The sequence below is a fragment of the Mirounga angustirostris genome, unplaced genomic scaffold (genome assembly GCF_029215605.1).
Source record: "Mirounga angustirostris isolate CCGP_5_RB_7025 unplaced genomic scaffold, mMirAng1.0.hap1 SCAF_2, whole genome shotgun sequence".
NCBI lineage: Eukaryota > Metazoa > Chordata > Mammalia > Carnivora > Phocidae > Mirounga > Mirounga angustirostris.
Window position 1 is genome coordinate 149915121 of NW_026991710.1, and position 122548 is coordinate 150037668.

Genomic DNA, 122548 nt, shown 5'->3' on the forward strand with positions numbered 1-122548 from the left:
TCCATTCCGGAAAATGTAGTCAAATCTGTAGAGAGAGCAAGATCGGTGTTGCTTAGGGATGGAGACAGAGAGAAAAGCAGAAGGGAGGGACTACCGAGGGGCAAAAGAAAATTTTGGGGAGTGATGTATGATTTCCTTATCTTGTTTATAGTGATGTTTTATGGTGTATATTCATGGATCAGAACTTATCCAAGTGTGCATGCTAAATACATGCAGTTGATTATATGTCAATTACACCTAAATAAAGCTGCCTAATTTTTTTTTAATTTTTAAAAGGGAACAAACTAGTGATACACACAACAGCATGGATGATTGTCAGAACCATTACGTTGAATGAAAGAAACCAGACATAAACTAGAAGGCACTGTGTGGTTCCATTTATTTAAAATTCTTGGAAATGAAAACAAATAGGAACAGACCGTATATCAGTGGTTGCCTGGGGACAAGGGTAGAAGCAGGGATGAATTACAAAGGGCAGAGTAAAACTTTTGAGGGCGATGGAAGCATCCATTATCTTCATTTGGTGATGGTTTCATTGATGTAAGCATATGTCAAAAACTCATCAACTTGTACACTGTGTATATGTATGTGTAGTTTACCACAAGTTAATTATACCTCAAAAGAGTTGTTAAAGATGCTCTAGAGCATCAAAACATTATGAACACAGTTGCTTGAAACACATGAATCAATAAAAATCCACAAATCCAGGGTGATAATCAAAGAAGAGAAATCCAAGGCAATAGGAAAAAAACATTCATTTGTTATTCTTTGGGTTGACTGTAAAACCAACCCCTTGCTTTGAAAATTAGTCATGTAAAAGAAAGGCATTCCCATTGATTCTACATTTCCAGCAGGAACTGTATTTCAGTTGATGAGAGAAAGCTTTGCCTTACAGAAAACCGCCAGCTTATACACATAAAAGGGTTGACAGAACTGGAAAATCATCATTTTCCAAGCCTAATGAAATTATTGATTCCATCGAGGATTATTCCTTAATGTTGAAACTGTGAAGTCAATTGTAAGTGGGGAGCTGGATTTTGTGCAATGCCAGAGTAACATCCCCGTCATTACCATCTAGCCACAAGGGGTCCCCCCACGAAGGGACCAGGCTGCCAACCCCTAACCCTGGCGTTATCTTACACACTAAGGGAAAGCTGTTTCTCTGCTTACAACACTTCTGACACCAGATGTGTGGGGCTGTTTTTCCCACACCAACCAATTCTCCAGTTCTCTGCAAACACCAACTGGGTGTCCTACGATTTGATTCAGTTGCAACCCTAACTCCCCAGAGTTAGCCCAGACCCCCCAGGTTACATCGCCCCCACTTCAGATGCCAATCGCAAGTCCAGGTCTCCCATACTTCTGACCAACCGGCTATATATATACATCAGGAGTTCCCACAAACCCCCTTCTCAGGTTCAGTAATTTGCTGGAATGGCTCACAAAACTCAGGGGAAGATTTGCCTGTGCTGACTGGTCTAGTATACAGGACATTACAAAGAATACAGACGAAAAGCCGAGTGAAAAGGTACATAGGGTGAGGACCAGAAGGATCTCTAGTGCAGGAGTTTCTGTCCCTGTGGAGTTGGGGTGCATCATGTTCCCAGCGCCAGGATACGTTCCAAGCCTCTAATCACATGGTTGATTCCACTGGCAACCAGCCCCCATTTTGAGGCTATGTAGGGATCCACCAAAGAGTCACTTCATTAGTATAAACCCAGGTACGGTGGAAAGGGTTTTTTTTATGAATAACAAGACACTCCTCTCTCCCATACCACTCAGGAAATTCTAAGGGTTTAAGAAGCGCTTGGGGTGCCTGGGTGGCTCAGTCGTTAGGCGTCTGTCTTCGGCTCAGGTCATGATCCCAGGGTCCTGGGATCGAGCCCCACATCGGGCTCCTTGTTCAGCGGGAAGCCTGCTTCTCCCTCCCCCTGCTTGTGTTCCTGCTCTTGCTATCTCTCTCTCTGTCAAATAAATAAAATCTTAAAAAAAAAAAAAAAAAGAAGCACTTGTGCCAGGAGCCAGGGACGAAGACCAAATATATTTCTTATTTTATCACAGACCAAATGCATATTTGTTATTATATTACAATATCACGAACACTAGAGTTCATGTGTCTCTTGATATGCAGAAACATGAAGTCCATCTCTTATAATGTCTTCTAGTTTAGAGGGTTAATGTAAGCCTATCAAAACTTTAGACCTAACTTTCAATTATGGGAAATTCAAGGGATGGAGAAACCGGCTAAGCTTCCCAGCAAGGAAGCAATTAGACAAGCCCAGAAAGTGGGACATTCTGCAGAACTTCCCAAGTCAGGGTCATAATAAAAGGGCCTGCTTTTGAATAAAAGAACTCTAAGGGACATAACGACCAAATGCAATGTATGGTTCTGTATAACCAACCAAAAAGGACATTTGGCAGACTACTTGGATTGGGGATTAAGCAATACTAAAGAATTACTGTTTTTTTAAATCATGATAATGTTAACTTGACTATATTGGGAGATGGTCTTTCTTTAAACCCAACTGAATGTTTAGGATTTTTAAATCATCAAATACCCCCCCAAAATACTATCTATGTTTTATGTTAATCCTTTCCAATGTTTACATTATCAGCAAGCAAAAGCCCTTAAGTCCAATTTTTATTATAAAACCATAGAAACCTAAAAAAAAAAAAATCATGGAAACCTGAAAGCTTTATGCTGTCAGCTTCTGGAACCCAATTAACACTAGAAAATGCTATCTCTGTGTTGGATTTTAACCAGCACCAACATTCTACGTTGCTAGGCAATGTAGCTAGTATTGTACCCAGACTCCAAAGTGGCCCCCAATAATTCCCACCTCCCAGTATCCACGCCCTTGTGTAGTACCCCTCCCACATCAAACAGGGCTGGGCTTTGCAACCAATGGGATATTCCAGAAATGACAGTTGTGGTTTCTGAGGCAAAGTCATAAAAGACACTGAGGCTCCGTCTTGGCTCTCTCATAGGTCTCCCGCTCTGGGAAGCCAGCCTCTACACGTGAGGACATCCAAGCAGCACAGATGCAGAGAAACTAGGCCACCTGCCAATAGCTGGCACCAACTGGCCAGCCATGTGAGTCAGCCAAGAAGGCTGGAGATCCTCCAGGAAGCAGATCCTCCAGGCCTAGTCAAGTCCTCAGGTGAACAGCAGCCCCTCGGTGACATCTTGCCTGAGATTCCGTGACGGACCCTGAGTCACAGCAGCCCGCTAAAGCAGCTCCCAAATTCCTAATCTATAGAAACCGTGAGATCACAAATGATTGCCATTGTTTTAAACTACTAAGTTTTGGGGGAATCAGTTGCTCAGCAAAGGATCACATAAGTAATGATGGGCAAAAGCACTGAACAGGAGACAGAGCTGAGTTTCAGATCCTGTTCTTCCCCTATCGCTGTGCCACTTTATTTTTGAGCCTACTTATTGTCCTAGTCTGTTCTGGCTACTATAACGAGAATACCATAGACTGGGCGGTTTACCCAGCAAACATCGATTTCTCGCAGTTCTAGAGGCTGGAAGTCCAAGACCCAGGTCCCAGCAGATCCCGTGTCTGGTGAAAGCCTGCTTTCTGACGTGTGGAGAGCAGCCTTCTAGTTCTGTCCTCATTTGGTGGAGAGGCTAATCCCATCATGAGGGCCATGCTCCCATGACCTCATATAAACCTAATTACCTCCCACAGTCCCACCTCCTAATCACATCCTCCTTGGGGGTTAGAGCTTCAACATAGGAATGGGAGAGGGTGAGCCAACATGCCGTCTGTAACAGTGATCTTTTAAAAATAATAGCATGAAAATACTATTGGCCTCACAAGTTTGTTTAAAGGATCGAATGGGCATAAAGTACCTAGAGCAGTGGTAAGCCCAAGGGAGATAATTAATACATGCTGGTTGTCTTCTTAATCACACCGTGCCCCATTCTCTCACTTAACAATGGATCTTCTATTCTGTCAGATGGACCTGAACTGCTCACCAGTGGGATTGTTGCCGAGTCAAACAGGAATGTGTGTTTGGAGAGGCTCGGTAAACTCTCAAGTCCTTCGCACGTGCTGTTGGTAGCCTTTAAGGGCCTGACTCAGGAGAACCCGCAGAGTGTGGCCTCCTCCATCAGTGGGTCAGATCAGGGGTCCACCAGGAGTCATTGGTGTCATGTGGATATTGACAGAAAGCCACAGAAAGACTTTTCCCAGCTGCTGACATCAGGCCCACATGCTATCTATTGCCAAAGAGTTGGAGCTTTAGAAAGCTCAAACTCCAAAGTAGAGAAAGGCATGTGATTCCACAGTCAGGAAACACTGAGGTCACTGCATAGACCAAAGATCCAGAGAGGAAGCAGAAATGCCAAAAATGAAAGATCCTTCATAACGACTTCCAAGAAACCAGCAGAGTTTTGCTGCACTGTGAAGTCTAGGGCCTTGTGCTGATCTGTTAGGTGTCCCTCATTCAAGGACAGTGCCCTCCCCCACCTTCATCCCGCCTTCACCACCTCCCAGAACAGGAACTGGCCTGAGATAAATCACGCCTGACAGGAAATAAGAAATATGCCAAGTGGTAAAGAAAAAGAGACAAGAAAACAACCACCATGACTTGGTCCAATGTGTCAGCAAATGCTTCCGTGTGAAAGTTTTACTGCCTCAAAATGGATCTTTGTTCTAAAATACCCAGACAAAGCTACGAATGCATACATTTTAAGACCAGGCGATACATCAGTGAAGTGTAACTATATAAATCAACACGTGTGGTTGTTAGGTGTATAACATTGGATCAAAAAAGCATGTCACAACACGAGGATGTCCAACCATGCTAATAAACCTCAAAATAAGGAGAACCAAACAGTGATCATTTACAGATGCATAATCCACAATAATACTATCATTTAAAAGACAAAATAGGGGTGGCCGCCTGACTCAGTCGGTGGAGCAGGCAACTCTTGATCTTGGGGTTGTAAGTTCCAGCCCCACCTGGGTTAGAGTTACTTAAAAATAATTTTAAAAATCTTTGTTAAAAAAGGCAAAATAGTGATACGTACTCAATTTTGAACAGCTGTAACCTCTGAAAAGGAGGGGAGAAATAGGGAAGGATATAGGTGAGGCACTTTCGAGGCTAATGGTGTTATTCATTTTTCTCTAAAGATTTATTTATTTATTTTGAGAGAGAGAGAGAGAACACGTGAGAGAGCGCGGTGGGGGGTGGGGCAGAGGGACAGGGAGAGAGTCTTAAGTAGACTCCGCGCTGAGCATGGAGCCTGACACAGGGCTGGATCCCACGACCCCAAGATCATGACCTGAATGGAAATCAAGAATCGGATGCTTAACCAAATGAGCCACCCAGGTGCCCCTAATGTTGTTAATCTTACGTCAGGTAGCTGGGTCACTTCATTTCAGTCTGATGGTCCATAACCTGCATGTTTCTCAGATTCTCTCTCAAACTCTGGATTTCTTTTATTCCGTTTTCCTATGATATTATCCACAAAAGTGAATATAGACAGATTAAAGAATTTTGAAAAATTAGAAGGGAGAAAAGCCCCCCCCCCCCATCCTACCATCTTATTTCTGTTTCAGCTCACGGCCTCTTCTTTTTCTTTATGCAGGTGGCTTTTTTTTAAACGAGTTATAAGCATACTATACATACTTTTGCTTTCTGCTCTTAACACTGAATCATAAGCAGCCTTCAAATTACCTAAAATCTTCAAAATCGTCCTTCTTCATGGCCACATAATGGAATATCTATAATTCTTCATGAAAATTCCAAGAATCCTAGTGATTCTGTATAGTATATGCGAGTTTAAAAGAAAATATGTGATAATGTTTGATTAGCCTCCTAATACTGCCATAAAAAATTACCACACACCAGGTGGCTTAAAACAAGAGAAATTTATTCTCTCTCATGAAAGTTAAAATTCTGAAATCAAGGTGTCAGCAGGACCACACTCCTTTCAAAGTATCTAGGAAAAATTCCTTCTTTGCCTGTCTCCTAGCTTCTGGTGACTCCTGGCAATCCTGGGATCATCGGCTTGTAACTGGTCACTCTACCCTCGCCTCTGTCTTCACATCTCCTTCTTCTCTGTCTCTCTGTGTCCTCTCCTCTTCTTATAAGGACATCAGTTATTGGGTTTAGTATCCATCCTAATCCAGTGTGATCTCAACTAAATTATATCTGCAAAGATCCTACTTCCAAATAAGGTTACACTCTGAGGTTCTAGATGGACATGAATTTTGGAGACACTATTTGACCCACTCCAGCTGCCTTCGGCAAAAGTATGAAACACCAAAAACTGGTTTTCAAATAAGGCAAAAATGTGCTGCCCCAAGCCAACCAATCCAGGTGTACTGGCTGTGGGCTCTCAATCCGTGCCGTAGAAAGTTTGCAAGCAAAGAGACCTCAGAGATCTGTGCAAACTTCTCATTTCATCATAAGGAATTTGAGGTGGTCGGTGGTAAGGTGATTTATCCCAGGAGACTCAAATTTCTGGTTACATTCAAGGAGCCCACCTCAGGCCAATGCTAATTGGGCCCAAGAGAAACCTCAGTCTACATCTCAAGGACCTTTCTAAGATTGTATTTTTATTATTCTTATGTTAATCCCCATACATTACATCATTAGTTTTAGATGTGGTGTTCCATGATTCATTGTTTGTGCATAACACCCAGTGCTCCATGCAGAACGTGCCCTCCTCAATACCCACCACCAGGCTAACCCATCCTCCCACCCCCCTCCCCTCTAGAACCCTCAGTTTGTTTTTCGGAGTCCATCGTCTCTCATGGTTCATCTCCCCCTCCAATTTCCCCCCCTTCATTCTTCCCCTCCCGCTACCTTCTTCTTCTTCTTTTTTTTTTTCTTAACATATATTGCATTATTTGTTTCAGAGGTACAGATCTGAGATTCAACCGTCTTGCACAATTCACAGCGCTTACCAGAGCACATACCCTCCCCAGTGTCTATCACCCAGTCACCCCATCCCTCCCACCCCACCCTAAGATCGTATTATTTATCTAGCACTGAGTAACAAATTAACACACACTTAGCACTTCAACCAGCACACCATCTATTATCATAGAGTTTCTGTGGGCCAGGTATCTGGACTTAGCTTTGCCGTTTTCTGCTTCAAGTTCTCACAAAATGGCACTCAAGGTGTTGGTCAAGATTATGTTCTTATCTGGAGGCTCAGCTGGGGAAGAATCTACCTCGGAGCTCACTGATGTGGTAGTCAGCAGGATTCGGTTTCTTTTGGGCTAATGGACTCAGGGCCTCAGTTCCTAGCTGGCTGTTGGCCAGAAGTGACCCTCAGCTTCTTGCCTGATGGGCCTTTCTGCAGATTGGATGACTTAAACAAGGAAATTTATTTTCTCATGGTTCTAGAGGCTGGAAGTCCAAGATCAAGGTGTTGGAAATGTTGGTTTCTTTTGAGACTTCTCTTTAGTTTGCAGATTGTCACCTTCTCACCGTGTCCTCTTATGGTCCCCTCTGTGTGTGCTTGTCTGGTATTTACATTTCCTCTTCTTTTAAGGATGCCAGTCAGACTGAATTAAGGCCCACCCTAAAGGCCTCATTTTAACTCAGTCACCTCTTTAAAGAACTTATCTTCAAATACAGTCACACTCTGAGATATTGGGGGTTAGGGCTTCAACATATGAAATTGGGACTGGCAAGTATTCAATTAAGGCAGTAACATAGACCTAATCTTATTTTAGCAGCGCTACAATCCTTGCCTGTCTCCATCAAACTGGTAGCTTCTGAGTGCGTCTGACTGAGGACAATTCCACCAGCAGCCTCAGAGTTCACCAGAGACCCTTCTTATGGGGGAGGGTCCAGGGACCTGGGGGATTGCTGCATTCCCATGTCTTGCCACTGCCCCAGTCTCCTTTACTCTGGGGCTCAACCCTAGTATCTGGAGCTCACAATGGACACTTCTGGACAGTTGTTTTCCCTAATCCACAAATTCCACTCACTCCTCAGGGCTCTCTTCCCCCATACCCTGGCCCTCCCTGAACTGCTCTTCAATCCCCTTTCCTAAATGCTGGCTCACTCCTTGACTTACCAGTGACCCTCACACTCAGCAGGTGTGTGGACAGATCCCATCAGGTACAAACCACCACCGATTGTGTGGAGCTCCATGGAGCACATTCTTCACTGGAATTTCATAAAGACACACCTTCTAGTTGTCCTTCCCTAGCTGCTTCTCTTCATTTTTCCTCCTGATTCCTCCTCGTATCCCTGACCTCCTAACCTTAGAGAGTCTTCAGGTGCACTCCCAGGACTTGTTTTTTTTTTTGGCCATTCTCTCTACTTTGGTAAACTCAATCAGTCTACAGCATTAGACACCATCTATACCTTGCTTGCAAATCTTGATCCTCAATTTGGTGTCTGTGAACTCCAGACTCAGCTCTCTATTCAACATCTCAGCTTGAATGTTTAATAAGGTATGTCATTCTGGATGTGTCCAAAATGGAGCTCCTGATCTTCCCCCAAAAAAGCTTCCTCTTCTGAAGTCTTCCACACCTAACTTTACCGCAACTCTATTCTTCCAGTTGCTTAGGTCAAAAAATCCTTGATTTCTCTTTTTCTCTCGTAGCCCATATCACATCCATCCGAAAGCCTTGTTTGCTCTGCCTTGAGAATATCACTTCTCACCACCTCCCCTGCAACCACCCTGGTGCAAGGCTCCATCTCCTCCCACCAATCTAGCCTCCCTGCCTCTGCCCCTCCTCCCCTTTACATCTTTCTAAACACAGCAGCCAGATGTGTCTGTTGAAACCCAAGTCAAATCATAGCACTTCTCTGTTCAAAACCCACCAGTGGTTCCTATAACACTCAAAGTAAAAGCCAAAGCACAGGAGATAGAATGGGAGCTGCCAGGAGCTGGGAGGCGGGGGGCGGGTAGTGTCTCATGGATACGGAGTTTCAGTTTGGGACTACGGAAAGTTCTGGAAATGGATGGTGGTGATGATTGCATAGCTATCTAACAAAAGATAGATAGGCTTAAACAGAAAAAAAGCCAAGGCCCTACACATTTTGACTCCCTTTTATTTTCCTGACTTTATCTCCTACCATTTTCCATCTCATACATTCCACTTCACTCACATAGGCCTCCTGACTGTTCTTCAAACACATAGGGCATTCAGGGAATTTGCCCTCACTAATCTCTGTCAAAAATGTTCTTCCCTGGGGCCCCTGGCTGGCTCAGTTGGTAGAGCATGAGACTCTTGATCTCGGGTTGTGAGTTGGAGCCCCACATTGGGTGCAGAGATTACTTAAATATAAAATCTTTTTTTTTCAAGATTTTATTTATTTCACAGAGAAAGACACAGCGAGAGAGGGAACACAAGCAGGGGGAGTAGAAGAGGGAGAAGCAGGCTTCCCGCGGAGCAGGGAGCCCAATGTGGGGCTCGAACCCAGGACCCTGGGATCATGACCTGAGCTGAAGGCAGACACTTAACAACTGAGCCACCCAGGCGCCCCTTAAATATAAAATCTTAAAAAAAAAAATGCCCTTGCACAAATATCTGGATCGCTCAACTGCTTATCTCCTTTACCCTCTGGTGAGGTAGAGTATATTCCCATAGCATCCTATGTAAAATTGCAAACCACACCCTGAGCTCCATTGGTACTTCCCATCCACCTTCTCTGCTTTATTTTTCTCCATAGTTTATCATCAGTGACACAATATATTATTATTTATTTGGTTGGCTTTTATTGTCGGTCTTTACTGCTATAACGTGAGTTCTGCGGAGTTGAGATTTTTGTCTGCTTTTATTTATTCCTGCATTCCTAGCTCCTAGCACAGTGTCTGGCACATAGCAGATCCCCAATAAAGTGTTTGAATTAGTATTTATTGTGGCATTGGCAACATTTTTTTAAACTAGAACTATTATAAATTCATGAAAAAATTACGGTCTTTCTCTACAAGTCTTCTGTACACAGTAAAAATGTGAGATCATGAAAGCTATACAGAAACAGAGGGAAATATTTCTGATCAAAGTGGACATGGCTATGTACATTATGATTGTAAAGATCTAACATATGTATTCATGTGGGCAAGAATGGAAATAAATATGCAAAACAAGAATAGTTGTTAGGATAATGGGAGTACATTTCTCCTCAAAAAACCAATTGGCTTTATTACGAATTAGAATATTTACAACCAACTGTGTGCCAGATAATATTTTAAGCAAATTACACAGATAGTCTCATTTAATCTTCACAAAAATAAACTCTAGGCTATGGTAGAAGAGTTAAGTTACTTGGTCAGGATCACACAGGTTGTGGCAGAAGCCAAGCCAAACTTATGTCTGACTCACATCAAAATATTAACCAATTTCTGTATGAGTCAGCCCCAGCCACAATGATACTGCATAACAAACCACCCCAAACTTTGGTGACGTGCAACAATAAGCATTTGGTCCCCTGCTCACTGGTTTTCAAGTTGACTCATTTGGCAACTAGACTGGGCTTAGCTCAGTGACTTGCTCCAAGCTACGGTCTGCACAGATGGTTCAGGTTAGCTCCGTGTTGATTCTGAGGCCCATCCTGAAGAGGCAGAGACTCCCAGGGGCATGTTCTTTACCAGGGTCCAATGCAAGAAGGGCCACCTTCTTGTACACACCATGTTCTTCCCTACCTGTGTTCTTTGACTCATAACATTGTTTCTTTACCTTTTGTGAAGACCTGGGGACCACACTGGTCTTCAAAATTTCATACTCAAAGCTGTTAAATATCTGAAAATCATGTGCTGTCATGAAGAGAGAGCCCAATTAAGACCTGAGTTGATGGATGCCTGGGTGGCTCAGTGGGTTAAGTATCTGCCTTCAGCTCAGGTCGTGATCCCAGGGTCCTGGGATCGAGCCCCGCATCGGGCTCCTTGCTCAGCGGAGAGCCTGCTTCTTCCTCTCCCTCTGCTGCTCCCTCTGCTTGTGCTCGCATGCTCTCTCTCTCTCTGGCAAATAAATAAATAAAATCTTAAAAAAAAAAAAAAAAGACCTGAGTTGATGATCTACCATTCACCAGGCAGGAGGTTGGTTATGGGCAAAACTGAGAAAACTTCTATGGTTCCTTTCTCAATCTAAAAATAGAAACCATGTGGATAATATTCAAAGTATTTAGTGACCAACTTGGTGTCTGGAGGCTTCCTGCTGTGCTAGATATTAACTCTTTAGTAATCTTTAGTTTAAAGGGTTCTAGAGAGGCCTTGAAAACTGGGGAGGGCACTCGGGGGCTCTGTCACTGTTTTATGACTGGTAAGGGCACACCACTGTATCCAAACTGACTGTCATCCCTGGAGATCAAATGTCCCCGTCCTGCCGTAAGGACAAAGACAGGTTCATCAGGAAATTTAGAACCAAGGCGGGGGAAAGTGCTATCATAATAGGAAAACCCTGCACATCCCATAGGTGCCACCTGGTCAGCTAGCCTTCAAAACTGCAAGATGCTGCCCGAAAAAAGTCTCCATCACCTATGGCAGAACCTCTGCTGACAGTTTTCTTTCTCCATGACAATTTCCCCCTTTGGGATTAAAAAGCAGAAATCACTATTCTCTGCAGCCTGTAGGACAAAAACAGTTCACAATCATTTCTCTTTGGTCCCATCTGGTATTTGTTTTTCATTTGAGCCAATATTGTTTAAGATTTTATTTATTTACTTATTTGAGAGAGAGAGTGAGTGAGAGAACACAAGCAAGGGGAGTGGGAAAGGGAGAGGGAGAAGCAGGCTCCCCACTGAGCAGAGAGCCCGATGCGGGGGCTCGATCCCAGGACTCTGGGATCATGACCTGAGCAGAAGGCAGATGCTTAACCAACTGAGCCACTCAAGCACCCTTGAGCCACCATTTGAAAGCTGGAGGCTTGGGCGCCTGGGTGGCTCAGTTGGTTAAGCGTCTGCCTTCTGCTCAGGTCATGATCCCGGGGTCCTGGGATCGAGCCCCATATCGGGCTCTCTGCTCGGCGGGGAGCCTGTTTCTCCCTCTGCTTCTGCCTGCCACCCCACCTGCTTGTGCTCTCTCTCTCGCTGTGTCTCTCTCTGTCAAATAAATAAAATCTTTAAAAAAAAAAAAAAAGCTGGAGGCTTCATCTAAAAATCCAGATTTTCCTCACTCCCCAGAACCAGTTAGCCGCACAGCGTATGCCTCATTTCTCAGCACTGCCTTCTGGGTAAACTGTGTCTCCTCCCTGCCCCCTCAAATTTGAAGAACAGGTGCATTTGGGAGCTCTTCCCTTTTTGCCTCATTGAATCTGAGAAAGGAAGGTGGGTCACCAGCAGCTCTGCTAGAGCTATCCAAGAAAATTCTACCAGGGTTCGCGTTCTTGCTGCATCTGCTCAAACCTGCAGGGTCTGATCCAGAAATATGGCCTCAATATGTGCCACCAGTGTTTCCATCAGGACGCAAAGCACACTGGCTTCCTTAAGTTGGATTAAGTGAACTGCCTTGAATGGGTCATCCAAGATTCGCACCTTAATTCTAGCTCTTTGTATATAAAATAAAAATACTTCAACATAAAAAATAAATAAATAAGATCAAAAAAATAGAAAAATCCAGATTTCATTTTTTAAATTCTATTTATCTATTTTAAGTAATCTCTATACCCACTGTGGGGCTCAAACTCATGACCCCGAGATCAAGAGTCCTAGGCTCTACTCTACCCTACAACCCAGGAATTGTACTACTAGGTATTATTTATCCAAAGGATATAAGCATAATGATTCAAAAGGCACATGCACCCCAAAGTTTATAGCAGCAATGTCCACAATAGCCAACACATGGAAAGAGCCCAGATGTCCATCGACAGATGAATGGATAAAGAAGATGTGGTATATATATACAATGGAATATTATGCAGCCATCAAAAAGAATAAAATCTTGCCATTTGCAACAATGTGGATGGAACCAAAGGGTATTATGCTGAGCGAAATAAGTCAGTCAGAGAAAGACAAATATCATACGATTTCACTCATATGTGGAATTTGAGAAACAAAACAGGTGAACATAGAGGAAGGAAAGGAAAAATAAGACAAAATCAGAGAGGGAGAAAAGCCATAAGAGACTCTTAACTCTAGGAAACAAACTGAGGGTTGCTGGACGAGATGGGGGGATGGGGTAACTGGGTAACGGGCATTAATGAGCACTGGATGTTATATGCAATTGATGAATCACTGAACTCTACCTCTGAAACTAATAATACACTATATGTTAATTAATTGATTTTAAATTTTTAGAAAAACTTAAGGAAGTTAAGGGGAAAAAAAGAGTCTTAGACTCTACTGACTAAGCCAGCCAGATGTCCCTAAAAATCCAGATTTCTACTTCTATCAAATAAACCAGAAGATAGAGCAACATTCTTTTGGCATCCCTTGCATGACAAGAATCTGCTAGAACTGAATAGAAGTTACCCTTCATGTAAGGCCTATATACTCCATGGCTCCCCTCTCCTCACCATTCCTCAAGCTTCTCCCTAATACTGAGACAGGCACTTGGAATGAACTTTTTTTTCTTATAATAGAGAAATATATCTCTGTGCAAGACTCTCACAAATGGGGAAAGGAACTCAGAGCTGCCAACTCAGGGAAGCCTCTGAGGGACTCTGACATAACAAAGAAAGTGTATGAAGTATGGAGGCGGCCCACCGAGCCATTATGTACCATTGTGCAATGCACTTCATTGCTTCTGTGAATGGTGCCCCCTAGGGTTGTGCAGTGAGTAATCTGCACAGCTGTTCAGTGCATTCTGGAGGCATGAGAAAGATACAGAGGTGGCACAGACCTGTGAGAACAGAGCAGGCAGGGGATGGTCCCAAATGGGGTAGGGGGCCGACAAAAGGAGCCCTTTCAGTTTTACTAGAAGAAAGAACAGAAATGAGGAAGGCTTGGGGTTGATTATGAAAGCAGACCGCAGAAGAAAATGGACGCATTTGACTCTTCCTGCTTTCATCTTCAGGAAAGCACCTGATCCTCAAAGGGGAGAAGGCAGAGAAATTATCAGGAGGCCTCTGAAGTCCAAGGTGAGCAATGTACACCTTGCCCTCGTCGGAGGGGCTTGAGGCTGGGGCTTGCAGAGGACTCCAGACTCGGGAGCAAATGAGACATAACTAATCTCACTAGATTAGGCCGCAACTTGATGTTTTTTATGGTAGTAAAGAAGAAGTTTCTAGATACTAAGAGACAGACTAGACCAAATGTTTTGTGTCCCCTTTATTTCCTTGCCACTGTGCAGCTCTCCTTTGACCACAGGGTGACCTTGATGGGTCCTGCAGCCAAGTCTGGGGAAGCCACAGGTAGTAGCTTTCAAGCCCCTTTTCCCCTAACCCTAGGGCAGAATGGGGGCTCACCCAGACATGCTATCATAATTCACTTACTTCATTTATAATAACTCGGGGCAAGTGCTTCGAGTTTTTAAATGCAAACTGAAACATTAAAAAGCATGCCTGCTTTATAGACCCAGAGAGGCTCTGCAAGAGGTTTTGCAGGCACAACACTTTCTCCTTTCTCTGCCTGGCATATGTTCTGAGAGAGGGAAGTCCAAACCTTGGTGAGGGGTCAAGACGAGACAATGGCCCTAGCTTAGTTCTGCCTGCACCCCAGAGTATAATGAATTTATTGCCCCGTGAGTGCCAAGGCCTCTTGGGATTGGCTGAAGGGCTGAGGAGCAAGACCATGGATTAATTTAGCCTCAGCGGTCTGAGGAGGCAAGGACTAAGGAAGGAGGCCGCCATGGGCCCTGAGATGCCCATGGGCAAGGTCAAAAACAGGGTCCTGAGAAGGGACAGAGACGAGCAGGGCACCAGCTGTCCCTCCTGGGGCTCTCCAGGGTGCTCACCACCAAATAACCACAGGGGGCTGCCAAGGTGACTACAGAGAACCGAGAACTGACTCCAGCAGCCTCAGGCGAGAGAGCAAGCCCTTCCCGCCACAGGGATCGATAAACACTTCAGGGGAAAGATGCATTTATTCTTAGCCTGGAACTCCACGGTGGAGATGGAGAGAGGGAGAACATTTGAAGCAAAAGCACTGCAAAAACAAACTTCACGAGGCTGCTGAGTCTATCATTCCTCCTTCCTAGTGCTTAACCCCCTCCCCCAGGCCCGACATTCTCGATACAGCCAGCTCTCTTCAGGGGATGTGCTGCGCCATGTCCCTCCTCCCCAAACTCTGCTCAGGCTGATCCCTCACCTAGAAGGATCTGAGGCATTTGCTGTCCCACATCGGGCTCCCTGCTCAGCGGGGAGCCTGCTTCTCCCTCTGCCCGCCGCTCCCCCCTCTTGTGCACACTCTCTCTCTCTGACAAATAAATAAGTAAAAATCTTAAAAAAAAAAAAATCCATAAAATATTTAGGACAGGGCTTTTGCGACACCAAACTTTCCCTAGCTGGTCAACATTTTTATAAATAAATGAATATTATTATTCATAATAATAAAGAAGATGAGAGACATGTGGCTTCGTTACGCCACCCTAATGTGGAGAAGAGAGAAGTCATGTGACTTAATAAAGCATCTGAACATTAGAAATTTGCTGAAAAAGACTCTTGCCCTTAGAAAAACTATCCATGACTTCACTGCCTCTGGTTTTAGTGGGGAGTGCTGTCTCCTCGCTGCCCGTGCCGCCATTCTACCCACCCAGGTGCTATACTGCTTCAGGGTTGGGTCCATTCTGGAGGCTCTGCTTTTAGGAAGATGGTGGCAAATGGTAAGAGGCCCACCCAGGCTGATGTCAGGTCTGGGAACTGTATCCCAGGGGCATGAGCTGATGGAGCTGAGGCCATTTGGCTCTTCACCAAAGGATGCGGCAGCCTCGTCTGGGCACAAAGTAATATTCGAACCTGAGGAGTGGGGCAGGTAGGGCAGAGACCAACTCCATATCAGGAGATTCAAAAAACAGAGAGGCCTCATGAGGTAGCAAGGATCCCGACACCCCAAATGTGCAAGCACTGGGCCATCAATCACGGGCCCGGGTTTACCTTATGTCTGGAAAGTGCCTTGTGAACTTTTGACCGTGTATGTGCAGGATGTTGTAGAAAGTTGACCTCTTGGGGCACCTGGGTGGCTCAGTTGGTTAAACGCCTGCCTTCGGCTCAGGTCATGATCTCAGGGTCCTGGGATGGAGTTTCACATCAGGCTCTCTGCTCGGTGGGCAGTCTGCTTCTCCCTCTCACTTACCCTCTGTGTTCTCCCTCTCTCTTTCTCTCTCAAATAAATAAATAAAATCTTTAAAAAAAAGAAAGAAAGAAAGAAAGAAAGAAAGAAAGAAAGAAAGAAAGAAAGAAAGAAGAAAGGAAGGAAGGAAGGAAGAAAGAAAGAAAGAAAGAAAGAAAGAAAGAAAGAAAGAAAGAAAGAAAGGAAGGAAGGAAGAAAGGAAGAAAGGAAGAAAGAAAGGAAGGAAGAAAAGAAAGCTGACCTCTTGGAGAGCAGAGAGCCTGTCAAGAGCCAGTCTTCTCCCCAATATCCACTACGGTACCTGGCACATACAATCATATTTAAAGTGCCTTTCAATTTTAGATTACTTAGACTCTTTCAAGAATTATACACATAAATAATAATGCTTCTGAGAGAGACATTCTCACCAAAGAGCCTCCACTTATGTGGGTATATAAATATCCACGAAACCACCCTTTACTCTCTCATGCAGCAAACAGCCCAACACAAAAGGGACAAGAGGTGTGTGGTAACCACAGCATGTTTTTGACCTGGTCTCGACATATTTTCTGCAGATTCCTGAGCTAGCAAATAATTTCTCAGTAATACTAGCCCAGGAAAAGTACCTGAGGGGTAGACTCTTTGCTTAGAGAGCAATGCTGAGCAGGCTTTTCGTGTTTTTCTTCCTGCCATTAATCGGCTTTTACTACTGAACTCTGTGAAAAACATCACTATCACCCCCTGCATAATTACCAACTCCCAAACCACAGAAACATTCCAGAATAGGAGCAGGGAGAAAGAGGCTGGGGAAAGAAATGCCCGGGTCTCATAGTGAGCATCTAGGGGAGCCTCTACTTGGCTAGAAGCTTCACCCGGTGTCATGGGCTGAATTGTGTCCCTGCAAATTTCATATGTGCAAGCCTTATCCCTCAGTACCTCAGAATGTGACTGTATTTGGAGATAGGGCCTCTGTGTATTTATCTTAAGATTTTCTTTATTTGAGAGAGAGAGTGCACACACGCACGCACACACATGAGCAGCGTGGGGGCAGGAGGGGCAGAGGGAGGGGGAAGCAGACTCCGTGCTGAGCAGGGACCCCCCCATGTGGGACTCCATCCCAGGACCCCAAGATCATGACCTGAGCTGAGGGCAGATGCTTAACCTACTGAGCCACCCAGGCACCCCTGGAGATAGGGCCTTTAAAGAGGTGATTTAGGGCGCCTGGGTGGCTCAGTTGGTTAAGCGACTGCCTTCGGTTCAGGTCATGATCCTGGAGTCCCGGGATCGAGTCCCACATCGGGCCCCCTGCTCGGCGGGGAGCCTGCTTCTCCCTCTGACCCTCCCCCCTCTCATGTGCTCTCTCTCAAATAAATAAATAAAATCTTTTAAAAAAATAAAAATAAAAATAAAATAAAGAGGTGATTTAGTTAAAAAGAGGTCATTAGGGTAAGCCCTAACCCAAGATGTCCAGTGTCCTGATAAGCACAGGAAGCTGGAACACTGGGAGACATGGGTGGTGCTCAAGCACAGAGGAAAGACCACATGAAGACAGAGAAGGTGGCCATTGCAAGCCAAGGAGAGAGACCTCAGGAGAAACCAAACTCTACGGACACCTTCCTATCAGACTTCTAGCTTCTAGAACTATGAGAAAATTCATTTCTGTCCTTGAAGGCCCCCAGTCTGTGCTATGTTGTGATGGGAGCCCTCGCAGACTATTGTACCCGGGATATTTCATTTCACCCTCATAACTACTCAGATCATTTCCCTTATTTTGCAGAAAAAATCGAGGCTCGGAGAAGTCAGTTACACTTTCCCCAATTTTCACAGTGAGTGAGTGGCAAAGCCAGGATTTTATATCAGGTCTGTGTATTGCATTGTTTGCAATATAAATACAAAAGTTGTCTTCTATCAGGCTTGCGTATTACAATACGTTGTATTGTATTCTTTCTACCACATCAAGTTGCCTAGTAAAACTAACGTTTTGCTGAAAATACTCTAGAAGCAATCCTGTACCAGACCAATCAATGTAAGATGCTCCAACGGAAGGGATTTCTTGCCAGTACCATAGGGAGATGGGACTCTGCTCCATTTAATCTCCCGGACATGCTTTACCACCACCCACTGCAAAGTCATCTGGGCCTGCAAAGCTGATGACAGCCTGACAGGGAAAGCTCCATCAGGTCCTCTCATGGCATTAGAGCTGCGTGGACCTAAGGGGAAGCAGTCGGGAGAGGAGCAGGCCTTCTTTGTACTCTCTCAAAGAGACGCGATTCCACAAACCCTGATCTCAGCCCCCCTCTCTGATGAATAGCAGAGAGTCAGGCTCCTTATTTAAGAATTATAATGATGACCACCACCCAAACTTCCATCTACCAAGCGCGATGCTAGGCACTTGACATCCATATTCCGGGGTGAATACTATTCCCTATCACAGAGGACACAGAGGATGAAATTGAGACTTAGAAAGCTGAGTGACTTGCTCAAAGAGACACCAGCTAGAAAGGCACAGAGCCCAAGGTCCAGCTCCCCAAAGCCTGTCCTCTTTCTCCACCGCCCTGCCTCACGCTGAGAGAAACCAAATGACACATGGAGACCCACCTGCGCAGCCCACTAGTGCCACTCCAAGGCCCCTAGGAAGACACCCCCAAGAGCCCACTGAAGCCTCCCCTCGTAGCCTCACCATCACAAGAGACAGGAGACCCCCAGGGATGGCAACATCATCATCCGCCTAATAAAATGGGAACCCAGCCAGGAGGAATCCAAAGATTGTTTACAGAGAGCCCCTTCCTGCCAAGCCATTTCCCTAGCTCCTACCACCCCGTTTCTGTCCACCCCACGCCCTTAACCCACACTGCCAAGGCAGCCAGTATCTACACGAGACCCTTGGTGTTTGTTAACTCTGGCTCTGGAAACACCAGCACGATGACGATCCCTATCAGGTGAATGCCTGCGCCACGTGTGCCTGAGAGGATGACCAGCACGGCCAGTGGGTTCAGATCCACAGTGCCTCCCAAGAACTCGGGTTCTCGTCTGGTCTAGCTCGGAGAGTTTCCTGTCTGTGTTATTTCTCTAGGCCTCATCCTCTTCAAGCCCCTATTAAGGGGTTAAGCTAAATCATCTCTGAAGATCATTAAAGCACTGGAGTTTGGGGGCGCCTGGGTGGCTCAGATGATGAAGCGTCTGCCTTCGGCTCAGGTCATGATCTCCAGGTCCTGGGATCGAGCCCCGCATCGGGCTCCCCGCTCAGCGGGGAATCTGCTTCTCCCTCTCCCTCTGCCTCTCCCCCTGCTTGTGCTCTCTCTGTCTCTCTTAAATGAATAAATAAAATATTTAAAAATAAATAAATAAATAAAAATAAAGCACCGGAGTTTTCAAATTTCATTCCCTGGATTTCATCTCTATCCCAGACTGGCTGTACCGAGCTCCTTATATTAGGCAGGGTTCTCCAGAGAAACAGCAATAGGATAGATCTACCAAGAGAGAAGAAGAGATAGATAAGAGGAGATTTATTCTTGGAGTTGGCTTATGCAGTTATGGGGGCCAGAAAGTCTCACAATGTGCTGTAGTTGGACAACCAGGAAACCCTGCGGTGTGATTCAGTCCAAGTGCTACAGCCTGAGAGCCAGGGGACCCCATAGTGTAACTCTCGGTCCGAGCTCAAACCTCCATGAATCAGGAAGCCGCTCGTGTAAGTCTGAGAGTCCAAAAGATAAGAACCAACAGCTCTGATGTCCAAGGACAGGAGAAAATGGTTGTCCCAGCTCAAGAGAAAAAATACTCACCCTTCCTTTGCCTTTTTGTTCTATTCGGGCCCCCGTGGATTGGATGACGCCCGCTTGCATTGGTGAGGGCTGATCTCTTTACTCAGTCAACTAAATCAAATAGTACTCTTGCCCAGAAACACCCTCACAGATACACCCAGAAACAATATTTTACCAGCTACCTGGACATCCCTCAGGACAGTCAAGTTTACACATAAAATGAATCATCACACTCCTAAATGAGAATCAGAGTCAAACTTTATAATCCATACATTTATCCCTTTACTCACTCATTCAGCCAACATGGACTAAGTGCCCCCCATGAGCCACGTGTCAGAATAGCTACAGAAAAACTTGGGAACAGAGTAAAATAGCACTTGCTAACCTGGTTTACCACACCCCTCAAGGTATGCAGCCTCCAGATTAAAACGGGAGCCCTGGTGTTTTCTGTTGGCAGGCTGACTGATTAACACCTGGCTCTCCACTTAGATCCTAAGTTCCACATGAGTCAGGCTGGCCGCTCAATTCCCAATGCCTAGTACAGTGCCGGGCACGTAGTGGGCAGAATCAATATACAATAAACACTGCAAACCTGAAGAATACATTATTTTCACATTAATACAAACACAAATATGAAATTGTGAATGAAAGTCAAACTTGCCATGCATTTGTAAGATGAAAACTTTGGGGCAAAAGTGAGGGAGGCATGAAGAGGTGGAGCGCAGAGGATCTTTAGGGCAGTGAAGCTCCTCTGTGTAATGGTGGACACAAGTACGTACAAGAACGTACAACACCAAGAGTGAACCGTAATGTAAACTGTTGGAATCTGGGCGATAATGATGTGTCAGTGTAGATTCATCCACTGTAACCAATGTTCCACTCTGTGGGGGATGTTGATAGTAGGGGAAGCAGTGGGTGTGTGGGGGCAGGGGAGGGTATAGGAAACATCTATCCCTTCCTCTCAATGTTGCTGTGAACCTAAAATGGTTCTAAAAAATAAAGTCTATTAAAAAAACAAAAAAAACCTTCAGGGCAAGTTTGTTGTCTGGGTAGGTGTGTCGAGAACATGTCCCCTCTCCCACGAGAGCTTTGGCAGCACCAGCAAAACCATTGTGCCAACTGGGAAGGAGCTGCGCCCCCCACCCTGGACCCCCAACCCAGTGGCTGGACTCCCTGCTAGCCAGCACGCCCTCTCTCCAGGCACACCCCAGAACTGGGAGGCCAGCACGGTGCTGGGTCTCCAGGCATGCCCAATCCCACCCGCAATCCTGCCTTGACCCGCTTAGTTCGACTGAGCAAGTTTGGAATCTCCTAAAGGAACTTTCCCAGAGAAGTGAAATTGAAAGGTGAGCCTACAGTAGCTGGCCCCAGAGCTCTAACTGAGGCAGGAACTCCTTAATCAGGCCAGGTCTGGGGAGATGAGTCCTGTGGGACTTAGAATGGGGAGGCTACTGTGCAGGAGACAGGGAAAGAATGGGGTCACTAAAGAACATTTTCTGAAAGGAGATGCCTCAGGTTCTGGATGCATTTCTGCAAGATACAACCCTTCTCCACCTCTCGGCCACCTCCTGCCCATCCTCACAGCCTACTCCCAAATTTCCAGGAGGGTCCACTAAACTCACCAGGATTTGTGCAGATGTGTATGGAAATCAAGCATGGGGAGGCATTTTGGGTCCTCAGAAAGCAAGCACACCCTCGTCCTCATAGATATGCAAACATTAAAGGGACAGCTTTAAACAGCCAAAGGCCATGAAAACAGAAGATTTCCATCCATTTTACCTGGATCTAAATTAGAACTGGAAGCCCCAGTTGAAAACTTAAAGCAAAAGCAAAAAATAGAAAAGCATAAAAGGAACAACTTCCCAGAGCACAGATATCTTTGCTTTGACTAACTCAGGTTAATCTTAGATACCCAGACCACGGGTCCCCTCCTGTCCAGTGGTCTTGAGCTCATGTGCTGGTTCACCAGGAAGGCTGGCTTCAGGCTTGAGCAAAGACCATCCTCTTGACCTAGACCACCTGCCCTACATCTGGCTCAGTGCTACCAGCTTACCCTATGACAGGTCTGGTCACGCTACAACCCTGCCTCCTACCTGTCAGCTCTCCTCTGTTGGCAGGAGGCTCCGTCCTTTTATGGGTTCTGGAGTCCATAACCCCAGCCCACCTTCCAGGAAGCTCCTTTTCCAGGACTGAAGGCCATGTCCGGCTGAGTGAAAGGCAGTAAACTGAGTTGTGATTAAGGCTATACCCTGTCCCCCCTGAATGTCCAACCCCTTCTCAGCTCTCAGTTCAAAATTCACCAACTTCCCCTACCTGATCCCCTGATGACTGAGCCACTACTTCCCTTCACACACACAAATGTGATGATTAACAAGTGAAACGTGCTCTATACGTTTACTCACGAACACACACATCAATTAGAGGAGGTCTTCTCGTCTACACATAACCCTAGATAAACAAACAAGGATGGCGTGCTCACACAGGTGTCTAGAGGAAACAAAGGATTTCATGTCTTACCATGGATTTCTAAAATCTGAAGACAGTCTTGGGCGCCTGGGTGGCTCAGTCGGTTGAGAGCGTGCCTTCAGCTCAGGTCATGGTCCCGGGGTCCTGGGATCGAGTCCCGCGTCGGTCTCCCTGCTCAGTGGGGAGCCTGCTTCTCCCTCTCCTCCCCTACTAGTGCTCTCTCTCACTATCTCTGTCTCTTTCTCAAATAAATAAATAAAATCTTAAAAAAATAAAAAAGTCTGAAGACATTCTCAAGCAAAAGCAGAATTTATGAAAAATGAAAACGCTTCTTTGAAGATTACTTGATTTTTAAAAAGTACTTACTGGCTCTCTACAGCAAATGAGCCAATGTTTCTAAAATGATGGAGAAATTAGGTCATTCTCTATGGCCCATCTCACCGATGTCTAAAATGAACCAGAGCAATGATTATGTATTTAAATGGAAACAGTTCACTCTTAACATTGCATTTGGACCATGGGCTTGGGCCACAAATGAAGGAGAAATCCTTAGTTGGGGTACCTCCCTACTGTCACCCCTCCTGATAACTTCAGGATTTGGACACTCAGTATTCACTGCTGGAGGGCATGAGCCTGCCTTTTCACAGAGAGTTAAATCAGTAGGTCTGTCCCTAGGGGGTTATTTACCACCTAGGACAAAAACACTCTGAAACATTCCATGAGAGCCCAAGGTAGGAGACCCAAAGTAGCTCTTAGCTCAGACCCTCTTGTCAAGCTTCTTGGCAGCCTTGGAATGGGTCCAGGGGACCACATGGCGCTGAAGGTAGTGACTATGACCTCAGAAAACCAGACAGGAAGAACATTGGACTGAGTCAGGAGGCTTAGCTGCTTAAGTGCATGTGACTTTGGAAAATCGCCCAGCCTTTCTTTGGTTTTGTCATCTGGAAAAAGTCTGCCTCGCAGGGCTGCTAAGAGGCTCCAAGTAGATCAGGTTGAGGGTGAGAATATGTTGTAAACTGTAAGAAGCTATAAAAGAGTATAAATACGCTTCTGGGTATTGTCAGTGCTTTTGATTTGGAGCAGGCTCTTTACTGAGCTTGCTCTGTGCTGGGCACTCAGGGCTGTATGTGTTCTAACTCCCTGCCATAGAGGGAGTTGTGTCCCCACAAATTTCAAATCTCAAAACCCTAACCCCCAATGGCACAGTATTTGGAGATGGTGCCTTTGGGATGTAATTCGGTTTAGACGAGGTCATGAGGATAAGAAGAGACCCTAGAGAAGCTGCCTCCTCTCTTTCCCCACCTGTCCACATAGAGGAAAGTCTATGCAAGGACACAGCAAGAAGGCAGCCATTTGCAAGCCCAGGAGACAGCCTTCCCCAGACAGCAACCCTGCAGGAACCTTGAGCTTGGACTTCCAGCCTTCAGGACTGTGAGAAATAAAGTCCTGTTCTTTAAGCCACCCTGTCTATGGTATTTTGTTCCAGCAGCCCAAGCTGAGTCAGACATTCCTTTGATCTCCTAACAACCCTGGGATAACCCCTATCATCACGGCCATTCTACAGATGAGAAAAAAGGAGCCCAGAGAGTTTAATGAACGTGTCCAAGGCCAAGGCCACCAACTGAGATGTGGTGGAAACAGGATTATGAATTAGTGGCAGAGACCAGCCAGAACTCACCTAAACTATTTCTTCTTCCTGGGTACACAATTAAACCATGTTTCCCAGCCCTATTACCTGGAGGGTTTTCTTCCGTGGCGTGTACGTGAAAGACTATATACTGCCCATCAGCCAGGGCGGTGAAGAAGACAGGGATGTTTCCCCATTCTCTCCCTTTCCTTTGGCAGGGACCTCAGCATCCACATGTAGGAGATAGCTCTGAAACAAGAAGGGAGCAGCCTGGGTCCCTCAGTGACATCAGGAAACAGAGTACCTCCCCCACAACCAACCCTCACTGGTCTCCAACTTCAATAAGAAATGAAGGTCTATTTGTTATAGTCCCTAGTATTACTTACCCTGACTGATACGTCTCCAAGGGTCCCTCTTAACAGGGACTACTGAGCTCTCTCTTGACTAGAGCCACAGGCAGCAAGTGGGTCCTACCATTTAGGATGGTTTAATAATAGAAGGTTAGCTCTAAACATCAAGGCAACCAAACCAGTCTCGTATGTGAAAATGATGAGGCTATTTGTTTGCAATGTAAAAACCTGAATACTACCTCTGATTATAAACCAGGAAACAACACAAAGACACTTCTACAAGAAATAGAGGAAAACTCATTTGCTGTTGCATTTGTCTTCAGGGACATGTATTTTAATTACCAACATGCGCACAATCTAACCCAATTTGTTTTGTAGCAAAGTTTCCTTTTAACTTCCAGTACCTGGTGGAGCACCTGTCCCATAATAGACTGTCAATTAACATTTGTTGAGAATGACTGGGTGTTTGCTCCCTCATTGTTTTCTGCTCACCTCCCAGTTCAAAAACATATAGTCAGGAATGTCCCCAGTCAGATTTTCCTCTGGGGTCGCCAAAAAGCTGGCCTCTAAAAAAGTCCAAAGTACCCCTGTCCTCTAAGACAGAGTTAGAGACTGAATTGCCTCCCCCCAAAATTCATATGTTGAGGCCCTAACCCCAGGACCTCAGAATGTGACGCCATTTGGAGACAGGGCCTTTAAAGAGATGATTCTGTGAAATGATTCTATTGGAGGGCGGCCTAATCCAATTTGACATGTGTCCTTATAAGAATAGGAGATTAGGACACAAAAAGAGACACCAGGGATTGTGTGTGCACAGAAGAAAAAAAAAGATATTTGAGCCTACCTTTTATTTTTATTTATTTGTTTATTTATTTTAAGATTTTATTTATTTTGTCAGAGGGAGAGGGAGAGCACAGGCAGGGGAGCTGCAGGCTCCCCACTGAGCAGGGAGCCCGATGCAGGACTTGATCCCAGGGTCCTGGGATCATGACCTGAGCCGGAGGCAGACGCCTACCCACTGAGCCACCCAGGTGTCCCTTGAGCCTACCTTTTTAATATAGTTTTGGGGGAGCTGTTTCCAACTTATATTATGCTTTGTTACATATGGTTAGAAGACCAGAGCTTTTATTCCAACGTGATATTAAGAAAAATTTCAAAGACAACAAAACTGGAAAAATTTTACAGTGAATTTTATGATGAACGCTGGTATGTGTACCCAGTATTCTACCATTAATATTTGACTGCGTTTGCTTTATTGCACACCTATCCATTTTTCTGTCCCTCCCTCGTTTTCTCCATCCCATCCATCGTCTTAATGCATTTCAAAGTAAGTTGCCAATATCTGTAACTTCCCTTTCAGCATCCGTATCATTAACCAGAATCCAGTATTTGCTTATAGTGGTTTCTTTTCATGTAAAATGTATCTACAATGATGAAATTCACACACCTCAAGTATATATTCCTGGAGTGTTGACAGGGATATACACCTATTGTTTTGGGAAAGGGAGGTATATGCAAAAAGACCTCTAAAGTCCAAAGGAGCCCTGTGACGGAAGAAAAAGTCTGCTAAGTTCATCTAGATGAGAAATGATTTATTTAGGGAACTTAGGAAAGAAGCAAGTCTTGCGTGGTTGCAAGATCAGATCTCTCTGAAACTTTATCTCCCTTAAGCCTTTTGTAGCCCTTAGAGGCTGGGAGTACTTGCTGGGGCATCACCCAAAAGGAGAATATTTAAAATTGGGTTTCTGTCACAGTCATATCTCCAGGGCAGATCAAGGACATTATGCCCTGAGGGTGTATTTAAGGATGTGGTTAAACAAAAGGAAAGAATGGGGGAGAGAGAATTCTGCTCAAGGAGGTTTCAGGTCACAGACCAGTCAACATGGCAGATTTGTCCAAGATGGTGCAGTCTCGTTCACACACCTGTGTTCCCAAACACCTATCAACAAGATGTACAACAGAACCAACACTCCAGAAAGTGGTCAAGCCTCTTCTCAGTCGATTCCACCCTCACCATGCCCGGAGGCAGCTACTATTATAACATTTGTTGCACTACAGATTAGTTTTGTTTGCTTTAGAACTTCATTTAAAAGGAATCATATAGCATGCTTTCTTTTTACTTGCAGTTTCTTTCACTCAGCATAATGTGCTTGAGACTGATCCTGTGGTTGTGTGCTGTGGTCATCTGACCTCTTTTTCTGTTTGGGAAGTATTGTTAAATACCAATGCGGCTGGTTGATCCATCTTCCTACAGATGAGCACTTGCGCTGTTTCCAGTTTTTCACTATGCTGAATAAAGCCACTATAAACACTCTCGTACAAGTCTTTTCGTGGCCATATGCCTTCATTTCTCTTGGATCAACACATAAAAATGGAATTGTTGAGTCATAGGGTAAGGGTATGTTTAGTTTTGTTATTAACAAAAAAAAACACCCGGGACGCCTGGGTGGCTCAGTCGGTTAAGCGTCTGCCTTCGGCTCAGGTCATGATCCCAGGGTCCTGGGATCGAGTCCCACATCAGGCTCCTTGCTGAGCAAGAAGCCTGCTTCTTCCTCTGCCTGCCTCTGTCTCTCGCTCTCTGATAAATAAATAAAATCTTTAAAAAAAAAAAAAAAAAAAAACACCCAAAACTACCAGAGTGATTCTTAAACCAAGGTGCCCGTGCCCTTTTATTCTAAAAGGCTTGATAATGTACAGTTACCCCCATTGCTCCACATGCTTGCCAACACTTGGTGTCATCAGTGGGTTTTTTTTTTTTTAAGATTTTATTTATTCATTTGAGAGAGAGAATGAGACAGAGACAGAGAGCATGAGAGGGAAGAGGATCGGAGGGAGAAGCAGACTCCCCGCCGAGCAGGGAGCCCGATGCCGGACTCGATCCCAGGACTCCAGGATCATGACCTGAGCCAAAGGCAGTCGCTTAACCGACTGAGCCACCCAGGCGCCCTCGTCAGTGTTTTTAATAAAACCAGACTTTTCTATATATCTGGTTCTGGACATTAAGAAATGGGAGGGGCTTTCCAGCACTAAGCATGTACAGTGGGCAGTGTGGTTGGTGTCCTGTACAGAATCTAATTTAAATTTATTCCTCATAACAACTTGTTCAGAGGCTGGGGGAAGTAAGGTAATTGTAAAACTGAGATTCAAACCCAGGTTTTTCTGGTTCCGTTTTTTTTTTCACCTTGGTTAGAAACAAGATGTTGAGAAGGGAGATCCCTGTGCAAAGGAGTGTTGTCAACCACTTCCCATTAGGGCCCTCCAGGAAGCTCAGAAGATTCTGGTTCATGTTAGAAGTTGATGCCTCTGACCCCTGATGACTTGGGGATAGAGGATAAGATGGGGAAAGAGATCCTTCTCCAAACACTTGCTTCCTTCCACCTGCTAGAGGTCTTAGGAAATGAAGCTCTCAGGCCCATGAAAGGCCTGAAGGAAGAATGAGGGGCCCAGAGAGACCTTCCAAAGGTCCTTTCTGCCTCTGGGGCTAAGGGGTTCTGGGTGCAGCTCTAATGTCAGTTACAGTTCTGCCTTACTTAAATAATACCCCCCAACATGAGCTGTTTGACCCAGTGGGAGCCAATTATGTCCCTGGGGAGCTCCCAGATTTGAGGGAATATGTCATTGCTGGGGTTTGGGATATAAATGGAGAGGACATGGAATGCATGGAGCCCCATCCATCCCAATCCACATGAGGTAAATACAAACATCTTCATTAGCCAGATGAAGAATCTGAAGATCAGAGGGTTTGAGTCGCTTATCTCAAGTCGTACAGTTCTACATGGGAGATTGCAAACTCTGTCCACCTCCTAGTGGGAAGGATTGAGGCAAGGGCTTTGGAATCACAGGCTTGGAGCTGGGGGAGCTGAGAGAACACTCTTTGTAACCTGCCAGACCACACGTGAGAATACACACCAAGGTGACATTCTCAACAAGGCAGCCTCAGCTTCAACTGCACCCGCTCTGTGTTGAGACCCCACCTCTGAGTCAGAATGCTGAAGCATGTGGATCCTGAGGGAAGGCAGTGCCTTCCATGCCGCCTTAGCAGGGACTAGAGCCCGAGGCAGGCGGGGAAGGGAGGCTCCCCTGCTGATAGACTCTTGGCACAGGGCGGAGCCCCAGCAAAGGGAAAAAGATTCTTAGTCAAAAGTGTGCCAGGGGACCCTGGGCCCTCATTTCTCCAGGTTACCTATGTGCATTTCAGCAGCAAGACGTTGGCCGGAAAAAAAAAAAAAAGCCTCTGTCCTTCCCTCAAATCCTGTCATAGATGCTATGACCCGCAGGGGTGTGAGTGGTGGCCTCTCTTATTGCCTGATGAAGCAGGAGAAAGCCTGAGGCCGTGGTAAGTGCAGGTCTGCTCCTAATACATTGTCTTAAGATGTCTTTTGAGTCCCTTTTCCTTCATCTGTAGAGTGGAGGGAACTTTCCCGTGTCCCAGGGTTTCAAGAATATTCTTTACAAGGTACATATTATATAATAGAGTGTATTATTTCATAATAGATGATCAATTATTGTTTTGGTTTTTTTTTATTTGAGAGAGAGAGAACGAGAGACAGAGAGCATGAGAGGGAGGAGGGTCAGAGGGAGAAGCAGACTCCCCGCCGAGCAGGGAGCCCAATGCGGGACTCGATCCCGGGACTCCAGGATCATGACCTGAGCCGAAGGCAGTCGCTTAACCGACTGAGCCACCCAGGCGCTCCAATCAATTATTGTTTTTAATTCCCCTTTCCTCTGGTCTTTGGCCCAACAGATTGTTAAAAAGAAAGTAAACATTTGGGGATCATGAAAACAGCTCCGTGTTGTCCCAGTTTTGCCTTGGGCCTAGGATCTTCTTGTCCTGCCACTGTCCTTTTACATCAGTCTGGGTGGCCAAAGATACAAATGTAGGGATCCGGAGGGGCAGCTACACCCCAATGTCTATAGCAGCAATGTCCACAACAGCCAAACTATGGAAAGAGCTTAGACGTCCATCGACAGATGAATGGATAAAGATGTGGTGTATGTATATATACAATGGAATATTATGCAGCCATCAAAAAAACACAAAATCTTGCCATTTGCAACGACAGGGAGGCAACTAGAGGGTATTACGCTAAGCAGAATAAGTCAATCAAAGAAAGACAATTATCATATGATCTCACTCATATGAGGAATTTGAGGAACAAGACAGGATCATAGGGGAAGGGAGGGAAAAATGAAACAAGATGAAACCAGAGAGGGAGACAAACCATAAGAGACTCTTAATCTCAGGAAACTGAGGATTGCTGGAGTGGTGGGGGGTGGGAGGGATGGGGTGGCTGGGTGATGGACATTGGGGAGGGTATGTGCTATGGTGAGCGCGGTGAATTGTGTAAGACTGATGAATCACAGACCTGTACCCCTGAAACAAATAATATATTATATGTTAATAAAAAAAATTTTAAAAAGGAAAAAAAAGTGTATTTTCTTGTTTCATAGCAAAGTGGCTTATTTTAGAGTCTTTTCACTGTGAGCAGCATTCCTGTATATTATTTATACTCAATAAAACTTGATTATTGAGATTCTTGTATTTTAAAGGGAGTATTTAAATTATTTTGATTTGAAATACGTTCTCAAGGAGGAGCCAGTAGAAGAAATAGTATATTTATAAGTATAAAACAAGGTACAAATTTACAAATATGAAAGGAAAGTAGTTACTACTTTGGATCTTTGTGCTTCACCAATTTTTTTTTTTAAGATTTTATTTATTTATTTGTCAGATAGAGAGAGACAGAGTGTGCGAGTGCAGAAGCAGGGGGAGTAGCAGGCAGAGGGAGAAGCAGGCTTCCCGCTGAGCTGGGAGCCCGATGCGGGGCTTGATCCCAGGACCCTGAGATCATGACCTGAGCCGAAGGCAGACGCTTAACGACTGAGCCACCCAGGCGTCCCTGTGCTTCACCAATTTTTATGATGAGCTTTTTATGAATTAAACATAATTTTCCTTTTTTTTTTTTTTTTAAAGATTTATTTATTTGAGAGAGAGTACATGACAGGGGGAGGGTTAGAGGGAGAAGCAGGCTCCTTGCTGAGCAGGGAGCCCGATGCGGGACTCGATCCAGGGACTCCAGGATCATGACCTGAGCCGAAGGCAGTCGCTTAACCAACTGAGCCACCCAGGCGCCCAAACATAATTTTCCTTTATCTTTTCAAGTTTCTGCTTAATTTTTGCCTTTAAGTTGACTTGTTGTATTTTAAATTTTTAAGTGGTCAAGGAATGGATCATTGCTTTTATGCATAGCAAAATTTTGACTATATGGTTATTAGTTATATGTAGTAAATTATTTTTTAATGTCACGCAAATATATTTGTAATGAACAATTCTTTTATTTTTATTTATTTATTTGTTTATTTATTTATTTATTTTTAAGGATTTTATTTATTTATTTGACAGAGAGAGAGATCACAAGTAAGCAGACGGGCAGGCGGGCAGGCAGGCAGGCAGGCAGAGGGAGAAGCCGGCTCCCTACTGAGCAGGGAGCCCGATGTGGGGCTTGATCCCAGGACGCTGGGATCATGACCTGAGCCAAAGGCAGACACTTAAATGACTGAGCCACCCAGGCGCCCCTGAACAATTCTTTTAAAATAATATATCAATTCAGCTATACTTATAGTCACTTTCTTAGCATTTATAATTTAGGGCTCTTTATACTATATAAACAAATCATTTGTATGTTAAAGATGATTTAAGGTACAAAAATGCATATCAAAAATTTCTAGAAGGACCCACTGAATAGCAGGTGAAAAATCTCCACCACAGAGTCTAACTCCCTGGGATCTAGAAGCTGGCAGAGAGAAGCCAGAGGAAAACAAAATTTATAAGCGTTTACAAATAAAATGAAAAAAAAAAAATCAGGCATTTCTTCAGAATAGGAACTTCTTAAAGGACAGCCAAAAAAAGAAAAAAGGGATTATTTCTACTTTAGCCTTTTCCAGTACTTCCTTCATCAATCCTGTTATTTGGTAATAGGTTTATTGAAATATAAGTGACATGCTATAATATTTACCCATTTGAAGTGTACAAGTCAATGGCTTATATATAATTTTATATTATGTATAAGATTATATAAATATAACATGTACATAATATAAACATATTTATATATAACATAAGTTATATATTTATAAATATAAAATATATTTTATATATTATAATTTTATATTTATAAATAAATTATAAATTGTAATTATTATAAATATAACAATATATTTATAAATTATAAAATATAGTAGTATATTTAGGAATAAAGTATAGAATTTATTATGGAATAATATAAATAATATCTATAAATAAATATATATATTATTATATATCTTTTCTATTCATATATAATATATAATATTATATATTATATAAAATAATATAGATATATATAAACATAATAAATAGACATAATAAATAAAATAAACATAATATATAAACTAATAAATGAAAATGCATAAACCATCACCACAATTTTAGAACACTTTTATTATTCTGAAAAGAAATCTTATACCTTTTATCTTTCACCTCCCAAACCTCCCATCTCAGCCCAAGCCAATCACGAATCTTTCCACTGTACAGAGTTGCCCATTCTGGACATTTCATATACATAAAAAAATACGTGGCCTTTGTGACTGGTTTCTTTCACTTAGCATAAATGTTTTCAAAGTTTGTCCATGTTGTAGCATGCCCAAATATTTCATTGCTTTTTATGAATGAAAAATGTTCCATTGTATGGGTGTATGACGTTTTGTTCATCGGTGGGTGGACATTGGGTTTTTCCATCTTTTTGATGAAGGATAACTGGAAGAAAGGCAGGCAGGGACAAGCACCCCCTCCCCCTTAAAAGGATTTTTAAACCCACCCTGGAGGGAGCCCTCCACCGTTTTCTATGTGATAGATAGATGACAAAAACCTGATTGGATGACAGGCCAGGGAGGGTAAATCAGATTAAAACAGCCCTCCAACAAGCCCATAAAAACCCCTAGACTTAGGCTGATGGCAACCGTCTCAGGTCCCCTCCCTCTTTGGGAGCTTTGTGTTATCACTTTGCTATCACTCAGTAAACCTTGCTTTGCTGCCCACCACTCTGGTCTACTTCTCCATTCTTTGAAGTGGCGTGACCAAGAACTGTGAGCACCAAAGGAGAAGTAAATCCTGTAACAGTTGACAATATTGTAAATGTTGCAATGCACATTTGAACACAAGTTTTTGTGAAGACAGGTTTTCATCTCTTTTGAGTATATACCTACGCCTCTTTTCCAGAGCTCAGCAGACAAATGGCCTTTGCATATACAAGCCCAGGCCTTCTGTAAGCTCTGAGGGGTATTCCCTGAGCCCCTGACCTCAAACCTGGCAGGTTAAGCCGAAATTCTACTCAACCTTCAAGGCCCACTTCATGCACGGATACATTCACTCAATAAATGTTTATTCATTCTATACTAGGTGCCAGGCTCTCTGCTACGTGCTGGGGATGCAGAAAGAACAACATAGCATTTGGAAGCAAAATTCAACCAAGTTAATGTGAAGATCTAATAAGCTTTATTAAACAATTTATGACTTGACTAGCGTCTCCCATCTGGCAAGTAAGGGGAGCTCCAAGGAGTTGGACAAAATGGAAGGTTTTTATGGGAAAGAGGTTGGGCAAAAAGTTATTAGCCAAAGAAAGGACTGTTCCAGTCAAGGTTACCTTCCCTTAGCCAGAAGGGCAGGAAGTCTTATAAGGTGGGTCATGCCACTTTCCTTAGGGAGTGGGAGACTGGAAAGGGCCCATGTGACAGATTACCTCACTGGTGCTGACCAGAAATTCTGGATTCATTGGCTTAAAATTCCATTCTTGGGAAGGTAGAAACTGCAGTTAAGTATTGGTTTGCTGTCCTGGGGGCAAGTGACTCTGAGGGAAAAGGTTAGGGTATAGGCAGGGAGAGATAGGAGGCCCATGACTCCCCTGACTAGGCTCATGCAGGGGGCTAAGTGACCAGGCTCACAGAAATCCCAAATAGGCTCACGGAAATCCCAAATGTGGAGAAATATTGAGGTGGACAAAACCAGGGATAAGGGAGCAAATCAGACCACCTGGTCCTGAATGTTGGAGAGTATTTTGTTTTGTTTTGTTTTTGGCAGCTACATTGTAATCACAGAAAATGACCAGACCTCAAAGAAGTAAGCCATTAAGAGATGTTATCATTAGTCCTTGCTCAAACCAAGCGGCAAAGAATTTCAAGGCCAAAAGCTTCCTGGTCAGTTCTCAATAAAAGACTGCCAGTAAAAGCCCACAGGGGCAACCCCATTCGGGACCCCTCTCACTCTAGAGACCTTTTTTCTTTCCTTTCTGCTCTCACCTTCACTTAATAAACTTTCACTTCACCTTTTTGTGTCTGCAAGATTCACTCTTCAACTCCGTGAGACAAGAACCCCACAACCCTATAACAACTCTTCCCTGGGCTTGTGGCTTTCATTTTAACTATAGGCAAGAATCCTTATCCTCATGGAGTTTAAGAGCCAGTAAGGGCATTGAGGAGAATAAACAAGCAAATTATACGGTGTGTCCCTTTCTCCATGAAGCATTCCTAGATGCGGCGGGAAGGGTTAAATTCTACTCAAGTAGTACTTGTTTATTTCTCTTTTATTTCAAAAAAGTGATTTCTATCTCTACAACGGCACCCATTCAAAATTTCATTAAAAAGAGATAATGTAAAGTACTCAGCACTCCTGTTACGATGAAGAGAGATTTACCATGGTCATCTGTGTATCCTCCCCATTTGGGTTTCTTTTTATGAGTTCCATTATGGGGTTTGAAAATGACTGACAACATGTGGGAGATGACATGTCAATAACACTGATTTGCAGAATAGAGTCCATGGTTCTCAAGATATGACAGGGTAAGCTTGCAGCTGGGACCATCATGACTTGTAGCCTCCTTCCCCACTGTTCCTCAGCTACCCCACTCAACTGAGGGTTTAGTAACCGCGGGCGGACTCTGAAACTTCCTTCCACTCCTTTCTCTAATTGGGACCAAACAGGTATTAAGTGCATGTGTCCAGCTAGCTCTCTGCTGTGCCCTGGCAGGCACAGGGACTGTGTGACAGCTGGTGCCAGGTATCTGCAAGATGCAGCAGATAGCAGCCAGTGATATGGGAAACAAAGGCAGAAGGAAATGTAGAAAAAAATTAAATGTCCTTTTAACCTGCAGCCCATATTGACAAATACTTGAGATCTGCAGAGTATAACATTCCTCCAGGAAGCTCCTAACTGTCTTAATGCTTTGCTAGAGGGAAAAACAACCTTATCTCGACAATAGCAAGGCCTCCAGAATCCTGTGAGTCTTCTTTAGCCTATGAAAGTCATTTTGGAACTTCCCTTTTCTTTACTTTCCCAACCCCAAAGTATATCATTAGTTGCTCCTCACAATCCTGGGGTTACAGCTCTTTCTGCCCACAGGTCTTGTCCCAGTGCTTTAATAAAATCATCTTTTTTGCACCAAAGACTTCTCAAGAATTCCTTCTTGGCTGTGGGCTCTGGATCCCAACAACATTACTCAAACCATACGACATCACCAGGACCTCTTGGGAGTCCGCCAGATCTACAGCTTTCTTATTACCAGGAGCACCTGGATAAAATAGTAGACTTTCCTGAGCCTCTCGAATAAAACTGGGATCATACCTAGGTTGCAAAGTTGTCAAAAGGATTAGAAGGGGGGGAATGACACGTCTTGAGCCACCCCATCTCCATCAGCCTCCCTAGCCACTCCCCAGATAAACTCCAAGTAAAACAGTGTACTCGCTGTGTGTGTGTCCCCTTTAGGACAGGTCTGGCACCCCTCTTTCCCACAGATTTCTGCCCCTAAGTCCCTTCTCTATAGAAATCTTGAGGCAGGTCCTGAAATTCATACCCATTTATTGTTAATAACTGGAGGATCTTATAGGCATGTTCTCAGAATATCAGCGCTAACAGAGCCTTTTAAGGCTCTTCTGGGAGGCCTGCTATCATGATACCCCAACTCAGTCAGTGGTTTCCGAAATGAACGAAATAAAGGACAGTCAAGCAGGAATCCATCAAGCTCTGCTCCGCTGCTTTCAGGCGGCAGCGGCCCCTGGGGGATTTCTCCCCGCTTCAGCTCCCCTCCGCTCCCCACTGGCCCCCCTCGGTCAGGTTGGAGGCGGAGGAGTCCCGGAGCGGGGAGCCCAACCGCAGCGGCTCAGAGGCGGGCGCCGAGTCCGCGAGGCGGCGGGGCCGGGGGGGGGGGGGGGGGGGGGCGGGGGGGGGAGGGAGCGGTGGAGAGCGGAGGGCGGAGGGCGGAGGGCGGGGGGCGGGCCCCGGGCTCGCAGCCGTCACGTGGCGAGTCAGCCGGGCGCGCGGGGCGGGGCCGGGCGCGGTAAATAGGCGCGGGGGCAGCCTCCGGGAAGCTACGGCGGCTGCTCGGCCCGGCGCTGGCGGGGGCCCCCGCGCGCTCGCAGGGTGCAGGCCCAGGCTCTCGGCTGCGGGGCTCGGTGAGTGCGGCGCCGCCGCGGTGGACGTGACCTTGGAGGGGCAAGGGGAGCCCGGGGCGGGGTGGGGGGAGCTTTGGCGCCCCCGCCAGGCCCAGGCGCGGTCCCGCGGCATCCCCGGGGCGGGCGAGAAGGCGGGGGACCCTCGGGCCGTCACAGCCGGGCGGGCAGGGGTGGCAGCTCGCACTCTCCTAAAAGTCGTTGCGGTGAGGAAAGCAAAACACACACACACACACACGCACATACACACTCTCTCTCCCTCCCTCCCTCTCCCTCGGCCCCCCCCCCCAGGCGGGCAGCCTGGCACCCACCCCGACTCCGGCCAGAAAGCAGGCGCCCGCCGGCCCCCTCCGCTAGGGCTGAGTTCGCCACCCCACGTGGGCTCACCCCGACCCCCACGGTCCGCCCGCCTCCGGGGTCGGGCTGGGAAGCAGCCCTGGAGGAGCTTGCGGGAAGAGCTTGGCTTGGATCCAGGTGACTTTTGGCTAGAATCTAGCTCCCCAGCCCGTCGTGAGCTTCCGGGCCTCAGTTTCCTCTGGAAATTGCTGAGATCATAGTGTCTCCCTACATCTGTTTTAGGTGTTTTCTTATTCCAAAGAGTTTGCTTGGGCAACTTTCTGCACAAAACCACACGCACGATTCTAGGGACCCCGGAAGATAGAATCCAGAAAACTGGAACCTGGAACTGGGTGGAGCAGGGAGGGTGGAGGCCACAGGATGAGTTAAATCCACTGATGGGAGGACAAATTAAGCAGAGGGGTTAGGAGACTAGGTAAAGGGCTTGGGAACCCTAGTCGCCCTCTCCCTGGGAGGTGGGGGAAGATGCCACTCCCTACTTCTCGACTTGGTGGAAGGGAGACCCTGCCTTCCATAGGCCCAGGACTGTTTGAGAGACGAGAAAGTAGGGCAGAGTCCCTGGGGCACCACCTCTTCCCTCAGTTAATGACCCTGGAGGCCTGGGAGAGGCAGCATCTGGGGAGCAGTGAGGAGTGGCTGAGTCTGGGGGGCGCTCAGCAGGCCCTCCAGGTGGATGTGAATTGCATTTGCCTTAGTGGGCCTAGGTCATTCTCTTCCCCTGGCACTGAGGAAGCCAACAGGCTGTGCAAGCATAAGGACAATAACCCAGGCCCGACATCCCTCTAGGAGTCCCTCACACCAGTGGGAGGGGCGGGGGTGGGGTTCAAATGGAGACCTAGCATCTTTAGTTAACCTTAGAAAAATGGATCAAGTGCCTTCATCAGACACAAATGCATCTGGGATGCATTCATCCTGTTGAGTCTATACATTCAGAATAAGAATGTGAAGAGGCTTAGAAGGGTGTCTGGTTGGGTAAGGGCTGCTTTTCTTCCATAACATCCTTAAATAATGGAGAATTTTTTTTGTGTGGGTTTTTGTTGTTGTTTTTGTTTTGTTTTAAGTAGGCTTGGTTACTTAAAGTAGGCATGGTTACCCACCATGGGGTTTGAACTCAAAACCCTGAGATCAAGAGTCACATGCTCTACTGCCTTGAGCCAGCCAGGCACCTTGAGAATTGTTTCCTGTTGGCACTGGTGAGGGTGACCTAGAGCCCTTGAACTTTATAGAGAAAGAAGCTGAGCTGCACCACCCCTCCTCCCACGCGCACACACACACACACACACACACACCCCACCTGTGTGGCTTTTCCCAAAGAGAGTTAAAGGTGCCCTGGAGAAAGCTTCTGCTCCAATCTTTTTGGGCATCTGCCCCAGAGCTGGGGTATTGCCCCTCAGCAGTGGAAGGGTGTAGATCCCTTATCTGGGGGCTTCGCAAGCCAGCCCAGCCCCAGCTCCAGTAACTCCCCTGCTGTTGTGTCAGGACAGCTCTGTTTCCAGACTGGTCGGGTGGTGAGGGGGGTAAGCTCTTGGGCCCCAGGATGAACCTGTCCATGTGCTGCTGATTCAGCATCTTGAGCTGAGGCCTTTCTCTTAGACTGGTTCTTTCTTTCCTCAGTTATAGGACCTGGGCGTGGGGATAGGAAGTTGCACACATTTTAGGGCTAGGAGATATTTTGTATTCCTGTTGGGCAGTTGGACTGAGAAGCAAGGGAGAGCACATTCAGGGGAGTTGTGGGGCGTCTGTTGGGTGATTTTCTTAAATGTGGTAAGGAGTTGTGGTTTTGTAGAATATCCCTAGGGTCCTTGGGAGGGAAGGACTGGGCTATTTCCGAGTAAGGGCTCGATATGTCTGCTGCCTGTTTTAGATAGTTTGACATAAGGAAAATGCGAAGATGATAAGAACTGGGGATTTTTCTAGATCAAGAAGGATGGAAATCAGGCACTTTTCATATGGTTCAGCCTCACGTGCAGAGAGGTGGTGGGGGTTGACAAGTTGATGAATGTAGATGGGGCACATGCAGGTGGGTATTGTACTCAGTGGATGTTGGGAGGCAGTCAGCAGCAGTGTCTACACCCGGTCCCGAGTACATCATCACCTCTTGGTTTCAGCTCCTCGCACACTCCAGAAGCTGCCTAAGAAAGGGTGTGTGGGCAATAAAAACTGGGTCTTTCCATGGCTGTTCATGTTCATATCCCACCTAGGGATCAAATGCCAGTATATATTTAGACTTAACCAGTCTCGTTTCTAACCTCCAGCCTCATCCCCACACCCTTTCCCCAGCTCAGGCTTGTGTGGGGTTCACAAGGAGTGCATTTCCTCTTGGACACGGCCCCAGGCGGGAGGCAGGTTTCAGCTTGTTTGCTCTGCAAGTCCATTACTGCCCCCCTGCCTTTTTCTGCTCTTCCTGCTCTTCCCCGGGGACGTGGTAGCTCCTATCTTGGTCTTCTCTTTATAATTCTCCTGCACGTTTTCGGGGGTACTTTTAATACTTTGTATCAGTCCATGAACAGTGTTACTAAAGTGATAAAATTGTGATGGTGCTGCTTGTATCCTTTCCCACTGGTGTTAATGAGGTTTATTATTTACATGGATAATGCAACTCTAGTTCATGCATCTTAAACGCACAGTATTTACTGAGGGACAGGTTGTTTTTACTTTCTCACTGTTCAGGGCAGCCTGCAGTAAATCCTTGTACCTCTCAGGCACCCCCAAGGGTTTCTCTAGGGCAAAAGCAGGAGAAGGCCAGTTAATTCCTGGGTCATAAGATGTGTGCCTCTTCCGTTTTGCTAGATACTGATAGAATGCTGTTCAAGTTTTCCCAGTATGTCCTACCAGCAGTGGTGAGGGTTCCTGTTCCTCATTTACCACCACTGGATATTACCAGACTTTGATTTTTACCAACCAGATGGGTTTGAAATGGTGTCGCTCTTTTAATTTCTGTGACCAGGAATTCAAATAAGTCTTTGCTCTCGGAAATCGTTGATGAGTGAGGATTTCTATTTTTGTAGTTGATCACTGACAGTGCTTCTAGTTGTTTTTTTGTTTTTAAGATTTTATTTATTTGACAGACAGCGAGAGAGGGAACACAAGCAGGGGGAGTGGGAGAGGGAGAAGCAGGCTTCCCGCTGAGCAGGGAGCCCGATGCGGGGCTCGATGCGGGGCTCGATGCGGGGCTCGATCCCAGGACCCTGGGATCATGACCTGAGCCGAAGGCAGACGCTTAACGACTGAGCCACCCAGGCGCCCCAACAGTGCTTGTAGTTTTAATGTGTTTGTTAACAGCTAGAACTCACCGAGGTTTCTTTAGATCCAAACAGGTATCTGGACTTCTGCAATTAGATAACCTTTTCTAATTTTTTTCTTTTTAACTTTCAGAATGCATGTGAATTTTGGGTAGTGCAGTTTGACTCTTCCACTTTACAGATGAGAACACTGAGGCTCCTGAAAGCTTGTGACATGACAGGGGTCGCTAAAATAATTGTGGTGTAATTTTAGAGTTTGATCTCTTGGTAATTGTCCGTACCTACTCAGATACACTCTTCAGGGCACGCTTCTGGCGTTTTCTCAGGCACCACTTTATCCCTCACCTATAAAACAGAAGTTCGATACAAGACCAAAGGTCCTTTCCCAGCATTACTGTTTTCAGACTGCGGGGTGCCGAGGAAGCTGCCTGCCTGTGTTATCTGTCTCTACCAGGCTCCTAATTCATTCAGTCTGGCCATCAAGATAACCTAGTCACTAGCAAGGGTAAGGGGAGGAGGATGGGGTAGATATCACCAAAAACAGCAAACTGATCCAGTCTAAAGCACTGCAAGAACATCCGAGTTACTCTGCCAAGAGACCCAGCAGGGGCTGGGCTTCTCTGTGACCCTCTGACCTGGGCTTGGGCAGGGTGTGCTTACACATACCCAAGTCACGCAGCCTCTGGGCTTGCACAAGCCCTGGGAGGGTGGTGCCAGCCAGGAGCCCTGGCCATTCTGGGGTTGAGGCATCGGCAGACATCAGCTGGGAGCCATCTTTTCCTCCACTGAGCCCTGTGGGTGCTTGGGAGTGCTTTGTTATGGTGGGCAAGATAGCAGAATGAACCAGTATTTAAGGACTTGTTGCTAAAAGTAGGGTGATGATCATTTTTCTGAGAATAAAAAAAAAAAAAATTAGCCTGGGATGGCACGGATCGCCCGGCCTGTGAGTAGAGAGCTGTGTGTTCCCCTCACCGGTGAGGACACAACCATTTCCTGGTGGCAGGCAGTCCATCATCAGGAGTGCTGCGTGGAAGGCACTTTGGAAAAGACCATCTCCTTCCATCTCCCAGCAGCCTCGTGAGGTGAGTACGTCTTCGCGGGGCCTCGAGAGAGGAGCCAGGACCCAGCTGGGGAGGCAGCGACTTTCTGTTGCTTGCTTTTGTCACTCCAGTGTCTCAGCCACCTGAGTACCCAGCCATCCTGCAGGGAGATGAGATCTAGCCTGTAGTTGAATTAGAGCCACGGTGCTCCTGTGAGCTGGGGAGGCGTGGAACGCTAATCTCGTTTAAATCTCCAAGGATTTGTGCAAGCTTGTATAAAGTAGTCCTAAGGTCCTTCAGAATCCAGGCGGTATGCCCATTTTAGAAACAGAGACTTGAGAATGTAATGCCCCCTTTAGCATCTCAGTATCAGTCAGTATCAGAGACTGTGAGCAAAGCTGGTGAGCAGAAGCTTCCAGAGCTTTGCCCAAATTCTTGTTTCTCAACAGTACAAAAATTTGCACCTGCCAAGGGCCTTCCCGGGGTCCATTATTTGAAGCCCAAGGTTGTAATTTTCCCGTTTGCGGGATGTGGGCTGCTGTGGCTGATCTTAAGCAGTGTTCCCGTTTGTGGGCGCTGTAACTAGATGGTTTCCAGGCACTGTGGGAGAGGAGTTTGAGTAGGCCTGCCCTGCTCAACCCGGTGGGAATTCCCCGGTTTGGGGACAGATGGTTGGCAGGTGGGCAGCAGGGGGAGTACCTGTGAATGGCCTGAACTGTTTACGTGGGTGAGGCAGGTGGGGCCACCTTCCTTTTTTTTTTTTTTTAATTTAAAGGTTATTTATTAGAGAGCACAAGTAGGGGGAGGGGCAAAGAGAGAGGAAGCAGCAGACTCCCTGCTAAGCAGGGAGCCCAACGTGGGGCTCCATCTCAGGACCCCGGATCATGACCCAAGCCGAAGGCAGACGCTGAACCGACTGAGCCACCCGGACGCTCCCGGGTGGGGCCTTCTCACTGCTTCCCCTGGTTCCCCTGGCACCTGCAGGGCTCTGAGCCACACTGCAGTGGCTGCCCTTTCTGGGTCACACAACAGTTGCCTGGGGGCGTTCAGCTTCAGGGAGCCTGGCTCTAGACGCCAGCTGGGGCCCGTTCATCCTCACAGCTCTAAGGAGACAGTTGGCGACGGGGAGCCCTTTTGGTTTTGTTATTTTTAATTTGAAGGTTGTAAGCCAGGAAGCAGTTGGACGCGTTTCCATTCTGAGCAGAGACAGGAAACATCAAGGCCGTGATTCAGACTCAGAGGCAAGGTCGCCTTCAGTTCGAGGGGAGCATGGCTGAGATGAAGGTGCTTGTGTTGGCCCCCGCGGAGGCGTCGCTCGGCAAGTCGCTGTCGGAAGAAATGAAGAGCTGCCTAGTTCTGGTGTGTAGGTAGTGCACCGAAGGGCTCGAAACTTCCGGAACAGCTGCCGTGAAAGTGAGAGAGAGTCGCAGCCGAGTTCTGTAGCAAGAGCAAGGTCCCACTAGACCTTCCCAGTGCTCCTGCCTGCCCACCGTCCCCCTCGTCTGCAGGCGCTCTGCTGATGATCTGCAGGGCACAGCCTTGCTCCGTGGCTCTGGGCAAAAACAAGGCCCTCGGGTTTTGGTCCTTTAGAGCCAGCTGTGAAGGGGGGCCCGCAGTACATGAACCCCGGCAGCGGGCGGGGCCGAGCGGAGGAGGGCATGAAAGCTGTGCCGGACACCCATTCATCTGTTTCTGTATGGCCCAGAAGATTGCAGCTGGGCGTACTTGGAAATTCCAGCTACCTAGGTCCTGTCTCCTTAGATTTGGGACAGATTGAGAATCCAGTCTTCCTGAGGGCTCTCCGACCCCCTAAGGAAGCTTTGGTAAAAATCAATCTCGGCAGCAGCCCAAACTGATTCCATGTCCTTAGAGAATATCAGGACCGAAGCCTTCTGCAACTTGGCATCAGCCCCTGCGTTCATTCCATTTCATTCTAGAGTCCCAAGGTCCACAGTAGTCCCAGGAATGGCTTCAGAGTAGTCTGGGGAGTGATTATGATATGGGGGGGGGGGGGGGGGCAGCTAATAGGATCAGCTGACCACCTGGCATTCAGTGGGATGTGCTTCCATAGAAACTGTCGAGTGCTGTAGGGGCCTGAAGAGGGAAGAAATGTGAGAGCCTGTCTTGTTCAGCCAGGGATTGGCTTGGCAGAGGGCCAGAGGGGTCCACCCAGGAAGACCAGCTGCCTGACGGCTGGAAGTACCATCTGCCCACAGCTGTTCCCTCCACGGTGTCCACGCCCTGCAAGCGGGTCTGGTGACTTGCACTCTTCTTACCCAGTTTGGGCCCTTCTTTTCTCACAGAATAAGGACTTTCTGTTCATTCTGTCCTGTAATTAAAAAAAACCACAAAACACAAAACTGAGAAAACGGGAAGTGTTTGCCCCAAAGAGGGGAAGCGAAAGCTGGTTGTGTTTCCAGCAAAGGCCGTAGGACCCACGGCCAGCTTGCTGGGCGCACAGCTTGCGTTAGCCAGTTGCTGTCGCTGGTCCGCTGCGCACGGTTCCTGCGAATGCAGGAAGACGCGGGATATCTGCGTCTGTCCCTTCTAGCCAGAGAAAGCTCAGCAGTCTCCTGGGCTCTAAAAATGGAAGCCCAGTTGGAGGTCAGTTGAGGTTCAAACCTCATTTTTAATTCAGACTCTTATGATGTAGAGGTAGGTACTGTGGACAGGTCTGGAGTGGACTGGAGTTACTTGGCACAGGCTAGCAGTGGGGGGAGGCGGGGGGAGGGAGGGGAGAAAGGAGGGTGGTGGGTGGCACCTGGGGATGGAGGGTGCCCAAGCGAGCAGCCCTTCGCCGCTTTCTTACTATAGAGCAGGTGCCGTCGTGGAGCCCTGGACTTCCACCTGGAGATATGAAAGGTCATCAGCCCTATTTTACAGCTGGTGACACTGAGGCTCAGTGCAGGTTGGTACTCAACGGTGTACAGTTAGTAAGCGGAAGATCCGAACCCAGGTCTCCTGACTCCAAGCCCAGTGCTCGTCCTCGCCATAGGCTACAGCAGCTGTTCACTACCTGAACCCCAATCCAGACTTACTCCCAAACGCCACAGCCCTGGGATGCTGGGCTGAAAGGACGAGTTGTCCAAGTGCTCAGTGCTAGGGGGGCTTTTAGTTAGTGGTTCAAGCTGAGCTCCCGCCCTCCAGGCTCATGGCTCTGCAATTCGCTGGGGCCCCTGGTCTCCCTGACGCAGGGTTATGATGGGGAGAACGACGTTGACAGGAAGTACGGAGGAGGACCTGTGGAACCAAGAGAAGAAGGGCAAGTGCATGAAAGTCTCACTTGCGGGGGCCTGGCAGGCCTCAGAAGTTGGCCTGGCTGTGGCCATGGCAGCCCTTGGCCCAGAAACGGAGAACCGTCTGGGAAATGGGTGGTGCCTGTGTTCTCTGCCACCAGAAAAACCAGAGAAAGCTTGTTTCAAGTCCATGTTATCATGGAATTGCTCCCATTCTCCACTTGCTCATGATTTAACATCTCAGCAGGTGGCAGTGCCCCCGGGCGTCACCTGGGGATGGCCCTCTATGACCTGTAGGGAGCATTCACATGGGGCTGCCTTAGCACCCCGCCACGTTCCCACAGGTCACGGTGAAAGCCGGGGAGGGCGACCCTCCCAGGTGTGATTCAAGCGGGCTTGTCAGCAGGCCTGGCCCTCCTGGCATGGGTCTGAACACCTATGTGCCCAGAGCGTACCCTCCAGTGTTCGCCCGCTAGGTTCTCCTATCGTGGGAAAATGTGGAGGCGCCCAGTGTAAGTCGGAGGGTGTCCAGATAAAGAAAGGGAACCCGACTGCTTTGCTTCTTTGCTCAGAAGATGTTATGAGAGAGACCTCAGCTCCCTTGCTCCTTCCACCGTCTGAGGACACAGCGAGACATTTACCTAACAGTTGGGAGACCATGTGGGTCCATGACGTGGTCATGGGAGCACCAGCCTCCCCGTGAGTCACTGAAAACAAGAAGATTAAGTGGGTTTTTTTTTTTTAATTTTCTTTTTAGATTTTATTTATTTATTTGAGAGAGAGAGAGACAGAGATAGTGAGAGAGAGCACAAGTGGGGAGGAGAGGGAGAAGCAGGCTCCCCGCAGAGCAAGGAGCCTGATGCGGGACTCGATTCCAGGACCCCGGGATCACGACCCGAGCCGAAGGCAGACGTTTATCCGACTGAGCCACCCAGGCACCCAGGTTAAGTGTTTTGAGCCGAAAGTCACTAGGAGAACGCTTCACTTTGACTAGGAATCAACTGGAAGTACATTTGGGAGCTCAGGGTTTTGGGTAGCCCTAGCTACTCTTCTTCCTAAAAGAGCAAAACTTTGAATATAATATGTTCATTTAATTTTTTAAAAAAAGATAGTGAAAAATAAGTCTCCCTGCCACACATACTACTTTTCACGTTTTTGGGTTTTTTTTGATGTTTTGCATGTGGTAACGGTAATAGGCATGTACATTGCTTCATGGGCTCACATGCTTACCATTGACTCATCTGCTACTTGCTTTTTTCCCACTTACATGTATCTTGGGCATATTTACTTCATCCGTACAGTATGATTCACTTCACCTAGTTCATTTTGAATGGCCGCTTTCTGTTCTGTTAATCATTTACTGTAACATAACAGTTATTCTGTTATTAGACACTTGGCTTTGTTTCTGGTCTCTCGTTATACAGAGAATATTTAGTAAACATCTGTATACCTGTATCTTTGAATTTGAGGCCAGTAGGATAAATTTCTAAATGTCAAATTGCTGAGCCAAAGGGCGTACAGATCGAAAAATTTATAGAAATGGCCCGGGTATCGTCTCCATGATTGTGCTTACCGCCGGGGTTCAGCAGCCCAGCGTTTCTGCCTCCCCACGTCTGACCGCCGCCAGGAACCAGCCAGCTGCCCAGCCTTTGCAAGTCCTTCATTTAATCTCAACTACTTGAGTATCTTTTGATATCTGATGGCCATTTGTAGTTTTGTTTTTTTTTTTTTAAGATTTTATTTATTCATGAGAGATGGAGAGAGACAGAGGCAGAGGGAGAAGCAGGCTTCCCACTGAGTGTGGAGCCCAATGTGGGGCTCGATCCCAGGACCCTGGGATCATGACCTGAGCCGAAGGCAGACGCTTGACTGAGCCCCCCAGGCTCCCTGTACTTCTTTTTCTATAAATTCATTGTGTGTCCTTTTGCCATTTCTCTATTCTGGTTTTATTCAGGTTTTTAAGCGCCTTTTGCATATTAAGGAAATGAAGCTTTAAGTATATGGGAGTACTGTTTTGTCAGTTTGCCACTTTTTATCTTGTTTTGTTTTTCTAGAAAAAGAGGCTTTATTTTCCTGTAATCAAGCACTGTCCCTTTAAAGTTCTGTTTGTCAATCGTAGATGGTTCTCACTCTGATACTACAGTTTTTTAAAGTGCATTTACTGTTTTCTTCGTACAGCTTGTTTTTACTTAAGATCCCTGTTCCGTGTAACACTTCCTGTGTAAAGATTCAGCCTTACTGTGTTTTTCGAAATGTCATCCACTGAAACGGGCCGTTGCCCCTCCCACCTGTGCCACGAAAGCTAAATCCCCCCATGGAGAGTGGTCTGTTTTGTTGATCAGACTGTTCCTGGGCCAGTGTCAGCCAGGGTTTTATAATATGTTGACTACCCCAGAGGGCAGGCCTCCATCCGTGCTCTTTTCCAGAACTGTTTGCTGTTGTCACGTCTTTATTCTTTGGGATGAATTGTTGGCTTAAGCAGCAGTCAAGTTTAAGTCTTGCCTCAACTGTAATTCACTGTGGGAGGCTGCATGCTCAGTGCATCTTTGGGAACCCTGTGTCCTGGGAGGAGGTGGGTCCCTCTGGAAGCCGCTGGGGTCAGGGACAGGAAACCCTCCCCCTTCCACCCCTGCTCCCCACACAGGTGTCCCACAAGGCCCCCGGGGCTGTGGCACCTGGAACATTGCTTGCTTTCATTAGAGCTCCTTGCCTAAGAGCATGGTTCAGAGGCGGGGCTGGTCTGACTTGCAAGCCAGTCTGAGATCTAAGGACTGGTGTGATGGCTTCCCTTCCTGGAAAGACCCGTCTGGAAAAACTGGAAAAACCAGAGAACGTCCCGGACTTGTGCCGCTGGCCAGACTGGCTCTGTCCCCTGGTGCTACTGAGCTTCGTTGGCCTCTGTTGGCTTGTCTTATGCCCCGAGTGTGGCTGGGGAAGTAGATTCTCTTTCGCGTTTTTCTTATCTCAGTGGTCCTCCACTTGGGACCTAATCACCCAAGACTGTTTCCTGTCTCAGAGCACGAACCTGGAAGAGTCTCAAACTTGGCTCGACAAACCCAGGGAGAGGCAGTTGGGCGACAGCAGGGAGGGCCCTGAACCCCCGTTTAGCCCGAAGATCTGGGTCTGTTGATGGGTTGCGGATGCAGGCGTCCGTGCTGCCTGGGGCCTGGGGCCTGGGGCCCTGGGCTTCTGACGGACAGCAGGGCTGTGCCGGCCCCAGCCCCGCAGCTCCTGAGATAGCCGCCAGCCACCCAGTGAGCAGCGCCATCAGACGGTGAGCCCGGCTTGAGAACGGCCGGGGGGGCGCCCAGGAGGCCCAGCTGCCCGCAGCTTGCTCTGTCCCGGCCCCGGGCATCTGGAGGACACGCGGACACAGCCCAACTTAGCCCCCTGGGCGGCTCCTGACAGAACAGTACAGACGGGGTGGCTGCTAAGCAGAAGTTTCTCAGTTTGGGACCCAGTGTGGGAGTCTGAGGCCAGGGTGCCGGCACGGTCAGGTGAGGGTCCCCTTCTGGCTGTGTGCTCCCATGGCAGAAGGTGAGAGCGAGCTCCCTGGGGTCTCTTTGATGAGAACACTGGTCCCATCCTCATGACGAATCACCCCCCCAAAGGCCCCACCTCCTAATCCCATCACATGAATTTGGGTGGGGGGCTGGGGTGGACAAACATTCAGTCCACAGCACGGCCCTGTGTGCTATGGGCACAGATTGGGACTTTGCTGAGACGGGGCCTGGGAGCCCAGGGGCACTGTTGGTCTTCGAGGGCTCTCTGCCCCCCCCACACCCACACATTTCCGAAGAGGAGACCGAGAAATGGAGCCCCTGAGTTGTTTCTGGCCCCAGAACCATGCTGCCTGAGATGGCACCCCTGTGTATGTTACGTACTTGAACTGAAGTATCCTGATGTCTTTTCTAGGTGAATCGAAGATCCAGCTTCCAAAATGTGGCAGCTCTTGGCCACCCTTGGCTGCCTGGTGGTGCTGACTGGTGCCCAGAGCAGGCCGCCTTTCCAGCCGCTGTCGGATGAGCTGGTCAGCTACATTAACAGACGTAACACTACGTGGAAGGTGAGCTGTGGGGACCGCCACTTCTGTGCGCGCCCCTGCCGCAGGGGTTCGGTTGGTGCGTTCCGCCTCCCGAGGGTGGTTGCTGCAGCCGTGGCCCAGAGGGCCATCTGTCCCGGAGAGTGGGCCTGATTGAGAGTCGTGGCCACTGCGGACCGTGCAAACCTCCTGCCCGCTCCTTGCCCCCTGCGCACGCGTGCGTGGTGGTGCATGGGGGCTAAACGAGCTCTGGAAGTGCTCACAGCCAGGAGGACCCTGAACCTTGCTCCCCCACCATGGTAATTGTTAAGGCTCATCGGACAGCTCCTTGCTTCTGCCCAGCCCCCGAGGCCTGGGACTGCAAGAATAAAGAGACGAAGAATGAGCCATGTTCAGGGCTGCAGAGGGTTTCTCTTGACCTCAGCAAATGTAGCAGATCAGAGAAGATCCCCAGTGGTCTGGGAGCTGCGTGCCCGCCTGCTCCCCCCCGCCCCGGGTGGCTCCCTCGGGACGGGGCCTCGCTTGCTGTGAGGGGTGCCTGTCTCAGTCCGTCCACACTGCTGTAACAAAGTACCACAGATTGGGTGGTGCATAAGTAGAAATGCATCGCTTACAGTTCTGGAGGCTGGAAGTACAGTTTCAGGGTGCCGGCATGGCTGGGTTCTAGGGAGGGCCTCCCTTACTGGGAGGGGCAAGCCAGCTCTCCTGGGGCTCCTAGAAGGGCACTAATCCCGTTCATGAGGGCTGCACCCTCGTGACCAAATCACCTCCCAAAGGCCCCACCTCCAGGTACCATCACCTTGAGGGTTAGGTTTCAACATGAATTTGGGGGGATGCATTTGTTCTATAGCAATGCCCCAAGTCCCCTTGCTCTGCTGAGCTGGTTGGGACCCCTGGCCTTGTCAGGCCTTCATCTACCCCCAGCCCTGGACACCCCCTCTGTTGACTGCTGTGGCTGGGGCTCTCTTCCAGGCTGGACACAACTTCCACAATGTGGACCCGAGCTACCTGAGGAAGCTATGTGGCACCTTCCTGGGTGGGCCGAAGCTGCCCCAGAGGTGAGTGCCTGCTGCCTGGGGGTGGATACAGGGCTGCCCCTGCCATGCTGCCATATGAACAGCAGGGGTGTGTTTGGGACCGCGGGAAAGAGGGAGTAAGAAGGCCTCCTTGGCATCCAGAAGCCTCCCTTCTCCCAGAGCTGCGAGACTCTGCCTGCCAGGGCTCAGCCCCCGGTGCCGTGTTTCCTACTGTGCTTCTCGACATGTCTCAGAGGCCAGTGGGCAGGCCCTGGCTCTGTCCTGTATGACCTGGCTGGATCCAGTCTTGAGTAATTGAAGGAGACTCTAAGAAAAGCCATCTGATCTGCCATTGATGTTTCATTTTTTCTAGAGAATTCTGTAATGGGGCGTTTTCAAGTAGATACTACTCTTATAGGAAGCATTAGAAATATCTGCCAATGTGGACGGAGTAGTTATGGGACATCACACAACGGGGAAGATATTAAAAATGTTGTGAGGACCCTGGGCAGACCCGGGATGGGGTGAGGGGAGTAAGAAACACAGTGATATGGATCTTGTGGCCAAACTCCTGAAAAATATCCCATAAAATAAGACTAGAAGGAAGCACAGGGAACGAGAAGATGTGTTGAACGGTAGAGTTCTTGGTTTGGTTTGGTTGTGTAAAGTTCCCAGGGGACATCTCTGCAGATGTCACCTTCAGCTTGTCCTTCCTGTGCCTCCCTTTCCACGTGATGGCCCAGCCGGCAGTCGCTGATGTCTACGGGGACGGGGGAGGGTTGTAAGATGAGAGTTTGGGGATGCCTGGGTGGCTCGGTTGAGCGTCTGCTTTCGGCTTAGGTCGTGATCCCGGGGTCTTGGGATCGAGCCCTGCGTCGGGCTCCCTGCTCAGCAAGTTTGTCATGGAGGCCTTCCTTTATCTAGAACTTGGTTTGCCGAGAACATGATTCTGCCTGAAAGCTTCGATTCCCGGGAACAGTGGCCTAACTGCCCGACCATCAAAGAGATCCGAGACCAGGGCTCCTGTGGATCCTGCTGGGTGAGGCCCTGCTGACTGGGAGGGGCCCGAGCATGGGGGGCAGGGGGCACTTGTCCGACCAGCCGTGAGTGACTAGGGAAGTTAGTAAACTTGCTGAGTCTCCATTTCTGTCAACATACAAATCATGAAGATCCCTGTGGTCATGAGTTATTGCAAGAACTAGGTGGAAGAGTCGATGTGCAAAGCACTCTGCATGGAGTCTGGGTATGGCATGTGTGTGGGTGGTGAAGCTGTTTTTACTTCCCTGTTGGACACGCTGTCCCAGGCTGTCAGCAGATACCAGTAGTTTTGAGCTCTGCTCTGCTTCATGAAGACGTATCCCATCCGTATCAATGAGCTGTCTTAATTTAGTTTCTAACTGTGGTAAAGTACACATGGTATAAATTTAACCGTCTTAGTCATGTTTAAGCGCAGTTCGGTGGCATTAAGTACATTCACGTTATCGGAAATGTGGTCACCGGGGTCCATCCACAGAGCTCTTACCATCTTGTAAGAATGGAAACTGTCCCCATTAAACACTAATCCCCCCTCCCCAGTCCCCCAGCAACCACCCTTCTACTTTCTGTCTTTTACCGACCAGCCTAGATACCTCATGTTAGTAAAATCATACAGTATTTGTCCTCTGTATGAGCTGTTTTATGTTAACAACAACCCACGTTTTAGAAACGAACTTGAGTGCACACGTAGATTTGGGGCGGACTGGTCTCCCGCTTTAAAGACACACACGAGCGCCAGGACCCTCACTGACATGGGGGGAGACTAGCCCCCAAGAAGGTCTGAGGCGTCCATTGCGGTCCTCCGCTGGGGTGGCTGGCAGAGCCCACGGCCCAGGAGTGGGGCTCACCTGTGTGGGGCTTGTTTCCGCAGGCATTTGGGGCCGTGGAAGCCATTTCTGACCGGATCTGCATCCGCACCAATGGGCACGTCAACGTGGAGGTGTCTGCCGAGGACCTGCTCACGTGCTGTGGCGACCAGTGTGGGGACGGGTGAGTCAGAAGTGGCCCCTGGGGATGGCACCTGGAGCCCCCAGGCTGAGGCCTCCCTGAGGACAGGAGTGGTACTCCAGGTCAGCAGACGGTCCTTTGCGGAGACAGCTGGCGGGGGGAGTCTGGAAGCAGGCCCCGGTGTGACTGCTACCTTCCGGGAGCCGCCTGAAGCCAGGCGGAGCCCGCAGCGCTGGGTGTGGGTGGTTCGGTGCGAGCACACCAGAGATGGTCTCAGAGCATGCGGCTGAACTTCTCATCTCTGGCCTGGTTTTTGTCATCCTTGTTCCCTTTCCTTGCTCAGGGAAATGTAATGGGGCCTCGTTTCTGTAACGAAGAATGATGGGCCCCCAGCTTGCTCACAGAACCTAAATTCCCACTGTGGGTGCCTGCTTTTCTGCCAGCTCTGGCCTTGGTTTTACAGCCATGGTTCTCGGATATGGCTACGGAGTAGAAATACCTGGGAGTTAAATAAAAGCGTCCAGGCCTCACCTCATTCCGATCTGCCCAGTTCCCAGCATTAGCGTCGTGTGTATTAAAACACCAGGGGATTGCAGCATGCTGATTGAGAATCTGTGTGACGGCCTGGTTTGGGGCAGACATGAACACGGGGGTCCTTCTGTCTTGTTGGGGAGGGTGGTGGGCAGGCCCAGGAGCTGGGGCGATTCCCCGGAAGAGGTGACTATCCCAGGGAGGGTGAAGTGGGCTTCTTGGGGACCCGGGAGAGCTATTGGGCTAGCTGCTGAAGGCCCTGGTGGATCCGTAAGCGACCCTGGGGCCTTGGCAGCAGGTGGTGTGGCCTGGGAGCAGCTAGAAGTTCTCTCACAGTGAATTTAAAGAGTGGCTCTTTTCTTAGCTGTAATGGGGGCTTTCCTGCTGAAGCTTGGAACTTCTGGACAAAACAAGGCCTGGTTTCCGGTGGGCTCTATGAATCTCATGTAGGTGAGTGTCTGCCCTCAGCCTCTCTCTGGCTAGCTGGATTTTATAAGCCACGAGGAAGAATGGTCTCCACTTGCATTATAAAGTGCGGGTTGAGCGTTGAGGGCAGGAGGCTGAACAATCCGGTAGAAACAGGCGGTCCCCTCCAGGGCAGAACAGGGCAGGCTTAGCGCCGGAGTTCGTGCTGCACCTTTGACCTCCTGTTCCCGTCGGTGCTGCCCTTGTGCCCCCAGAGGGCTTCTGAAGAGACTGGCAGCTGATCCCTTCCTTTCTACTTGGCCCCCCAGGCTGCAGACCCTACTCCATCCCTCCCTGTGAGCACCACGTGAACGGCTCCCGGCCCCCATGCACAGGGGAGGGGGATACCCCCAAGTGCAGCAAGATCTGCGAGCCCGGCTACACCCCGTCCTACAAAGAAGACAAGCACTATGGTAAGGTGGGGCCCGCGCTCCCAGCACCCCGGGGCCGGGGACCCGCTGACACCCTTCCCGAGCCGGAGGAAGGGAGAGGCCGGGGCAGTCGACCCTTGGAGTCAGGAACACAGGAGGGAGAAAGGAAGGTCGTGACTGACTGTCTTGTCAGCGGGAGCAATACACTGCGTTTTCTGCCTGTCTCCGTGCCGAATCCGGCCCCAGGATCCCCGATGTGTTGGTCACAGGCCCTTAGGGTTGGAGGGACCAGGCCCCTCGTTTTACAGGGGAGTGATCTGGCCTAGAACCTTCTGGGCACCACTCTGCCCTTCCTCTGGGGTCTCGTGCTCACCGCCCCTCCCACCTCAGAGCTGTGCCCCGCCACCCCAATCTCTGCTTCCCGGTCGGGCGCCATCATTCATTCCTCCCCAGGGAAGCCTTCCCAGGCCCCTGGGCTGGACGAGTCCCCAAACGCAGTCTTCACCTGGCAGCTCCCCATAAGTCAGTGAAGAGCTGACAGATGGAGCTGCGGGGGGCACGTCTCACCCCCCCCCCCCCCCCCCCGGCTGGTTCATTTGCCAGGATGCAGTTCCTACAGCATGTCCAGTAGCGAGAAGGAGATCATGGCAGAGATCTACAAGAACGGCCCGGTAGAGGCGGCCTTCACCGTGTACTCTGACTTCCTGATGTACAAGTCTGGTGCGTGTTGCCCCCTCATGGCAGCGGGAGCCGGGGAGGTGTGGGTTCCGGAGGGACCCACAGGGCTGGATCACGGAGGAAGACGTCAGATTGTGCTGGCGAAGTCCCAGACCACGCCTCACATTCAGGGGGCCGGGGGGGCAGGAAGCACCTGGCTGTGGGATCCACCCCGGGGAACCGGACAGCCCCTGGCCCGAGAGCTGCCTTAGAAACCCCCCCATTCTAGATGAGCAGTCTGTGGCCGACCTCTGCTCTCTCCTTTCCGTTCTGCCACCTCGAACTCTTCAGCGCTCTCTGCTCTTAGGAAACGTCATTGGATAAAGGGAGATGATTCCGGCAAGACGAGATTATAAAGCCGGCGCTTTTTTTTTTTTTAAAGATTTTATTTATTTGACAGAGAGACACACCGAGACAGGGAACACAAGCAGGGGGAGTGGGAGAGGGAGAAGCAGGCTTCCCGCTGAGCAGGGAGCCCGATGCGGGGCTCGATCCCAGGACCCTGGGATCATGACCTGAGCTGAAGGCAGACGCTTAACGACTGAGCCACCCAGGCGCCCGAAGCTGGTGCTTTTAACAGTTCCCCCACCCCCCCCCATAATTTAAAGGGGTGCATTTCCAGTTTGACAGACTGATTAACTCACCAGTGAGGCCATCGCCTGCTCCACAGGCCCCGTGAGCACGCTGAGCTCGGTCAGCACCGGCTGCCGCCACCCCGGCCTCTCTCTCTCTTCACCCCTGCAGGGTCCATCCCAGGGCAGCAACTTGAAACTCCTCAAGTTACAGAACCCTTTCGACAAATACATCCTTCCATGGAGTCCTAGCATGTAGAACGGATAGCTGGAATTGAATGTTAATGTTAAATTTACTTCTTAGATTAGAATTTATAACTTCAGTTTTCAAGGCAACCAACAAGCTCATTTTGTTGGGACTCCCCTTTAATATTTACTCAACATATTTGGGTGCTGGGCTTTCAGAAACCTATTGGAGTGATTACCCCATGTGGCGGGAGCCCCTGGAGCCCTCTGAGAGAACGTCCGCGCGCTCTCTGTGTAACCTTGTTTGGGAGGGCTTGGTGGGCCCGGGGAGCCAGCTGAGTTGGAGCGATGCTCTGGGACCGCTCTGCCTGAACGGGCCGTCCCTTTCTCAGGAGTGTACCAGCACGTCACTGGAGAAATGATGGGAGGCCACGCTGTCCGCATCCTGGGCTGGGGAGTGGAGAATGGCACGCCCTACTGGCTGGTTGGCAACTCGTGGAACACGGACTGGGGCGACAATGGTGAGTGGCGGCCCGCTGCCTGCTCACAGGGCGTGTGAGCCGGGACGGAGTGGTCATCTTGTCCTGCTCTGCTCCAGACGCTGGGCCTGGGGCTCAGCAGTGACCTCCTGGGGGTTCCCTTGCCATGAAGGCAGATGCTGATGCCGAGAGAGGGTGGTAGGGATCAGGACGTGGCTTCGGGTCGCTTGTCCCTCACGCTTCCCCACGCCCCGGGTGCAGTGCTTGCTTATGTGGGTCAAATGGAAGTGGGGTCTAGAGGCCTCGTGACGTGGAGCCAGGCTACTGGGCAAACAGGAGAGGAACCAACCTTGGGGTTGGTTTGCTGACTGCTTTGGGGCTAGGCTGGTGTCTTCTGCTCCTAAGTCTTTCTGTTGTGAGTGTGAGTACCTTGGCAAGGGTCAAAACTGAGCACACTCTAAAGGCCTATTTTTGCTTTCCAGGCTTCTTTAAAATCCTCAGAGGACGGGATCACTGTGGAATTGAATCAGAAATTGTGGCGGGAGTCCCATGCACTGACCAGTACTGGAAAAAGATCTAATCTGCTGTGGGGCTGGTCCTGCCAGCCCTGGGGCAGTGTTTCCCTAAATATAGCCAGTTGAGGAGATGGGGAGGAGGAGATGGGGAGGCATGTCTTTTATCCTTTCGAGTTGAGATAAGGTATAAGAGGTTTTAGACAGGACCTGAAGGATTGGGCCAAACCTCGCATCTACCATCAGAACCGTCTTCCAAGGAGACATGTCCAAGGCCTGGCTACCTCCCAGCCTGCTGGGTGGACCGCAGTCCCAGGGCACACTTAGACGACGTGAGCCACCCTCACAAGCAAAGCGAGGCCTTCCACCCCCCGCCCCCCAGACTAGTGCCCGCACCCCAGCGCATCCTCCCCCCTTCCGCGCACACCGGGAAGCCAGACCGAGACCTAGAGGGTTTGTTAGGCGTTCCAGAGGAATAGAAAGTGGAGTCCCTAACAAGACCAGTCCCCACCAGTGGCAGTACTTGTAAGCAAGTAGCTCGCTAGCTGTGGACTAGGTTGAAAAGAAAACCCGTGGGGCGGCCCTTGGGGGAAACCCGTTCTCCAAAGGCCCCTGCATCTCTTGAGCTTTGCGGTGTTGCTGCAAAGACCCTCTCTGGTCATGCCCTTGGCATGGTTCCTTTTTAGGTGTTTCATTTTGTGTGCACCTCAGCTGATCATGTGAATGAGAGAACAGTTGGAGGATCTGTCCTCGCTTCACAGACCATGTCTCCCTCCCCCACCACCAGGTGGTCACGACCCGATCGGCCTCCCAGCCTAATACAGTGAAACTCATTCGGGAGAAACCAGCTTTACCCCTGTAAAGATCACTGCTTCACTCTGTTAATTTAACCAGGAAAGGAATGACTGTGCCAATAAAACATTTTCTCCCTCAACGTGAAGTCTGTGTTCTGGTGGGATGCCACGGTCCGTCCGTCCTTACCCGACAGAATCCTGTTTTCCTGGATCCGGGTGTCCTTGAAACTCGAACCAGGGAACTCTTGCCTCAAACCATGGTTTCTCTCTTAGTTCCCTGTCACTTTCATCAACCCTGCTCTGTAACTGCATCCCCTACACTGTGTCTCAAGCCCGACGAGCTGCACCCCTGCTCAATTTCAAGAGCTAGGAACATAGTTGTAGTCCGTTTCATACCAGCTGCAAGCCAGCAGCAACCCGCGTGGGGGGTCACACAGGAGTGGCGTGGGGGGTGACACCGGAAGCCATTTGTCCCAGCGGAGGGCCAGGTCGCCCTGGTCGCTGCTGATGTTTGGGACGGGGTGGAAGCAGCCTGTGTGTCCTAGTCTAAGTCCCCTCTGTGTCTGGGTCACGTTGCCGGTTAAGAACTGTTGCTTTGCATAGTCCCGGTTAAGAATCCCAAGCAGTGAAGTACACTAGTGTTGGAGGGAACAGGAAACTAAAAGAATTGCCCCCCATCCCACTGGCCCGTCAGTACCTGACTTCTTTCCCAGCTGAGGGCTGAACTAGTTCTAGAAGCATGGGAAGTTTGACTTCCAATGGAAATTAGAAGTTAGGGATCAGGAAGTGCCTTATCAGATAAGCTCTTAAACACCTGCTGAATATGGAAGGGAAAATTTGTGAAAGCCGGAATTAAATGAAAAACTTAAAAATCTGTGACACCTGACATAATATTTAAGCGTTTAACAAAGGTTACCAAAGCCAAACTTTGCAATTACTTTATTCCTCAAATTTCATTTGGAAGACATTCATAACCTCAATGTAGTTCTGACAAATTCGACCTGCCCCAAACGCAATCGGATGATCCCACGTCCATCCTGTGCCCGTCCTGTGCCCACCCTGCGCCCACCCGCAGCTCCGCACTCAGCCGGGAAGCCGGTGGAGATGCAATACGGCAAGGACCCAGATGAAATGCAGGGCATCTGCACGCTTGGCTTAAGGAGTCTGTTAGAAAACAAAACCAGCCATGTTTATTTAGGGTTGGGATCAATGTCAATACTTAAATAAACCTCAAATTACCTCATTGATCACCCTGTCACCTCAGTTCAACAAGTGGTACGCTTCTCTCGGGTGCCTGTCCGAACAAGGTGAGCGATGGAAGGGACCATGCCTTTTTGTTCATTACCCAGAGGAGGGTGTGGGTTTAGTTTAGACTCAGAAGTCTGCGCACATAGTTGAACCTTTTCCACTTTTAAAATGCGTCGGATACCCTCTCTCGCTGTGTCTCTCTCTCTCTGTCAAATAAAATCAAAAGAAAAAAAAATGCGTCGGATAGCTATGCTTCAGACCAAAAGCGTGGCCGTCACCTGGCAGTTTGTTAGAAATGCGGAACTTGGGCCAGAACTCTGAATCTGTCCTTGCAATTTAACAAGACTCCTGCTGATTCATATGTTCATTAGAGTCTGAAAAATAAGACCTTAGAGCAGCGGTTCTCAAACTGGGCTCCTGACCAGCAGCATGTGTATCACCTGAGAACTTGTTAAAGATGCCAGTTTGGGGGCTACTCCCCAAGACCTGAGAGACAAATGGTCCTAGCAATCTGGGACCTTCAGGCAATTCAGATGCTGAAGTTTGAGAACCATGGCTTTAGAGCTTTGCTTCCCAAACTGCTAAGACTAATTAACAAATGGCTAACCCCCTTCCTCCCCCTACACACATGTGCACGCCAGCCCCAGGGAAAGGGTTCCGACAGAATGGGGCTTTCCAGGTAATTGCTCCAAGCGCTTTCCCAAAGGGAGATGGGTGTGCATGTGTATCTGGAGCTCTAGGAGCTCCCAAAGTGTGGAGATCAGACTCTTGCTCCTGTCTGTTGTAAGGGAGTTCTTTAAATTTAGAGCCCTAGATTCAGATGGGTCAGATACTCCTCTGAGGAAAAGCTCAAATATTCCCCTGTAAGTAGAACTCAAGTAGACCTTAGGCCAGAGATCCTATACATCTGATTAATTAAAGTGTGGAGCGGAGGGTGGGGTTGGCAGATTTAACAAAAACAAAGGATGTTGCGGCGCCTGGGTGGCCCAGATGGTTAAGCGCCTGCCTTCGGCTCAGGTCATGATTCCAGGGCCCTGGGATTGAGCCCCGCATTGGGCTCCTGGCTCAGCAGGGAGTCTGCTTCTCCCTCTCCCACTCCCCCTCCTCATGCTCTATCTCTCTCTGTGTCTCTGTGTCTCAAATAAATAAAATCTTTAAAAAAAACAAAAACAAAGGATGTTCAATCAGATTTGAATTTCAGAGCAAGTAATTTTTTAGTAAAAATATGTCCTGTGCAATAATATTTGGGACATAATTATACTAAACCAAAACAAAACTAGTGTGTCAAATTCTAGTTTAACTGGGCATCCTGTATTTTATCTGGCAATTTTAATAGAGAACTATATTTAGAAGGAAAATGATCTTCCAAAGCACTTAGGAGTGGGCCCAAGAGCTAAGACTTTGCAATAGTCCGTGACAGTAAAAGTTACATAACTCTATGGCTGGGAGGGGCCTGGGAGATCTGCTAAACCATAACAGAAGCTCAGAAAGTCCCACAGGTCATGACTGAGCCAGGAAAGAACCTCCCAGTCCACCCACCCCAGACCACGATTTCCACCAGGTTGTTCTCTGTCCTACACGGGTTGTTACGGAACTCATCCGGCATTTCAGCACACAAATTTCTGACAACCCACCCTGGAATCTTAAACCAAGTTCTGATGCTTAAATTACTAGGAAAATTCCTGGGGAGCCCGGCTCAGAGCTGTATCCCGTGTGGCAAATGCCTGGCTTCAGCGTGGTGACAAGTTTGCCCAGGACCGACCCTCAGATGAACCAATTCACCGCAGCTTCCATGGACCGAAACGAAGCCACTGTGTCCGGTGGCAGCCGGGGACACGAAGGGACAGCAGTGTGAGTACGTGTGTAACAACGCGAGGCCAGCAGTCCTGCCGGGGAAAACCCTCAGCTTCGATGATTACGTCACCGCACACAAAGGACTGCGGCAGAGGAGTAGGCTATATACTTCGAGGGTATGAACGGCTTCTAGAAAGTACTTTCATGCCCCACAACAGTGATTCCTCAGCTTGAGGGGCTTTTTCAAACACCCTCCGAGAGGGGCCGTGTCCTCCCCGGCCCAGGCCTTGCTTCGCAGTAAGGTCCTGGGTGAGCGTGCCTCACACCCCCGGCCTGTGCGGGGCTCAAGGCAGACAGCGATGCTAGAAGAAGGAGGCTAAATGCTCTTTGGCTTTCCAGCCCATCACCTGAAAACACATTTTGCCTTTCTCGAGGCTTCCATGTATAAACTGGTGATTTAAAAAAAAAAAAGAAAGAAACAAAAGACAAAAACCCCCACAAAAATCCTGGACATAGTAACATTTCTGCATGCAGCTAAGAGTCAGCCAAGGGGACAGCAGGCTGGTAGAGGGAGTGCAGGTCCCAAGCTGGCCAGGGACGCGAGGCTGCCGCATGCTCATTTCCAGCAGGCACAGCCGTGCAGGGCCCAGGCAGTTGGGTCCTTCTTCTTGGTCCTGCTCTGGCTGGCTCTGCGGGGGCCGCAGACGGCCGTCTGTCCCTCCATCACTGACTCCACATTCTTGCGTTCCTATTTGCCGTGCTCGTCCAGGCTTTCAAATGAGCTGCCCTGGACAGATGCAAAGTAATTCAGTTCTTCATTATAAACACATCTTTATATATGATGTCTTCTTAAAAAGTCAGCCTTAACTGGAGGCCAGTCTTCCACGATGGGGCCCAAAGCAATCCCGCAGTTTCTTTCTGAAAGCTAACCTCCTTTTAAACCAGGAAGCGATTCCAGAACCCCCAGAAGTCAGTCCTTAGCCTTCGTGGGCAGAAGACAGTCTGCCTTCTTAGAAAACCTGGGGCTGTTGCCTAGACCCAAAAACACGGACGTCTACTACATTCAAACCAACTGAATAAAACGAAATGATGAGAAAAAGGGGAACCCAAGGGAGAAAATTCACTTCGCTTTGTACAAGGACATGTATTCCAAGGTTGCTTCAAATTAAATACATTTAATTAGAATTCTAGCCAGGATTCACACTAAGACCTGTCAGCAGCCCCATATGCCACCATGTCCCCTGACCTGCCGTGGGCGGCCCTCTGCTGCTAGCCATGGCGCGCAGACGTGAGCACCGCCCGCAAGGGCCTGCTTGCCAAGGGTGAGGTAGCCTTCCCTTTTATTCTTAGCTTCTTGACTGCATGTCACAGTTTCTAAAAGTCCCAAGTCCACAGAGTTCTTTCAGGGATTAAAGAGGGAGGGAAAAACGGGGGGAGAGGGGTACCAATATCCTTTTTCTTGAAGAAAAGGCCAATCCATTTTAGGGTGAACTTGAGCTTCCAGACGAGTACCCAGTCAGTGCTCTCCGGTCTGAACATAGTCTTCTGTGACCTGGGACAGGGTGCTCAGGTACTGCCAGCTCAGGGCAGCCAAGAGCATGACAAATGACAGGTAAATAGGGGAGTAGTGACTTCGGGAGATCAGCTGACAATTGGGAAGATTCTGTGTCCTGATGGTGGAGATGATCTGCCTTGTTTTGCCAGAAGATGGGTCTGAGCTGGGGATTCTATGATAAATCTGTTTTAAAGAAAGGAGAAAATTTTAAGTGCCACTTAGTGAGTCCTAGAACCTTTATAAACACCTTCTGTGTTTACTTCTTACAGTAATCCTACACAGGGAGGTATCTGATGTCCCTCTTCCCAATGAGCAAACAGGCTCAGAGAACACGGAAGGAATAACCCAAAGTCACCCCACTGATAAGGCAGGATTGTCCACGGAGGCCTGTATCGTCCCACAGCCTGATCTAGGGAACACCAGGGCATCCCTGCCCCCGGGGAGCCACCCAGGTCCTCTCCGGTCTGCGCCTCCCAGCGCCTCCCAGCGCCGGGCACAGAGGGGGAGCCTGGGAATGTCGGCAGAGCAGCGCAACAGCTGCAGGGGAAAGGCTACTGAAAAGGCGGGGCAAACACAGCCAGACAAGATGGAATCTGTGATGTGGACCACAGGCTGGATGAAGGAAGGCGAGAGCAGAAGCTGGGAGCCGGAGAGTAGTCCTCCTAGAACCCTCTCGGCGCCTCTGCCCCTCCTGCCCCCTCCACAAACCTCAAAGCATTTGCTGAACCCAGGCCTCACGTCCATGCTTCCAACTACAGCTGCCGGCGAGGCCCTCGATGCCTTTCACCTAAGCCATGACCAGCCTTCCAAACTGAGCTCCTGACTCTACTGAACCCTGAAGTCCCCTCACCTGCTTGCCACACGGTCCCCAAAGAAACCGAAAACCTCTGCTTGACACCCCCACCGGCTCCCTATGGGCTGCTCAGTTAAGGTCTGAGCTCAGCGATGTGGAGCACAAGGCCACCCGTGACCTGGGGCCACCGAACCTTTCCAGCTTCACTTGCTGCTGTCCACCTGTCTTTTCTCACCACTGGAACAACTCGACTGTTGTCTTACACTTGGATTGCTCTGCGCACTTCTGTTCCCCTCTTCGCTCGCACTACTCCCCACTCCTGGAATGCCTGTCACACTCCTTCACCTGGCTAACTCTCGCCCGTTGCGCAAGTCTTAATTTAGATATTAGGTCTTCTAGAAAACCTTCCTTGAACCCCCAGGTTGGGCCACGTGCCCCTCTCCGGCACATAACTCCTACCTTATCACTTAACACTGAATTCAGCTATTTCTGTGTGTCTCCCTGGACTACAAGTCTCAAAGGCACCACATCTTCCTCATCTTTCTGCCTCCAGCCCAGCTCTGTGCCTGGCACGCAAATGGTCACTGCCTCAAACTGACAGAGCAACTAGGAGATGACGGAGGTGGGAAGTGACAAGGATCTGAGCCGAGACGGAGGCAAAGAGGAGGAAGACGACAGAGCAGGCATATTTTTAAATAATTTTTTCCCAAGATTTGCATTATATAATGGGTACTTTTTTCCATAGACATATATTATATTCTTGCCACCCTCCCACCTCCCCACCAAAAGGGCATGGCTGCAATTTAGTATAACAAGAAAATAAAAGAATATGCCTATAGGGGCGCCTGGCTGGCTCAGTCGGGAGAGCATGTGACTCTTGATCTTTGGGGTCATGAGTTCAGGCCCTGCAATGGGAAAAGAGCTCACTTAATTAAAAAAAAAAAAAAAAAAAAAAAAAAAAAAATACATATATATATATATATATGCCTACCAAAATACGCTAATGATATCTAATATTATGCTACCAAGAATAGCTTTTTTTTTTTTAATTTTTTTTTTTTTTAAAGATTTTATTTATTTGACAGAGAGAGACACAGCGAGAGAGGGAACACAAGCAGGGGGAGTGGGAGAGGGAGAAGCAGGCTTCCCGCTGAGCAGGGAGCCCGACGTGGGGCTCGATCCCAGGACCCTGGGATCATGACCCGAGCTGAAGGCAGACGCTTAACGACTGAGCCACCCAGGCGCCCTAAGAATAGCTTTAGAGAGAACAACAGAAGCAGGGATGAAACTACAATTTCCTCTACTTTCTTTTAAAAAAATTTTAGATGACGGAGTTATGCTTATAAAAACAAGCAATACAGGGGCACCTGGGTGGCTCTGTCGGTTAAGCATCTGACTCTTGATTTCAGCTCAGGTCGTGATCCCAGGGTCTTAGGATCAAACCCCACATCGGGCTCCCTGCTCGGTGGGGAGCCTGCTTCTCCCTCTCCCACTCCCCCGCTTGTGTTTCCTCTCTGTGTCAAATAAATAAATAAAATCTTAAAAAAAAAAAAGACTAAATTCTATATAATGGATAAATATATGACTACATTGTGCACATAAAATTATACACAATTTTATTTTTAAAAGTTTATAAACAGATTATGCTGCGATTTGACTTTTTTCACTCATAATTTTTTATGGACATTTCTTAATGCCAGAACCTAGAAAATGATGTCATTCTGTTTTTAAACACAAGCCACATAATGTGAATGTACTATAATTTAATCAATTCCTTCCCAATGAGGACTGAGGACAAAATGTTACAGTAAGCACCTCTGCACATTTTCTGGCTAATTTTGCACATAAAGTCCTAGAATTGCTTGGTCAGAGGGTAATGCATGCAAAATTCTGACAAGTAAAGTCTATAGGTAGAACAAGTAGGATATGGAGATTCCTATGGATGAGGGTTAGGAGGAGCCTGGGTTATCTGGATTCCTTGATTAGGCGAATGGCAATGTCATTAAGCAAAAAAAAAAAAAAAGTTTATGACCAAGTCCTGAGCTGGACTAATCAAGTCAGGAGTGATGAGCATGTGGTGGAGAAAGAAGCCGGGCCATCAAAGAGAATACTAGAAAGCTTTTGTGCAGTGAGAAGAAATGAAAACCAAGACCGAACTCCGGGAAATACCAGTATAAGGAGCCAGAACGGCAAAGGAGTCGACAGACAGGTAAGAGGTTAAACTGGAGGCAAGAGTCACAGAAGCCTAGAGAGGAAAAGGCTTTCAAGGTGAGAAAGAGCCAGTGTGAAATAATACAGTGGGATTGGGGAGAATGCTTTAAAAACTGGTCATTAGAAAGTCATCAAATCACTTAAGTAAGAAAAGTTTTCATGACAAGGTAGGAACAAAAGCTAGCTAGCATAACGAGGTGGGTTGAGAAAAAAATGGGAATAAATAACATGAAGTACATGTATCTTTCAAGAAGCTTAAGTGGGGAGTGGGGGTGGGGTGGGGGAGTAGATAGAAAGGAGCAAAGTCAAGCCAGAGTCATTTTTTGACTTTTTGAAGCTTTCTGAAGCTGAGTGGCCTGAGCGCACATACAAACTAGAGGAGTGACGGGGGGAGGAGGGGGCTTTGGACAAAGAGGCAGCGGATCTCGAGGGGGCGACAGGTGGGGGGTGCGCAGGAGCGTGTACACGCAGAGCTTAGGTTCACACCGGGGAGGCGGACACAGAGGAGCGGAGCGGGTTCCCAACACACCACCTCGCACGGCCTCACATGGGGAAAAGGCAGCGGCAGCTGAGGAGAGGGTGGGTCAACAGCAGTGCTTTTCAGCCTTTCTGTCCACAGGTGATCACCTGGGGGCCTTGGTAAAGGCAGACTCTGATTCAGTGGGTTCGAGTCGGGGTAAGACTCCAGCAAGTGCCCGGGGCCCCGGATGCTGCTGACCCGAGGACCACACTTGCTGAGTCACGAGCACAAGAAGCGCTTGCAGGGCACGACGACGCTCTAGACGAGCCACAGCGCAGGGTGAACCCGGGAGCTGCGCCAGCCTCAAAAAGCTTGCCCTCGCCAAGGAACGAGCATTGGCAGAGAAGGAAATAATAGTTTCTGGCTGCTTGCCGGAGCATTTGTTTCTGCCCCCAAATAGCTGGTGGAGCTTCTCGCCAGCTGACAGGTACCCAGACTGGTTTGAAGCTGAGGCTGCTCCAGATGACGCAGGACACTGAGGAGCAGTGCCCACCTACTCAGCAAGGTTCGGCTGTCACTCTGACTCTTCCACTGAACACTAGAGCTGCGGGAGGAAAGCCTTCAAGTCCCCTGCAAGGGCACTACGGGTACCACCAGTTAGGCCCAGAGACCTGACAGAATAAATGTGTCTTCCTGTCTCCCTGCAAAGGACAGACTTGATCAGTGAGGAGAAGTGTTAATAACTGGACAGCAGCAAAGAGCCAGACAACTGGGGGCACCTGGGCGGCTCAGTCAGTGAAGCGTCTGCCTTCGGCTCAGGTCATGATCCCAGCGTCCTGGGATCGAGCCCCGCACCGGGCTCCCTGCTCAGCGGGGAGTCTGCTTCTCCCTCTGCCCCTCCCCCTCACTCATGCACTCTCTCTCTCTCTTTCTCTCAAAATCCTAAAAAACAAACAAAAAAACCCAGACAACTTGTGGACTTGATACAAAAAGGTTTCACTTGAAATTTCATTCATGCTGACATCAAAACCATTATTACATTTTATTCCTTCAGGCTTGGAAGTCTTCAGAGATTTTTCTCAATCAAATCAACTCAAGTATTAACATCTCCCCCAAATTACCTTGAGTAGCTTGAAACAATTGATGCCTTAAATCAGGGGTCTGCAAATGTTCTTAAAGGGCCAGAAAATATTTTCAGCTTTGTGGGCCACTCAACTGTTGCAGCCTCTCAACTCAACTAAAATCGTCTCTGACTTACATACTACATTATATAAAACGGACAAAAAGTGCCTAATACGGTACTGCTTAGTTTGCAAAGGGTACTCCAAACCCCTTAGAATTGTAGTGAACAGCGTAGGCTCTGAAGTCAGCCAGATCTGCTGGGTCCAAATTATGGCTCCAGCTCAAGTTTCCTTGATATTAATAGTATCCACCTATTCAGTTGCTCTGCCAGGCACACAGTAAGCTCAAAGGAAGTGCTGGTGATACAGTGAACCAGACTGTCCCAAGTCTCATTAGTAGCAATTTTTTGGTCAATGGCTGAATGAACACTCTATCTAGTCACTACAAGAATTTTAGGATTTTTAAAAAAACTTTGGTCTTCTGTCTTTTTTTTTTTTTTAAAGATTTTATTTATTTATTTTGACAGAGAGAGACACAGCGAGAGAGGGAACACAAGCAGGGGGAGTGGGAGAGGGAGAAGCAGGCCTCCCGCAGAGCAGGGAGCCCGATGCGGGGCTCGATCCCAGGACCCTGGGATCATGACCTGAGCCGAAGGCAGACGCTTAATGACTGAGCCACCCAGGCGCCCCTGTCCTTTTTTTTTTTTTTAAAGATTTTATTGATTTATTTGAGAGAGGGAGAGCATGCAGGGTGGGGGGTGGGAGGACAGAGGGAGAGGGAGAAGCAGGCTCCCCGCTGAGCAGGGAGCCCGACGTGGGACTTGATCCCAGGACCGTGGGATCATGACCTGAGCCAAAGGCAGCCGCTTAACTGACTGAGCCACCCAGGATCTCTTCTCTTATGTCTTCTATAGGTGCCTCTGGTAGAAATGCAGAGGTCCAAAGCTTGTCAGATAGAAGACAGGGAGGAACTCCAAGGAGAATGTGCAATATGCAGTAGAAATCAGAGGAAATCACTGTTTGGCAGAATTCTGTTTAGGGGAAACCACTATTACACATCACATCCCTGTAGAGGTGTAACCAGAGGACGGAAAGGAGGCAGAAAATTATTGACAGCAAGAGTTCTCTCTGGGAGAGAGGAAGGAAGAAGGTCTTTCATGTTTCATGTATTTCTGTAGTAGTTCAATCTTCAATAAGAATCTAAGGATCTCAGGGCCTGCACTAACCAGAAGGCAGCAGACACCCCCCTCGCCAGTGTGAGCATCACAAAAAATGTCTCCAGACATCGCCAAATGTCCCCTGGTGGGGGGGGTTGGGGGAGATGCAAAAGCCCCTTCAATTAAGAACCACCACTCTGGGGCCTAGTGATTAGATTCAGCCTCTAAGAGAAAGTTTTTTGAACCTAGTCATAGATTATATCCTCCACAGTAGGAGATCTGACTTCAACAAGTACGTTTTGTTTTATAGGGTAGTTTTGGCGTTTGAAACGAGATTTGCATTAGAAAATTGAGAAATCATTACAACTTGATGATTTTCCTTTGCTGAAATTCCCTACTGTGGTTTCTCAGTTGAGGCCTATGACATAATAGAAAGTACTGGACTGGGTGACAGGCAACCTGGCCTGGGCTCCGAGATCCACTCGGTCAGATGCTGTGTAGCATGCACAAGCCTCAGCTTCACTCTCTTCACCCATGAACCAAGAAGCCTCGTTGGTCTCTACCATCATCTTCTGCCTCAAAAAACCTCATCCTCCTTAGGGGCTTCCACCCTAAAGGCTCGCTGCATTTACACCCTCCCACGGGGTGCCGTGCGGCTCTGATCGATCAGCAACCTGTGCACACGCTTTTTCCTAATAAAGGACACCAGCTCCTGTCTCTTTATACCATAACACAGTGAGTTGTTAGGATCATCTAATAGCCAAATATGAACTGTTTAAACAGTGACATTATTTAAATCCTAAAAATAGCTACAGATTCTCCAGGTAGTGAAATAAGAACCCACCTCTTCCATGTACTGGTAGATTATAGCTTTGACCGCCGGCATATTGGTGGCATCCATCATTAGAGTTACTGCTTGCCCTTTTCGGATCTTCACTACGCCTTTGAACACCTGCTGATTATTATAACAGGCAGCCAGAGTGGCAATGGCCATCACCTTCAGATATAAGGAGGGAGAGAGAAAAAGAAAAAAAAATACTACTTCATTTCATCTCATGAAAAAAAGAAATGGCACACTAAGCAATCACCATTTTGAAAAGGTGAAAAAAAGTTCTGTAGAATAAGAAAGTGACAAAGGGCTAAGATGGAACTAACCAAGAAAAAATCACCATGAAGAAAGCATGTCAAAACTTGGACCTTTCCCACTCCTCCCTTCTCCAACAATACACAGAATCAAGTGGTCTTTGTGTCTTAAACGATTCTTCAGTTTGACCACGAAAGTTCCTTTTTATTTGGAAAAAATAATTCCATTAAGTCCATACATCATTTTCTATGCTAGAGTAGTGAGTTAGAGAGCCAAAAAATGTATCTCAAAATAATATCTACTGGGGCACCTGGGTGGCTCCATCGTTAAGCGTCTACCTTCGGCTTGGGTCATGATCCCAGGGTCCTGGGATTGAGCCCTGCATCGGGCTCCCTGATAAGCGGGAAGCCTGCTTCTCCCTCTCCCACTCACCCTGCTTGTTTTCCCTCTCTCACTGTCTCTCTATCAAATAAATAAAATCTTTAAAAAAAAAAATCTACAAATAATTTTCTATTTTTCCTACAACAAACGTAACTATTATACATGAAAAAATAGCATGGAGGGGTGGGGGACAAATGGGGAGGGGGGATAGTTCCCATGCTCAATGGCAAATTACTTCTAAGATAAATGGGAACCTAAATCAAGCATGCAGAATTTAGTTCCAACAACCCCTCAAGATTGGTCATTAAAAGATCAAATCAAGGGGTGAGTGAAAAAGGTGAAAAAAAGTTCTGTAGAATAAGAAAGTGACAGTCGGTTAAGCATCTACCTTTGGCTCAGGTCATGATCCCAGGGTCCTCGGATCAAGCCCTGTGTCAGGCTCAATGCTCAGCGGGAAGCCTGCTTCTCCCTCTCCCTCTGCCCCTCCCCTTGCTCGTGCTCTCTCTCTCTCAAATAAATAAAAATCTTTAAAAAAAAAAGGACAGGGGCGCCTGGGTGGCTCAGTCGTTAAGCGTCTGCCTTCAGCTCAGGTCATGATCCCAGGGTCCTGGGATCGAGCCCCGCATCGGGCTCCCTGCTCTGCGGGAGGCCTGCTTCTCCCTCTCCCACTCCCCCTGCTGTGTTCCTGCTCTCACTATCTCTCTCTCTGTCAAATAAATAAATAAAAATCTTTAAAAAAAATCAAGTTTCCAAATCAGTTAAATCCTATGACTTTCATGTATTTGAGTTAAAAACTGAAATAATTGGTAAAGGCATTTAAAAAAGTGTAAGCTCCTAGAGGACTGAGGGGGTAGGTCCATAGGATCAGGTTGTGTTATCCTGAGTCTGGGAAACGGACAGCAAAAACTAGGCACTTAAGGGGCGCCTGGGTGGCTCAGTTGTTCGTTAAGCGTCTGCCTTCAGCTCGGGTCATGATCCCAGGGTCCTGGGATCGAGACCCGCATCGGGCTCCCTGCTCAGCGGGAAGCCTGCTTCTCCCTCTCCCACTTCCCCTGCTTGTGTTCCTGCTCTCACTATCTCTCTCTCTGTCAAATAAATAAATAAGATCTTTAAAAAACAAACAAACAAACCTAGGTGCTTAAGTAAGACTCTGTAATGATAAACCTTCACCTACATTTTACCCAGCATTCCCCCTAAATCCAAGCCAAAGCCCTAGATTTAATTGTGAGGCTAAGGATCTAAGGAGGCTGAGCTGGGTATGGTGGTTTTGGGGTAGAGGGGAGATGTGGTGAAACCCTGCCTGCCTCCCCCCAGCAAAAGACAATAGACCAGAGTCATTTTTTAAAAGGAACCATATTCCTGAACACAGCAAACCAAAATAGTAAATGCATTCTCTCCACCCCCATCACCACCACCATGCCGCTCCTTTTAGCTTCCACCCCTCATATACAAGAATAGCTCCATTGCATACCTGCGGGATAGCACAGAAGTTAAACACACTCTGGTTTCTAAGTCTTGAAAGGTAAGTGATGACATCTGGGATGTGGTGTAGTGCGTTGGTTATAAGTTCGTTCAGGCACTTCACAGCCGAGTCAATATTCTGTGGCTTAGCAAAATCGCCCAACTTCTTAACATATTTGCTCCAAACCTTAAAAAATAAGTTAGCATGTGCATAAGGGAAGAATGTACAAGCAATAGGAAAGAATCTTTGTGAATAAGAACTATGATCTACAGTAAAGTTTTTCTTAGCTGCGGACTCCTCTTTCACCAAGATCAAGTCCGTTTTAAGCTCCACGCAGTGGCTATTTATGACGACCAGTCAGGGTCTCATCACAACCTAGGAGTCACTTAAGTATTTGGGAAATTATCCCTTAGGGACACATAGTACAGCATGTACTAAGCAATACTTTGACGACTCCCGTTATTCCAGAAGGCATTAGTCTCCTCCTGAAAAAAATAACCAGGTAGATACAAAATCAGCTACAACAGTACTGCAAGCTAAACGATAAGCATTCTGAAGATGGTCAGGCCTCAGAGTAAATCATGATTAACATGGCATTCCCAATTCTAATAAGAATGCTGCTGAACAAGTGTATTGGGGGAGAATGAGCTGAGTCTATACTATGAGAACATTACCTCTTTGGATCTTAGTAACTCAAAAGCGAAATAACATCTTCAACTCCAACAGTGGGATTGATTTGACAATTTTTAATGATATTTTTTAAAGGAGTCTCTGAAGCTAGCAAAGAACTTACTTTCATTTTTGGTCACTCTGAAGCTTCCCAAAGAATAATGCTTATTGTCACTTTATACACTCCCCCAAATACATGACTGGCCACCACCACTACCATTTTTACAAAATCCCAAATTCCTGCTAAGAGATGCAGAAAGGATGAAAGAATTAGGACATCACTTTTCGGCATCTCCAGTGATAAGGGATCTAGGCAGTGACTACCAAGTAAAACAAAAAGAACCCATAACTTACAAGGAAAAGAAAGTTATCCTTAGATTTTCAACAGCCAGTCTGTAAAGCGGAAGAAAATGGGATACTAAAAAATGTGAGCTAAAAATTTTATATCTAGAAAAACTAACTTGCAAACATCAAAGCCACACATTGTTATCAATCTGTATAAACATGGGGAATTATTATTCTCATGGGTCTTTCCTATCTATCAGCGTGCGAGCCCCAGACAACCAGAATGACTGGAGACATCAATATAAAGACTGGTGAGGAGCTTAAACTAAGACTAAGTAAGGAGGAAAGGGAGATATTACAGTGGCGATGGCTATCTAATCTGACGATTCAGAAATAAATACAATCATAAAAAATTGGGAATTAGTATAGCATATGCAAAAAATGTCTTCAATTATTTTCAATAATCATTTTGGTGGTAATTTAGTATCATTATTCAGAGACTGCAGGATCTGTAATGAGGGAAAAAAAGCAAATGAGTAATCATGGTATATACTACTAATTCTAGCATCTCTGATTTCCCTGAGAAGCATGAATCCCGATGAGGAAGAAATGAAGTAGAAATGTAATACAGAGGAGGACATTATGTAACAATCCTACGGTCCTGAGTTTGAACTGGAAATATCAATATAAACTTACAAGGCATTTGAGCTTTAAAACTAAACACACACACACAGTGACTATCCCAAGAGCAGTGCCCAAGTGCAGTGCTGGGTACTATTTCCTAGTGCCCAAGTGCAGTGTTGGGTACTATTTCCCATTAGCCCAGGTGTCCTGGACGGGCTTCTCAAGAGCTGGAGGAGTCCAGAGCTCAGGCAAGAAATGTACAAAATGAGCTTAGAGCATCTTCACATATCAAATGGCAAGGAAGCTATCAAAGACTATTAAGGGTCCCCTCATGAGGACTCAGGAGCCAACCTGAACCTCTTCCTGACCAAAGATGGGAAATTTTGAGCTTCAGTAGTGAGAATCATTACAACAGATTAAACCCAATCAGATATGAGTTTTTTTTAAAGATTTTATTTATTTATTTGTTTGTTTGTTTGTTTGTTTGTTTGTCAGAGAAAGAGAGAGAAAGGAAAGAGAGCACAAGCAGGGGGATCGGCGGGCAGAGGGAGAAGGAGACTCCCCGCTGAGCAAGGAGTCGGATGTGGGACTTGATCCCCAATAAATTAGCAGAACCAGGCATGAAGCCTAATGACTGCTAACATCAAAAGTGGGCAAAGATCAGATGTTGTGTGCCTCTCGGTAAGAGAACACACCATCTTTCAAGAGGCACATGCTCATTTTTCTTTAGATTTAAACATATTTGGTGTGTTTTAACCCACTGCAGTCTTTATTCTTTTTGATACTCAAATTGTTCCATATGTGGTCAGTGAAAATGCCTTTGAATTGGATCCTGTACCTTTTTATGCTGTACTTTTTACTTTGATAACTCCCTTATTTCCTGGCGTGACAGTATATTCCAAGCTCATTTTGTATATTTCCTGCCTCCACTACTCCGTGTGGTGGGAAATGGTATTAAAAGACCAAACTGGAACACCAGCGGTATACATTACTACTGGTTTGTTTCTTCACCTCTTGGTAGAGGGAGCTAGACATTTTTTTTTTTTTTTAAGAGAATCTGTATCAGGAGTTCATATAGATATTTCCAATTTAGTTTAGGATTATGGGAGTTTTGCTTAACTTTATTAATATTTTTATATCTCTACCTTTTATTTTAGAGCGAAAATCTTGGTTCCTAGACTGATATGAACACAATTGCCTATTTGCTATATTATAGAGTTTCTATAATAGTTTCAGTATTTCAATAACAATATTATTCACAGTATAATTACTGAGAACATTTTATTACCTTGAGTTTACATTGCTGTGCACCTTGCTTTTTTTCACTTAATAATATAACCTGGAGATCACTCCCTAGTTGTTTATTTCTTTTTGTGCTCCACCAAGTGAATATACCATAGTTCAATCAGTCCTGTATAGATGGACATCTCAGTTGTTTATAAACTGTAACTATTAGAAACAAAGCTGCCTCAATTAGCTCCCATATTATTCACTTGCCAAGCTGCCAGTGCTCAGGGCTGTTTGCACCAGGACACACTCTCACCAGCCACACACAGTGCCTGTGTCCCCAGTCTTGCTTAGCGATTACCAAACTTACGACTTCTTGCCAATCCGACGCCAGAAATAGACTCTCAGGGTTCTTTTCTTTTTTTGGTAATTTTTTTTTAATGTTTTATTTATTTATTCATGAGAGAGAGAGAGAGAGGCAGAGGCAGAAGGAGAAGCAGGCTCCCCACCCAGCAGGGAGCCCGATGCAGGACTCGATCCCAGGACCCTGGGATTATGACCTGAGCCGAAGGCAGACGCTCAACCATCTGAGCCACCCAGGTGCACCTGGTTAAGCTATTTGAATTTAACATTTAGTAAGCACCCTGGCCAAAGTTTATCTCATTTTATTCACACCACTATTCTGTGGTCTAACAGCTATTCAATATTACAGAAGAGGGAAGTGAACCGTGTGCAGACCTGCAGAGCTGGTGCGCATGACCCACGCTGGGGGGACGCGCCTGGGTGAGACGCAGTGTGGTAACAGGGGGCAGGCCCCGGCTGGGACCCAGAGACCGAGGCGGCCCTTTCAGGTGGCCACTGACTCACTGCGGGTCCTCACACAAACACCTTCCCTTCGCTGAGCCTTGGTGTCCAAGGAAGGGTGGTCAAGAGCTCTTTGGCAACCCTGCCTGCACAGGAGTCACCTGGGAAGCTTGGTAAAGTAGGATGTCTCAGCCCAGGGTAGTTTTAATGTGAATTTTTCTTATTAGGAGTGAGACTGATCATCTTCTCAGCTGTTTAAGGATCTTTCTTTCAAAAAAAAAAGATTTTTCTTTCCGTGAACAATCTGTTCTTATCTCTTTGCCCGGTTTTCTATGAGGAAGCTGGTCTTAACTTTTAGCAGTTTTTATATTAGGAATATGAGCCTCGTATCTGTGGTATAAGTTGCAAATATTTCCCCTACTTTGTCACCTGCCTTTTACTCACTTTAAAAGCACTTGGTTGGGGTGCCTGGGTGGCTTAGTCAGTTAAGCATCTGACTTCAGCTCAGGTCATGATCTCAGGGTCCTGGGATCAAGCCCCACATGGGGCTCCCTGCTTAGTAGGGAGTCTGCTTCTTCCTCTGCCCCTACCCCTGCTTGTGCTCTCGCTCTAATAAATAAAATCGTTAAATTTTAGAAAATAAAAAAATTAAAAGCACTTTGTTGTAGGAAACCATTTTATGGAAAGCAATAGGCAAATGCTATAGTAAAATCAGGAAATAGTCCTAAGATTTTCTAGTTTTCCTTCTGAATAAAACCAATGTCCAAGCCTTTGCTTTGCTTATCCGTTTTTTAAAATTAAGTCAAAGATCAACTCGTCTCTTATAATGAACATCCTATAGTTTTTGCCTCTCTAGCATCTTCCTCCTTCCCGCCACAGAATCCTTCTTTTTTGGTGGTGGGGGGGTAGTAAATCCATTCTATGTGTGTTGGGAAGATATAATCCAGGTGTGGTTCGAGTATCCGGCCCTCTGGCTACAGTAACTGATTATGGGTTGGGCACAGGATCCATGCCCCACCAACTGGCCTTCCTAAGAACTTCTTTGTTAAGCTAGTAGATTATGAGTCATGAGTTGTTACATCCACCACTTGGAGAAAGCCTATCTAAGAGATAGAAAGAACAGGGACACAGTCTCTGTGTGAGTGTGTGTGTTTATGACTATACATAGTCTGAACCCCCGGATTTAGCCAATCTACTCTGAAGCAAACTAAATCCTAACCTGTTTTATACATTCTCTTACATTGTCTAAGGTAGTTTGATTCACATTTCTATCACTTACAACCAAAAGATTTGATTTGTTTTGTTTTCAGAAAGTATTTAAAATTATTTTTTTCCCAAATCCCCTACATCTGTTACCTCTTGAGGCCAAAACTCTCTTCCTTCTCGCTGGTCTTCCAGATAATCACGAATGATGTTTGTTTTCTGCAGAAACAGGCCCATAGAATTGGCACACTCTATGTCTTCACCAACTAAGGGGTCTTCTAACTCTGAGGCTGAGAACAGACGGGAAAGGCCAATTCCCACCAGCCCAGCGACATAGTGACAGTACTGTAAGAAATAATGAAGTATTTACTAAAATGGAAACACCCGAGATCATTAGCTACAAAAAAACCCCCAAAAACAAAACCCCAAAACAGGTTCCAAACAGAATGTACAAGATCTCATTTTGATTAAAAACCGCAAACATATACACAAATATACACTATGTACATGTAAGGAAAAAAGAACATCCAAGAAGAATGTGCACAAAAGATTTAACCAACGTGACCTCTGATCTCTGGCTGGTGTGATGGTTTCATTCTTTCACCTGAGTTTTCCGTATTTCTACTGTGGACATGCACTACTCCTAGAATAAAAGGTTATTGAAAAAATAAGCTAGTACAGTAAGCTTTTTGATATCTAAAATTGAGAGTGAAGGCAATGATGAAATAAGAATATTCTTCTTTTTTTTTTTTTAAAGATTTTTATTTATTTGAGAGCGAGAGAGAATGAGAGAGAGCCTGTGAGAGGGGGGAGGGTCAGAGAGAGAAGCAGACTCCCTGCCGAGCAGGGAGCCCGATGCGGGACTCGATCCAGGGACTCCAGGATCATGACCTGAGCCGAAGGCAGTCGCCCAACCGACTGAGCCACCCAGGCGCCCGAAATAAGAATATTCTAATAGAAACTAGAATAGTAAGTGGAGCTTAGTCTTAAAGACACTTCAAGATCTTGCAGTGTCTCAAAATCTTCATTACCTAGAAGAACAAAGTACCACGGTCTGTTCTTGCCACTGCTTTAAGCATTCTGCATATTCAATCCTCACCGACACCTTTATGAGGCGCGTATCATTACTATCACCATTTTACAGATGTGCAAACTGGGGCAGACAGAGGGGTCAGTCAATTAATTGCCCAAGATCACTCATCTGGAAGTCAGGGGGCCAGGGACTCAAAGCCAGATAGTCTGGTTTACGAGGCAAGCTCTAACAACTTTGCTGAAACATCCTCTTCTCAAAAGAGATCTTGGTAAACATCATTCTCGATTGTCAATGAATTTTTTTCCCATAAAAGTGGTTTGTCAAAGCTATCCTCTCCTGAAAAAAGTATTCCAAGACAACTTAATGCAATACTCTTATGAAATGAAATGTCCATTACACAATTTAAGAAGTGGAAAGCAGTTAAAGAAGGTACACTCTGGAGGGGATACTAGGAAGGGTAAAAGTTAGGGGAAGACCAAAGGAGGGCCCCTGGTTGAAAGTAACACAGAGCCAGACTAATCAAAGGGCACAATGAAATGGCAAAGAGAAAGCACTTGAAATATGGTCTAAGAAAGGAAGAATCTGGGAAAGAGTAAAGATATGCTAAAATATTTGGGGGGCCTGGGTGGCTCCGTTGTTAAGCGTCTGCCTTTGGCTCGGGTCATGATCCTGGGGTCCTGGGATGGAGCCCCACATCAGGGCTCTGTGCTCAGCGGGAAGCCTGCTTCTCCCTCTCCCACTCCCCCTGCTTGTGTTCCCTCTCTTGCTGTGTCTCTCTGTCAAATAAATAAATAAAATCTTTTAAAAAAACAAAACAAAACAAGATATGCTAAAATAGAGAAATGAGCTGTGGACAAGTACAAGAAATTTAAAAAGAATTACTAGAAATTAAAAAACATCAGTACGTCCTTAGCACTGCCCAAGGAAAAGTAGATTTTAAGATAATAGTTCTTTGCATAGAAATAATTCCTAGAATGGAAGTAGTCCTCTTCCTCCAAAGTGAAGGGGGGGAAAATCACTAAAAGTACTGAATTTCATCTAATCAGAACTTGTACTCAACAAGCTATCATTAGGTCTCTTGAATAGGTCTGCACGGCAGAAAAGGGAGTCACCATGCAGCTAACCAGTGCTGATTCTTGGCCAGGAGTTTCGGCTTTAACTTTAAATTCATAAATGGATAATTCCAGCAGCAGCCTCACTCATGCTAACTTGGAGAGCATTAGCCAGCAGCCCCCAAGATGTTGCCAGCAAGTTTTGAGGATTGAAGGATTAAGAGGCCAGACTTTGAACCTACACTCACCCAAGGAATATGTATATAGTCGCTTCTCTTCTAAGATCCTAACATAAACACTATTAAGGATAAAAAAATACACACGTAGTTCAGATGTTTAAAAGGTCTTTGCTTCCACTGGGGTGATGAAGAAGTCTCACAAACATCATTCCTATGGAAAATGGGCAAGACCCCTCCTTCCTAGCCCATATTTTGGTGTTGTTTAGTCCCCATTGTCAATTAGGTCACTTTGTCTAGATAGGCACTTTCTCCCTGCCCCCCAACTCCTCCCCTGGCCAGTATCCTACACAGCTACTGCTCAGGAAAAACTCGGGCCAAATAAAAGCCCAGTATAATTTTATCTGCCACATCATCTGCTCTCATTGGCCTTCCCAGCTACTCTGTCTCCTGGGGAAGCCAATCTCGTCCACGTGAGGTCTCCCAGTGCTAATCCCCACAGGTATTCGTTTATAACCACCAGATGAACTGGGGGAGGGAGGTCGAGAAACTCGGAACTTCTTCTATTGTGTTAATTCTGTAAGGAGCTGATGGGAAAGGAAGAAGTAAGGCATTGGAGAGGTACTCAATCCTCAGCACAACACACCCATGATCCTAAGTTAGTACTTCTGGATTCTCATAAACTTGGAAAGGAAACACACATATAATTTAACAGTTTAAGTGATACCTACTTCCCGTCAACAAACAGGGTCAAGCTGGCATGGAGTTTAAAAGTCATCTTGTGCTAAGATGGAACTGCAGATTGATTCAGATACTAAGGTGTGTCCACAAAACACACATACTCCGTGATGGAAGAAAGTAAATAACAAAAAACACATTTTTAAGATTTGAAAACGTCGAATATCTCTATATTACATGGAGTAATTAGGCCATTTATCTAAAATTTCACAGCAAGTCAGAGACACTTTTAGAAGTTTAATGTGTGGGGCACCTGGGTGGCTCAGTCGTTGGGCGTCTGCTTTTGGCTCAGGTCACGATCCCAGGGTCCTGGGATCGAGCCCCGCATCGGGCTCCCTGCCCAGCGGGAAGCCTGCTTCTCCCTCTGCCACGCCCCCTGCTTGTGTTCCCTCTCTTGCTGTGTCTCTCTCTGGCAAATAAATAAATAAAATCTTAAAAAAATAAAAGAAGAAGCTTAATGCGTGTAACCTCTGGGACAGGTTATAGTCACTTTGGCCTGACTTAATGGTAAACGCCCTAGGGCACGGATTATTTCAAGTATTCAATTATAAGCCCCTTTATTAAGTGTTTACGATGAGACATTCAAGCTACACAGGTGGGTTATAAAATCAGAAAACGTGGAACTGGTAGACAACCTCCTTCCTCGGTCTGACCTTCACAGCGCGTACTACCACCTCTGTTCTATGCACCACACACCCACGCTACTTTGTACACACTGACCTTGTCCCACTCCTGTTCAGATGTTACGTGTTTATCCAAAAACTCCGCCATCCCAAATCCCATTTTCCGGCAAATGTCAACAATCACTGTTTGATATTTCTCAGCCAAATTTCTAAACTCAAGGGAGATCTGAAATGGAAATCACAAAAAACGGAAAATATGAAATACGTATTTACACTGGGAACCAACATGGTACCTATAGATCATAAAACAAAGCAATAGCAGAACTCATTAAGACTCCCAAATGATTCATCTATAAGCCTAACATCTAGGTTGTACTAGTTTTCTACATATTGCATAATAAGCTCAGAAATGTTCTAATTGTTAAAATAGAAGGGTCTAAAAATGCTAAAGTTTCTAGACTCAAAAGAAAATCAAAGTCTCACTCTACACTCATCTTTCCAATAGATAATAAATGAGGTGCTTCTACATAAAGTGGACATAAATGTAAGAATTTTAGGAAGAATGCCCCATTTCAGACAAACCTCATGATAGGGAAGACTCACTCCTGCAAACGTGTATCAAGCACTTCCTACATAGCAAGCTTTGTTCTAGGCACTGGGGATACACAGCCTGGAAAGAAGCAGACACTCTGCTGTACAGTTTACATTCTACTAAGGAGATCAGCCAACCGTTTTCTATCATTAATTCCCAGATTTCTATCAGGAAGTTATAGTGTCTCCCCTTCTATAAGGCTATACATTTTAATTCCTTAAACAGCTCAATTTAGCTCAATCGGAGGCATGCTACCCAACATTTTTTTTCACAGCCCAAACTCTAATGTAGAAATTGTACTGATGGTTTTTAAATTCATTGCTATTGCACAAACATCCTATTTAAGTTTAAAGAAGTGTCTCTAGATGATCAAAATACAGTACAGAAACACCACGAAATTTCTTTAAATGCTACAAATATTAATAGAGGCAACACATAATACTGAAAACAAGTGGGAGGAATACTTGGTCTACATTTACAGAAAGGTTAGAAAAGCTTCCTCAGGAAACACCTCTATTTAAGGACCTGAGGGCAAACCAGCTGGCTGCAGAGCACCAAAGGGATTCAGAAGCCTAAGAAACTTTAGGCTTCTGAATATCAATTGTGAAACTCCCCCAAAATCCATAAAATCAATCCAATCTTTCCAGAATGCTATTCTTTCCAGAACAGCTGTTCCAAGACAGAGCCAAAATGTCATTCCTATTGTGGACTAAAACAAATGAGTGACTCTACCAAAGGGTATTTGAATCCCTGAATCTCCCTAGGACCACATTCTTTCAACAGACCTTGGACTAGGTCATTCTATTTATGAGAGCAAAGCCCAGTCTCACATACTCTGTAGGAGTGACAACAAGCTCTGCCGAGTGAAACGAGCCATAAGGGCTTTTTACTGTCCCTCCAGGTAATTCTGTTTGACAACTACAGTAGATTTGTAGGTCCTGCAGTCACTCTCCGGTGACTCAAGTACACGAAGGAAGGATATGGTGAATCCACTAGTATAATGGAGGAGGACCAAATACCAAGTAGGGGTCGAAGGGTAGCACAACACTTCCATTCACCTACAAAGACAAATTCCCCATAAACTTTAGGATGTTATGATCAAAACACTGGGTAATTATACCTTCTTCACTTATATGCAAAATTCTGTTTTTAACCGATTTTTTTTTCTGGAAAAACCAATAGTTTTATTGTTTTTCACCAATTTTTAAAAGAGCAGTAAAGTATGTCAGTGATTAAATGTTAAAACTACATTACCATAAAATAATACAAATATTGAATGAATATTGAAATATATTTCGTAACTAATTCATAGCTCAATAAATGTATGCTATTATGGCTATTAGCATTTAAAAATAACCCTATGCCATTCCTTAAGTTGTGTCTGGGGTGGATCTCGAAGACTACTAGTCTCCCCTAGTACCAGGTGAAAAAGCTATACTCTAATCTAATCCATAATATACAGTGAAAGTTCTAGAAAGCCTGGCTTCAAATGATACCAACTAATGACCACCAAAGCATAAAACACGAGATTCAATCTCAATGCACACACATTGGGGAGGGGTTCACTTGGTGAGAACACTCTGTCTAGGCTTATGCCTGGGGTCTGTCTTGCCTGGGTTAAGAGCACAAATGGAGGGCCACATACCATACTGGCTCAAAATCTTGAAATTACCAGTCACACTAGTAACTTGTTAAACAGTATGCGCTATTCTCCTGCTTTTACGAAGACACCTTCACCACAACCTGAAGGACTCAGGTGTGAATTTAAATTTTCCTCAGGGTTTTGTTCCAAAAATGCAGCAGGGCAGAGACTGCTGAGCCCCAGCTCCCAGCCTGCACCCTGGCCTTCCCATTCCCGGCTCTGTCTGGCCCCAAAAGGCCTAGGGGCAGGGTCACTGGTGCATGATTCACCCTGGAGAGGACAGGCCAGACACAACAGACTGCAAACCCGGGAAGGGAGCTCAGGGAATTGAGGGCAGGGAATTCCACACACCCAGAACATAGTCTAGAAGGGGAGCTGCATAAGCTCTGGGCAGGAACACTCCCATGGCCCTGGGGACCCCTCACCCTTTTGAGGGGGGCCCTGTAAAGTGAGGGGCGGGCCCTTCTTACCTCAGTCTAAGAGCAGTACTATGTGAGTGAGGCCAAGTTATCTGTTCTGCCTTAGGGCCTCGCCCTAAACTGATGGTACACCTAACCCAAGGAGACGGCTTTACCCTTCAAATTGGGCATCTTGTCTCAAGGAGATGCTGGGATTGACCAGCATGTGCACAAAGCATTCCCAACGAAAATAAGACACTATGACTTTCCATATATTCCTATCTCAATCGGAACAACAGGCTGAACGGACCTCCGATTCAAACGGACCTCCAATTCAAAGTTGCATCCTCACGAAACACAGAGCTTCAGATGTTTCACATTAAGGATATAAAAGGTCAGCACCAGCAAAACAGTAATGTCTGGCCTGTGTCCCCTGGTCCCTTCTACTCTGCCAGGGAGAGTCTCTGCTCTCAGGAGGGGAGTGTCTGCGCTCACCGTACTCCCCAACACAGGAAAAGATTGACTGAATATTGAAATTTGCTTGAACAAACTGTTGTTTTTCCATTGGAATGCAGTATTTATAAAGAAGACTTTTGGTTTTCTAAGCATATTGAAATATTATCTAAACATCTACTAGCTATATCCCCCCTCTAATTATTCTGACATTCACACATTTTCATATTCTTTCATTTTTGCTGAGTGGATAGGACTGCCTTGATTTTTCAAAGACCTACAACACTTATCCCACGACTGGAAATTATTTTTTATGAATCTACTCAGTTTGAAAATAGTTTGGAAGGGTTTTTTGGTTTTGGAGGCTCTAGCTAGAATGTAACTTTTTTAAGTGCGAATACATATCAGTTATAAATGCTATGGGACCCTGTTTGTAGCACTTCCTCCTGTGTTAACAGAGTTTCACAAGCTCATCAGTGAATGGCCACCGATTTCCAGTCAGAGGAAACCCAGCCTCTGGTCACATGACAGGTGTCCTAGGGAGCCAAATCACTGGTACCTGCTCTAGGTGAGTGCTCTCATTCCCTACCTAATTATTCTTCACAGGTTCTTCTTCCCTCCTCCTCTTTTCTATCGTATTGTACTATATCAGCTCCACCTACTTACTCCTAACAGATTTTTTCTTTTGGTTTGAACTTAATTGTCTTTTATTTTTGTCTTTGACAGCAAAGACATGATCTCAGTAATCTGAAATAGCCCTTGCTCTAAAGGAGTCTCTCAAACATTCTTTTGTATTGGGTGGATTCCTCCCCTCCCCACTCAGGAATATAGATCTGTTTCAGTAGCAACAGCCACATGGGGACTATTCCCCCCAAATCCTGGCAACTGTGTACAAAAAGAAGGGCTTCTTTGGTCTGTTAGAGAACATGAGACTTCACTAAATCAACCTTTTATTTATGAGATATGAAAGAAGCAGTTATTTGTGTGATAAGACATGCAAATTCCAGAAAAGTCAGACCTAGTCACATATATAACATAACCTTGTCAGTTTTAAAACACAAGATTTTAATTATAACCCACTTTAGTCCAACGGAATGGACTGAACACCTAATATTTACAGAATACTTAGTATACAGCAGGCACTCTTCTAAGTACTTATAAATAGGAACTTGTCAGCCCTCAGAGCTCTAACTTTACAAATGAGGAAGCTGAGGCAGAGAAACTTAGGAACGTGTCCGGGATCACACAGCTGTAAGTGTTAGAGGATCACCCTGCTCCTCGGTCCTCCCCCCAGCTGGACCTATCCTGAACAGCATATCCATGCTACCAGGCTACGGGTACCAGAAGCCAGAAGCCCTCTACACTTAGGCTGTATTAGATAGGGAACAGGTTTTGTGAGCAGGCCCAAGAATCCATCTTTTACAACACTGGAATTAGAATGTATCTTTCCAAAGGAAGAAACACTGGACTTTTAAGCAACATAGTGGTAACGGTAATAGTAGCTAATACCATTCTAACCTGTCTCGACTCTTTTAAACCTCACAACAATACTACGAGGCGAGGCGGGTACTATTATTATCTCTATAGATGGAGAAACTTAGGTTTACACAGGCCACGTCACTCCGCACCAGTTAATAAGTGGAAGAGGTAGGATTCCAACCCAGGCAGCGCGGCTTCAGAGTCTCGGCTACCAGAGCTCTTACCCATCACATTAGATTACACTGCCCTCACACTGCTTATCTTACTGTTCTCCACGGGGATGAGGGCTGGCTGACAACTATATCATCAATTATATACACAATCATAGGCAGGAGAGATTTGTAATTCCGCTACCGTTGGGAAGTCCTCTAGCACTTGTCGATCCTTCTCCTTGCTCTCCATATACCGCCAGTCTGGTTCATAAAGGTAAGAGTGAAAGTTGTGTAACAGTGGAACTTTTTTTTCTACACTGATGGTCATGTCATCTTCAAGAGTGTCCAGAGCTCGAAGGACCAGATAAAATATGCATACCGCATGGCTGTAAAAACAGGAGAACTATTAATATGATGGGACAAACGTTCCAAGATATTTATTTCAAAATAACATGTCATTTATGCAAACACTCCTACGGCCCTACCTCTAAAGAACTATGGAAAGATAGCCAAAGCTTTTTGTACTCAACAAGACATCTTAGTTTTCCTTTCTTAGATAGGAGCAATGGACTTCAGTGGTTTATTTATAAAAAACAAAATTAAAAAACCTACCAGCTGATGTCACAACTACTCCCAGAATGAGTTACATTTAACGAACGTAGAACAACTGTACAAAAATCGACAGGCCAAGTATTTACATGGACCTGGTATTTTTGCAGATAAAAAATAAAGTCAAATTAGTATAATAGTATAAATAGTCAAAATAGTATAAATACTATCATACACAAAGGAAATTGGTCTAGGTTCATGTATGCAATCTGCCCAGAAGGAACTTGGGCTGTTTCAGTCAGAGGAGTCCTAAATTTGAGCACCAGGTGGGGTATAGAGATTACTTAAACACAACTTTAAAAAAAAAAGATAGCTACTTCATTGGAGTTAACCCCATATACTAGAATTGCAAAGTAGCATAGTGAAGCCAAGAAAAATGCATGACCTACTCAGAGACAGGTTCAGCCGCCAGGACTAAAAAAAGTCAATAAACACCACCATCCCCCATCCCCCACCCCCCCTTCCTCCCCTCTTCCCTGAAAGAGCGGGCCCACAGGGACACTATTAGATGGCGAAGTGCCTGGAAGGGCATTCTAAAGTAAATACATGGGTGTTCCAACCACAACATTTCCTTCACTCTGGTGGGGCACGCTCTAGCTGAGCCACAAGCGGCGACTGCAACGCCAGGAGTTGTCAGAAAGTAGTGGCTCAACGTCCCAGTCCCCGGGGGAAAAGCTCTCCTCCCCCAAGTGAAAAGGAGCTGTCTGGCCACTCACCGCATTTCCCCATCCAGCGCCTCAATGACAGCTGCAAAACTGCGACTGGTCTGATTGAGATACTTGTAGCAAGTTTTCAAGCTGCTGCTCAGCGAGTCCTGGGGGCAGAGAAGACACACGGAGGTGGGCGATGCGGAGGAGCAGGAGTGGGACGGGGGCAGGCGGCCGGCTGCCGGCGGGCTCCGCAGCCTGCCGCCGACGCCCTCCCCGCGCAGCCAGTCCTTGGAGGGCCAGGCGGCGGGAGACAAGGGGCAGCCGCGCGGCGCGGAGCCCACGGCCGTGCCCGTGCTCCGGGGTGCCGCGGCGGGGCTCAGCACCAAGGTCCGCTTGAACAGGGACATGGCCTTGGTGCCGCAGGCGGCCACGGCCATGGGAGTCGCAGGGCCCGCGTAGAGTTTTTCCTCCATAGACCCGAGCGGGGCTGGGAGGCGCCCCCGGGGGGCGGGGCCGGCTCTCCCTCCACCCAGCAGGCTCCCGGCTGGCCCGCCCCGCCCCCCCGGGGCCGAGGTCAACCCCGCCCGTCGGCGCCCCCCCCCGCCACCCCTTCGCTCCCGGTGCCTCCCTCCAAGTCTTCCCCTTGTCCCCGGAACCCACGGGCGGCGGTCAGAGCCCAGTCCACTTGAGAAGCCGGCTCGTCTTCCTGGTGCCAGAATCTTTCACCGAACTTTAGTCCGGCTCCTCTGAACCCTCCACTCTTGTACTTCTGTGTCTATCCCTGCAACGCCCAATTTTAGCAAGAATCCTGCTACTGATCCCCGTGACTGTCCGGCAGGGTTCCTCAGTCCCCATCACTCCATCGCCCTGGTCTGCCTCCGGCAAGAATCCTCCTAGGTTATTAGGTCGTTTGGCGAGAATGTCCCTCACCCCAGATGTTCCACCTTCATCATTTTCCATCCACTGACCCCTCCACTCTGCCCCCATTTTTCCTTGTTGTATTCAGAATTGAGCCCAGTTCTATACTGAAGTCTCTTTTTCCCTACTGCAATGGCTATTCTGAATAAAACCGGTTTTTACTGCTTTAACTACTGTTCACCTTTGGCTTTTCTTTAACACCTGTTAAAGGTCTTCTATCCTCTGGAAAGCTATTACTTTTAAGATTTCTAATCCTCGGGGCGCCTGGGTGGCTCAGTTGGTTAAGCGACTGCCTTCGGCTCAGGTCATGATCCTGGAGTCCCTGAATCGAGTCCCGCATTGGGCTCCCTGCTCGGCAGGGAGTCTGCTTCTCCCTCTGACCCTCCCCCCTCTCATGTGCTCTCTCTCTCATTCTCTGTCAAATAAATAAATAAAATCTTAAAAAAAAAAAAAATTTCTAATCCTCGGGGCACCTGGTGGCTCAGTTAAGCCTGCCTTCAGCTCAGGTCATGATCCCAGGATTCCGGGATAGAGCCCGCTCCCCGCTCAGAGGGGAGCCTGCTTCTCCCTCTGCCGCTGCACCTGCCTGTGCTCTCCTGCTGTGTCAAATAAATAAAATCTTAAAAAAAAAAAAAAATTTCTAATCCTTTCTCTTTCAAATTAGTGAGCTGTAATGAGCTGCCTCCTAAACTTTACTCTTCCCTAAGGAAAACAAGAATCATTTTTTCCAGGAAAAAAAAAGCGCCATATTTTCAAAGCAAGCATATCTGAAAGAATTGCTGTGGGTTTGTTTTATACAGACTTTAAATTTTACAGCTGTTTTAAGTTCACAGGAAAACTGAGTGGAAAGTCCAGAGTTCCCATAAACCCCCTCAACCCCCAGTCTCCCTTACTCTCTTTTTAAGAGAAGGAAACATTTGAAATATCTAACGAGAGAGTGGTTTAAAATATACACATGGCTTATCCACTAGTGGGAAATACCACAGGCACTTTGTAAGGTTAACAGTGAACCCTGAACCCTAGTGGACTGGACCCATATTCTTTTTTATATGTGTATTATTTCCTCAATTTCCTATCATGGATGCATATCATATTATCAAGAGTAAAGCTTTAAAAAAAATCACATAATCATGAGAATTTCATTTCCTTGCCATGTTCAATAAAAAATGATTAGTAAAAATTAATGTTTACTGAGCACCATATATTAGTAAAATCATTTCATGCAATGTCTGGGATATACATATACTCAGTGAAAGTTTGATGAATAAATGAATATGTTCAGAGTATTTATTTTTAAAAGATTTTATTTATTTATTTGACAGAGAGAGAGAAAGCGCACAAGCAGGGGGAGCAGCTGAGGGAGAAGCAGACTCCCTCTGAGCAGCGAGCCTCCCAGGACCCTGGGATCATGACCTGAGCCCCAGGCAGACACTTAACCGACTGAGCCACCCAGGCGCCCCTGTTCAGAGTATTTAAAAACCTTTCACCAACTCCTTCCCTCTCAAGTGTAGAGAGGCCAGGCTTTGCAGTCAGATAAAAGAAACAGAGTAACAGCCATTATTGAGCTCTATGGCAGCTCTTCACAGAAACTGTTGTTACCAGGCCACAATGATTCCTTTCACTGCATTGCCAAACGTTTTAATCCTCAGCTACAACTAATGGTTTGGGGGCTGACTTCTGTGAGCTCCAATAAAAGCTGGACAGGTTTTTGAAGAGCAACAACCTTAAGCAATACTACCCCTCCTTATCAACATACCTCTTCCACTCTTAAAATGATCAAGGTCAATAAATCCCTTCTCTGTGTCCTTCCCTCATCATTCTTTTCCCTGTCACCTATTTGCTTCAGTTCCTCACTCTGTAACAATAATTTCCTCAGATTACCGAGAAGATACGGGAAGATACAACTATTAAACACTGGAAAACTCGACTCACTATGAAAACTTCCACTGCTTGATTCCCATGAGCTGGCAGGGAGGAGAGGGCGGAAAAAAGACCAGGGCTAACTGCTGCCTGTCTCTAAAACCTCCTGATGTGTTCCACTGCTATCTGACATGAAGTACGCTCCCGAGAACTCTCAAGTGAGAGAAAAACAGGGATGAAGGGCATCTGCAGGAAGAGTGTGCAGTGGCTAGAAGTGCGAGACTGAACTCCCAGGACTGGGACTCCCAGGAAAGACAGCTCCACAGGTGAACAGCTACCAACCATTGCCACAGCTTTCGTTAAGACTTGAATGCAGATTCCTCAGAATGGGGAGAAACCCCACAAACTTAACCAAATTTATCTAACAGTAAGATTAATAACTACCATTTACTGGGCAGCTACTGTATGCCAAGCACAATACAAATACTACCTTTTATCCTTACAAAACCCTTTAAGGAAGATATTACAGATCTATATCCACTTTCATTCAACTTCATGGCCAGATGTGTAGCAGAATTCAGAATTTTTAGTGCTTTAGAAAACAGGAAATAAGATGCATATACAGCCCCAATTGCTATGGAGTAATATCCCATAATTAATTGTTAATACTTCTTCAGGAAATCATTTGAATATTTATACTAAGCCAGGATCACTTCAATTCAGGGCACGTTTGCTGCCAAATGACTTTGAGCCAGATTTATGAAAACACTCTTCATCTTCAGACCATTTCCGAGTTGGGAAATGTGGTTCAGGGACTGTGATCAGTATCTCTATTTTATAGATGAAGAAACTGTTGCCTGGAGATTAAGTTACCAAAAGTTATTCAGCTAAGAGTCAGGATTTAGACTTAACAGAGGCCAGAAATGCATGATTACAAAACCACCTGCTTTTTCCATGATGTGCCCTCTGAGTGATCACACAACTTTCAGGTGGCAGCATCCCTATTTATGGATAAGCTCCTAAAAATTCAGTAGAAATCAAGTTTACTGAACCCTGAATTCCTACAGCCAAATCCTTCTGTGATAGAAATGGTCAGCCATCAACATCTGTTAGTGCACAATTTCCCCCAGTTTCTTTGTTACTTAAGACCGAAACTAAGGGGGGCATCTGGGTGGCTCAGCCGGTTAAGACTCTGCCTTCAGCTCAGGTCATGATCTCAGGATCCGGGGTTCAAGCCTGGCATCAAGCTCCCTGCTCAAGGGGGAGTCTGCTTCTCCCTCTTTTCATCCCCTCCCCCTGCTCCTGCTCACTCTCTCTCTCTCTCTCTCTCAAATAAATAAAATCTTAAAAAAGAGAGAGAAACTAAGATCATGTTAAGCGAAAGAAGAAAATGTGTATTCCAATGTTTCCTCGATTCAACCATTTTCTTTTTTAATGGCTCTTGGGGCTTTTAGGACTCAGAAAAACTGCGAGCAACAAATAATATTATACTGTATTGTTCATCAAATCTTAGAGCTAGAAGAGTCTCACTTAAAAAAAAAAAAATCAAGAGATTATACTGTGGAAAGTCTCTCTCCTACCCCCTTACCACTTCTCTCTCTGAGGGTAACTAATGCTACCATTTTCTCCAACAGTCTTACTTTATAGAGAGGAAAGGGAGTCTCAGAGAGGTCAAGTCTCTGGACCCAAATCACAACCCCGTAAATTGTGTCCCCTGACTTTAGACACTCAGATCCTTTGCCCTGCTATTATTTTTCTTTGTAGTATTTACCTCCACCTGAAATGTTATATACAACAGACTCTTGAACAATGTGGGGATAAGGGGCATGGACCCCCGGACAGCCGAAAATTTGCGTATAACTTTTGACTCCCCCAAAACTTAACTACTCATAGCCTGCTATGACCAGAAGCCTTACTGATAACATCAACAGTTGATTAACACATAGTTTTTTGTATGTTATATACTGTATTCTTACAATAAAGTTAGCTTGAGAAAAGAAAAATACATTTACAGTACTGTACTGTATTCATCGGAAAAAATCCACGTATAAGTAAATACACAGCTCAAAGTCATGTTGCTCCAGGGCAATTGAACTTGCTTTTTTTTCATTCTGTCTTCCTTTAGAGTGTAAGTAAGATTCATAAAAGCACGGTCTTTGCCTGTCTTCTTCACTCTTGTATCTCCAGCACCTAGGACAGTATCGCCATGCAATTGGTAGTCACATATTCGCTAAAGAAAGGAAAGAAGGAAGGAAGCTAATACACACCAGGTTGGGAAGGGAAGAAAGGAACTAGGAATTATGGAGTGTCTGCGATGTGCCAGGAGCATGTGTGATGGAGACGGGATCTGATCAGCTGTCTGGGGCCAGTCAAGCCTGAGCTCTTCCTTGCAGGCAGCCTCCAAACCAGGAGCGTGGAGGTTGTCAGCCTACCCTGGGTGGGCACCCCGGAACCACTGCCTGAACAAGTTATCCGATTATTTTATGCCACTGTTTGCTAATCTGTAAAAGAACTTTAGGGTTGTTGTCAAGATTGACTAAGTGTGATGAGTTACAAAAGGGCCACAAAAGTTTGTGGCTCTTTCCATCAAGGGATGGGGTCTCTCTCTCTGGCTCCCTGAATCTGGGTTCCCTTGTGACTTTTTTTGGCCAACAATTTGGCAGCAAATGTGATTCAAGCAGAGGCTTGGAAACTCCAGCTGCCATGTGGAACCCCAGGGCTAGCCTGAGGATTTTGAGACACATGGCCCGATCTTCCCTTGACGCTCCAGCCTACAGTCTGCCAAACACCAGACTGTCCAGCCACAACCCAGCCGGCCAGCTGAGCAAGCCCAGAAGAAATCAACCAAACTGGCCCAGACCACTAGAACTCCCCAGCTCTCCCAGGGAACTGGGAACTCAAGTTGCTGGTATTTTAAGTCACTGAATTGCTTTTTTTTTTAATTGTGGAAAAATATACATAACATAAAATTTACCATTTTAACCACTTTTTTTTTTTAAGATTTTATTTATTTGTCAGGGAGAGAGCAGGAGGCAGAGGCAAAAGCAGGCTCCCCGCCAAGCAGGAAGCCCGATGCAGGACTCGATCCCAGGATCCTGGGATCATGACCTGAGCAGAAGGCAGACTCTTAACCGACTGAGCCACCCAGGCACCCCATTTTAACTGCTTTTAAGTATGCAGTTCAGTAGTGTTAAATACATTCACATTGTTGTACATCCAATCTCCAGAATTAAGGCACTCAGTTTTGGCAGGATTTGTTACTCAATGAAAGTTAACTGATACACTGGAGATAACAGACTTGAAGAGCTTAGCATAGTGCCTGGCAAACATAAAAACTCAATTAAGTGCCGTCTATTGTTACTAGGACATGGTTGTTATCATTATTACCTTTATTAGTCTAACTCACAATATAATTTCTTCCTAATCCCACTCACTTGCCAAATTCGTGTTCCAAAAATGTTGCTTTCATCATGTCCTTGTTCTGCTCTTAACCATTACATGCTTCACTGATGAGAGCTCAGCTTTCGGACTCCCACGCGCCCTTAATGAACTTCATATTTCTAGCTCGTATTCGTCAATTTCAGGTTGGTTTTCTCATCACCCATACAGGTCATGCTCAGTCCTCTATAACTTGGCTCACAGTAGCTTTTTCAACTGAAGAGCTTCCCCACTAAATTAAATCTAATACCTTACAAAGCACTTTTCCTGTGTTTTCTAAAAACTTTTCGCTTGAAGACATTTCTCATTTCGCTAAAATTTCCTTCAATCAAAATGTACTTAAGATTACTTGGCACTTCCTAGGTTATTTGACTTTTGGACACCTATTCTCCACGAAGACTGTGAACATATTCAGGGTGAGCATTTTCCATTCTGTATCCATTACACGAAGTGTGTCAATTTTTAGCTGAATCTGGACAATCCTCTGCTTAATGTGTTTCTTCTGCTTAATCATTTACCAACCTGGCGTCTCTCCTTTTAAAGTCTAGTGTTCAAAGTTGGACAGTACTCTTTCAGTGTGGTCTGGTCCATCATGTGAATGATGAGCAGCACGGTGGGGGTAAGACAGTGAGCTCTGAATCAGAGAGCCAGGGTCAAAGACAGGCTCTGCCCCTGAATAACTGGGCCTCAGGCAATTAATTAGCCTCTCTATGCCTCTGTTCTACATCTACAAAACAGGAAAAATAATAGTACCTTCCTTATAAGGTTACCGGGAGGTTTAAATAATAGATGTAAGGAGGTATATAAAACAGTGTTTGGCACATACTAAGAGCTCAATAAATGTTAGCCATTATTATGATACCATTTATCCAAAAGGTAAAGATCTAGGTTTAAAAAGTCTCTCAGCAGGGTATCAGAATGGAAGAAATCATTCTGAACAAATGCAATTAGGAATCTGACTGACTACAATTCTAAGCCCACAGCATGATGAGACTACCTAAAAAAGATAAGGAACACTGATGTGGTGGGGAAGTGGGTTGGGAAAAAGGACTTTATTTGTACATGGCCATTTTCTTTTTTTTTTTTTTTTTAAGATTTATTTATTTATTTATTTGACAGAGAGACAGCGAGAAAGGGAACACAGGCAGGGGGAGTGGGAGAGGGAGAAGCAGGCTTCCTGCATAGCAGGGAGCCCGATGCGGGTCTCGATCCCAGAACCCTGGGATCATGACCTGAGCCGAAGGCAGACGCTTAACGACTGAGCCACTCGGGCGCCCCGGCCATTTTATTTCTTAAGAAAAAAAAAGATGAAGCAAATATAGCAAACGCTATACATCTAATCTTGGAAAGAGACACAAATTGGTTACAGTATTTTTCAATATTTTTCTATTTGCTTGAAATATTTTATAATTAAAATATATTTTTTAAAGTGGAAGCAGTCTTAAACTATGTTACATAGAAATACAGCATCCATAAGAGAGGAATTTAAAGTTCAGAAATGACCAGACCACAATGAAAGAGTACTGTTCAACTTTGAACACTAGACTTTAAAAGGAGAGATGCCAGGTTAGGTAAATGATCTGGAAAGAGTAACAGATAATGATAACTAAAGGAAGAAGATAGAACATTTGGCTTGAATATCAGTATTCTCAGAATATGAGAGTTCTCTTAAAATATGTCAAGTGCTGTATTACACAACAAGGATTAGACTCTGGTTCAAGGGAGAGAACAGAGTGAAAAAAGGTTAGCTTACTGTAAGGTAATGCTTCCTAAAATCCAAAACTGTCTGGGGATGGAGTGGGCAAGTCTCCAGAGGTAACTACCTGTCACAGGAGGTGTTCAGAAGACTGTACAAACTGGATTATAAAGCAGTGACTATCTGTTTTAGGTCGCAGATCCCTGGAAGAATATGATGACAGCGGACACTGTTCTCCTCACAAAACACACAAACGTGAAATAACATAAATACTTGCAAATAATTTCAGAAAAGCTCCAAAAACTCTTAGTAAGAATCTCTAATTAAACATCTATTGAGCAAGGCACAGTAGCAATGTGAAGTTGTAATTCCTTCAGGCATCCCCCAAAAGATGAATCCCCTAACTCAGCCAGAAGTGAGTTTTCCCTTCTGTAAATTTCCTTATGGCATTTACTATATTCTGCCACAGTTACTTAAGTTTAGCTTGTTTAAAAAGCTAGAGGTTTCTTGAGGGTAGTGCACCTACCTTTTATTCATTAATTCACTAAGGGGACATCAAATAAGGTTCCTATGTCCGTATAGCTTTAAAATCCAGAATCAAATATTAAATCTTAAATCTGAAAGGGATTTGGGGGATCATAAAACCAATACACAAATAACCACAATACAAGACTATGGGACTGTTACAAAGTAGTACCAGAGAAAATGGTGGAAGGAGTTTCACAGGTAACTTGTTATGGTGTCTACCTGAATTTTCTATGAATAATCTGGTAATGTTTTATTGACCTGACAAGATGGTGAGCTCTTTGTAGGTCTTATTTGTCTATACATGCCATCCTGCCATGGTGCACCCCGCATAACACCTAGCACAGAACAGGTGTCCAAAAATGTCCGCTGAATGGTGAACAGAGGTGGCACTGAAGCTAGACCTTGAAGGATGAGAGGGATCCTGAGTTATGAGGGAAAGAGAATTCTTTCCTGATGGGAAATTAAAATGGTTTAATAAAGGACACCAATTAAGAGTACATGTAAACAAAGAATAGTCCTTGTGATGTTCCCGTTGGAAAAAGAATTTAAAAGTTTTGATATAACCCATGAATTCGGCTGAATATGTCTATTCATTCAATAATCACTTAAGAATAATTTTCTTGTTGTAATGAATACCTTTGTAAGCATTCATTTAGCAAAGGATACAAGCATGAGGCAGATGAAATATAAGTAAATAAAACCAAGTTTAGCCTTCAAGCGACCAACAATGGTGCTAATCGACAGACATACAGATAACTAATAAGAACTTGGAAGAGTAAATATGTGTTCTAAAAAAACCGAGAAGCACTGAGAAATAGGGATTGATCAGACTGCAGGACTGCGAGGGAAGCTTTTGGAAGAAGTGTGACTGAACACTGGAAAGATGAGCAAGGTTTCATTCCAGAAAAGGTATTGTGGCCATATTTGCAGAGTTCAGTCCCTCCATGAAATCCTCTCCCACTTAATCTACCCATATAATCTCAAATTTGCAACCACTTACTAAGACACCGATAAACATCAATGCTCAAAGACAGAAAGAAATATAAAGAAAAACTACCTGACAACCAATGTCTTGGAAGAACAGAACCATTTTAAGCCCCTGAGGGAGGGTGGGGGAGGGAAGAGGAGGCCGGCCGAAGGCACGTCGGCCAGCTGGGCCGGATTTGGGGTAAGGAAAGCGGAACCAGGCTGGGCGGGTGGGGCCGCCAGAAGGGGTGCGGGTCTGCCACCCCGAGAGAAGGAGGGCGCCAAAGCCGTTTGGCACCCGCTCGCCGCGCCCCTCGCCCTCGATCGTGGGCCCTGACGGCCAGGACGTAGGCGCGAGCCCCGAGCGCAGCCGCCCCGCCCCAGCCGGGATGCAAGGATACTCGGCCCACCTGGTCCATCTTGGGTATCACCTTCCGCCGGCCCCCCATCTGGAAGCGCAGGAGGTTGTAGAACTCCTCGGGGCGCCCCAAGCACTTCACGAACTCCATGCTGGCGGAGGGCTGCTGGGGCTCGGCGCTCAATTCCAACACACCTCTGGAGGACACCGGCCGGCACTCTGCGAAGGATTAAACCCAGGAGGCGCGACGGCTGGGGCGGAGCAGAGGCGGGCCCAGAGCGGGGCGCCACGCCCGCTTCCCCGCCCACCTCAACGGGTCTCTGGCTCTCGCGCCTCTTCTCTTGGGCTCGCAGGGTGGACTGACGGGCTCTGATTGGCTAGGACCGCTCGCCCCAGGAAGACGCCGGCCAACTGGCGGTAGGATGAGGCTGGCGTGACGACCGTACCCTCTAAGCTAATTGGAGAAGAGAAAGGGGCGGGCGAGCGGGATTGGTGCTTCTACGGGGGTGGGCCTTTTCCTCCGCCTCTCCTAGGCAGAGGTTGGATCCCGAACCCAGACCCGAGTTGGGATGCTGCAACATGGGTGTAGTGGGTCCTGGCTCAGGTGTGCGTAGCCTTTTGGTGAGAGACCAGCAGGCGAGAGTTCGCTACGATTTTGTCAGTAATCCCTCCACGTGTGTAGTCGTGTTTGTCCTGCCGGCCAGACTAGCTCTTCAGTGACGCGCACCTCCTGTGCGTATCTGCGCGAGGCTGCGGACCCTTTAAAAGGCGGGTGGGCCCCCGACCATCGAATGGTCTGTCCGCGGTTATCGTCAACACAAGAGAGCAAAAGCCATCCGTGGCACTTACAGCCCCACAGAACACCGGGCACCTGGTCCAGCAGTAACACCCTTCCTTTCCCCGCTTCACAACCCTCAGAGCTCTTCACTTCCCTCTGGGTGATGTTACTCACTCCTAGAATTTCAACTCTAGGACCTCTTTAAAATGTTTTGGACCCCACTTTGTCCCCAAAATGGATCTGAGGCGTTTCTACCACTGTGTAAAGAGTGATGTGGAAATTTATATCTCCGTCGTATTTTCTTTACTTTTGTTTGTTTTTTTAATTTGAGAGAGCGCGCGAGCAAACAGGCGAAGAGGGAGAGAAGCGGGCTCCCGGCTGAGCGGGGAATCCCCCGCCCCGCAGCTCCCGCTGGATTTCCCCACCCTGAGATCATAACCTGAGGCGAAATCAAGGGTCCGATCTTTAACCGACTGAGCCGCCCAGGCGCAGCTGATCACTATTCTAGACAGCGCTTGTCCCCCACCCACCACCACTGCTAATTCCCATCGCTTCTAGTTTTTTTCCCATAGTATTTATCACGTGCTAATATAATACAAAATTTACTTATGATGTTCAATGGCTAGTTCTTCTTGCTAGAACGTAAGCTCAATGATGGACAGATCTTCATTATGTTCACTAACATACTCCTAAGCATCTAGAACAGTGCCTGGCACATACTAGGGGCACAATGAATATTTACTGAACTGACCTGTACCTCCTCTTCCTCCTCTTTGATGTCCCCTAAAGTTATGATGTCCATAACTGAAATCTCTCTCCCATTGAAAGTGCTTCTTTGGTTAATGGCACTAACAGCGTCCCAGTTGCCTAATTATCAAATCCTGATGTCATCCCTAACTTCTTTCTCTTCCTACACGGACGTCCTTTGAAACCATTCATCAAGTCTACGGAGCCTAAGAAACAAACCTCTTTAGTCTTAATCTCTCCTCTCTGGTCCATCTTGGTTTAAGCCCCATCTTCTCTCCCAAGCTATTTTTCAAGGCAACTTCCCATCTCTCTCCATGCATTCCCAAGTGACAGCTGGAGTAATTTATCTAAAACACACACTTGATTATATTACTCTCTTGCCTGTAATTCTTCAATTTTAAATTTCTTAAAGGAAATGCCTTTCAGGATAAAATTAAGGATTCTGGCATAAAATAAAAACTCCATCATTTGGCACCTACATTCCCCCCCCCTTTTTTTTTTTTTTGGATTTTCACCACCTTCTATCCTATCACTACCCTACTTTCTAGCCCTGATCCAGCCCTGGGAGCATTTGCAGTTCCCAAACAGGCCACAGTATTTCATACCCCAGTCTCTGCCAGAGTAATTCACCTCCAGGATGCCCTTCCCTGCTCTTCACCTAGCTACCTGCCTCAGGGTCATCACAGCTCAAATAGAAAATCCTTTTCTGAAGTTTCCTGGCCTCTCCTTTATCTGTTCTTCAGATTCAACAAACATCCACTGAACACCAACAATGTGGCAGACACTGAAAAAAACTAAAGATGAGCAAGATGAGGTTTGACCCCAAAGAGCTCCCAGAGGCATCAGATCAGAGAAAGAGACCGACATGGCTGATGTAATTGTGTTGCTGTTTATTAGAGACATAGTGGGATCCTAATCCAGCTTCCTGGGTCTGACCTTGGTGCCCTGTCGGAGACCACATATACAAATAGTGGCCAGGCCATACACCATAGAACTCTGACCCACAACCTCTGCAGCAATAGGCCCAGAGTAGTCAGGACTAGGTCAATAACGTCCCTCTATTTTGCCCCTACTTTCAACTCAGGGCCAACCACAGAGAGCCAAATATACTTCATAAGCAAATCACATAAGATACCCCCTACTGGTTAGCCTGCTTCCAGCTTCTCCATGCCAGCCTCCTCCAATCTGGAGCACACCTGATTCTTTCCCCTTTGTTCATTATAAAGCTTGTCCACTCCCCTGCCTGCCCCTGAGTCCCTGCCAAATGCAGGTGACAGGTGAAAATGGCTGATGCCCTTGTTCTAGCAAGCTCTGAATAAAAAGCCTCATTTGTTCTTATTGCAGTAGTCTTTATTTCCACAGACCTCAGTACTTGCATTATGTTCAGTGGATGCTCTCGCCCTGAACTTGGTGTATTCCAATGATCCCATTTCCGTCTCTTCACTCTGAAGTCCTCAAGGTCAGAGACCCTGTCTAAACATAACATCTGGGGCGCCTGGGTGGCTCAGTTGGTTAAGCGACTGCCTTCGGCTCAGGTCATGATCCTGGAGTCCCGGGATCGAGTCCCGCATCGGGCTCCCTGCCCGGCAGGGAGTCTGCTTCTCCCTCTGACCCTCCCCCCTCTCATATGCTCTCTCTCTCTCATTCTCTCTCTCTCAAATAAATAAAATCTTTAAAAATAAAAAAATAAAAAAAATAAACATAACATCTGGCACAGTGCTTGCCACATAACAAGTCTCCACTACTTTTTGTGGAATAACAATACTTGAAATTGGGACTGTACTGGAACGTTTTTTTTTAAAGGTTGCATCTATTTACTTGAGAGAGAGGAAGAAAGAGAGAGAGAGCACAGAGGGAGAGGGAGACTCCCAGCTGACCAGGGAGCCTCATGCAGGGCTCGATTCCAGGACCCTTAACCTGTGGCAGACGCTTAACCAGACTGAGCCACCCAGGCGCCCCTGTACTGGAACTTTTAGAACACACTTCTGTCCTCCTCACCCTCACACAGCATTTTTTCTATAACCTACTGAAACACTTTTAACACTCTTTGTAATAAGCCAGCCTCCTCCTATTAGTGTAGGGTTTTCTTGTGTTTTTTTTCTCCTTGTGTTCCCAGACCCAGCATTTAGGAGGCATGTCAGAAATACTTATTGAATGGCTAGGGCCACTGAAACCAAACATTAAATATCAAGTTTTTCACAATATCAATTATCAGGAGATAAAAAAATCTTTCCCCTAGAATCTGTTGAATACAAATCTCACCTCTCCTTACTTCTGAGTAAAACCTGGACTCTCCTTCTATGTATCCCATCCCTCACCTGCAACTCTGCTAGGCAAAAGCCTCTCCTTCTGTCCAAAAGGCACAATGACAATCCGAGTAATTCTCACTCTTCCCCCTCCCCGCCCCCATCACCTCTCTTCTAGTGCCCATTCACACTACTTACCGCCCATCCCTTCCCTCCCTGCTTTCGGGACTAACAGACACTTTCTGAGAGCCTCCTGCCACGATGGATAAAATCTAGGAAGGGAGACATAGTTGGTCTCGGTGAGGAGACCTTCCACTAGGAAGGGAGACATAGTGGTTTCAGTCTGCGATCCACGTTTCTGCTTCTCCACTTCTTCCACACAGAACCCAGTCCCTGTACTTCGGCTAGAATTCTGATGATGCCGACAACAACCCCTACAACTCAACCGCTAGGTGCTCTATTTTCCCCGCTCTACAGACTTTAGTAAGTCCCTGAAATCAGAGGAATAAGAAGTCTGCTCCTGAGAGGACAGAGCAGGTGTGAATTATTCTTCCATGTTCTGTTCTGTAAACTTTTATATCACTTGAATCTTTGGGTATCTGTAATTTAAAAATAATAAAATCTTTAAAGTGTAAGGCTTCTCACTCACCCTCCTGGCCTTCTCCCATTCTTACCCTGACCACCTTCAACTGTGGGTTAATACAGCATCCATCTCATCGGTTTTGACCCTCGGCTACTGGATACCGCGGGAGAAAGTCTGCAGGCGAAGCAATCTAGCCTGGATCTCCAGTGTGGCTCTAAATTCCCAGAACAGCTGTTACAAACCTTCCCCTTCCTCCTTTGTATTTCAAGACCTCACCTTTGGCGGATTTTCTCTGGATCTATTTTTCTCTCGCGATCCTGGCCCCGGTCAGCTTTAAGTGCTGGCATTGGCGAGGTCTCTCACCCTCCTAGTGTTTCCTCTCAACTCCTCATACACAAATCCTCACATTATAGCTCCCTTTAATAAGTGACTCTCCTCCCTGACCTCCTCTTTCTCATTCCTTCTGGACTAACCTTCTTAAGGGCAGACCACCCTCGTCGCTTCTACTTTCTCAGTTCTCATGCAGGTCTCAGCCCCTTTGGACTGGTGGCCACTCTGCACAAATTGCTCTCTTGGAGGTGATCATGACCACAAATTTGATCAACTGACAAATCCAAAGGCCTCTTCTCATTCTCCTCCTTCAGCTCAGCATAAGCCAGTATTATGGACTATTCGCTTCTACCTGAAGTTTATTTTTTCCTCCTGTTATATTTGATCTTTCATTGACTGGCTTCTCTTTGTGCTCTTGTCCCTCCAACACAAGACTTTCTCTATGGTTCCACTGTGATTGCTATCTTTTCTCATGCCATGTGATGGCCCTTGTTAACCTTCTCTAACTGACCATCACACTATGAGGAAAGCTCCCAAATCTGTGCCTCCCAGCCCAGCCTGCATTTGTGGAGAGCCAGGCCTATGTCCTAACTGTGCTGTCTCCCCAGCTGGGGTGCCACACAGGTACCCCCAGTCAACATGCCTCACATCTGATCACCTTCCCCCACAGAACCTGCTCATCTCCTGGCTGACTTTCCCTACCAGCAGCTGGGTGGGGCTCCTCTAGTGTGGGTGCTGGGCCTGAGCCATCTTCAGCTTCCGCAACCCCCCATCCTGGCCCCGAGTCTGCACAGCTAGTCACCCAGGAGCCCGACCCCATGATGCCCTTGTACCCCTCCTCCTTTCCATTCCCACTGCTGTTTCCAGGTTCTAGCACTTTTATCAACAGCAACAGCGTTTTTCTCTTTCCTTTTCTACCCATCACGATGGGTGCAGACCCACACGCAGGCCATGGTGCCCAGCCCTCCCCTCGTGTCTCTAGAGCCTCCGCATCCCATTCCCCTCCTGTACTCTGGACCCACTGTACTGATCAGATGTTGACTTCGAGGAAACGCGCTGGACACCATCTTTGCCCCAGCTTATGCCTAACATTCCACACTCCTGTTATCCTGTATGGGTTAGAAGGTCAATTCGCATTAAGGATACATATGTATGTGTATATGTATATACACACACGTACACACACATATAATTTTTTAAGATTTTATTTATGAGAGAAGTGGGGGGAAAGAGAGAGAGAGGGAGACTCAGAACAATCAGGGGGGAAGCGCAGAAGGCGATTGAGAAGCAGATTCCCCACTGAGCGGGGAGCCCAACGTGGGACTTGATCCCAGGACCCCAAGATCATGACCTGAGCCGAAGGCAGACGCTTAACTGAGCCACACAGGTGCCCCCCACACATATATTTTCACGTAACATACACACACACACACACACGTAAGAGTAAATATATTCTTTTTTTTTTTTTTTTAAGATTTTATTTATTTATTTGACAGAGAGAGAGAGCACGAGAGCAGGAACACAAGCAGGGGGAGTGGGAGAGGGAGAAGCAAGCTTCTGCCGAGCCGGGAGCCCGATGTGGGACTCGATCCCAGGACCCCGGGATCATGACCTGAGCCGAAGGCAGACGCTTAACGACTGAGCCACCCAGGTGCCCAAGAGTAAATATATTCTTGTAGATACAAAGAGCAATCTATTACTCAAATAGTATTTTCAGAGCATCTGGTGTGGAAGTAGGGTTTTACAAACTAATTTAAGTTAAAAAAACAAAACAAAACAAAAGTGCAGAGAGATGGCCTCTGAGAACTTGAAGATTCTCTCCGAAACCCTTTTGTATCCTGTTATGGACTGAATTGTGTCCACAACCCCCACCACACCCCTCAGCCAATTCTGACATTGAAGCCTTAACCTACCATACGGGATATTTGAATAGGACCTTTAAAGAGGTAATTAAGGTGAAACGAGGTCATAAGCGTGGGGCCCTAAGCCATTGATAGGACTAGCGTCCTTCTAAGGAGGGGCAGAAGCCCCAGGAATGCCTGCACATAGAGAAAAGGGCCTGGGAGGGCACAGCAAGAAGGCAGCTGCAAGGCCAGGAGGGAGAGCTCAGGAGAGGCCAACCTGCCGGCCCCTTAATGGGACACTTCCAGGATCCGGGACTGCGGGAGCAGCAACTTCTGTGGTTTAAGTCCCCCAGACTGTGCTGTTTACTTAGGCATAAGTAATCTAAGGCCAAAAGAACTGGCACTTCTGTCAAGTGAAAGAGAGAACTGAGATACAGTTGTGTAAGATATTTAAATATGTGACACAAAGGAAACATAAAGCAGGAAGGATTTAGACTCGATGTGAGAACTGTCATGATTGAACGGGGTTGCTGAAACTCGTTGCAGGGAACAATCCAAAGGAAAAACAGACCGTGGAGAGGCACATTTGAAAGCAGGTTCAAAGGATGCGTGTAGAAAGGTTGGATCTTAATGGATTACAGCCTTTTCTACACTCTGTTCCAAAGAAGAGTAAAGGTAAAATGGGCTTCATGGTAAAATAAGGTTTGAAAACACGAAGTGTTATACTTTGCTCTACTGCAGAATTTCTTGGAAGCTTTTATGAGCTCCGCAAAGCTCCAAGAGGGAGATAGAGCAATATTTGATGACAGAACCCGTCATCTGAGACACCACGGGCGATGCTTCGTCCTAGGGGCCTATTCTCAAAGGAGATGGATCAAAAGAAGCTTGGCTACTTTCAGGGACATCCCCCTAACGATGTCAGCCAGCTCTTGGGGCAGTACTGGGGTACAGTTACGGAGGACTGACACAGAGGGGACCACAAAGTGGTGGGTGATAGGTGCGTGCCCTTGAGCTTTGTTAACCGTGTGATCTTAAGCAAGTTCCTCAGCCTCCAGTCTGGAGTTCAGTTTCCTCACCTAAAACACACTGTGAGTACTCATCACCATGAGGATTTCTGCAGATGATATGGCAAGAACTAGGCTACAGGCTTTCCACGGGAAGTATTCAGTACGGATGAACTATTCTGCAGGTTATAGGGTGCCATAAAGTGGCGTTCCCCAGTGTTAACAACTTCTGGGGAGGTGCTAGGGCACAGTACATTCACTCATGCAAATCACTGTCTTCTGCAGGCCAGAGGCTGGTGCAACAGGAAGAAATCCATCTGTGCTCTGCCTGATTCCATGTCAGGGCAACGCACCTATGGGCAGAAGGGCAGGTGGGTGTTCATCCCCTCCCTACCCTGCTCCTTTGAAGTGGCCCCATCAGGCCAACTCAGAGAGCCCTATGTAGCCGCCTTCACTGGGAGCTCAGTTATTCACAGTGTTAAGAGCCTTGACCGCCAAATAAAGACAACAACAGAAAATAACAAAGAGCTTTATTTTCATGTCACTGTCCTACTTTCTTCTAGTTGTTGCTAACAACCTGACAGTGTGTCTCTACCCCCTCGATTCCTACACTGTTCAACATACCAACAGTCACAAATATATCACCTTATGGAGGAGATAAGTAGCTTTTTCCTAAAGCCCACTGGGCACAGCAGGGAGGTGGCCAATTCCCTGGTCCCTCTCCTCCTCCCACCCTTCTCTTGGGGTCTCCATCCCACGGGAAAGGATCCAGGCAGGAGGCTGACCTCTCACCCACTACTCCATCCTCATCCCTGGATCCCTCTAGGGGAACAAAGAAAGAGAATTCCGTTGTCCTGCTTCTCAAATGGAGGGCCTTACAACCAACCAAGGTTTCAAACGCAAAACCAAACATCTGCAAAGCACTGTTGAGGCACAGCTGTTTTCCAGGTGCTTTCATTTTCACTGCCGCACTGCGGAAGTGTTTCCCTCTATCGTCCTCATGACTTTTCCTCATCTTTCACAATGGCAGAACTGGATGGGAAGAATGAACCGAAACGAGGTAAGGGGGGAAAAAAAATTCTAACCCTGTAGGAACTGCCTTCAACCTAACCAGTGAGATGGCTGGCAACACTCCTGATGTCCACCCCTCTGCCCCACCCCGCCCTCTAGCTCCTGTGGCCAGGCCCAAATACTGACAGCACCCCCTTTCTGGACATTCAGGCATCAGGGCCCCTAAAGGGCTAGGATCTGTGAAGACGGGCAGGAGCCCCCTAGGAGAGCTGGACCTGTGCCTGCTCGTCGGGGGGCAGCCTGGGCTGGCACTGCGGGCACCACCACGTGAGCCTCTGGAAGCCAGCCGGGGGCCCAAAGGCCTCTCTCCTGAGCTGGTGGCCCTCAGGGCACTGCTCCTTCTGGTAGATGTGCGTGTGCTGCTGTCTGCCCTGGAACTTGCCCTGAAGCCAGTCCGCACTGAACTGCACCACATGATCCACGAGGGCCTCAAGGCGCTGAGGGCTGAGGAGCGAGCCCAGAGAAAGGGGATGGATCCCGGCTCTGTACAAGGCTTCATTCTTAATGATGTTCCCTGGGGGGAGGCACGGAGAGGACAAGGGAAGGGGAAAGAACACACCGGTCAGGAGCCCCATCCACAAAACTAGCAAAGCAAACGGAAGCTGGCATGATGGCGGCGGGAGGGCCCCCGGGGATGACCTGGTGCCAACCCTGCCCTGGCCTGAGCGCTCCTGGGCAAGTCACCGACTCTGAGCCACTTCCCTGTCTGCCAGCTGGGTTTGCTCACACCTACCTTTAAGGCTGTTGTGGAGACCAAAGAAAATAAAACTCATGTGTGGCCCTTGTCACAGCAAAGAGGTTATCAAAACAGCCTCTGGAAGCTGACTGCCTGCGATGGAACCCTGCTCAACCAGATCAACCAAACTATGTGACCCTGGCAGGTTCCTTAGCTCCACATTCCTCATCTGTAAAATGGGGATCGCTTACCTGGCTTTTGTGAGCAGTAAATGAGAATTCTCTCTCTCGCTCTCTCTCTCACACACACACACACACTGAGCACTGTGGCTGGTACAGAGAGAGTACTCAATAAATATTAGCCGTTTAAAATTAAAATTAAAATGTCAAGCATAATGCCTGAGATATAAAGCGTTTAGGAGGTATTATTTCATTATTTTTCTACTCCTGCCTCATTCTTGGTGAAGCCAGCCTTGACCCCTCCTTCCGGACTCAATAACTCTCTTCAGAATGTCCCAACGCTGCACTTCCTTTAACCTCTACCAGGCATTTGTCACAACCCATCTGAAGTTGCAGTGAACTGAGCCCATGCTTGCCAGGCCACTAATAATCTCCTGAAGGAGAGACGTTGAACTTGGTAGAAGGCAAGCATTCAGCATGTGTGAGATGAATGGATGAATGAAATCACTGCAATCTGCAAGGGCTTCATAATCACACCCCTAGTCACACAGAAATGTTTCTCTACAATTCCCTGGCAAACTACCTGGATTCCGAGCTCAGCCGCACCACTTACAGCAATGTGACCTTTGCTTTGGCTTCTTTGTGTGAGTAAAGGGAAAACAGGAAGGATAAAACTACGTGACTAGCACGTTAGATTCATGCGACACATGTCGGCTGTTATTACTATTGTTAGAAACAATGACGTGTCAGTAGAGCATGAGCTCCTGCTGTAAATATCCCAAAGGCTCCTTCTGGAGATCTCTTTCTCCCGCAGGGTGCAGGGGCTCCCACAGTCTCGATGTGAAAATGCAAGCCGCTGTCTGAGGAGCCCCCAGGGCCTCCTCCCCGCTCCCGAGGGGAGCTGTGCCTGCAGCAGGCACCTTCGGGCCTTGGGTATGAGGTGATTTTGTCATCAGCTCACTCAATAGCCTCAGCAGCCAGTCGCAGGGGCACTTAGGCCTCTGCTGGGGTAGTACGGGCAGTTCTCAGAGTTCCGCTAGGTGGCTGTTCTGGTTTTCAGATCGCTCAGCTCGTTCCCCTACCTGAAACGCTCACGGTTTCATTGCTCAGGACACTTGAACAGAGGGAGGGAACCTGCTTCTTCACTCGTGTCTTTTAAGATCCTGACGGAGGCCTGAGGCATCTGTGCTTTGCCAGCAGGCAGTTCCATCTGCCCGAGAGAAGCCCCACTGGCAAACGCAGTGCTCTCCCTTAGCAAATTGCAGCTTCTGGTTCCCAGCAGATACTGATTGAGTAACTGAGTACCTACTGTGTTGCAGGCACCACACCAGGCAGTGGAGGAGTCAAGGAGAAAGAAGACAGGGCTCCCGCCCTTTAGGAAGTTATACTGTGATGTGGCCACAGGCAGACTCCAGCTGATAATATAATTAGGATGTGAATTCTGAAGCCAGGAGAGAAGTTAGAGATTGCCTAATCTAACTCCCTCAGTTGACTTATTTATTTTTTTAAAGATTTTACTTATTTATTTGAGACAGAGAGAGAGAGAGCATGAGTGGTGGGGAGGGGAGATGGAGAGGGAGAAGCAGACTTCCTACTGAGTAGGGAGCCCAATGTGGGGCTTGATCCTAGGACCCAAAGATCATGACCTGAGCCGAAGGCAGATGCTTAACCAACTGAGCCACCCAGGCATCTCAAAGGAAGTGAAGCTAGAGAGATTAAGTGACTGCCTCAAGCACAGCTGAGGTGGGTCCCATCCCTTTCCCATCAGTCATACCTACGCCTGAGAAGTATCTTTGGTCCAACAGTGTATAGCAGACAGGCTGCTCCTGGCCCAGAGCTTCCAAGGCTTGTCCTCGATCGAACTTTTCCGACAAGATGTCAGAGGTGGGTCTGACCGCTGGGGAAGAGCTCCAAGACATCTGACAATTATAAAATGCCAGGAAGCCGCCACCACCAAAGTACAGGACCAACCTGGGAAGAAAGAAAAGATCCTAAGTGCACGCAGTTCAGGGCACACATACATACAGCTTCCACTCGAGACTCAAGTCACATGTCCACAGCGCTCCCACTCCACAGTCAAGATTCACCCAGGGAAGCTAAGACCCCAAAAGAGAAAAGGGATGGCTCTGCCAGAATCATAAAAATCTCAGGGCTAAATGCAGTAATTAAAAGAAAACATATATATTGCTCCATCTTTCTGATCACAGCCATGCATGTTCACTGAAGACAATGTGATGTAAGAAAGTCTCAAAGCTCAGGAGGTATGGCTACCTGCATAAAAGCAAAGTTTGTTAGGAAGGACAGAGAAACGGATGCTAGAGAGGCACCACTCCCAGTCCAGGTTAGGATTTACCAAGAAATACATACCCACCCATACGCCCATGGACTTCCTGAATTCCAAGGACACAGGGGAAACTTTCTGAACTTTGATAAAGAAATGATGGGTTACTGTGTAAGGGCAGATAATCAGACTGTAACTGGACTCCGTACCTGAAGGGGAATATCCATATATCTGACCTAGATGGTATTCTGATGTGGAAGTAAAAGGACAACTTTATTTTTTTAATTTTATTTATTTATTTGAGAGAGTGAGCGAACATGTGCTTGGGGGGAGGAGCAGAGGGAGAGGGACAAGCAGATTCTGTGCAGAGCACGGAGCCTGAGGCGGGGCTCGATCCCACAAGAGATCACCACCTGAATCAAAATCAAGAGTCAACACTCAACCGACTGAGCCACCCAGGTGCCCCTAAAAGGACAACTGTAGAGGGAAAGGCCTCAGAGACACATCTACCATAGTATCTGAGGTAATTACTCAAGGAAAAATAAATGCCCAATGGAAATGCAATCAGCAGGGACCTCAAGCCAAGGGGAGAGGAAAAGGGTAGGACATAAGGGGCGGCCCTGGGGTGCATAATATTTATGGTGAGAGATCTAGAGGGCTGGACGATAGCACAGCTGAGAACTGTAACGTGTTAGGAAGGAATTCTTGAATCAGAAGATACCCATGTTGACCACTGGAAGCGAGAGGTGCTGTGTGATCACTAAGGAGCTGAGGCACTTGGCGCTCCTAAAATGCCAGATTATCTCAGTACTGATCAGCGGAAAACAAAGAGGATGAGGAGGACGAGAAGCCCATCTGAGCTCTGGATGAGGGGGATATCGCCCTGCTGAAAACGTATGGTCAGAGCACTGACTCTAGGCAGATGAAGCAGGTTGAAGATGACATGTGACAACTTCTTAAGAAGCTTCATGAGCTCACTGGTATGAAAGAATCTGATACTGGCCTGGCCTCACCAGCGCTCTGGGATTTGGCTGCAGAAAAGCAAACACTGCAGAGTGAACAGCCTTTGAGGGTTGCGAGGTGTACAAAGATAATCAGTGCGGACTCAGAGGACCCAAAGCACATTATCAATGTGAAGCAGTTTGCCCAGTTTGTGGTGGATCTTAGTGATTAGGTAGCACCTGTGGACACTGAAGAAGGAATGAGAGTCGGCATGGACAGAACTAAGTATCAAATTCACATTCCGCTGCCTCTTAAGACTGATCCAACAACAACAACAACAACAAAAGACTGATCCAACAGTCAACCATGATGCAGGTGGAGGAAAAACCTAATGTCACATACATCGATGTGGCTGGCTCTAAGGAACAGATTCAGAAACTTTGAGTAGTAGTTGAAACCCCATTACTTCATCCAGAGAGGTTTGTTAACCTTGACATTGAGCCTCCCAAGGGTGTGCTCCTCTTTGGTCCACAGGTACAGGCAAGACACTGTGCTTGGGCAGTTGCTAACAGGACTGATGCTTGCTTTTCGAGTTACTGGATCTGAACTTGTACAGAGGAATGTTGGTGAGGTTGGCTCGAATGGTTCATGAACTCTTTGAAATGGCCAGAACAAAAAAAGCCTGCCTTATCTTCCTCGATGAAATTGATGCTATTGGAGGGGCTCATTCTGAGGATGCCGCTGAAGGAGACAACGAAGTGCAGAGAATGATGCTGGAACTGATCAATCAACTGGACAGTTTTGATCCTCGAGGTAACATTAAAGGGCTCACGGCCCCCACGAGACCTGACACTTTGGATCCAGCACTGATGAGGCCAGGGAGACTGGACAGAAAGATTGCATTTAGCTTACCTGATCTAGAGGGTCAGATTCACATTTTTCAGATTCGTGCTCGTTCAATGAGTGTTGAAAGAGATGTCAGATTTGAGTTGTTAGTGTGACTGTGCCCAAATCGCTCTGGTGCTGAGATGAGAAGCATCTGCACGGAAGCTGGTATGCTTGCCATCAGAGCACGGCGAAAAATTCCTACCGAGGAGGATTCCTTGGAGGCTGTAAATAAGGTCATTAAGTCTCATGCCAAATCCAGTGCTACTCCCTGCCATATGACATACAGCGGAGCCCTGAAGGCTTTCATGAAAACCCTGTTTTTCAGTGGAACCCTAACCTTACTAAATAGACTTGTTAATAACCATTACATACACAAAAATAAAGGGTTTCAAAACTGAATAAAAACAAATAAGATACACATGTTACTGTGTTTTTAATGTTAATCAACTTAATTACATATAATTAATAATATATAGTTAACAATCTGGAACTAAAATTCTAAACTATCTCAGCAAACGCAGGAGATAGGGTGGGCAAGACAAAAGAAGTGGGGAAGTAGAAATATTTCAAAGGCCTCCTCTCAGAAGAATGAAGGAAGGGAGCAAAAAACCAGTTTCAATAAGAAGGGAGACATGTTATTAGTTTAATGTTATTAAACATTTGGTTGTTATTAACTAAGAAAAAATATGGGTCTAATTTAAAGGGAATATTATTACCAACAAAAACAAGATGAATAGCAGTACTCACAATTTATACTCAACAGGAGTTAAAAAGGGGGGGGTAGAGGGAAAGAAAGAAGCTTGAGAAATCCAACAGAAGAAACAAGGTATAATAAAATGGCAAACGGAAGAAAATCCAAATACCACAGTTACCTCATTTCAAAACAAAGAGTTTTGTTTTGAGTTCAAAAAGATACAAAAGCCAGATACGTGCTGTTTGTAAGAAATATACCTAAAATAAGTGAAAAGGCACTCCTGTAAAGCACACCCTAAGTGGAAAAAGACCAAGGGGGCCAGCCAAACACAGAGTGGCATTATTACCATCCAGAAAAGCAGAATTCAAGACCAAAGGCAAATAGAGAATCTGTTATTATTTATTTTATTTATTTATTTATTTATTTTTGAGAGAGAGAGAGTGAGGGAGGTGGATGGTAGGGGCAGACGGAGAGGAAGAGAGAATCTTAAGCAGACTCCATGTTCAGCGTGGAGCCTGACACAGGGCTCGAACTCACGACCCTGAGATCATGACCTGAGCCCAAATCAAGAGTCGGATGCTTAACTGACTGAGCTACCCAGGCGCCTGGAGGGTATGTTATTATTTAATAAAGCTGCAAAGAAGTCAGAGACCTTGATGCTTTGGACAACAGGGCAGCAAACATATAAACACACTAGAAAGACAAGGAGAAACCTCATAAAACCACAATCACTCTAGAGGATTTTAATGCTCTTCTTCCCACATTTGGCATATTAAGTAAACAAAAAACAAGCAAGGATAGAGAGTTTGAATTATCAAAGCAATAACCTGTTCTTAATAGTTACATAAGATTTTACTTTTTATGAACATACTACCTTCATTTATGTACATAAAATGTAAGAAAAGATCAATGATGTGTTTGACTGCAAATTTTAATAGATGCCCAAAGTAGAAAATTCACAGGCTGATATCTTGATCACAATCCAATAAAAATAATGACAACAAAACAAAACGATGACCCCACTCAAACATTTGGAAAATTAGAAAATACTCTTCCCATATAGAGTATATAAAACTGATATTATTTATTTGAAAGATCAACAAAGTTGATAAACTCTGGTAAGCCTAAGTAAGTAAAAAAGGGGAGTAGGTGACAAAGGAAAATAAAGAACATGAAGAAGAAAAAGGCAGACATAACTTCACAAGAGATTTAAAAAATAAGAGAATGATATGTGTTAACTCTGTGACAATAAATTTGAAAACCCAGTTAGGGATGAGGCTTGTTGGTGAAGAGCATTTCAACTGCCCTAGCTGGTGACTAATTTAGCAATCAGCCCATGAACCAGCTTCAGGCCATGAAAGGTTTGCTGAGAGTTTCTGAGAAAGCTCTCCTCGCTCGTCTGAACTTCTAGAAATGACCCTCTCTTCCCCTCTTCTCTCTTCCTGTGTCGACATAAGGCCTGGAACTGCAAGAGCCTCTTGCTGCTGGTCTAAGGATGATACCAACATGTGGGGAAAGGTACAGACAGAAGAATCACAAGAACATGAAGCCCAAAGCTGGGAACTGAGTCAACACCATAGCCCACCCTCACTCGAAACTTCCAATTATGTGAGCCAAAAAATCTCCTCCCCCTTAATCTAGTCTCAGTTATCTTTACATCCAAAGCACCTTACTAGCCCTACATCATATCGTAAACACACACTACAGTTCTGAACATAAAAATATATCATTATGAAACTTTAGAAATGGAAGAGTAGTGTGGCTTTTAGGTAGAAGAGGCCTTCTTTAGCAAGAGGGGAAAACTCAAGGGCTGGGCGCCTGGGTGGCTCAGTTGGTTAAGCAACTGCCTTCGGCTCAGGTCATGATCCTGGAGTCCCTGGATTGAGTCCCACATCGGGCTCCCTGCTCGGCAGGGAGTCTGCTTCTCCCTCTGACCCTGCCCCCTCTCATGCTCTCTCTATCTCATTCTCTCTCTCAAATAAATAAATAAAATCTTAAAAAAAAAAAAACCTCAAGGGCTATCGCGGAAAATACTGAACACTGACTACATAAAAATTTAAAATCCCAGGGGGTGGGAAGATGGGCAAAATATATACAGAGGATTAAGAGGTATACACTTCCAGTTATAAAGTAAGTAAGTCATAGGGATGAAAAGTACAGCATAGGGAATATGGTCAATAATATTGTAATAACATTCTTTGGTGACAGATGATGACTACATTTATCGTGAGCACTGAGTAATGTCTAGAATTGTTGAATCATTATGTTCTACACCTGAAACTGATATAACATTGACGTTAACTATACTTATATAAACATTTAAAAAAAAAATAGAAATTTAAAAAAAATTTTTTTTTAGGTTTATTTTAGAGAGCAGGAGCGCATGAGTGGGGGGAGGGACAGAGGGTGAGAGTCTCAAGCTGACTCCCTGCTGAAAGTGGAGCCCGACGCGACGCGGGCCTCCATCTCATGATCCATGAGATCGTGACCTAAGCCCGAAACCAAGAGTTGGACACTTAACCGACTAAGCCACCCAGGCGCCCCTAAAAAATGTTTAGATCTTGAATGCCAAAAGGCACAAATACTGTCAAAGGACACAGGTGGACTTGAAACAACATTGGCATCACATCACAAAGATTAACACACAATGTACAAAAGCCTCTACAAGTTGATAAAAAGTATACAAACAACTCAAAACTAGTTAAGAATTCAGCTAAATGAGCACTTAGGCAAGGCCGTAAGGGTGTTCATTCTCAGTGACTAGCAATGACTCTTCTGGGAATCTACACTGAGGTAATAATCCTGAGCATGGACAGAGTTCTACACACCCAGATAGTCTTCTCACCAATAGCAGATGAAAACTAAGACAATTCTGTCCCTAAATTCAGAGTGCACAGTCAAGCCATAAAATGTCCTTCAGGGCCATCCCACTCTCAAGAGCCATGCTTGTTGGGAAAGTTCTTCCCTTTTTACTAAGCTGCCCCAGTACGTTTCCACCCCTCTCTGGATGCAGGCCACAGTCTACTTTCTATCATGGGTACTCTCTCCTAGGAAGTGGGCTGCTGGAGAGCAGTGGGATACCCACCTGAGTGAGCCCACAGAGCCCAGCCCCAAGCCTGCACATGGGGGCCGTGTGAAACACCACAGACCCTATACAGAGCCACAGCCTACAGCCTGCCCAGCCATGCCGTTACCTGGGAGTGGGGTCCCTCCAGTCGCCCCTCTTGTTTGCTTTCTTCGCTCTGGAGAACTCGTTCACCCAAATGCTGCCAAACAAACCAAAGCTGACCTGCAGCCACCTTTCAGCACCTCCTGCAGGCATGTCTCCCTGCAAATGCTCCACACCACTCTCTCCACTGGGAGCAACAAGCTCCAGGGACTGAGAGGACTGCTGAGAGATTTTCTGGCTGCTGGGCCCCGAGGCCTGCTTTTGGTCCTGAGCCTCTTCCTTCCTCTCTCCTTCTTCTACAGACTCTGGCAGTGAGATGTTGCCAAGGGACCCGAGTTCTTCATCTGGATCAAATCTAAGGAATAATTTCTTTCCATGGACCTACAAAAAAACGAACATGATCTAAGTCTTTGCTATGGACTTGTTTGTGCCCTTCTCCCCGCCACCTCAAATGTGTATGTTGAAACTTAACCCACAATGTGATGGTATCTGGAGGTTGCGCCTCTGGGAGGAAATTAGGTCATGAGGGTGAAGTCCTCATAAATGGGATTAGTGTCCTTATGAAAGAGGCCCCAGAGAGCTCCCTTGCCCCTTGCACCATGTGAGGACAGCAAGAACATGGCTGTCTATGAACCAGGAAGCAGGCTCTCACCAGACGCCGAATCTGCAGGCTGTCTGATCTTGGATTTCCAGCCTCCGGAACTGTGAGAAATAAATTTCTGTTGGTTATAAGCCACCCAGTCTGTGGCGGTCTGCTATAGTAGTCTGAATGGCCTAAGACAGCCTTAGGGAATGCTAGAAGAGGTATATGCAGATGTTTATCCTAATGCAAACTTATCCCTTCTTGTCTCTTCAAGGAAGCTTCCCAAAGCCGAGTATTTTGGACCTGCCTTTTGCTCTTTGCTCCAATGGTGTGGGCAGTTAGCACATGGTTTTCAAAGTGATTGAAAGCAAGAAGAATTGGATTAGCAGTAACATAGATCCATGCTAGACAGGACCACCCTAGAATAACTGAGGGGAAATGCTCGCAATGTTTTCACAGATTAGCTGAGATATAAATACAAATTGTCATCCCGTATTTAATTCATAATACCTTTTCTTTGTTAGAAATAATTAGCTTGTACGCACACACACGCACATGCACCATCCACAAATTGACAGCAGCTAAAGTACTGCATTTTATATACTGTAAACAGACAATGTATGTTACACATTGTAAAATTTGGTACCTCTCTCTCACTGAAATTGGATTTGGTAGAAGAAATGACCACAAGAGAACTCACAATAAAAAAACGACTATCAATAGAAATCGAATATTGACATAAAAACTGATCAATGGATCAAACCATAAAATGTACATAAAATGTACAAAGGAAAAGAATTCACCTCATCCCAATGAAAACGATTTTAGGAAAAAAAGATGAGAAAAGGAAATGTATGTAAAAGAATGTTCCACGTGCTTTGTATTCTGTTTTTATACTGCTAGCCCTACTATGTAATGTGCGTATCCAGATTACAGGATGAGCCTGTTCTGCATGATCTGGAATTTAGGCAGCCTTTCAAAACCAAAACACCTGGCATCAATAATGGAAATGCCTGTGTTACTTCTTTGGCCTCCAAAAGTACATCCTTAGAGATCATAGTTCTGATATGATCTCCAATTTGTCAATCAGTATAAAAATTTTAACTGTAGCAGTCCTCTCCCTAAAAGAAGGCATTACCTTTCTAAATAATTCCAGAATAACTCATCTGCAAATGTGAGCACAGCAGTTTGCTGCCACATATTAGAAATGGATTAACTGAGCTACATAAAAAACTGAGCAAGAATTAAGTGGGCATAATAGAATTTGCTCCAGAAAATACTTTTCTGATGCACATTCACTAATGTAGGTATAATGCTGATGAAAGTATCTGCCATATGTCCCTCAGGGTCAAAACATTTAGCAGGTCAAAAATGCCTAGCTCAGGACATCTATGTGTCCTCTCCAACTATGGCAATTTCTACTGTCCCTCTTTTAAATTCCTGGGACATCATTTTTACTTCAATTAACTGACCATTAATTGAGCTTTTACAATGTGCCAGGCAGTGTGCTAGGCTCTGAGGGGCATACAGAGGAGGAAGGCTCCACTCGTTCCCTCTGGAAACTCAGTATTTGAAGAGAAGGAAATTCTGACACACACTACAACATGGATGAACCTTGAAAACATTATATTCGGTAAAAGAAGTCACAAAAGAACACACGTTGCATGACTCCATATATGTGAAATGTCCAAAAAAACGGCAAATCTATAGAAATAGAAAATAGGTTAGTGGTTGCTTAGGGCTGGGGGCGGAAGGCAGGGGTGAAATGGGGAGTGACTGCTAATGGGCACAAGGTTTCTTTCTGGAGATGAAAATGTTCTAAAATCGACTGTGGTGATGGTTGTACAACTTTGTGTGAAGACACTAAAAGCCATGAATTGCACACTTTAAGTGGGTGAATTGTATGTTATGCGAATTATATTTCAGTAAAGCTGTTATGTATTTTTTAAAAATTGGAGGACTGGTTAAAAGTCTAAGTATGTAGGGGGGTTGGATTGGAGCTCCCACACCACCCAAACTAAGATGGAACAGAAACATTAACAGCCATGTAAGGACTCAATACTTATCCCCCACGCACTCTTTCTCAGGCAGCTCCTGGAATGCGTGCTTTGCAAAATGAGGGTATAACAAAGGAGAAGATAATGGACCAGGTGTAAGGAGACTATGACTACCTTCCAATATCCCTCTCCCCTCTTCCCTACTAACAAATCTACCCATTTACAGGGACCTCAGTAACCTCAGCTACTGATTTGGGGGGGACCTCAATGTCCTCAGCTAAAAATCTCTGTCTCCCAGACTCCCTTAGAGATGGGGCAGCCAGTGAAATATACACAGGAATAGTCAAATGTAGTTTCCAGAAGAGCTCTTTGAAACAGGTGAACCAGCTTCCAGGTCCCTTCTGCCCTATCTCCCTTCCTTCCTGCCTAGAACGTAATGGCTGGAATCTCAGCTGCCATGTTATCACCATGAGGATGAGGGTCACACCCCAGGGAGGGAAAAGCAGAAGGAACTTGGTGCCCAGTGATCTCATGTTGCTCCCATACCACTCTGGACTTCCCATTAAGTCAAGGGAGAAAAAAAAAAACCCACAAACTCCAGACATGAATAAGCTGTTCTTCTGAATCCGTTACGAGTAGTCAAACACAATTCCACTACAGAAACTGGAGAACCAACAAGGAAAGACAGGGAAAGAACTTGCCAGAAAAACAGGTCGCACAGAATGGAGCCAATCTCTTCCCTGCTTCATTAGCCCACTGTGCTCATTCTATCTCCATTTGCCTGTCTGTAACTGCTTCACAAACCTGAAATACGCTTTCTTTTCCTTTTGGTCCATCTAAATCCTCCATCCTTCAAGGTCCCACTCAGAACCCACTTCCTTCATGAAGTCTTTTTTTTTTTTAAATATTTTATTTATTCATTTGAGAGAGAGAGAGAGAGAGAGCAGGAGTGGAGGGAAGGGGCAAAGAAGAGGGGGAAGCAGACTCCCCGCTGAGCAGGGAGCCCACTCGGGGCTTGATCCCAGGACCCTGGGATCATGACCTGAGCCGAAGGCAGACGCTTAACCAACTGAGCCACCCAGGTACCCCCATGAAGTCTTTTACTCCAGGCTACAAGGACCTCTTCTCTGCTGAGGCCCTCAAATAGGCCTTAATCGTATGCTCCCCTCCTTCCCCTTCACTGTTACCTAACCCTTTTCCCCTGTTGTAGATACAGGTCGTACTTTCAAAATTCAACTCTCAGCTCCTTAGGAGTTAGAGGTGCAAAGAAGGGAGCACAATGATGAGAACTTAGCCCCCACATGCCAGGCAGTTCCCCAAGGCTGTGTCCCCCAGGGTTCTTGGGCTCCCACACCGATTTCTGCCTTGGTTTACTAGGAAACCAGCTCCCAGTTCCATCTCAAGGCTCCCTGTCCACACATTCTTCTGTCCACTCAGCCAGTCCGTAAATATTCTCGGTGAGCCAGCTCTGAGACAGGCTCGGGCTAAGTGCTGGGGTTCCAGAGATGAAAGGATCTAATCCTGCCCCTGCAAACCTTGCAGTAGTCTGGTCAAAGAGTCCAAAAGCTCTCACGGTAGGAGCACAGACCCGGAGGTCAGGTGGCCTGGACTCCAGCTAGCCATGTCAACTTGGGTTGAGTGTTCTCCCTCTCTGAGCCCCCACCTCCAAATGTAGAAAATGTAAGTGAAGGTCTAGAAGACCTCTTTCAGTTCTAACCAAGAATGGTTTTATAACCCGCGAGGTGTGTGTGAAGGACAGGGTGGAAAAAAGAGAATCAGCATTCACGGAGCACCTGTGCCAGACATCAAGTCTGTTTAATACAATTTTAACTGCTAAGTGATCTGTCCCCATTTTACAATTGCACAAACTACAGCTAAGAGATTAAGTAACCTACTTAGGAGCACACAGCTCAGCAGCAGAGTTCATTTATTTTCTCTATAGCCAATTATCATATATATGCTTCCTAAGAGCCGCCATTCAACGAGGGGCTAGGCATACAATACTGTGGAGGGCACACGCCCCGCCCTGTTGCTCCTCTCCTCCATTCAACCAGCAGGACAAGTTCAGCACTAAGGATCCACTAGGAGGAAGGAGGGGGTGCCCAGTAAGCAAAGAGAAGTCTCTCCCCACCCTTAGAGCAGACAGGCCAGGTTTCTCAGAGGATGTGATGGCAAGGCTGAATCCCGAAGACAAGGAATTACCATGCTCACAAGAAAAAGACGGGAATGGGGGCAGAGTTGGGGGAAAAAGGAAGATCTGCCCGAGCAGGGGGGCAGCATGTCAAAACCGCGGGCAAGAAAGATTGGTAGAGGAACCCCAGTAGTTCAACATGACTGCAAGAGAGATTTGGGACAGGGGAAGAAGCAGGCCTAGAGAAGGAGGCACAAATCAGACCACAGGAGCCCTGGGAGCCCCTTGAGGCAATTCTGCCTTATGCTCAGGGCATGGATGAGGCCACGAGAATCCAGATCAGAAGGCTATGCTCTTTCCTCACGTCCTTGCTAGTTCCTAACCATAGGTGCACATCAGAGTCCACTGGAGTGACCGGAATCACTCCAGACTCTGCATCAGAATCTCCAGCTCATGCGTGCACAGGGTACTTTTTCTAGTTCCAGAGGCCACCGAGATGCCCAATTCTGGCTGAGAAACATCAGACCTAAAGAGGAGGAGCTGCGTGGGGGTCCTGGCGCGGTTGTCTTGGGCTCAAGGAAGTGATGGCATCAAAGTCTTGAGATAAATTCTAAGGGAGTCATGGGACGTGCCGACGGAGCCAGCCCATTTACGTGAGGTACCGACCAAGCCCCGATGAACTCACCTGGGTGTCCTGGAGCCACAGGGACTGAAAGCTGGCAGGGTTCAGCTTCTGACTACTGCCCCCTGTCTTGACCACCTGCTGCCCCACAAAGGGGGAGACCAAGTGGTGGAACTTCCTCACAGATGGTCCTTCTGGCATCCCTGCAGGTAGAAATGGGGAAAAGCAGCCACTGACTTCTCTAGTTCTCTAGCATTTCTGGTGGGTGCCAAGTTCCAAGCTTTCCAGCAGCTATGTTTTTGCCATCGACTCGAAAAGTATATATGGCCAAAAAGGGGGTGTGGCTGAGAAGAGGGGTCAGATCAAAGAGAAAGACCAGCTGTGACAGGGTGTGAATCGGTTTCCCAGTAATAGTTTCCCTTTCCAGCCCCTCTCACCTTTCCTCATGCAGCAAACACTTATTAAGCACCAACAGTGTGCTAAGACATCATGTCCTGGGAGCCCTCCACTTTGATCTTGTGGCAGTCTGAATGGGAGCTGGCCCTGGGTACTTTTTGCCTGCACTGTGGGCCCCAAACTCCTCTCCACGATTTCTCTGTCCTCCCCCTTCAGCAATACCAATCATTCCAACCCATTGCTGCAGATTTATCTCCCCACTTTTACGGGAGAAATGGTGATAGAAGAGAAGACTGTAAGGGACACAGAGACACTGATGTGGATCTGGTCTTCCCAGGACCACCCCACTAGTAGGGGCACTGTGTGTGTGTTGACAATGCAGAGCTCAGAACCATGACACGTGCAGACACAGGGTCATGTTAGTTCAGAGTATGGAGAGGCCACCTCCAGCTTAACAGCAGATAATTATCCCTGGTAACCGAAAACAGCTGGGGTTGTTTTAACCCTGACGTATGGTTATCTGTGACTCCCATCTCTCTCTGCCCCCAATCATCCAAGTTCACTCAGAGTTTATGTATAAAGCATTCAGATGTTTGAGTCTGAGTGGTCCGTACCCTGGCTTCTGGAAGCTAAGAGTCCCTCCCCACCCCCCTTACCCAGGGCACACTACTTAACCACCTGTTTCCCTCGCCTGCACAGGATTCTGCAAGTTATGATGAAAACCCAAAGAACTAAGTAGGTACCAGGCAGAGTGGTAGCTACTGTAGTTTTAGCAATTCTAAAAACAATTAAAAGTCTCTAAAATGAGGATGCCTCTTACTATATCCATGCTTTCTCATAGCTGAATTAGCAGCACATCCAATAATGTGTATTTTACATCTGATGTGCTTTTTTTTTTTTTTTAAAGATTTATTTATTTATTTGAGAGAGCAAGAATACATGAGAGGGGGAAGGGTTAGAGGGAGAAGCAGGCTCCTTGCTGAGCAGGGAGCCCGATGCAGGACTCGATCCGGGGACTCCAGGATCATGACCTGAGCCAAAGGCAGTGGCTTAACCAACTGAGCCACCCAGGCGCCCATACATCTGATGGTGCTTTTTTTTTTTTTTTTTTTTTTTTTTAAAGATTTTATTTATTTATTTGAGACAGAGAGAATGAGAGACAGAGGGCATGAGGGGGAGGCGGGTCAGAGGGAGAAGCAGACTCCCCGCCGAGCAGGGAGCCCGATGCGGGACTCGATCCCGGGACTCCAGGATCATGACCTGAGCCGAAGGCAGTCGCTTAACCAACTGAGCCACCCAGGCGCCCCTGATGGTGCTTTATACTCGCTAATAACTAGTGCTGTTTCCCCCAATCAGACCTTCAAGGCACTGGAGAGGCCATCCTGACAAGTGCTGGGTTGCAAGGAGACTTGCCTGACTGCAGCCCACCACCTTAACCTCAACCAGCTCTCAGTGTCCAGGTCACCCCCAACAGAGGAAGCTTCTGGAAAAGCTTTCACCTGAAATGCACCTAATCCTTGAAATCTCTTAACACATGGGCACATTTTTTAAGGTATACTTAACGGAGATTTAAAACGGGGCAGCAAGTGGTCTCTGCCCTAGCCTTAAGGGAGTAGAAGCGGAAAGGACACAGGATTTGATGGGGACGTCTTGCCCTCCCTCAAGAGGCTGACGGCAGTGAGGCTGGCTACTGGCTCCTAGCGGACCACGCTCAAAGTGGCAGAGGAGAGCGGCGTCAGGGCGTCCTCTTTCCTAGGCTAACCACTCACTCCCCCAGGGACTCTAAAATGGCTGCTTTTCCCAACTCTTTCTCGGGGGTGAGGCGGGGAGATGGGGGGCCGCGGAGACAGGGCTGAGGGAGGCCCCCAGGGGTAAATGCTGGGCGGCACAGTGGTAAACCAACCAACCAAAAAACTGGGCCAGGGGAGCGGTTCCCTAAGGGATGCTTCTTCTAACTGTCGGTCACTGCGCTGTCTCGCCGGTAGCAGGTGCCATCCTCCCCCGGCCTGCTCCCCCCTCCCCGCCCGCGCGGGCCACAGCGAGGGGCGGGCGGCTGCACTCACCGGCTCCGGGCCCGCGCCCCGCGGCGAAGCCCGCACGCCGCCTCCAGCGCCGGGCGGAGAGGACTCAGCCGGCCAGCGTCCGCGCACGCTCTGCGCGGGGACCGACGCGGAACGGCCCCGCGAGCCGGCAGCCGGGATAGGTCCCGAGCCGGGGAGGGGAGGGGTGGCGCGAGGCTCCTCCTTCGGGGGGGAAGGGCTCGGGGTTCCGCCGGGGCGTGGCGTAGAGCCGGACTCCGCCCCCGGGGCGGGGGCGGGGCCCCGCTCTGGGGGCAGAGGGCGCGAGGCTCCTCCCCTGAGGGGCGTCGCTGGAGGCGGGGCCGCGGCCGCACGTGGGGAGTGGAGGGAGGGGGAAAGTGGGAGAAGGGCAGAGGGACGGAGATCCCGCACACGGCGGAGACGAGGCAAACCGCCTTGGGAACGTTTATTGTCTTACGGGGATGGGAGGTTATGGAGAAAAGTGAGGTTCCTGAATAAAACTTTGGGTGGTTCGGGCAAAGTCACTGAGTTGATTTTGAACGGCTTCCAAGCTCAGGTCATTTTGCAAAGGAAACAGGTTGTCAAGAAATTCTCAGGAAAGTTTTAAAGAGTGGGCTCTTTCACTTTATATTATTTGAATGTTATTGATTTTGCCGCAAGCAAGTTTTGCTTTAAAAGCATGATTTAAATTTTTGTTTCAGAGAGTAATACAGATAAAACGGTAGACTATTCAGAGATAATTATGTTCCATTGTTAGTTCTCCAAAGAGGATGGCGAGCCAGCCATTTCCAAGAAGACGGCAGGGAAGTTTGGGGAAGCGCCGGAGGAGGTGTTCCGGAAACTGTCCAGGATAGCCTGCACCATGGACCCGAGAGAGAGAGTCCTGAGGAGGACTTGGTCAGCACAGGAGACAGGCCCCGTTCTTTCTCGGGTTGTGTCCTGCTGAGTAAGAGGGAGCAGTGCAGGTGGCCTGAAGGGAATAGGGGCAGGAAGTGAGGAGAGGGAGGCTAGGAAGACTTGGGGTACTGAATTGCCTCAACACAGCGGGACCCTAGAGACAGAGGGGATGAGGTTTGCAGGTGCTGAGTTTCCAGGAGGGATCCCCTGAGAACCTTCTGGTCTCCCTCTTCCTATATCTGTCCTCTTCTGGAGAACAACATCCCCACCGGGATGCCCCCTGCTGTAGGATCAGGTATACACCAACAGCAGCTTCTGGAGCCCCTAAATGCCCATTCTCTAGACCCCGGCTGAGCTGGGAAGGAAGCCAGAGCCACAATCATTGCCTCACTCCTTGGAACGAACGCCTGATGCCTCGGAAGGCTCTGCAGGGGCCAGAGGACTAGACAGTTAAGAAACCAAATAGTTCACAGCTTGACTCTGTCATTTATAATAATAGCTGTTTGTTGAGCACATGCTATGGGCAAAGCACTGTTGTAAGCTCTCTATGTTAAACTGCCTCATTGTTAGCTGTGGGAGGACAAGTCACGGTATCTCTGTATCCATGTTTTAAGTGAGATATATACGGCTTTATCGTGGAAATATCAAAAAGCAGGGTTTCTCAAACTTTAATATGCCCATGAATCACCTGGGAATCTTATTTAAATGAAGATTCTGACTCAGGTTTCTAGCAGGACCCATGATTTTGCCTTTCTTTTTTTTTTTTTTTTTTAAAGATTTTATTTATTTATTTGACAGAGAGAGACATAGCGAGAGCAGGAACGCAAGCAGGGGGAGTGGGAGAGGGAGAAGCAGGCTTCCCGCGGAGCAGGGAGCCCGATGCGGGGCTCGATCCCAGGACCCTGGGATCATGACCCGAGCTGAAGGCAGACGCTTAACGACTGAGCCACCCAGGCGCCCTGATTTTGCCTTTCTAACAAGCTCCCACGTCCTGCTGCGGCTGCTGGTCCAGGGGCTGCACTTGGAGAAGCAAGGTCTTGGCAGTGGTAGGCACTCAATAATAAGTATTCTTTGAACGAATGATTAAATGAGATATTAGAAGCAAAACGCTCATAAACTGTAGAGTGCTATGCAAGTGTATGTAATCATCGTTCTAAGACAATGAGGTTGGGGAAGGACAAACGCCTAGAAGAGTAACTCTGTAGAATAGCAGTGGAGAATATTGTTTCTGCATCAGACTCCCTGAGTCCAAATCTCACCACTCAGTGGGCAGAGCTTGGGCAAGTAATTTCCCTTTCTGTACCTCAGTTTCTTCATCTGTAAAATGGAGTGAAATGCCTACCTCACTGGGCCACTGTGGGATTTATTGAGGTGATTCACATAAATCTCTTAGCACTGGGCCTGGCATAGGGTTCAGTATGTTTCAGTTATTATTGTCTCCTGGATTGGGGGCAACCCTAAAACCCACGGGAGCCTGGGCCTCAGCATCTAGCTTTCTAAGGGCCATGGAACCAAGTTCCTCCATCTTCCTTTGTGCCCCTGATTTCTCCAACAGGATTAAAGTTACAGTGAACATGAAAATCGATTAAAATGCAGCCACTTCAAAGACAGCGAAAAAGGAAGTGAAGGAGAAAAGCAGTAGAATCTGGTGAGGAATCAGATTGCCAAAGAAAGAGTTTGGGGATTCTGAACCCCAGAGAGGAGGTTTTCTATGTCTCTAGAGGCGTATGAGTTCTGTGACCTTCAGTGAGTTACTTAAAATCCATGGGTCATATCTTCTTCATGTTTGAAACATGACTGTGAGAACATATACATGTTTTGTGTGGATATATAAAGCTACTAGCAGAGTCTGACCTGCACTAGTGCTTAATAAGCAGTAGGTACCTTTTTTAGCACAATTTCTGGGCTGACCTCAGGTTGCTTGAAAATGGGGATTTTATACTCTGGTGGTCACAGGCGAGGAGAACGCTGGTGCCCCCCCATGGTGAGTGCATTAACTGCAAGGACAGGACTTCGATGCGATGCCGATCTCAGAACCTCTCTTGAAGGGTAGGCGCTTAAGAGTGGCTCTTCCTCACACCAGTTCCATAGCTTTGGGCGAGTCCCCTCAACAATGGTGGGACAGTAGGGCTTGGACCCGATGATCCCTGAGACCTCTCATGATCTGTAAATGAGTTAGCCTTGGCCTCCCAATCCAGGTATCCTTTTTCCTCCCGGGGTTCAGTTTTCTTTCAGTTTGACTCTCCCAGGCCAGCTATTGGAAACCTTGGCAATACTAACTTCCCCAAATCCTTAGCAGCTTGTGTCTTGTAACCCCATTGTATTCCCGCAGACTCCGGACCCATATCCTCCTGTAAGGAAGAAGCTACCAGGAATTCCTCAGTGCGCTGTCCTTGGGGGAACAACTGGATTTTAGGCCGCAGGGCTTCCTGGGAGCCTAGAGCAGCACCAGGGCCCCTGACAACTGCCCTGGGATTGTTCGGTTGCTTGACTTCATAGCTTAAATAGGAAGGTCCTACCAAGTGCCAGGATATCCTAGATGGAGCTGACCTGGTCAGTCTGACCAACACAGCCTTGCAGCATTGGACTAAACCAGAGCATTGAGAGCAGGAGTTCTTAACCTGGGGTGTATGGAGACATTTCCAGAGTTCATAAAACCCCTAAAACGGTGACTAGTGTGCAAAATCTCAGGGTATGGTACCTTTCTGGGAAAGCGGACCTGGCTTTTATTATATTTTCAGAGGGGCTGTGACCCCCCAAGTTAAAAAAAGCCACTGCCCCAAATTGCAGAAATGACTTACTAAAACGTTCTCTATGCGGGACCCTGCAGGAAGCCTCAGAAGTGCGTTCCAGTTCCATGACCTGCGGTTCCTCTCAAACCTCTTCAGTGCAGCTGCATAGTGAGGGAAGACACCAACTTCCCTCACTATGGGAAGGGTGTTGGATGGATTTAAGAAAACACATAGCATGCTTTCCTCTGCAGTGTGGCAGCCACAGAAGACCTGAAAATGTTTCCCATTTCAACCCTGCTTCGTTTGCTGGCATCAGCTTTTAGAGTCTACAGAACATTCCTCAATAGCTCTTCACTGATAACAAATTCCTATCCTATGAGGGGCATTTAGAAAGGACTGGTGACAAAAATTGGTTAGGCGATGTAATTCTACTTGGGGCCCCAAACTAAACGTGGCTAAGAAGCCATTAGCCTGGTTCTCTTAGGTTGATATGAGCAGATTCTGGATGTCATCTAAAGGGAATTCCAATGTTTTTGCAATGGTGGCAACATTAGAATAAGTAGTCTCCAAGGTGGCTACTTTGTGAGACAATACTTATCGAATGTATAGCTTCTGAAACATTTTTAAAGCTCATTACTTAGGTCACAAGAAAAAGGTATAGTTTTCCATTTGAAGAAAATCAATCTGGAGTCTCCAGAAGGAGCATTTTCAGATATTGGGACCCTGAGGTTTCATGTGTACCAACAAGAATATGTAAGATTGAGAGAGAGGTGGGGTGTCTGGGTGGCTCAGTCAGTTCAGCATCTGTCTTCAGCTCAGTTCATGATCCTGGGATCCTGGGATCCTGGGTTCGAGCCCCACTTTGGACTCCCTGCTTAGCGGGGAGTCTGCTTCTCCCTCTCCCTCTGCCCCTTCCTCTGCTTGTGC

General features: G+C 46.8%; 3 protein-coding genes and 3 pseudogenes across 7 annotated transcripts; 4 read left to right on the plus strand and 2 right to left on the minus strand.

Moving 5' to 3' along the window:
* Positions 1-7131: 7131 nt before the first annotated feature.
* On the plus strand, positions 7132-12420 carry LOC123847790 (small ribosomal subunit protein uS14-like; annotated as a pseudogene).
* A 23238-nt stretch (positions 12421-35658) lies between these two features.
* On the plus strand, positions 35659-55493 carry CTSB (cathepsin B). 2 transcript variants are annotated; one of them, XM_045880114.3, is made up of 10 exons: positions 35659-35813; positions 47601-47751; positions 48700-48785; positions 49668-49782; positions 50650-50768; positions 51622-51707; positions 51992-52135; positions 52697-52813; positions 53961-54089; positions 54530-55493. In XM_045880114.3, exons 2-10 carry the CDS (start codon positions 47626-47628, stop codon positions 54625-54627), a joined length of 1020 nt encoding a protein of 339 aa, XP_045736070.1. In that variant the 5' UTR covers positions 35659-35813; positions 47601-47625; the 3' UTR covers positions 54628-55493. The 2 variants fall into 2 exon arrangements, with proteins under 2 accessions (XP_045736070.1, XP_045736071.1); XM_045880115.3 differs by lacking the exon at positions 35659-35813 and adding an exon at positions 40471-40491.
* A 784-nt stretch (positions 55494-56277) lies between these two features.
* FDFT1 (farnesyl-diphosphate farnesyltransferase 1) lies at positions 56278-93047 on the minus strand. 4 transcript variants are annotated; one of them, XM_045880113.3, is made up of 8 exons: positions 92845-93047; positions 83095-83192; positions 81972-82155; positions 77151-77279; positions 73585-73776; positions 68629-68805; positions 66537-66689; positions 59551-60133 (listed from the first exon to the last, which is right to left on the minus strand). In XM_045880113.3, the coding sequence occupies exons 1-8, from the start codon at positions 92941-92943 to the stop codon at positions 59912-59914; spliced, it is 1254 nt and encodes a 417-aa protein (XP_045736069.1). In that variant the 5' UTR covers positions 92944-93047; the 3' UTR covers positions 59551-59911. The 4 variants fall into 4 exon arrangements, 3 of the variants coding, with proteins under 3 accessions (XP_064441383.1, XP_045736069.1, XP_045736068.1); XR_010409643.1 differs by lacking the exon at positions 92845-93047 and adding an exon at positions 61577-61648 and having other exon boundaries at positions 60000-60133; positions 83095-83553; XM_064585313.1 differs by lacking the exons at positions 59551-60133; positions 92845-93047 and adding an exon at positions 56278-56807 and having other exon boundaries at positions 83095-83555.
* Positions 93048-100841: 7794 nt separating this feature from the next.
* NEIL2 (nei like DNA glycosylase 2) lies at positions 100842-118155 on the minus strand. The gene is made up of 5 exons (XM_045880111.2): positions 118017-118155; positions 115621-115760; positions 110250-110605; positions 104025-104221; positions 100842-101909 (listed from the first exon to the last, which is right to left on the minus strand). The coding sequence occupies exons 2-5, from the start codon at positions 115756-115758 to the stop codon at positions 101596-101598; spliced, it is 1005 nt and encodes a 334-aa protein (XP_045736067.1). The 5' UTR covers positions 115759-115760; positions 118017-118155; the 3' UTR covers positions 100842-101595.
* On the plus strand, positions 105284-105825 carry LOC123847696 (26S proteasome regulatory subunit 7-like; annotated as a pseudogene).
* Positions 105840-106759, plus strand: LOC135361441 (26S proteasome regulatory subunit 7-like; annotated as a pseudogene).
* Positions 118156-122548: the final 4393 nt, after the last annotated feature.

Coding starts and splice junctions, on each gene's coding strand:
- FDFT1 (XM_045880112.3), bottom strand. CDS start 83,501: ATGGAGGAAAAACTCTACGCGGGCCCTGCGACTCCCATGGCCGTGGCC. Junction 66,690..68,628: donor ACTTCTGTGCTATCCCGCAG/GTATGCAATGGA, acceptor TTATATCTGAAG/GTGATGGCCATTGCCACTCT. Junction 60,134..66,536: donor TCTACCAGTACATGGAAGAG/GTGGGTTCTTAT, acceptor TCTTTAAAACAG/ATTTATCATAGAATCCCCAG.
- CTSB (XM_045880114.3), top strand. CDS start 47,626: ATGTGGCAGCTCTTGGCCACCCTTGGCTGCCTGGTGGTGCTGACTGGT. Junction 52,814..53,960: donor CTTCCTGATGTACAAGTCTG/GTGCGTGTTGCC, acceptor TCCCTTTCTCAG/GAGTGTACCAGCACGTCACT. Junction 54,090..54,529: donor CACGGACTGGGGCGACAATG/GTGAGTGGCGGC, acceptor TTTGCTTTCCAG/GCTTCTTTAAAATCCTCAGA.
- NEIL2 (XM_045880111.2), bottom strand. CDS start 115,758: ATGCCAGAAGGACCATCTGTGAGGAAGTTCCACCACTTGGTCTCCCCC. Junction 104,222..110,249: donor TGGAGGGACCCCACTCCCAG/GTAACGGCATGG, acceptor CTTTCTTCCCAG/GTTGGTCCTGTACTTTGGTG. Junction 101,910..104,024: donor AAGATACTTCTCAGGCGTAG/GTATGACTGATG, acceptor GCCTCCCCCCAG/GGAACATCATTAAGAATGAA.